At 45.9% G+C, this 103,905-nt stretch overlaps 4 protein-coding genes across 4 annotated transcripts; all 4 read left to right on the forward strand.

Moving 5' to 3' along the window:
- Nucleotides 1-5,157: 5,157 nt before the first annotated feature.
- LOC130480139 (solute carrier family 22 member 6-A-like) lies at nt 5,158-20,769 on the forward strand. Its single transcript, XM_056852575.1, has 10 exons — nt 5,158-5,544; nt 7,816-7,919; nt 9,682-9,836; nt 12,023-12,191; nt 13,020-13,143; nt 15,445-15,560; nt 17,034-17,248; nt 18,004-18,112; nt 19,619-19,822; nt 20,657-20,769. Exons 1-10 carry the CDS (start codon nt 5,158-5,160, stop codon nt 20,739-20,741), a joined length of 1,668 nt encoding a protein of 555 aa, XP_056708553.1. The 3' UTR covers nt 20,742-20,769.
- A 9,607-nt stretch (nt 20,770-30,376) lies between these two features.
- LOC130480212 (solute carrier family 22 member 6-A-like) lies at nt 30,377-44,263 on the forward strand. The gene is made up of 10 exons (XM_056852660.1): nt 30,377-30,778; nt 33,612-33,715; nt 34,355-34,509; nt 35,908-36,076; nt 37,288-37,411; nt 39,548-39,663; nt 40,560-40,774; nt 41,097-41,205; nt 41,897-42,100; nt 44,179-44,263. Exons 1-10 carry the CDS (start codon nt 30,377-30,379, stop codon nt 44,261-44,263), a joined length of 1,683 nt encoding a protein of 560 aa, XP_056708638.1.
- A 4,021-nt stretch (nt 44,264-48,284) lies between these two features.
- LOC130480144 (solute carrier family 22 member 6-B-like) lies at nt 48,285-71,405 on the forward strand. Its single transcript, XM_056852580.1, has 10 exons — nt 48,285-48,680; nt 49,359-49,462; nt 50,267-50,421; nt 52,025-52,193; nt 53,911-54,034; nt 55,067-55,182; nt 55,740-55,954; nt 59,484-59,592; nt 62,034-62,237; nt 71,252-71,405. The coding sequence occupies exons 1-10, from the start codon at nt 48,285-48,287 to the stop codon at nt 71,403-71,405; spliced, it is 1,746 nt and encodes a 581-aa protein (XP_056708558.1).
- A 3,960-nt stretch (nt 71,406-75,365) lies between these two features.
- Nucleotides 75,366-99,379, forward strand: LOC130480800 (solute carrier family 22 member 6-A-like). The gene is made up of 10 exons (XM_056853423.1): nt 75,366-75,778; nt 79,598-79,701; nt 81,429-81,583; nt 84,625-84,793; nt 86,381-86,504; nt 88,285-88,400; nt 88,729-88,853; nt 90,055-90,163; nt 93,138-93,341; nt 99,289-99,379. Exons 1-10 carry the CDS (start codon nt 75,371-75,373, stop codon nt 99,377-99,379), a joined length of 1,605 nt encoding a protein of 534 aa, XP_056709401.1. The 5' UTR covers nt 75,366-75,370.
- The last annotated feature ends 4,526 nt before the right edge of the window (nt 99,380-103,905 follow it).

A 103,905-nucleotide genomic window follows, 5' to 3' on the forward strand; every position in this document is an offset into this window, starting at 1 on the left:
CTCCATGAATATGTCCACTCCCCTCCAAGGTGGCAGCCATCACCACATCCTGGGGCAGGGAGTTCCCCAATTTAACTATGCGTTGTGTGAAAAAATACTTCCTTTTATCTGTCTTGAATCTCTCACCCTCCAGCTTTAGCAGATGACCCCGTGTTCTAGTATTACGGGAGAGGGAGAAAAACTTCTCCCTGTCCACTCTCTCCAAACCATGCATAATTTTATAGACCTCTATCATGTCTCCCCTTAGCCGCCTTCTTTCCAAGCTAAACAGCCCTAAGCGTCTTAACTGCTCCCATAGGACAGTTACTCTAGTCCCCTAATCATTTTGGTTGCTCTTTTCTGCACCTTCTCAAGCGCTGTGATATCCTTTTTAAGGTGTGGTGACCAGAACTGTACACAGTATTCCAAGTGTGGTCTCACCATAGATTTGTACAAGGGCAGTATGATATCAGCAGTTTTATTCTCTATTCCTCGTCTAATTATGGCCAGCATGGAATTTGCCTTTTTTTACAGCAGCCGCACACTGGGTTGACATCTTCATTGAGCTATCCACTACCACCCCAAGATCCCTTTCTTGGTCTGCCGCTGCCAGCACAGATCCCATCAGTGTATATGTGAAGTTGGGATTTTTTGCCCCAATATGCATCACTTTACACTTACTCACATTGAATCTCATTTGCCATTTTAATGCCCATTCTTCCAGTATGTAGAGATCCTTCTGGAGCTCTTCATAGTCTGATTTTGTTTTAACCACCCTAAATAATTTGGTGTCATCTGCAAACTTGGCTACTTCACTGTTTAACCCCAACTCCAGGTCACTGATGAACAGGTTGAAAAGCACCGGTCCCAACACAGATCCCTGAGGCACCCCACTGCTCACATCCCGCCATTGTGAGAACTGACCATTGATTCCTACTCTCTGCTTCCTATTTTTCAGCCAGCTCTCAATCCATAAGAGGACTTGTCCTCTTATCCCATGATTATGAAGTTTGCTTAGCAGTCTTTGGTGGAGGACTTTGTCAAAAGCTTTTTGGAAATCCAAATACACAATATCCACAGACTCATTCCTGTCCACATGCTTATTGACTCTTTCAAAAAACTCTAATAGGTTAGTGAGACAGGACCTACCCTTACAGAAGCTATGTTGGGTTTTGCTCAGCAGACCCTGCCGTTCTATATGCTTGACAATTCTATCTTTAATAATGCTTTCCACCAATTTACCCAGAACAGACGTTAAGCTAACTGGCCTGTAATTTCCTGGGTCCCCCCTGGAACCTTTTTTATAAATGGGTGTTACATTGGCCATTCTCCAGTCCTCTGGTACAGAGGCTGATCGAAGGGACATATTACATATCTTTGTCAGAAGTTCAGAAATTTCCCATTTGAGTTCTTGAAGAACTCTAGGATGAATACCGTCTGGAGTTCGATCTCCAGCTAGTACCTGGAGGTTGAGAGAAAGTATAGTAAGGGCTCTATAAATGACATACAAACTCTTATTCTATAAGCCAGTGAATTTAGTGACAAAAGTGAAAAAATTACATACAATCTAATAAAGGAAACTTATGAAAATAACTATGAGTACATGTGGGGCAATACAATACAGTACAAAAATACAAATATATATATTTTTTTGGCTTATCTCATTCAATAACTTATTAGTCTCTTAGAATTTTGTACTGTTCATATGCTTATTGTTCCCTCAGGAACCGGGAGAAAGATGATGGACGATAGGTGGAGAGGTACGCCGTCCGGATGCTTTGCGTTTTCACTACCCCGTGGGCAGCTTCATCAGCTCTCCTTTCAATTGGAGTCAAAGCTCCTTTAAGATGGAAACAAAATAATAACAAATTTCTAAGCTTATTACTCTTTAAACTAGACACAGTCTATAGTACTCAATAAAGCATACAACATAATGTACCTGGAGGTTGGCAACCCTATGGCATGCATAATCAAAAGGAATCCTGGAAGCAGTTGGTGGGGGTGACTGCAGGGTGGGGGGTGGATGTCCCTACATAAAAGGTCCTAGACTTCCTTGATGGTCTCCCATTCAAGTACTAACTATGGCCAACCCTGCTCGTCTTCCAAGCTGTGCTGAGATTGGGCTAGGGTGGGCTATCAGGCTGCTACTAAATGCAGAGCAGAAATACTTTAAATAAATAAAAACATTTGACCATGATTTATTAAAGCTGCCTGCCTTACATTTTGCCCCATAATTGGAGCACTACCTGGAACGTATGGTGAAATGAATGGGAATGCCTACTTATTAAAAAAATTGTTCACAATAAACATTAGATAACTGTTCCCACAATATACAATTAGGAACAAGAAGTGAACCATGTACTAAACAATGCACCATGTGCAAAAATCAGGAGAGAGACAAAGAGTGACGGAGAACTTTTTCTCTGTTTCTTATGAAGTAGAATGTTGGGAGTAACCCCATGGAATATTTCTTCATACATCACATTATTCAGTCATGGGCAGGGATTCCCAAATCCAGGTGGGACCTGCGGTTCCCCCAGAATTACAGCTTATCTCCAGACTACAGAGATCAGTTCCCCTAGAGAAAATGGATGCTTTGAAGGGTAGACTCTATGGCATTGTACCCCACCGAGGTCCCTGTCCTCCCCAGGATCCATCCCCAAATCTCCAGGAATTTCTCAACCTGGATCTGGCAACCCTACCCTCCCATCCTCCGCTGGTGGCCAGGGGAGATCTGGCAACCCTAGGCATGGGATACACTGCCTCCAGATACAGTGGTTATCCCTTGCTTTGTGTGTGTTAAGTGCCGTCAAGTCGCTTCCGACTCAAGGTGACCCTATGAATCAACGTCCTCCAAAATGTCCCATCTTTGACAGCCTTGATCAGGTCTTGCAAACTGAGGGCTGTGGCTTCCTTTATAGAGCCAATCCATCTCTTGTTGGGTCTTCCTCTTTTCCTGCTGCCCTCCACTCTTCCTAGCATGACTGTCTTTTCTAGTGACTCTTGCCTTCTCATAATGTGACCAAAATAAGATCGCCTCAGTCCAGGCTTGATTTGATCTATAACCCACTGATTTGTTTCTTTGGCAGTCCACGGTATCCGTAACACTCTCCTCCAACACCACATTTCAAAGGAGTCTATTTTCTTCCTATCAGCTTTCTTCATTGTCCAGCTTTCACACCCATGGTGGCTTTAAAACAGGATTCGACAAATTCATGGAGGAAGAGGAGGAAATATTTTTTATCAGTGCCCTTTTTCAGAGGCAGCCTACCTCTGACTTCTGAATGCTAGGGAGGGCTGTTCCTTTCATGTCCGGCTTTACAGGGTCATCTGATTGGCCATTGTGGGGAACAGGATGCTGAACTAGATGGACCATTGGCCTGATCCAGCAGAACTCTTCTTATGTTCTTATAAACTAATAACTAAAATTATCCATTAACTGGACTGAAGGGGGAAAGCCTGCTTTTTCCTGTCAACATCTTACCTCCTCTGAAGCTATGTTGACAGCCAGAGTTGCAATCTATAGTCCTCCATTTGTGAAAGTATTATTTTGTCCTTCTATATGCATGGCAAACAAGTAAACAGCATGATAGGCAACTGGGGTTTCCCCCCGTTATTCCAGTTGCAATCTTTTCTTCTTTCTCTCCCTTCTCTTCTTCCCAATCCCCCACTCCTGTAAACCCGCTATGGAATATTTCTGCTGCTTGCATGCAGCTGACCCTTCACAATCCATTCCAGCAGGACTTTATACTTGTTCACCACCGGACACCATGCACTTTGGCCCGTGGCTCTGCTGCCAGGATACCACACAGTGAAAATTGGGGGAGGGAAGAGATGCCACACAGAGAAAATTGGGGGAGGGACGTAATATGCTCCACCAAGTCCCAAGCATATTTTTTCTTCTGTTTCTCTTTCTCCTCCTCCTCCTTTGTGGCAGTTCACATGCATGATGTTCCCTCACTTGAGTTTTACTGCATGATTTTAGCCTATCTATAGGATTGCCAACCTCCAGGTAGTAGCTGGAGATCTCCCGCTATTACAACTGACCTCAAGCCGATAGAGATCAGTTCACCTGGAGAAAATGGCCGCTTTGGCAACTGGAGTCTATGGCATTGAAGTCCCTCCCCTCCCCAAGCCCCACCCTCCTCAGGCTCTGCCCCTAAAATCTCCAGGTATTTCCCAACCTGGAGCCAGCAACCCTACCAATCTAGGATCACACAGCTGAGATGATGTTGCAGAAATAATGTGTGTTCCCCCCTTGTCAGGTGATGCTCACTGTTTTCCCATGCTGTACTGCACTGATTTCACAGCTTACCCTTGCATTGCAGATCCAGAAGACAGGGAGCATTGCTTAGTTGTCTATGGATTAATGGGACATGCTCCCACTCACCCATTCATCTTCACAATCACTGATAAAAGGAAGACCTATCGGTGACCAGGGCCACAGTTAGGGAGGTGTTTTGGCTCTGCCCTATCAGTAGCGATAATCAGTGGTATTTCTTAGGACATCCTGGAGTACTCCCAAGGAAAGTTAATTCCTGATTCTGCAATGTGAATAATACACTCAGCTGCTTGCGTTGGAGATCAGAAAGAGCCTCACCTCTACCCCCTTATCCCTAGCAGCTCTGCCTTTTGCATTTCCCCACGCCTTGTGACACCCTCTGCCCAAACTGCTGTAACATTTTAACCAAGAGATCAGGTTTGAGTCTTAAATACCTTACCCACAGAGTGATTCAGCGCCATCTGAGTTACCAGAGGACAACGAAAGAGGGGTGAAATACAGCTTCACTCTGACGTGTGCCTCTTTTTAGGGTGTCTCAGCAAAGGGTGCCATATTGGATAAGGGTTCTCTCACTTGGATTTATTGCTTACTTGGACAAAGGAATGAAAGGGGTATTTGTCCTGGAATCCAAGAAGATAACCCTACCTCCGTGCATCTCCTTTAGAGGTTTCCTAGACCCTTGGAACTTCCCACTGACAAGGCCAGCCTCTGTTTTTTTGACAACTTCCAAGAGACATCTTGGTGTCAGTCCTCTTGTCTGACCAGTTATTGTTTTGATAGCTTGGCTTCTGGCTGTTGCAGGCAATTAGCATTAGCCGCAAGTAGTAGCGATATCATCCCTTTTGAGACTTCTTGAACAGAGGTACAATACTGACTGAATCTGCCAAGTTGGCACTATGAGCTTTGCTGAGCTCTTGGAACATGTTGGCGGCATGGGGCGCTTCCAGATTGTCTATGTGACGTTCTTGGCCATCCCTGTGTTCATGATGGCCAGCCACAACATACTGCAGAACTTCACGGCAGCCACTCCTGAGCACCACTGCTTAGTTCACCATGATGCCATTCAGGAGAATCAAAGCCTTACCTATGAGGACCTTGTCCAAGCCTCCATCCCCATGGATGAGAGGCAACAGCGGGAGGAATGTCTCCGTTTTGTCAGCGTCCAGTGGGGGCTCTTGAACCCGAATGCCAGCAATGTGAACAGGACTGAGATGAAAACAGAGATGTGCAATGACGGCTGGACGTACAACCGAAGCATTTTCCCCAACACCATCGTCACAGAGGTGAGACATCCAAATATTGCTTGGGTCTAGGCCAGTGATTCCCAAAGTCCGAAGTACTACCCCCTGGGGGGCGGTGGGATTAGCTAGGGGGGCACTAAGAGGCAAGGGGGCAGCAGGGGGCACTAGAGGTGGCCTCTTCACCTATGTTGTTGTATAGGGTAGGGAGTGCTGGGGTTGAGTTTGTGGAACTAAGGAGGCGGTGGCCCAAAATGTTTGGGAACCACTGGTCTAAGTCTGTTTGATTTATTTATTTGAATATTTATTCCCTGCTTTTTTACTCAACGGGGACCCAAAGCAGCTTACAACATTTTTCTCCCCTCCTTTATCCTCACAACAGCCCCATGAGGTAGGTTAGGCCGGGAAAAAAATGACTGGCCCATGGTCAACAGTGAGCTTTCATAGCAGAACAGGATTCAGACCTGGACGGTTCACCCAGATCCTAGTCTGTCACTCGAACCACTGCACGAGGGGTCCCGAGTCTTGTTGAGCTTGTGGGCACTTTTAGAATGTTGAGAACAGGGAATGGGTGCCACTACAAAAGGGTTGCCATGGTAGACCACGACTAATCAGAAAATGACTGATATGGGGTATAGGGGCCAATCACGAAAAGTTGGGAAGTCGCAAGTATAGCATTCCTCTGCTATGAAGAGTTCTTTCAACTTTCTGGGTTTTCCTGCTCCAATGAGGTGGAGGAAAGCCAGGATTGGCAATTTGCTTTGGGAAAGAAATGATTCAGAGAAGAAGCGAAGGGGCTAAAGGAAACCTACTGATGGGTGCCATGTTGGAGAACACTGCACTATACCATGCTGGCTCTGAATGCAGAGGTTGCCCTTTTAGCTTTCATGGCTAAAAACTATGATAGACTGCCTAGTGTACATTAATTCGACTCATTCTCTTGTATAGTCAGCTAAAGCCTTCCCTACAAATTCAATGGAACGAGATGGTAGAATTTTGAGGCCCTTAAATGGGCTGTGTTACTTTAGACTGCAGGTAGAGGGTAATATATTCAGGGCTCCCACATTTGAAAACCACCTGCAAACCAAAAAAATAATAATTAGCACATTGGGGGGAAATCTTGTAAGCCCACCTTCACACACCTTGCTCATTTTCTTCTTATAGGGAATTATTAATGTAAGGGGGTGTAATCCCTCCCCAGCTGCCTGTAGGGGTGCAGCCCATTCTAGCATCTCAACACTCTATGGCCAGTAGGACCACTTCATTCTGTGTACCAAGCCTGTTTTCTGCCAATGTGCCCAAATGAGGTGACAGAGTGCTGACTGTACCACTTCAGACTTCAGGGGCTAGACTGGATTTTTCAATGTTCCATTATGTCAATAATTCCCCATAAGTGGAAAAATAGTACTTCATGTGAAGTGGCTTGACTTAAAACCTTTCTCCCCAATATGCTATTTAAATTATTTACACAGAGCTTTCATAGGGGGAACATTAATAATGCACCTCTTCCCCACTTGCAGTCAAAAGTGGTAGAGCGTATTCTGGCACTTCGGAATTCTTGCTGACTCAGGATTAAGGTCACTGCTCAAGCCCTAGAAAATATGCACTAAGATAAATGTCAAACAGAGCAATCCTAAAGAGGCTTGCACCAGTCTAAGCTCATTCATTTCAATGGGCTTAGACTGGAGTTACTCTGTTTAGGATTGCAAGGACTCTTTTTGCGCTGCAACAGACTTTAAAGGGATACCACACTAAACAGCCTTGCTGAGACCTTGAAGAGCTGACTCCAGCCAGCCATGAGCTGGACTTAGACTTAGACTTATTCAGAAGTTGACAGTCTTATTAGAATTCATACTAGAAGCAGAAACTGAATTAGATATTGTTGTAAAAGCCTTTTGTGGGGAGGCGGAATGCCGACTTTTAAAGCAATACACGTTGAACATGTCTCTGCTTGATGGTAAGAGAATCCTAGCCCTGATTTCTTCGAAGTAATCAGTGTAATCTACTCCCAGGCAAGAATCCGGCAGGTTTTGGCCAAAATTGAGATCAGATACAACCAATGTATATAACTCACAACCAGTCTTAATTTTGTTGGTTTATTTTCTGGAGTTTTAATTTGGGGGTGGTAGGGTTTCTTAATTTCTTTCTTTGCTTCTATATTTTCTATTTTGAAAAACCTCCTGAAAATATATATTTGCCAAAAATAAATGCAGTCAGTATATTGTCTTGTGGTTGCTTTCACAATACAGAGCATAATTTCCAGCTTTCATGGGTTCCACTGAAGGGTTTCTCTCTCTCTCTCTCCCTTCTCCCCAGTGGAACCTGGTTTGTGCCTCCAGATCATTGAAGCAGATGGCTCAGTCACTGTACATGGCCGGAGTGCTGCTGGGAGGCATTGTATTCGGAGGCCTCTCGGACAGGTGAGGTGGGTGCCATGTAGTGTGGGCGACACTTACTGAAGGATGGCAAAGAAGCTCCAGTGCAGGGGGGGGGGCTATTTTTGTTGAGCCCGGAACGCTTTGGGGATTTTTACAAAGGAGAGTGGGTGCCACAACAAATTGGCTGCCATAGGGGCTTGGACACATTACAAAATCACCGCCAGAGGGTACTGGGCCAATCACAAAATGTTGGGAGTTTCATATGAAGCATCCTCCACTCATGGAGGTAGCTGTTTCTGAATAGGGGGTCCCTAGGGTTGCCAACCTATAGGTACTAGCTGGAGATCTCCTGCTATTACAACTGATCTCCAGCGGACAGAGATCAGTTCACCTGGAGACAATGGCTGCTTTGGCAACTGGACTCTATGGCATTGAAGTCCCTCCCTTCCCCAAACCCTGCCCTCCTCAGGCTCTGCCCCAAAAACCTCCCCCCGATGGCGAAGAAGGACTTGGCAACCCTAGTGGTCCCTGCAGCACAAAGATGATGCTTCCTGGGTTCTTCTGAAGCATCTCCTGGAGGTGGAGGAAAGCCACTGGTGTCTTGTCGATCTGGTTAGACCCTCAGAGAGCAGATAAGGAGGGAAGGAAGGACTAAGTGTGTGGACTACAGTCCCGCCCTCCATGACTACCTCATAGCATGATGGGAACAGGACAGGGAAGAGGATGAGGGGAGGATGGTAGCAGGGGTGGGGACAAGACTGTGCTCAGCAAAGGTGACACAGCTGTGGTGGTGTTTTGCCTTCTCAGTTTGGTTATACCATGATGAGCTAAGAAGGCAAATATTGCCGTTGTTGCTGCCTTAATCAAGTGTATCCTCCTCCACCACCATCTTCAGCTTGTCCTCTTCCTTTTCCTACCACTTCCCACCCAAATGTGCTATCAGGTATCCTTAGGGGAGAAGCAGTCAACATACTGTCTTTTCTTCTCTTTCTTCTCACTCTTTGAGGGTCTCTAGCCAGACAAAAATAATACAGTTATGAGTACATGTAAGTGTACACACGGAAATGGCACATCTGATGAGGCAGCATGTTTTGAGGCCTGGTAAAATATGACTTCTAGCACTTGCAACGGAAATAGTCTTTTTCTGGTTTATGAATGTCCAGCCTTACAGTAAAGATAATCCCATTTGGTTCTTGTAGGTTATCCGGGCTGTGTAACCGTGGTCTTGGTATTTTCTTTCCTGACGTTTCGCCAGCAGCTGAAGAAGCCTGCCACAGCTGCTGGCGAAACGTCAGGAAAGAAAATACCAAGACCACGGTTACACAGCCCGAATAACCTACAAGAACCAATGAACTCTGACCGTGAAAGCCTTCGACAATATAATCGCATTTGTTATTTATTTAGGTATTTATACCCTGCTTTTCTCCTCAATGGGGACCCAAAGCAGGTTACAGCTTCATTCTAGAGTTGCCATCAGGCCTGGAGAGAAAAGGTCCTGTCTTTTTAGTAGAGGCTGTAATGTGTAGAAATGAACAACTGAAGTTTTTCATGGGTCAGAGGTAAATGGCATCATGTGGTAATTAACATGCTATTAAGTCCCTGTTAAAGAGACAGGCTATTTTTCTCTCTCTAAGCAGTTGGCAACCCTATGCCCTCCTCCATTTTATCACAACATTAACCCTATGGGGTACATTAGGCTGAGAGAGAGCAACAGGGCGAGGTTATCCAGCAAGCTTATCTCCCCATTCAGCCAATTAATTTAATCTCTTAAATCCATCTCTCCTATTCTTCTGTCTTCTTGCAGATTTGGGCGCCGGTCACTTCTCATCTGGTGTTACCTGCAGATGGCTGTCATGGGTTCAGCCACAGCCTTCTCCCCCAGTTTCAGTTTCTACTGTGCCTTCCGCTTTCTGACAGGAATGGCCTTCTCAGGCATCGTGCTGAATTGTGTCTCTCTGTGTGAGTAACGTGATTATCCCGTCAAAGACAACCAGGGGGACTTCTAGATGGCAATGAAAAGGAGTAGTTTTCCGGTTGCTGTTGAGGCTAACAATTAAGCACAGCATCAATGGGGCTTTCAGAAGGTGGGTTTCCCCACACTACCCAGTCCGCCACAGCAGCCACCCACCCCCAACAACCTGGGTTTCAGCAGAGCTAAGTCCTGCTCAGCATTTCATAAGAGATGCTTTGCCATGTCAGATCAACTCCGTGATTCTATGATGCTATGCTGATTCTATGACTGTAGGCAGATCATGAGAGGGAAGGCATCTTAGCCATCTTGTGGGCATGGAATAGGGGTCACTGGGGGTGTGGGGGGGGAGATAGTTGTGAATTTCCTGCATTGTGCAGGAGGTTGGAGTAGATGACCCTGGTGGTCCCTTCCAACTCTATGATTCTATTATTCTAAATACAGCATGCCGTGTCCAATAAGCTATCTTCAACAATTGAACATGCTGTTTTCTATACACACACACACACATATGCCCCCCCCCCAAGCCCTTCCATGGAAGGGGTCATGTTCTCCACGCTCTTATAAGAGTATCTCCTAACAATTAGCACCACCTGAAGAAATATCAGTGGCCCCTTCTGGGACCTCAAACTCGAAAAGGGATGGTTAGCCAGAAGCCACAACATTCGCATTTTATTGTCCTAGGCCTTTTATGCACGGGTTGTTCCCGTCGTGGTCACACACACCCAACTACTTTGAGGCTTTGTTTTAATTATGCATTTATTTTCTGGCCTTCAGAAGTCGCCTCGCTCTCCCCTCACGTTTCCCCCGCGTTTTCAGGATGCTGTTTAACACCAAGTTTAAAGACTGCCTCAATCCCAAATCAAAAGCCAGTCCTGTGCATACTTGTCACTTCGGGGTTTTCTCCCTTTGCCCATTCTTGCTTCTCCCTCCCACGTGTCTGACTCCCTCATCCAACACCTTCCCTCGAAGCCATTATCAAGATCACCAGCAAGAGAATAATACTGGAAGACCATGAGGCTGCTTACTTGGTCAATTTCAAAGCAAGTGTGGGTCAGTTTCAGATCGAACAGTTGAGAGAATGCTGAAATAATCACAAACAACCTATGCAGCTGCTTATTTGGTCAGCTTCACAGTGAATGTGAGTCATTTTCAGTTCTTGGCTGGATGGAACAGTTAAAAAGCAACAGATGCAGAGGAAACAGAGAAATAAGCTCATCTACACAAAAGCAAGCCCCATGTTATTCAGTGGGGCTTACTCCTAGGAAAGTGTCCTTAAGATTGCAACCTCTGAATCCTACTCTGGGTGGGTCACTCAAAGTAATCAACCTATTCCAAGTACTCTGACAGGAATTTCATGGCATAGGATTGCCAGCTCTGGGTTGAGAAATGCCTGGAGATATGGGGGGTTGAGCCAGAGGAGGCCGGGGTTTGGGGAGTGGAGGGACTTCAATGGGCTACAATGCCATAGAATCCACCTTCCAAAGCAGCCATTTTCTACAGGTGAACTGCTCTCTGTCACCCGGAGATCAGTTGTAATAGCAGGAGATCTTCAGCCACTACCTGGAGGCTGGCAAGCCTATCATGGCAGTATATCGATTATCCATGCTTTTCATTGCTTTTGCTGGCTGGTTTTGTAGTTGTATAATTGGTTTTGTTGGGTTAGTTGTTGGAAATTTAAAGTTGTGTTTTTACTGTGATTTTAACTGAGATGAGCTGCTTTGTGGTCCTGTATCAGGGCCAAATGAGACGTGCTGATTCTGAAAGAGTTGGTTCTGAGTTCCCCCCAGCCACACAACAGCTATGGGGGAATGGCCACTGAAAAAATTAAGAGAGAGAGAGACCTATCAACCGACCAATTGGGCTTGGAATGCTACCACAGGGAAAGGAAGGGCTCCATTTTCCTACATTGAAATGTCCCTATTTTTGCTGCTCTATGGGGAAATAACTCTCCCCCAGTACTGTTTCGGCACAGGAAAATGGCAAGGAGGGGAGGCAGGAGTCCTCTCTCCATCCATGGCGGCAGTCTAAGCCCAAACAGACTCTCCTTGTTTTTTTTTAAAAAAAAACTCTTTGAAAATCAGCATGTCTAGTTAGGCCCTGAGGTACCAAAGTGGCATATAAACATTTAGAAGGAAATACATTTAACTTTTCTCAACCTCACTTCCTTACACAGCTGTGGAATGGACACCTACCAACACGCGAGCAGTGGTGGGAACCTTGAATGGCTATGCCTACACCACTGGACAGTTCATTTTGGTAGGAGTGGCATACCTCATCCGGGACTGGCGCTGGCTGCAGCTCACCGTCTCTCTGCCTTATTTCGTCTTCTTTTTCTACTCCTGGTAAAGCAGAAGTGTGGCTGTTTTCATCCCCCACAGTTCTCCTTGTGACACTCACCTCCCCAACCCTCCTGAAAACCTCTCATTCCTGTGTGTAGCTCTTTTGTCCTGAGATGCTGCTTTCCTCCAGGTATGGTAACCTGGCTAAATGTAAAGCTGTATATATGCTGCAGTTGCACTGAAAAGTCCTAGCATGTGGTGCTTGATGGCTGGAAAAAATCCGCGTCCTAAGAACCTTCATTTTAAAAAGAAAAGCTTCTAGATCCTATGATTACCGGTATAAGGCTTAAAGTGTGAAAGAAAGGAGACTGCCTTTTTTGTTTGTTTTAAATGTTGAGGTAAAGGTATTCTGTGCATGACCAGAAGTATTTTCCTTCCAGAACCCAGTCAATGCTGAAAACGAACTCTTAAGCTAAATCCTGTGAGATCTTTGCATGAACTGAGTAACTAGAAAAGATAAATTGTAGAGGGGTAGCCATGTTACAGCGCAATCCTAAGGGGGGGGGTAGTTAGGAAGCATCCAGGGACAGCATAGCTACATGCCTCCTCGCTACGACACAGTATGGTTAAGAAAATAACACACACACCCAAGCTCTGTGAAACTGCTCCATTGTGTTTCACAGGGCTACACCATGATTTTTGCAGGCGCAAGTTCATGCCTGCAAAAGGGAGCAAATTGTACCATGTAGTTTGGGCAAATTGTACCATGTAGTCTTTACAAAGATGAAAACATTAGCACTGTCAGGGAAGATGCTGTGGATGCATTTTCTGATGCTGGAGTGGATGCAAGCAAGACCATCTTTTCTGTCCTCTTGTCATTCCATCTTACAGGTGGTTTGCTGAATCTGCCCGCTGGCTGGTGATGGTCAAGAAGCTGGACCGGGCTGTGAAGGAGCTCAAGAGGGTGGCCAGGATCAATGGAAAGGAGGAAGCTGGTGACAAGCTGAACATTGAGGTAAAATCTGGAGGCATAGAGGATGTGGCACATTGGTTGACATCCAGGGCTTTGGGTGGTCTGTGCTCCCACGATCAGACTGCTGAAGGATGGAACTTGATATTGGGCTTAGGAATCTTGAGAATGTTCACTAAGTCCAAAAGACAGGACTCTAGTCCTTATGACTGTGAAGTTAATGTGCTTGAAATCAAGGGGACTGACTGTAATCTCGGAACCTGGTGAACGCTTGAGGGGCTAGTGCTGAGCAGACCTTGACAGTATCAGAACTTCAGTTGTCTCTCTTCTTTCTCAGTTTCTCACTCCTCCCTACCCACTGCTAGTAGAAAGCAAATCAATTATGCAGAAGAAGCAAACATGCAAAAGTACTCAGGCCTCAAAAAGCTAACAGAATGCAGCTTCTCCTGGAATAGAAAAGGACAATTTCTTATGTGCTTTTTTATTCTGGAAAGGATTTTATTCTGCTTAAAAGGTTTAAATCTGAGGCCTTATGCATGGTTGTTTCCCTCGTGGTCACCCTCCCCCGACTACTATGTGATAGGGTTGCCAGGTGTTTGGAATGGCAGGCAATTGCCCAATAATCCATTGGCCGGCTCACAGCAAGGATCATGCGCGTGTGGCCGCGAGCGACACAATCCTGTCACTTCCGGTTTACTTCCGGAAGCACCACAGCACGAAGGGACGATTTACCACTCAAATGGGGATTTGAGTTGTAAATCGTCCCGTTCACTGCAGTGCTTCCGGAAGTAAACCAGAAGTGATGTCACTTGCAGCCACATGAGTGCAATCCCTGCCTGAAAAATCTCCCGCCAGAGGAATGGGGGGTGGGACCTGGCAACCCTGCTTTGGGGCTAATTTTTGATTATGAATGTATTTTCTGACCTTCAGAGGTCATCTTGTTCACCTCGCATCTTCCGGATGCTGGCTAAACACCATCCAGAAAACGCGGGTGAAATGCGCAGAAACGTGTGGGGACAGTTGGAAAATGCATGCATAATTAAAACAAACCCCCAAAGTAGTGTGTGTGTGTGGGGGTGACCATGAGGGAAATAGCCTTGCATAAAAGGCCTGAGTCTCCTCAACTTATCCTCATCCTATCCAGCCATCTTCAAGGCCAATGCCTATTTTCTGGTCCTTGTTCCCAGTTTATCAGTATCCCGATTTTTGCCTTTTGGGTATGTCTTTTTAAAATTATTCCTAATGTTGTCTTCTATAGAGCCTCTAGAAGTTAAATCTCTAAGTAAGTTGGTGGATGAATGTAGCTTCTAGTGCACATGTGTGTAAAACACACATGCACAACCATGAAAATGCTCTGTAGTGCACTCTCTCCCCTCTCACACATTGCTGAGGCATATTTTTTGAGAACAGAGTGGGGAACAATGATCTTTTTCTCCTGTATTTCTTTAACTGAATGATCAAATGGATTCTTGGCTCTTCAAACTGTGAAAGACAGACTGTAGAGGGTATTACTACAGCATCTTACAACAAACACTGTTACCATATATGGAACGAGAAATGCCTAATATTCAAGCTGGATTCAGAAAAGGCAAAGGCACTAGAGATCATATTGCAAATTGACATTGGTTATTGGAGCTTATGAGAGAATTTCAGCAGAAAATCAGCTTGTGTTTTATAGATTACAGCAAAGCTGTTGACTGCGTGGATCACAAAAAGCTATAGCTGGTTTTAAAAGAAATGGGACTATCACAGCATCTGAATATTTTGATGCGCAACCTGTTCGCTGGCCAAGAGGCTACAGTTAGGACAGAATATGGAGAAACAGAATGGTTTCCAATTGGCAAAGGTGTCAGACAAAGATGTATTCTATCTCCCTATCTCTTTAATCTATATGCAGAATATTTCATAAGGAAAGATGGATTAGATTTAGATGAAGGTGGAGTGCTAGAAGTTAAAATGACTAAACGGAGGCTATTGTAGTTTGGTCACATTATGAGAAGACAAGAGTCACTGGAAAAGTGGAAGGCAGCAGGAAAAGAGGAAGACCCAACATGAGATGGATTGACTCTATAAAGGAAGCCACGGCCCTCAGCTTGCAAGACCTGAGCAAGGCTGTTAATGACAGAGCGTTTTGGAGAACATTAATTCATAGAGTAGCCTTAGGTCAGAACTCAGAAGCGACTTGATGGCATTTAACACACACAGCATCCCTGTTTTTGAAATTTTGAAGGACATGTGGTATGAAATGGAGCTTTCCACCATCACTAATTTTTTTTAATAAACTTGACTTCTCCTTAAAATAGCGCAGGCTTGTATCCATTAGTGTCTTTTCTCCCCACACACCAGACCTTGAGGTCCAAGATGAAGGAAGAAATAGCAACAGCAAAATCTACATATACAATCGCTGACTTGGTGCGAACACCCACCATGCGCCGGATTTCTTGCTGCCTCTGCTTTGTGTGGTGAGTTGTAGTTCAGAGGTCAAGAAATGTTTGTGGATTGCCAGAGTCCATGTTTAGTATTATTAAGGGTGAGCTGAGCCTAAGGGTATAAACAGATGGAACAAGTATCTTTGGTCTTCACCTGTCTGTAAAAGGTAAATGCTTGTGTGCGCAGCCCCAGTTCTGAATGGGACTGCATTGGGAAGGAAGAAAAGGTTTAAACCTTCAATTTGGTTTTGTTTAGCATTTTGAAGGGGAAAAGATGTGTGCTTTAAATATCTGTCTTATTTCTCTTTAAAACACTAATAGTAGTGTGTGGGACCCAGATCTGATTAACAAAACTCAGCAGGCATTGAAGGGTTAAGTCCCCACCTTTCCTCCCATGTCTCAGAATCAAGGCTAGGCAAATACACACTTTGACAGATGGACATTTGTTTACACTAAGGCCACTGGGTTTAGGACTATAATAATTAAGTGCCATCAAGTCACAACTCACTTGGCAACCCCTCGTGGAGTTATTATTTATTATTATTATTTATTACACTTATACCTTGCCCTCCCAAACACTGCCAGGCTCAGGGCGGCTTCCAACAAAATGAATACAATAAACCATATGCATATATATATATACATGCATCAACATTAAAACATACAAATAAAAGCTTAAAACTGGACCCAATTAAACATATATGATGCCCTAACTCACTAACAAGCTCCTATAAAATGTCCTTTCCAAGGAGGTTGGCCAGAGGTAGAGATCTGAAAAGGCCAATGCCTCCAGGAGTCCTACTGGCCCAAAGCCAAGGAAAGGCAATGTCAACAGGGATGGAGAAGGAACAAGGGAGGAAGGAAGGGTAGGGAAAAGGGAAAAGAGTGAAGTGAAAACAAGAAGGGAACGTTTTGAAGACAAGAGATGTCAGAGCTGGTTTGCCATTGCCATCCTCTGCATAGTAACCCTGGTCTTTTTTGGTGGTTTCCCATTCAAGGACTAACCATGGTCAACCTTAGCTTCCAAACTCTGATGAGCTCGGGCTAGTCTGGGCTATCTAGGCTGCTGGCTTTAGGACTGAGGTGAGCTTAAAATCTAGGGCCTGTCTACATTGCCAATTTACATTCTTTTATGTAAGTTTAACTGTCATGGCTTCGCCGACGCCAAGGAATCCTGAGAATTGGAATTTAGCAAGGATGCTTATTATCCTCTTAGGTCAGTCCTCCCTTTTAGACCTACTGTTTCTGGGTTCCTATTAAATTATATGGACACACATATGAAGCTGCCTTATTCTGAGTGAGACCATGAGTACATCTAGCCCAGTATTGTTTTATTTTACCAAGCAATTGTTTTCTAGGCACAAAAAAACCTTTTCTTACGCCTGCTTATGAGAACCTTGACCTGAAGCTACTTAGGGCTTAAACTTGGCTGTAGTCCAGATGTGCTGTTAAGCGCTATACTTTGCCAGTATTAGTTAAGGCCTATGTACTGTCTTCCATCTTAAGGTTCTCTACCAGTTTTGCCTATTATGGGCTGGTCATGGACCTGCAGAACTTTGGTGTGAACATCTACATGGTCCAGCTGATTTTTGGAGCTGTTGACTTCCCGGCCAAGTTAATCTCAGTGCTCTCAATTTGTTTCATCGGGCGCCGGTTCACTCAGGCTGTGACACTCATCCTTGCCGGGATGGCTATCCTAGCTAACATCTTTGTTCCACAAGGTGAGATGTTGTGTTCTGTTTCTCCCCATTCAGCTAGCTGGAGGATGGTACTGCAGCTTGTGTCACGTGACACAAGGGGCCCAATAGCCTTCTCTGTGTGTGTAAAGTGCCGTCAAGTCACAGCCGACTTATGGCGGCCCCTTTTGGGGGGGTTTTCATGGCAAGAGACTAACAGAGGTGGCTTGTCAGTGCCTTCCTCTGCACAGCATCCCTGGTATTCCTTGGTGGTCTCCCATCCAAATACTAACCAGGGCAGACACTGCTTAGCTTTCAAGATCTGACAAGATCAGGCTAGCCTGGGCCATCCAGGTCAGGGCCAATAGCCTTCTACCTCGCCATATAAACTTAACCCTATGGCCTGGCTCCACAGTCTGTACAACCTGTTGCTCTCAAGTCTAGTTATCCTATCTTGCCTGATCATTGCTTGCTTTTGCTCCAGAGTTCAAGCCTTGTTATGTAAGGGTAACCCTATAGCTTCCCAAAATATTTCTTTAGGAGGGTAGCATTTGTCTGTAGAAAATGGGATGAGCACACAGAGCTGCCTTATGTTGAATCAGACCTTAGGTCCATCAAAGTCAGAGTTGTAGGGGCTGAACTTGCGATCCTCTGCATGCTAAGTAGATGCTCTACCACTGAGCCACGGGCCCTCCCCTGGGGATGCCGGAGAACTGTGGGACCTATTCGGTACAATTCACTGGTATTGGGAGTTTGGCAGATGAATTCCTTAGTGGCCTGTGTTGTTTTTTCCACTCCAGGTATGCAAACCCTTCGTACTGTCTTTGCAGTCTTCGGGAAGGGATGTTTGGCTGCCTCGTTCAACTGTGTCTATTTATACACTGGAGAACTTTATCCAACTGTGCTCAGGTAAGAGAGGAGAAATGAGAGTCATGTGTAAAGGTCAGAGGTTAGAGAGGATAGGTTGATGCCAAGCCAGAGAAGGTAGGGTCCCCTCTGAAACGGTAGGCCCCCTATTGCTTCTACCTCCCTGTAGATTAGAATCTCATGTCCAGTGTCCCAAACAACTTTGGATGCCAGCCCACTTGCTACTTCCACCTCTTTGTCAGCAACTCTATGGTCTATCCCCATACCTATCTGCCTGTTCTCTCAGTACCCCATACAACTCATACAGTTTGACCTAGCAACTGAGATGCTGCAATATTCATGTCTTGCAGAGGAGGACCTGCAAAGAGTTTTGGTTTATTTAATAAGTCCTGTCTTGCAGAATTTTTTTGAAACTAGCATTGCTTTGGTTTAGCTCATGCAAAGTTTACTTTTTTGCACGCCTTTAACTTGCAGAGACACTCAGGTTTTGTCTGGCAATTCATCTTTTAAAAATATATCTTGATGTTGCTTCCCATGCCGGTATGAGGGTGTAGAAAACAAAGCTCTGCCCAAATATGGGTACTCCAAACTTTAGAACCACAGGCATCTTTACAGAACGAAGGTTAAACAGATGTAATTTGAAAGGAATGTAACTTAAACGAGAACTGATTATGGTTCACACAACAAATTGTTCAACTCTTATTTGTGTGACTTGGCCCCATTTCTGTATACAGTCACGTAAAAGCTGGTTCCCCAAGATTTTGCTCAGTGTCTTCTTTCTTTCTTTCTTTCTTTCTTTCTTTCTTTCTTTCTTTCTTTCTTTCTTTCTTTCTTTCTTTCTTTCTTTCTTTCTTTCTTTCTTTCTTTCTTTCTTCACCCGCCTGCCCGCCCGCCCACCCGCCCTCATTTTCAGCAAGCCGGGTTCAGGGCAGGTTACAACAATATAATCATAAAGCATCCCCTCTGCGCCTATCCAAAGATGCTCTGTATGCTAACCAGCATGGTGTAGTGGTTAAGAGCGGTGGTTTGGAGTGGTGGACTCTAATCAGGAGAACTGGGTTTGATTCCCCAGTCCTCCACATGAGTGGTGGGCTCTATCTGGTGAACCGGGTTGGTCTCCTACTCCTTACACATGAAGCCAGCTGCGTGACCTTGGGCTAGTCACACTCGCTCAGCATCACCTACCTCCCAGGGTGTCTGTTGTGGGGAGGGGAAGCAAAGGTGATTGTAAGCCAGTTTGATTCTTCCTTAAATGGTAGAGAAAGTCGGCATATAAAAACCAACTCTTCTTCTTCTTCTTCTTCCCTCCTGCTTCACAGGATCTTTTTTCACTCCGGTTCTTCTCTTCCCCTGGGAGGCCTGAGGGTCGGGAGTTGAGTGCTCCATCTTGGTGTGTATCTTCATGGATAAGGCTCTTCTCGGTCCAGCATTCTCTGTCTGCCATAGTGAAGAAGAGCCAATCCTTTTCTGCTTTCACCAGGAACTCTCTGCCTCTATAAATACACTACATGTACTAATATATATATATCTTGCCTTCCATGATTGCAGGCAGACCGGTATGGGCCTGAGTAACACCATGGCCCGCTCGGGTGCCATAATAGCCCCACTGGTGAAGATGATTGGCGAGTACATTCCCTTCCTGCCCATGGTGATCTATGGGGTGGCTCCCATCGTGTCTGGCGTAGCCGCTGCTTTCTTGCCAGAAACCCTCAATGTCCCGCTGCGGGAAACTATAGAACAGGTTGAGATCCAGTGAGTACCAAGTGGCTGGGGAGTTCCACAAAACATCTCGGGGGGGTAAGGGTCTGATTCACTTAGCATTTGGACAGCTGCACGGCTTATGCCTGCCAAGCAACATAATGAACACAAGACACCAGCGTCTTAAGACATTTGAATTTGAGATGCTGAGGTAAAATTTCACATTGTAAATGTGAATGCCTCAACATTTGTCATTCTGAGTGTTTTTATTTGGCAAGAGGAGTTTGCCTGTGGCAGCTGTAGCAGTAAAACACAATTTTTGTGAGCCAAAGTTACAATAATGGGGTGGTGATTTGGGGTTAAGAAACGGACCAGGAGGGCTCCAAGCTTTCCAGGGGTATCTGGACAGCTCCCATTGAGGACAGACCCAAACCAGATGTGATGGAGGAAGCCATGGTTGTTTGTTCACATGTGTGCAGGTAGAAAGTGGTGTGGTGTGTATGTGATGTTTATATCAAAAAGGTGGCATGACTGAGAGGAACTGAACCTTCCTTTATCTTACTTCTCTGCAGTACCTTGCTTCAGGTATTTCTCTCAGTTCCAGTAATAGAGCTAGGTTGCCTGAAAAGTGCTTGCAGCAACAGACATGAGGCGGGAAGGGGTTCAAGTTCCCTCACCCAGATGTCTCTATTATTGTAAAAATTATGCCTTTCCCTCATTTTTATATGTGAATAGGGCAGACACATGAATAAACCAGATGGCTGCCCCATCGTGTCAGTCTGGCCCACAAAATGCTGGATTAGCTCAGCCCTTGATCTCATCCAGGGTAGTCAGTTCTGACATCTTCACAAAAACAACTGTATTTCATGGACATTCTCTCTTATTAAGGTCCCAGCTCCGGAAGGATGAAAAGAAGCAGACAAAGACCCTTCTCAGCTCGACCAAGCCTGAAACTGAAAAGGTCACCAGTTAAGAAGCGAAAAGACCTCCATGGACTGTTTTTGGGGGGACATTCAATCCTTTGGTCCACGAGACAAATGCTATGCTTTGAAAAGAGACCAACTCTTTGCATTTTCTGGCATTTTATAGATGGACTAGATAACATTTGTGGATGGGATGGTCCATTGGACAGTCCAGATTCTAAGTAAAGGGGGGGTTGATGGTGGTTTTGCTTTTCCTATGATTTCAAGTCACTTGCCTGTGATGGCATTTTAATCCACTGATTACATGCTGGTAACCTCTAAATTCTCTTTCCTTGGGGCTACCTTCCATGTCCCTGAGGGCAGTTAATGGTTGTACACACAACCTAACTGGCTACCACTCAGCAATCCCTCAGTGGCTGGGGCTGACCTGAACCTCTCTCCCGCCCCAGCCACCCTCTGTCATCTCAGCATCCTTTACCTCAGCTCACAATGTTTTAAGCTGCGATGCAGACAATCCAAACAGTGCTACTCTCCTTCGAATTAACGCAAGAAGTTTTCCAGCAGAAATCTTAAAAGAAATCAACGCACAAGAGTACTACCATATTCTTGCCACAACTTCCATTCAGTTCAATGGGCTTCAGCTGGATTGTGCCCCTCAATTCAGATCTGTCTGTTCTAAATGGCATAAAAACCTGCTGCTCCCTGGTCTCTGCTTTTTATCTGTGCATCAGATCCTCAGTTGCTGTCTCATCACAAACCTCCGGATTAGTTTCCTGCCTCACCATGCTAAACCCCGTCTCGGGATCTCAAAAAGGACCCCCCACCAATGCAGAAAAACATCTATTTATTGTCCTTGGTGTAGCAAATAATACGTTACTGCTTTGACCTGTTGCTCTTGGCGGGCAGTGTGGAGACAGCAGGGAAGAAAGGCAACGCAAGGAGAAAAATCTTATTTTTTCCATCTCCAAAATGCTTCATGTGGATCAGTTTAGCATCTCTCCTTCCTTCCTTCCTTTGTTTTGTTTTCTTGGGCTCTCACAATGGAATAACAAGCTTGAGCCGTGAGCCCCTAAGGCTATTGATGAAGACCCAGTTGCTTACCTGTTAACTTTGAAAATCCATAAATGAGATATTGGGGGGCTCCTCATCTCACTGGGGAGTCACTAACTCCTCCATTTGAATCATAGTCGGAATAAAGCTAGACTTGGGTGAAGATTTTTAATGTCTGAATTTGTTCTACAAATGTGCTAAACTAAAGACCATTAATCTGTTTCATACCACCTTAAGACTGGATAATAGATAAGTCATTATTATTTACCTCATATATTTCAATCTAAAAACCTCCTGATTAGCATCCTGAAAAATTCAATCTGAGCTATTTATCAGCTCAGGTTTAGCAAACTGCTCACTGTTGGCTTGCTCTGGCAACTCAGGGCCTGCAAGACTTATTTTAGCTAGCCTGCAGGTCTCTAGCAATGTGCTTCCTTTGATTCAGCTTCCTCTGCTGCATCTGTAATACACAGATAATAATACTTGCTTGTTTTACATGCAGGGCAACGTTATACAATTGGTAAAAGAGGCAGTTGCCCAGGGCCAACTGCCATTAGGGTTCCCATTTAGGATTGCCAACCTCCAGGTACTAGCAGGAGATCTCCTGCTATTACAACTGATCTCCAGCCGATAGAGATCAGTTCGCCTGGAGATAATGGCCATTTTGGCAATTGGACTCTATGGTAATGACGTCCCTCCCCAAACCCCGCCCTCCTCAGGCTCCACCCCAAAAACCTCCCACTGGTGGTGAAGAGGGACTGGCAACCCTAGCCCTACTGCATGCAAGAAAGAGAGGCAACCCTGGTTCATACATATCTGTGTATAGGGCAACATGTAGAGGCATTTGATGGAGCATGCAATGGACAATGAGTATGAAAGCACATTCAAAAGGGAGAGAGATCAGACTTAAAATCAAAGTGGGGAATGCTAGCTCATTCCAAAGATCTAGCTCTGGAATGAAAGCTCCAAATTGCTTTCTCTCATAGACCTAGAAACCATTAATCTAAGGGGGTTACCGCACTTGTATTCCCAGCGATGTATTAAGAGTTTGAAACGTTATAAAAAATACTGTTCGTACTTTGTTTAGCCCCTTTAGCTGTGAAGACGTCTTCCAACCATTTATAAGCCGTGGTATCCAAAAACCCTTTTAAAGCGGTGTTTTTTATAACATTTTCAAACTCTTAATACATTGCTGGGAATACAAAGTGCGGTAACCGCTTAAGTGGCAATGAGCTAGAATTCCCACCTCCTCATTTTTCAGAGGACAACCCAAATGGAAAAGAAGAGCTAAATGACAATCAGTCCCCACTGTTGATTTCTGAATTAGTGCTCGGTGAAGAAAAGTGTACCAGTGCACATCTGCGGGGTGCCTTTTTTATGGGTAACCTCCCGATATGCCTGGGATCAGGGTGGGAACATGGAACAGTGTAAGACTTCCACACAGAATGAAGCCCCACCACCTTCCATTGTAGAGATTAATTAATCGTTCCTCCCTTATTTCAAGGAGTTCAGGATAGCAGGCATAATCCCACACAGGCTTAGAACTACCTTGTGAGATAGGTCAGGCAGACAGAGAGTGGCCAGCCCAGATCGCCCAATTAGTTTCTCAGCTGAATGAGAATTTGAACCCAGGTCCTCCCGGTCCACTTCCAACACTCTCCTACGCTACACTGACTCCTGGTCGATGCACCACATGCTCAAATGTGTAAGCTGTTTTGCAAATGCAAAAAAAAAAAATTGAACAACTTTTGAATTTCTGTAGGGTTTCATTTCTACCCTTCCTAAGGAGTCCTGTTTCTCGTATCCATACATCACACTACTAGCCCCCATTTCCTCTCCAGAGGCCTGTGTAAGACCCAAAGTTCTTGGCCAGGGTTTTTATCAGGGCTTAGGCCCAAAACTTTATTTTCATTATCAAAGCCCTTGGAATGGGTGAAGTGATCATCAAAATTAGGCCTCTGAGCAAGTGCAAGCTACTTTCCCCCCTTGCCCATATGTAATCACAATTAGTCTCCTGGCTTAGGAACAAGGGTTGTCCTGTAAGTCTTCCAATTAGACATCAGCCCCAGAACCTCCCATTTTACAAACTAAGCACTATTCATGCACTAAGTTGCTGCAAACAAAAAAATGTCTACTGATTTTTCCATTCTATGCCTTGTGAGTCCAGAAACCACTGGGCCGTAGAGCATAAACCCAGCTCACTGCACATGAATGCTTGGATGCATTTAGTACAGAATCACTGGTTACATATAACCTCAAAAACATTGGCTGCTCCTTGGACCACCGCAGCACATTCCATTCCATTTCCTAGAGAGCCATCTTGTTGAAGATGGTCATTGGGCAACTGAACTTTGCCCATCCCTAGGGCAGGAATCATCAACTAGCGCCATTCTCAGGACTCTGCCCTAGCTTTGGAAGTTGGACTCCAGAGGCTGCCAGCTTGGATTTAACACCAGCTGCTTGGATAGGGTTGCCAGGTCCCTCTTCGCCACCAGCAGGAGGTTTTTGGGGCGGAGCCTGAGGAGGGCGGGGTTTGGGGAGGGGAGGGACTTCAATGCCATAGAGTCCAATTGCCAAAGTGGCCATTTTCTCCAGGGGAACTGTTCTCTGTCGGCTGGAGATCAGTTGTAACAGCAGGAAATCACCAGCTAGAACCTGGAGGCTGGCAACCCTATGCTTGGATTTTCTCTGGCTCCCTTGGGCACACTGATTTAGATAGTTAGGCCAGTGGATTATTGGTGTCAGGCACTGTGGGATTTGAACCAGGAACTCTGTGGCTTGTGGTAGAGATCTAGGCCAGTGAGTTACTGGGAACTGTAAAGGCTCTTTCTCCCAACCCCTCTTTGGGCGTAGAAGGGAAGAGGGTATACATTAGCCCCTGGAACTGCAGACAAAATGAAGGGCCAGGACTGGACTGGTTGCCAGCTCCAGGTTGGGAAATACTTGGAGATTTTTGGGGCGGAGGCTATGGAGGGGGGGATTGGGGAGGGGAGGGACAACCCTAACCCTACAATTGGCTTTATATAAAGACTAGGTGCCTGACCTTCTGCCCTATAACAGTAGTTCTTGTTGCACTTTTGGCTCAAGCTTTTGGCCTTCCCTTGGTCCATGTTCTCAGCCACAGCAAGTGACCTCAGGCACCTAGGTTTGGAAAATGAGACCTAAGCACATTTCCCTGCCCTGTTCTGGATTTTGTTCTGTGCTGTTTTCTAGTCCTCTTAAATTCCATTTTAACAAAGAGAATTCCTTAAATTCATTCCGGCTGCACATGCAGATTGATAAAATGCTACATACAAATACTTTTGTGTTTAACTGATGTTCTAGGGTTGCCAGGTCCCTCTTGGAAACCAGTGGGAGGTTTTTGGGGTGGAGCCCGAGGAGGGCAGGGTTTGGGGAGGGCAGGGACTTCAGTACCATAGAGTCCAATTGCCAAAGCGGCCATTTTTTCTCCAGGGGAACTGATCTCTGTCAGCTGGAGATCAGTCGTAATAGCAGGAGACCTCCAGCTACTACCTGGAGGTTAAGAAAATTACAGCATAGGCTCAGTTTCCAAAAATATTTTATAATAATGCAAAAAACTCATAGCTCAGCAAGATGTAATTATAACTCGGAAACACAAGCATTTTAAAGGTTAATTCACCAGCAAAATCAAAAAACCGGTTACCGCACCGGTAATGTATAGCCCCTGGCCCGTCCCAAAAATAACATAAAGGGTATGAGACCCACAGTTCTAAATTCAAACGAAATTCAACCGGAATAACTTATTCCAAATCCAAAGGAAATAGTCCAACAAACTTGTTTCAAGAAGAATCGGCATGCAAAGGTAACGTGCGCCGTCAGGGAGGGCAAAATCCAAGAGTTCCAGATAGGAAAATTCCAACAAAACGACACTTCCGGATTTGTGTTCGTTTCGCGTATAAGCTTCATCAGTTGTTAGTGTGATTCCTCTAGCTTCATAGACATTTTTACAGGGTTCATAGACCTCATAAAGGGTTCACAGACCTCTAGAAAATAGTCAGAAAGTTGTCAGAAAAATTATTATTATTAAGCCCAATACTAAAAGATGCAAATCATAATACATGTCATAGACTTAGTTCAAAGGCACTCACCACAAAAGACCAGCAGACCTGACACGTGTCTTACATTCTCTGAAGGCTGGTATACAAATTACATTGGATGGAACTTAAATCACAATTTTCTAATCATTAGTGCTAAGCAGCTGAAACCAATTACCATCTTAAAGGAAACTGGACATATCAAACTCATTATTCAGTCCTGTAGGGGATAGTGTTTTAAATAAGTAAATGTACCTCAATTCCTGTTGATGGAGAATTTTAATTACGTCCTCCTGATGAAAAGGACGTTGTTTATACTGCCAAATTCCAAAAAATAAAATGTCATTGTCAGAGTGTCCATGCTCCAAGTAATGATTCGTGAGGGGGGCTTCAAGGACCTTAGCGCGTACTCTTGCCCTATGCTCACTGATCCGTATCCTAAGGGGGCGTGTCGTTGAACCAACGTACATTTTTAAACACGGGCAAATAATTGCATAAATAATATTTTTTGAAGAACAGTTGGTAAAGCCCGACAGTGTGTACTTAAAATTAGAACCAGAGGCGCTCACCTCTTTAATGGGTAGACTGAAACGGCATACCGCACAGGCGCCACACTTATAGTGTCCCCGGATGTTAACTCCTTGTATACTGGTGCCCCGATCAGTTTTTATTAAAAAATTGCGAAGGGACTTGGTTTTTCTTAGTCCAAAAACAGGTTTTTCAGAACAGCCTGGTACGTTAAACAAAACGTGCCAGTGCTTGTATATAATCCGTTTTATTTCATGAGTCATGTGGGTAAATTCTAAAGATGAAAAAATGCCAGTAGTCTTTCTTACCGGGGACATATTAGGATGTAACAAACTATCTCTACCTTTTTGTTCAACCTTAACCCTTGCCATGTTTAGTGTGTCTTCATCATAGCCCCTATCTTTGAGAGTACGGAATAAGTCTTGAGCAGCTGTATCAAAATCCTGAGAAAAGGTAGAATTCCTCCTAATTCTAAGAAGTTGGCTAAACGGAAGATTCCGTCTCAAATGTAAGGGATGGTGGGAGGAGAAGTGCAACCCCGCACCCACGTCAGTCGGCTTCCGATATGGTTTGACTGCAATTGTGTTCTTATGGGTCCTAAAGACCACCACATCAAGGAAAGGGATCTCCTGTTTATCCATATGACCGGTGAATTTTAAATGGGGACTTAAAGAATTGAGACATTCTAATATTGACTCATAAGAAGATTCAGAGTCAATGATGCAGAACAGATCATCTATAAACCTGAAGTATTTAATAACATGATTGGTATACAGCTGATGTTGGGTTAGCAGGTCCGATTCAAAAGAAATCATGAAGGTATTTGCTATGGATGGAGCGCATGCAGCGCCCATTGCAACTCCCTGTGTCTGTAAATAAAATTGGTCCCGATACCTGAAAAAATTGTTCTCAAAAATGATATCCAAAATGTTTAAAAGAAAGTGGGTAGGTATAGACTGATCCTCACGTGAATCAAGCATTTTCTCAATGACCACCCTCGCCTCTTCCAGAGGAATATTAGTGTACAAAGACACCACATCAAAGGTAGCAAAAACCGCATGCTCAGAAATAGAAAGATGTTCAATCTTAACAATGAAGTCACTAGAGTCCCTGATGAAGGAACAAGTGTTTCTGCAAAAAGGTTGAAGAAAAGAATCAATAAACCTAGACAGTGGTTCAATAATACTACCTATCGAAGATATAATGGGACGTCCCGGAGGGTTCTTAAGAGACTTGTGGATTTTTGGTAAAGTGTAAAATATCGGGACTCTAGGATATTTAACCATCAAAAAATCGGCTAGGGATTTATTGATGTAGTTCATAGACAGACCTTCAAATACCACAGTCTTAACAATATTCATGACCTTGCGGGATGGAGGTTGGCAACCATATGATGGGCAAAAGCATGGCAAGATTGGTAATGATATGACCAATCACATCAAGAATGCTTGTGCCGTTGGCAGTGTTTTATCAACACCTTGAGACAGGAGAACGGCAAGAGGGAAACAAAGTGACACAAAGATGCAGAAAACCATACAAGTGAAAACTGGAGAAATGTAAAAATGGGAGTGATGGACACTTTGGTGCCACTGAGGAAACAAAACTAGATCATTGAGAACTGGAAGCCCAGGGAGAAATTTGGATGAGGAGACTTTCATAGCATCCTTAAGACTATGTACACAGGCTCCAGGTCTGGATTTGGGCATTTCTGTCCCCAGTTCTAACAAGGGCGCAGCAGCAAAGCTTGGTAATCTGTCACTTCCAGGAAGATTTATTTATTATTTATTTTTCAAATTTGTAGCCCACCCTCATCCCCAGCAAGCCAGGCTCAGGGCAGGTAACAACCACAAAAATGCATAAAATCATCAGTATCATTAAAACATCAACAACCTTAAAACATCAAAAACTTCAAACACGTCAGTAAAACCTCATAACACAGTCATAAGTAGGTGGCCTTAAATTTACCCAGGTGCCACCGTGTAGCAAAATATTAGCAGGTCAACCCCCCCCCCCACACACACACAGATGTCAACTAGAGTGGGGGGGGGGAGAGAGATGGGGAGGTCAGTAATGTTGGATTCTCTCGCGGCTGTCCTCAATTATAGGCCTGGCGGAAACTCATGTGAAAATCTTGGCTAGACTGGCAACTGACTAACCTAACGTATCTAGGACACTCTAGGGGTGCCAACTCCAGGTTGGGAACTTCCTGGAGGTTTGGGGGCAGGGCCTAGTGAGGGCAGAGTTTGGAGAGGGGATGGAGCTCAGCGGGGATTTTATGCTACAGAGACCACCCTCCAAAGCTGCCGTTTCCCCCAGGGGCTCTGATCTCTGTAGTCTGGAGATCAGTTTAATTCCAGGATATCTCCAAGCTCCACCTGGAGGCTGGCGACTCTAGACACTACCAATATCACAAGATTTCCTTTTGGTACTGACCTAAGGCATCATATGGCATCAGCTCAATTACTTCCCTGTGGTACTTGAATGAATATAGAACCCAAAATGACTAGCTGCAGGACAACCCACAAGAGTCTAGCGGGCGGGGGGGGGGGCACATGGGGAGTGCTGCCTGTTGATGGTGTTACACCACTTCTTGGAAAATCTCAGAAGTGACATCATGTCACTCTAGGAATCACCAAAAACTCCATGGGAAAAGCATAGACTTTCCAGCGATTCCTAGAGTGTTAGGATATTACTTCTGTTTCCCCCCCCCCCAGAAGTGATGTAATGCCTTGGTACCAATGTACATTTGCCAGGCCACACCCACAACCCCTGGGAGAAATGTGGAAGTGGGGCCCAGTGACATGAACCAGTGACCCTTACATTTTTACTGGAAGTGACATCATTAGACTATTTATTTTTTATTGTATTTAATTTATTCCCTGCCCTTTTCCAACCAATTTGGGCTCAGGGCGACTTGGCTCAGGGCGACTTAGTATTTCTAAAATGCTAGAGCATCCCCTATGACACTTCTGGTTTTTACTGGAAGTGACATCGGCGTACCACCAACTTGAGCTCCATTCCCCCTCATTTCCTCCCGCTGCTGCTGCTGGCCGTAGCAGGAGACCTGGCATCCCTACACACATGGCTGTCAATGGGAGCTGTGGGTGGGAGAATTCCTGCCCCAAGGGGGTGAATGGCCAGCCTGACCTGGAGCCGGCAACCCTACTCATCAATCTCAGGATCTGAGCTGAATGATAATCCTGAAGGACACATTTTTAACACTTGCAATTTGAAGGCAATCTCAGAAATGACATACCCTTGTCGCTAGGCGTCAAAGTTCAGTTTGGTTAGTTCATTGTATAAGACAGGAAGGGTGTCACTTTGAAAAGAGCCAACGATTGCCTAGCCAAAAAACAACAACTGCCTGGATCACCTCTCAGTTGGCCCGGGCAGCTGAGCCTTGAATGGCACCTTGATGTTCCTGAAATGGTGGATGCAAAATCCGCGCTTGAAAATCTTCACCTGCAGATTACACTCCTGTTAAAGGGGCCAGATGAAAAATCGACCACTTTGTTGTCAGGGATCTTACAGTATTCCTCTCTCGACATTTCTTTGGGCTTAGTGTGATGCCATGGGCCAAGGTTCACTGTTCCAGTTCACTTCCCTCTTTCCCAATATCACAAGCATCTTTGCATGCCATTCAACCCAACATACATACCCCTTCCTGACAAAAATTGTCCTTAAGTAAAAATTTAACCATATGAGGTTTTATATAAAGCGTCAGGCCTACTTGGAGGCATTTCAAACCATGTAAATTGGCTAAGAAGCTTCTTTACACAGAGGGCGCACATTAGGACCAGATGACCCTGATCTCTTGAGGAACCAAGGAAAGAGGAAACAATACTGAGGAGGAGGGAAAAGAAAGAAGGCAGCTGAAGAGGCCAGAGATTTCAACCTACAAAATTATTTGTCCAGCAGGCCTTTGGTGGCTGTTCCTTGACCTGTCTGAATTTCCACACCATTCTCGAAGTCAGTGGATATTTTAATAGGTTCCAATTGTGTTAGGGTCTCTTTGGACTTTTCCTCTTGTTCCTTTGTTACTGGCAACCGCCATGAGTTTTGCTGACATTTTGGACAACTTGGGAGGGATGGGGCACTTTCAAAGGATGTCCGTCGCCTTCCTGGCTATTCCACTGTTGATGCTGGCCTCTCACAACCTTCTGCAGAATTTCACGGCTGGGGTCCCCGAACATCACTGCCAGATTCATATCACGGCCAATTACACCCGCCCCGCCAACACCACCAAAGAGCTGGGAGCGGACAGCCTCATTAGAATCGCCATCCCTGTGAATAGGAAGGGGCAGCCAGAGGCGTGTCGGCGGTTTGTCACCACCCAGTGGCGGCTTCTGGACCCTAACGCCACCGCTGTCAATGACACAGCGATGGATGCTGAACCATGTTCTGATGGGTGGACGTATGACAAGAGCATGTTCGCCAGCACCATAGTCAGTGAGGTGAGATAAACCCACTTGGAACATCCTTGAGGGAGCTGGGGAGTCAGAGGTGGGCAGGGAGCTGTTCCTGTTGGCAGCAGAGGATAGGACACGCCACAATGGGTTTAAATTGTGGGAGGAAAGGTATTAGGATATTGGGGGGGGGGATTTACAATAAGAGTTGTTTGACAGTGGAATGAGCTCCCTAGGGAGGTGGTGAGCTCCTCCTCACTGGCAGTCTTTAAGCAGAGGCTGGACAATCATTTGTCAGGGATGCTCTAGGCTGATCCTGCATTGAGCAGGGGGTTGGACTAGACGGCCTGTATAGCCCCTTCCAACTCTATTATTCTATGGTTTAATAAGACCCCCATAACAGACCCCATGACAGCCAATGTGGTGTAGTGGTTAGAGTGTTGAAGTAGGATCTGGGAGGACCAGGATCAAATTCCCACTCTGCTATAGAAGCTTGCTGGGTGATCTTGGACCAGTCATACACATCCGTCCTGACCTACCTCACAGAGTTGTTGTGGAGGAGGGGAGAATTATGGGAGCCACTTTGGGTTCCCATTGGGGAGAAAGGAGGGATATAGAATCATAAGAGTTGGAAGGGACCACCAGGGTCATCTAGTCCAACCCCCTGCGGCCTGCGCAATGCAGGAAATTCACAACTACCTCCCACCCAAAATATGTGAAGTAAATAAATAAAATACTAATACAACTCGGGAGGACAGACTAAACGAAGGATTTCTTTGCTCAATGAGTAATTAAATTGTCGAATCAGGGCTCTTCTGTCTTTACTAGTGGTATAGAAGGTGAAAGTTTGGCATGTGCAGTTTGTAATGCAGGAGTCAGAAAAATTGCACCTGCCAAAATCCCCTTTTCTGTGCAACTATTCTCTGATGCGTCTGGTTATGTGGTCCAAGAATTAATTGTACAGGATGGATGTCACCATTTGCTGGTGAGTGTGTGTGTGTGTGTGTGTGTGTGTGTGTGTGTGTCATCCAGCCAGACACTGTCAACCGGTGGAATGCTGAATAACACAGACCTTTGGTCTAACGCAGCAAAGTAATCCCTGTGTTCATCTGTAAGCACTGTAGCCATAGACCACAGGTATAATAAATACTGTCTATCAATGAGAGAGGACAATTCATAGATGGAGGTGACCTTATGAACTGTGAGTGTATTGTAGGGGAGGCTGGGAGATGGTAAACCTCACCCATCTTTGTGATCACTGAAGTATAGAGCTGATGGGTTTCCAGCACCCTTTGAATTATCACCCCAAATAAATGTTGTGCAGTTAACAAATATTCTGCACATGATCAAGGCATGTCCAACATATTCATTGCATTAATACCCTGTCTTTCTTCCATCATGGCTTCCCTAGGATTCCTTCCTAGAGGGTCTCTCAGCCAGGCACAAACCAGACTTACACCAGCTTTGCTTCAGCACTGCTGCTGCATCAGGGTTTTACTTCATATGGTTCTGGGGCTGAGCCTTGCCTGTGGCCACTCGGTGGTGAGAGAAAAGCACTTTGTACATGTTTGGAAGTACTCTTTCCCCCAAAAGACATATTCCAGAGTGGTAGCCATATTCGTCCACCACTACAGTCAAAACAAGAGTTTTGTAGCACCTTAGAGACTAACACATTTATTGTGGTATTAGCTACATCTGATCGTTTTGATGCGCAACCTGTACTCTGGACAAGAGGCCACAGAACAGAATAAGGAGAAACAGAATGGTTTCCAATTGGCAAAGGTGTTAGACAGGGATGTATTTTATCTCCCTATCTTTTCAATCTATACACAGAACATATAATTAGAAAAGCTGGATTAGATTTAGATGAAGGTGGAGTGAAAATTGGAGGGAGGAACGTTAACAATTTGAGATATGCCGATGATACTACATTAATGGCAGAAAATAGCAAAGATTTGAAATGACTACTGCTGAAAGTTAAAAGAGAAAGTGCCAAAGCAGGACTACAGTGGAACATCAAGAAGACAAAAGTAATGACTACAGGAGAATTACACAACTTTAAGGTTGGCAATGAGGAAATTGAAATTGCTGAAGACTTTCTATTCCTTGGCTCCATCATCAACTAAAAGGGAGACTGCAGCCAAGAAATCAGAAAGAGATTGAGACTGGGAAGGGCAGCCATGAAGGAGCTAGAAAAGATTCTGAAGTGTAAGGATGTGTCACTGGCCACCAAGATTAAGTTAGTTCATGCCATCGTATTCCCTATTACTATGTATGGGTGTGAAAGCTGGACAATGACGAAAGCTGACAGGAAGAAAGTAGACTCCTTTGAAATGTGGTGTTGGAGGAGAGTGTTACGGATACCATGGACTGCCAAAAAAACAAATCAGTAGGTTATAGATCAAATCAAGCCTGAACTGACCCTAGAAGCTAAAATGACTAAACTGAGGCTATCATATCTTGGTCACATTATATGAGAAGGCAAGAGTCACTTGAAAAGACGGTCATGCTAGGAAAAGTTGAGGGCAGCAGGAAAAGAGGAAGACCCAACAAAAGGTGGATTGACTCTATAAAGGAAGCCACAGCCCTCAATTTGCAAGACCTGAGCAAGGCTGTCAAAGATAGGACATTTTGGAGGACATTGATTCATAGGGTCGCGATGAGTCGGAAGCGACTTGACAGCACTTAACACACACACAAGCTTCAATGAGTCAAACTCTGTCAGACTTGTTAGTTTTTAAGGTGACACAGGTTTCTTTATTATCTTTTCTCAGGGACACTGAAAATGGGTTTTTAGGCTTGAAACCCTACGCCTTTGTATAAACCTCAGTTTGCCCCAAATGTCCTCACACCGTTTCTCTTCTCTCTCCCTCTCCCTCAGTGGGATTTAGTGTGCGACTCCCGAACTCTGAGGCAAATGGCTCAGTCCATCTACATGGCTGGAGTGCTGATAGGATCAGTGCTGTTTGGTGGTCTCTCAGACAGGTAAGCCGTGGAGACCTGAAAAGGGCAACAGGGGGGGGTTGTTGCTGTGGGGGGGAAAGGAAGCCAGATTAGTTACACCTCAGGGCTGGTTGTCCTCCTGTGTATTCATATTGAATGAGTTGACAACCTAGGATTGCCAGGTGTGTCCCCCACCCTGCACCGGCCAACGGCAGGTGATTGGGGGGGGGGGGGAATTTGGCGTGGGATCCTGGATTTTTTGCCATATTCTAGGCATGGAGCAGGGGTCACTGGGGGAGTGGGGGGGAGGCAGTTGTGAATTTCCTGGATTGTGCAGAGGGTTGGACTAGGTGACCCTGGAGGTCCCTTCCAACTCTATGATTCTATGATGCTAAAAAAGAAATGTCCTGTCCCTTCACAAGAGGTTTTAATACAAAGAAATGGTTATGGAGCTAAATAACATCACCTGCCAATTGCTCCACATCAAACTGAAATTAAAGGGTCAGTTAGAGGGATCCATCAAAACGTTGGCAGCCCTATCTACCCTCCCCTGCCCTGTCAAAGAGGAGGGTTACATGTATGTCTGCTGTCCAAAGGGCTGAAGGAAAAGTAGAAAGGAGGGTCTGTGGGGGCAACCCATACCCCAGCTCAAACGCAGGTTTGTGTATTCCTGTCTTGCAGGTTCGGCCGGAAGGCCCTCATCGTCTGGTGCTACTTGCAGATGGGGGTGTCGGGCGCCTGCACGGCCTTTGTGCCAAACTTTACTGCCTACTGTGTCCTCCGCTTCCTGGGTGGAATGGCCATGTCGGGGATTTCTCTCAACTCTGTCTCACTGTGTAAGTAGCTCAGTCCTCCATCTCAGCCAACATCCCTTCTGGTTTAACATTCCACCCAGAGGCCTAGAAACGTTTGGGCCACTAAGAGGGCTTTCTGTCAGACATGTGCTGTGAATTCCCTGCTGGGAACTCAATGACCCAGCCTGCAGGGACGATTCAGATCAGGACCTCAGCATATTTTGTGGGTGTGATGCTTAAGCCTTCCTCCCTACACTGGAGCCAGCATGGTGCAGTGGTTAAGAGCAATGGTTTCGAGCGGTGGACTCTAATCTGGAGAACCAGGTTGGTTTCCTCACTCACCCACATGAAGCCAGCTGGGTGACCTTGGGCTAGTCACAGGTCTCTTAGAGCTCTCTCAGCCCCACCTACCTCACAGGGTGTCTGTTGTGGGGAGGGGAAGGGAAGGTGATCGTAAGCTGGTTTTATGCTTCCTTAAGTGGTAGAGAAAGCATATAAAAACCAACTACTACTACTACTCTGACCTGAAACAGCCCTGGGGAGTCACTGTTTGCCTCATTGAGGGTTTCACATGTAGGGATACCCATAGGCTTCCCCAACCGGACAAACAAGGCTGCCCTGGGCTGTTTCAGGTCAGGAAAATGGTGCAGACAGATGGCTTAAGTACTCTCTCCCTGTGTACTGTTGTCCCAAATTGAATTGGACCCCCATGACCCTGGGGACTGAGCTCCCAGCAGAGACTCATAGTGCACGTCTGATCAAATGTCCTTGTGGCAGACCCAAACATGAACTGAGAACTATGTAATGTGTAGTCAGGTCATTGTAACCCAAGCAATTATTGTGAGTTTCACTCTGAAAAGTGAAGGCTGTTAGTATGCACTGTAATGGCAAGATGCTGATCCTGCATTGAGCAGGGGGTCAGACTAGATGGCCCCTATGGCCTCTTCCAACTCTGTGATTCTATGGGGCGCTAGGGAGGCAACTGTTTGGGAGCCTTGGTCACTCTGAGCACTTCACCACACGGGCTTGATGCTGAGTGGTGGAGCACAGTGGCTCAGTGGTAGAGCATCTGCCCGGCTCAATCCCCAGCATCTCCAGTTAAAAGAACCAGGCAGTAGGTGATGTGAAAGACCTCCGACTGAGACCCTGGAGAGCCACTGCCAATATGAGTAGACAATACTGACCTTGATGGATCGACTGATTCAGTATAAGGCAGCTTCATATGGAGTCAGAGGAGTCCCGTAATTTTGCTTTCATATGCTGTTTTGGGCAGTGCCAGGGGTGACCTGGAAGGAGTCTTTGTCGACGAACCTCTTGGCATCCCTAAGTTCCCCTAACAGTTGTTTCCTTGATATATCATTTTAGCCTTCCTACACCTCTGGCGTCAGTTGCCAACCTGAAAAATGAATATCCTTGCTTGTGTGTCTTCTTTCATCCCAGGTATGGAGTGGATTCCGACCAAATATCGTGCTATCGTTGGCACTATCAATGGTTACAGCTACACCACCGGGCAGTTCATCCTGGCTGGAGTGGCATATGCCATCCCCAACTGGCGTTGGCTGCAACTCACCGTCTCGCTGCCGTTCTTTGTATTCTTCCTCTACTCCTGGTAGGTGGACACGTCGGATGAAGGTCTGGGTCCCATTCCAGGAGAGGGAAGAGGGTCGCTTTAAAAGGTCCTTGACAACAGAAGTCAGGCTTCCCCCTTCCTATAAAATTTCCTTTCCTTCCTCACCCCAGCTGTGGTCATCAGTTCCACAAGCGAATATGCAGAGATCCAAGCATGAAGTCTTCTGCTGAGTTTAGGCAGTGATGTCATGGTGGAATTTGAAGAGAAATACAGGAGAATCTCTCAGGCCCCCTCTAAAGCCATACTTGGGGAAACAAAAGAATAGAACAGCTGCTCATTCTGAACTTCCCACCACCCAATTGATAGGGCAGTGAGGGCACAATGAGCTCCATGAATCCAGTGCGGATCCTCTGCTTTTGGCTGGTGAGAGAAGAAGCCACTACCTGCCTTGGGATCCACTCTCGCTCCCTAGTGTTTGCATACAACACCTCCTTCAGATTTCCTGTGGCTACCCAAAGAAAGTGTGTCCCACTGTTTGGCTTAATAAAACTGTACATAAGAACATAAGAGAAGCCATGCTGGATCAGACCAAGGTCCATCAAGTCCAGCAGTCTGTTCACACAGCGGCCAACCAGGTGCTTCTAAGAAGCCCGCAAACAAGACAACTGCAGCAGCATTGTCTTGCCTGTGTTCCACAGCACCAAATATAATAGGCATATAAACTGTGTTATGCACACCAAAGCTGATGCAAACACAAGTACAACCTAAGTTACTATGCTTCTAGATGGTTCAGAACTAGTAAATAGATGTCATGTTCCCATTATACATAAAAGCCATTAAAAAAAAAGAAGACATTAATGCTCCTCTCAGAATCCGAGACAGAAATAAGGGCTTCCTCTTTTCCCTGGGTTAACCCACTAGAACTCCTTCTAGTTCCTCCTTCCCATTATGCCCGGACCATAGGGTTGCCAGCTCTGGTTTGGGAAATACCTGGAGATTTGGGGGGTGGAGCCTGGGGAGGGCAAGGTTTTGGGAAGGGAGGGACATCAGCAGGGTACCGTGCCATAAAGTCCACCCTCCAAAGTCCCCATTTTCTCCAGGGGAGCTGATCTCGATTGTCCGGAGATCAGTTGTAATAGCGGGAGATCTGCAGGCCCCACCTGGAGGTTGGCAACCCTACCTGACCACTGGATTCCAATACTTTCAGGCCACTACCCAGACCACTTTCTTCCCTCGTGTTTGGTTTGCAGGCTGTTTATTGAGTCGGCACGCTGGCTGGCAATCTCTGGACAGCATGAGCGGGCTGTGAGAGGCCTGAAGCGGGCTGCCTGGATCAACGGGAGAAAGAAAGAAGGAGATGAACTCAGCGTGGAGGTAGAAGGACAAGAGCAAGGGATGGGGTGGCGGGGAGAGGCAGCTTTGCATAAAAGTTAGGAAGCATCCCCGTTGGACCAGTTGCATTTCTACCAGGGTATTTCTGAAATGAAAAGTGCAACAGCTTTTTGCTCTGGAAGCACAGCTTTTCAGATAATCCGAGGACCGGCTGTACTTCGTGATGATGAAAAGGCACCCTGAATGTGCTCAGAGGCATTAATCAATCTCGGAGCTCAGCTCTGGTATTCACATAGAGCTCCAAGTCCTAGTTTTTTTTACAGTGGGTTTACTACATGGCCAGTTGTGCCTGGACTATTTTGGTAGAGCAGAAATCACTCAAACCTGCTGGTTCTCCAGTGGTGTACAAATGCACCTTCAGAACTTTTCCTCTCGCAATATCGAACTTGGGGGGAAGCTGACGGGCAGTACTTTCAGGGCAGATGCGGAGATGGGATTGTGTGGTTGCCTGGTTGCTGCTGCAGCTGCCAATACAGCACATGGAAGGTTTCCCTGCATTTTGCCCTGCCCCCAAACGCCACAGGGGCCATTCCCCCTGAGCACTTGGGGGCTTAAAAAAAATAATCAGCGATTGACTTCTTGTTATAATGTTATGACAATCTATCTACCAATCCTGGAAATTGCCAGCTTTCATTTTAAAAAATTACACTGTACCGCCTTTTCTTATGGGAGATATAAGAGGAAAAGCATACCTCCATAACAAAGGGCCTCTCTACAGCTTTACTTTCTTTAAAAAATGAAAGCTGGGAATTCAGAGAACCTGTTAGTAAATCTGTTATAATGCTATAACAATATTCAATTGCCACTTAAAAAAAAAAGCTCTTCAGTGGCTGGGAGAGGGGTAGACTACAGGGAACTGGAGCTGGTGACAGGCGCCACTGTGGGTGGGACCAGCAAGATCCAGACTTTCCCATCCATACAGGTGCCACCCTGGCTTTGCTGCGATCTTTCTCAGAACATTGCAGCCAAGCAGGTTTGGGAATGAACACAGGAAAGACAGGAAAACCTGGGAGGTTCATAGAAGCACCAGATGCCATGGGGAAGGGAAAAAACGCTTCCCAATGGTATTCAAGGGAGAGTTAGCAATTCATGTGTATGTGATCAAAAGGGAATACTTCTCTGAGCAATTAAATTGTGGGATTAAACTGCCAGTGGACATAGTCGTCACCTGTTTGGCCACTGTGTGAATGGACAGCTGGACTTGGTGGGCCTTGGTCTGATCCAGTTTCATTACACAGTGATGGCCACAAGTTCATGGAGGGCTTTAAAAGGAGATTAGACAGATTCATGGACAAGAGATAAATCAATAACTACTAGCCATGGTCTCTAAAGGGAACCTCTTGAGGCAGTAAGCCTCTAAATACCAGTGCTAGGTGGTGTTATCAGAGGGAGGATTGGCTTTGGTGTCCTGTTGGTTTGCTCTCCAGGGCAACTGGTTGACAATTGTGTGTACCAGGATGCTGGGCTAGATGGACCACTGGTCTGATCCAGCGTGGTGTAGTGGTTAGGAGCGGTAGACTCTAATCTGGAGAACCAGGTTTGATTCCCCACTCTCCTCCACATGAGCGGCGGACTCTAATCTGGTGAACTGGGTTGGTTTCCCCACTCCTAAATGTGAAGCCAACTGAGTGACCATGGGCTAGTCACAGTTCTCTTCAAGCTCTCTCAGCCTCACCTACCTCACAAGGTGTCTGTTATGGGGAGAGGAAGGGAAGGAGATTGTAAGCTGGTTTGATTCTCCTTAAAAGGTAGAGAAAATCGGCATATAAAAATCTTCTTCTCTTCTTCTTCTCTTCTTCTTCTTCTTGTGTTCTTATGACTCGTCGATGTCAAAATTTCTTTCCTCTCAACTGGAGCTTCCTAAACAAAGTTGGTGGGAATTAAATGCTAAATACGCGAAATGGGGGGAAAAAACATTTCACAGTGCTGTTTGCTTGGTGATTAGCGCTTTGACAGTTACTTGGCATTTTAGCTTGTAAAATACCTGGGAACTGCAAAGGCATGTTCCCATCAGGTGTGCTTATGTGACAATGTGTAAAATCCTTGTGTTTTGATCCTGTTCATTATCTGTCTGTGGTTCTTTTAGCTTGTACCCAGTTTTATTCTCTTCTCTTTCAGGTTTTGAAATCTAACATGCAAAAGGAGCTCTGCTCCACTAAGTCTAGCCACAGCATGGCTGACCTGGTGCGGACGCCCGGCATTCGCAAAATCTCCTGCGGGGTCTCTCTTGTCTGGTAAGTGTTCCCTGTTCCTTTTTTTTTCTCATTCCAAGACTACATTGCTTTCCATCAGGCTGAAACAAATTTGAGTAATTTGGGTAAGTGCCCCCAGCAACTTCTTCCAACCAACTTTCCTTAGAAAGCTTTGAATTTCTGGGCTCCTAAGTAGATTTTTTTTACATTTCCCAGGATTCTTTCTTTGTTTAACAATCTGATGACCCAGAGGTCTTGGACAGAACTATTCATACAGATACCATTCTCTGTTTCCATCCTCTCATAGAAGCCATTGTTCCCAGAAATTTAGCCACAGCTAAAGTAATACCAGGATCCGTAGCAGCTAGCAGGGAAGACATAGGCCTTTTATGCATGGCTCCAACAACTTCCGGTCTTTGTTTTGATTATGCATGCCGTTCCCAACCGTCAGAGGCCGCCTCACTCTCCTCGCTCATTTCTGCAGGTTTTGCCCACATTTCCAGGGATCTGTTTTATCACAAGTTCGAAAATGTGGGCAAAACGCACAGAAATGCAGGGGGAGAGCAAGGTGACCGCTGATGGTTGGAAACATCATGCATAATCAAAACAAAGACCCGAAGTCATTTGAGGGGCGACGGTGAGGAAGACAGCCATGCATAAAAGGTCATAGAAACAAGAGAAACCTTGGAAACTATATGGGGGCCCTGAGCCACTCTCTGCCAAGGGCCCCTCAAAACCTCGAACCAGCCCTGCCTGGGAACTAGAGACGGGTTTTGTGCCAGTGGAATGTGGACAAGCAAGTAATGTTTGGAGGACTAGGGCTTTGGGGCAGATTTGGGGTTGCCAGAAAGGCCACAGAGACAAAACTTTGGCTCTAGGGCTGAGAAAGATGTTTTTCTAAAACGTAAACCTTTCTGATCTGTCCTTGCCCACCCCAGGTTCGCCACCAGCTTTGCCTATTATGGGCTAGCCATGGACCTGCAGAACTTTGGCTTCAACATCTACATAACCCAGCTGATCTTTGGTGCCGTTGACATCCCAGCTAAGTTCATCTCGGTGATGACCATCACGTTTGTGGGCCGCCGGTTTTCGCAGGCCTTGTCTCTCATCTTGGCTGGGCTGTGTATCTTGGCCAATATCTTCGTGCCTCAAGGTGAGGGACCTAATCCGATGTTAGAGAACTGGACATAAGTCCTTCACACAGTTCCTTCACACAGTTCAAAATTCAGCTGTACAAAAGTGCTGGATGTTTTGGGCTAGGAGAATTTCAAATGTGAAAAACTGAAATTTCAACCTGGGAATTGCAAATTTCAGGGGAAATTTTTGTGACAAAGAGCTGGAGCCAACTGAACCCCGTTCCCAGGTTTTTTTAGCACTCATTTTAAAATGTACACACAAAAAAACAGGCCTTGCCCACTTCGGGTGCTGGCCCAGGCAATTCTGCTTCTAACTGGTAATTTTCACATATTCCCTAGATCTAAGCAATCTGCGAATGATATTTGCTGTGATTGGGAAGGGCTCACTGGCAGCCTCATTCAACTGTGCTTACATCTTTTCTGGAGAGCTTTTCCCAACTGTGATCAGGTAGGTCAAGCAAACTTATGTTTTAATTGTTGAATATATTGTCAGTCTTCTTTGTGAAGAAATAGAATAATCTTTGGAAATCAGAGCTGTAGTGGAAGATCTCTTCTGGGGGTCTACAACCTGTTGACTTCAGAGCTGAATGTGGCTCAGTAAGCGTTGGAAGGAATGGATTGTGCAATGTTGCTTACTGCTAGCACAGACATCCAAACTTCAGAAGATGTGGTGTCCATATTTTCATTACGAAGGAGAGGAGAGAGCCAGTGTGGTGTAGTGGTTGAGCGGTGGTTTGGAGTGGTGGAGTCTGATCTGGAGAACCGAGTTTGATTCCCCACTCCCACACACGAAGCCAGCTAAGTGACCTTGGGCCAGTCACTCTCTCTCAGCCTCACCTACCTCACAGGGTGTATGTTGTGGGGTGGGGAAGGGAAGGTGATTGTAAGCCGGTTTGATTCTTCCTTAAGTGGCAGAGAAAGTCGGCATATAAAAACTAACTCTTCTTCTTCTTCTTCCATGTATCTGCAGGAGGGAGTTCAAGGCTCTCCCATAGCCAAAAGACACTATTCATGCAGATCCCCCCACCCCAAAGCATGAAAATCAGGGGCATTACCAGGGTGGGAAAGGGCAGCTTGATTGAAACATTTGAGAGGCATGTGAGGGGGTGGAGATCATGTTGTTTCTTTTTCTACCACAGGCAGTCAGGGATGGGCCTCGGAGGCACCATGGCCCGTGTGGGCAGCATGATAGCCCCTCTGGTGAAGATGACTGGGGAGTTTTTCCCACCCCTGCCGCTGATAATCTACGGAGCTGCACCCATAATTTCTGGCATTGCCGCTTGTTTCCTTCCAGAGACCAGGAATGTCTCATTGCCGGAGACCATTGAGCAGGCGGAATTGAGGTGAGCCCAAAAATTCTTCTAAAGTGGTGGAGGCTCTTAACAATTGGTACCTAGCAGGGCTGACAGAGAGAAAGTAACTCTCTGTATGTTCTCAGAGGCACTCTTTTTAGGGCTTAATTTCTGAAACAGAACACACCAAGGTGCCTTGCAAGTGACTGCACTGATCTACTCTGACTGGCAGCAACTGTTCAAATTCTCAGTCAAAAGAGGTCTTTCCTGATACTTGCTACCAGGGACCTTTTAACTGGAGGTGCCAAAGAATCTGGGATCGCTGGCATGCAAAGCAGGTGCTCTACCACTGAGTTGTGGCCCTCCCCAAGAAGCCACATTTTCTGTTTTGGAAGCCAGATGTTTTCTGTCGTAGGACGAAGGCATTGATCAGCAGACCTGCAAAGAGGGAGCCTACCACTTTCATGCAATGCCTCACACACTTCACAAATTCTAGATACAAAGGGTAGGAACAAAACATCCTCACATGTTCATGCCAATGAAATATAACTACACACATTATGTAATTAATTTATGGAACTCATTGCCACAAGATATTGCTGCCAGTTTGATCATTTTTCAAAGGGAGAAGGCAAATTGGTAGAGAAGGATAAAAATAGCAGCCGCTTCTATCCGTCACAAGCTACCGCCATGTGTAGAGGCAGCTTATATCTGAATACCAGAGGCTGGGGAAACGCCATAGTGATCGCCTTCATTCCTTGCCTGTGAGCTTCTTGGAAAGAAGGGGAATAAGGTTGCCAGGCCCCTCTTTGCCACCGACAGGAGGTTTTTGGGGTGCAGCCTGAGGAGGACGGGGTTTGGGGAGGGGAGGGACTTCAATGCCATAGAGTCCAATTGCCAAAGTGGCCATTTTCTCCAGGTGAACTGATCTCTATCAGCTGGAGGTCAGTTGTAATAGCAGAAGATCTCCAGCTAGTACCTGGAGGTTGGCAACCCTAGGGGGGAGTATGGTGTGTTCTTCAAACAATGATTCACCAAGGATTTCTCACTGCCGCTGCATCTGCCAGTTAAGTGCAGAGGTGATGGAGTTTCCACATGGTGGGTTGCCACACACTTTCCCTGCCCCAATTCCCTGCAGCTGTGTGTGTCTATGGTGTGTTCCAACCCCTGGAAGAGCTTTCCAATGGGGGAGAGTGGCTGCTGTGGGGGAGATGTCTCTGATCTAGGTGGGAATGGAAAGATCCAGACTTTCCTGTCACACAACATCCACCCTGGCTTTTTTGTGATATTTCCAAAAACATCCTAGTAAAGCAGTTTTTATAAAGATCTCAGCCAAACTTGGGAAAAGCTGGAAGGTGCATATAACCACACTACTTTGTGGGAGGAAACCTGCTTCACATTAGCACCCAAGCTGGAGCAAAACACCTGTCTGGAAGGAACCTACACTTGGCTGATGCTTATTTTCAACAGAATACTGGTCTGGATAAACCTTTAGTTTGCTCTAGGGTCTTTTATGCTTGGCTGTTTCACTTGCCGTCATCCCTCCGACGACTTTGTGATGATTATGCATGCCATATCCGACCATCAGAGGTCGCCTCGCTCTCCCTCCTGCCTTTCCCTGCGTTTTGTCCGCATTTTTAAAATTGAGATAAAACAGGTCTCTGAAAATGCTGGCAAAATGTGGGGGAAAGCAGGGGGAGAGCCAGGCAACCTCTGATAGTCGGAAACGGCATGCATAATCAACACAAAGACCCGAAGACATCAGAGGGGTGACGCCAAGTGAAACAGTCATGCATAAAAGACATAGGAAGTCTTGCTTTTATGGCTGTGCTTTTACATCCCTTTGGCTCAGCGGTAGAGCATCTGCTTGCCATGCAGAAGGTCCCAGGTTCAATCCCCGGCATCTCCAGTTAAAGGGGCTAGGCAGGTAGATGATGGGAAAGACTTCTGCCTGAGACCCTGGAGAGCCGCTGCGAGTCTAAGTAGACAATATTTTGATGGACCCAGGGTTTGATTCAGTATAAGGCAGCTTCATGTGTTCACCTACGGGGGGGGGGGGGAGCAGTTATGCATATTTATCTGCCCCCATTACTTATGTACTTATTTAATTATTGTTTATGCCTTTTAAGGTCAAGGCCCAACCAAGAAGACGAACTGCAAATGAAGGTTCTTCTCCCCTCCACCAAGCCCGACCCAGCAAAAAACAGCAGCTGAAGAAAAGAAACGCAGGGATTCCCCGACAACCCCCACCGAATCCTGGCCTGCTTATGTGCATTAGAGTTCTTTCGGGCTTCGACCCCTTCCCCTGAGCCTGTAAAATGTCTGACTGGGATGGATGCGTCCAAACATACATGCCTCTAGGGTGCATCTGCAAAATGTCATGTGAGCACATGGGCATAAAAAGCTGTCGCTTCTGCCCCCACCTCACCCTATCGTGATGAAACATGGATGAACGCGCATGAGTTGCTGCCACTCTTCAACAGGCATGGGCAGATCCACTGTGACATTTTGAAATTGTGGGAAGCATTCTTAATGTATTTTAAGACAAAGAAAACACACCCTGCTTCTAAATCTGGAGCAGGACAGGCTGCTACAGGATACATGATCAATACAGAGGAGCTTCCAGAGAAGATTGATTTTGGAGGAAAGCTGCCTATTGTCGGGGTATTACAAGTACATGACAATGTCCATTTTTAGCCTATGAAATGTTATAAGAGATGCAGCATGGTGTAGTGGTTAGAGTGTTGGACTAGGATATGAGAGGCCCTAGTTCAAATCCTTTCACAGCCATGAAAGCTCACTGGATGACCTTGGGCTAGGTCACACTCTCTTGCCCTAACCTACCTCACAGGAAGGGTTGCCAGCTCTGGGTTGGGAAACCTGGAGATTTTGGGGGTGGAGCCTGGGGAGGGTGGGGTTTGGGTAAGGGAGGGACCTCAGCAGGGTACAATGCCATAGAGTCTACCCTCAAAAGCAGCCATTTTCTCCAGGGGAACTGATTGTGGTCATCTGGAGATCAATTGTAATAGCAGGGGATCTCCAGCTGCCACCTGGAGGATGGCAACCCTACTTCTCTGTGTTGTCATCAGGTAATTGCTCAAACAGCATGAAGGGTGGATACTTGTTCTTGATAAGCAAAATAATAACAGCAACCACAACAATCATAATTTCAAGGCTAGTGTGGTTGTGAAAGTATACAATGCAAAAGGCCACTTCATATTCTGGTGGAATATGAAGTGGAAACTTACTGAGGCAGGGACTTTTTTCTTTTTCTTACATTTTAATATACATTGCATGCACATTAATGGTGCTGTATAAATAATAATAACACACATAGCTCTGATCTTGTGGTGGGAATTCCTACCAGAGCTAGTTATATGTTACTCTCTCTCCCTAACCTACCTCGCAGGGTTGTTGTGAGGATTAAGAAATAAATAAAGATAGACCCATAAAGCATTTTGTACCTTTTGAGAGCCAATGTTGTAGAGTGGTTAGAGTATCAACTAGGATCTGGGAGACCCCAGTTTGAATCTCCACTCTGCCATGAAAGCTTGCCAGGTGATCTTGGGCCAGTCACATACTGAACCCAACCTACTCCACAGAGTTATTGTAAGGATAAAATGGAGGAAAGGAGAATGTTGTAAGCCACTTTGGTCTCCACTGGGGAGAAAAGCAGGGTATAAATGAAATAAATAAATACACTAAAATGATTATTTACATGGCCTATTTCCCTGTCTCTCTCAACTGTCTCATCCATCCATCCATCTATCCATCCGTTGCTAGGCCTTTAAAAGGGAAGCACCATGGTTTAAAAGCTTGGATATCTCTCACAATAACCTGGAAATCCTATCCTAAAATGAGACTGGCCATTTGTGGTTAACATGTTGGTAAAAGTGAGGTTATGTGCACAAACATATGAACACCTGAGAATGCCTGATACTGAATCAGACTCTTGGTCTTTTAAGGTAAGTATTATGCATCTGATTGGCAGCAGCTCTCCAGGGTCTCTGGTAAACATCTTTCGCATCACCTACTGCTTAGTCCCTTCAAATGGAGATGATGAAGACTGAACCTGTGACCTTCTGTATGCAAAGCAGATGCTCTACCACCAAGCCACGGACCCTTCTGCATGTCTTTAGAAGCATTTTCCCCTCTCTTGGTAATTGCATCATATGCTCCAGGCATACATTCCAGTAAGAGAGCCAGCGTGGTATAGTGGTTAAGAACAGTTGGCTCTAATCTGGAGAACCAGGTTTAATTCCCCACTCCTCCACATGAAGCCTGCTGGATGTCCTTGGGTCAGTCACAGTTCTCTCAGAACTCTCTCAGCCCCACCTACCTCATAAGGTGCCTGTTGTGGGGAGAGGAAGGGAAGGCGATTGTAAGCTGCTTTGAGACTCCTTAAAGGTAGAGAAAAGCGGGGTATAAAAACCAGCTCTTCTTCTTCTTAAGAATCATGATTCACCCTTTACACTGAAAACAGGCTCCAGGACTGAACTCTAGTGAGGTAGATCAAACTAAAGCCTGCTTTCTGTTCAAAACTCTGGAGAGTCACAAACTCACAGCATCCAGTTGACTGTGCTAGCACAGAAATTTGCAAGGTGTCCTAGCCACACCAGAGGACCACATATTGAGCAAAAAAACATAACAGCCAATGTCACTAAAGGAGCAGAGTGGTAAGCTGCAATACTGCAGTCCAAAGCTCTGTGCACGATTTGAGTTCAATCCTGACAGAAGTGGATTTCAGGTAGCCGGCTCAAGGTTGACTCAGCCTTCCATCCTTCCGAGGTCGGAAGACCCAGCTTGCTGGGGGTAAAGGGAAGATGACTGGGGAAGGCACTGGCAAACCACCCTGCAAACAAAGTCTGCCTAGTAAATGTCAGGATGTGACATCACCCCATGGGTCAGTAATGACCAGTGCTTGCACAGGGGACTACCTTTACTTTTTTACCAATGTCAATAAAGGGCAAGGTAAACCAGAAGGCCTCTTCACACACTCCAGGTAAGAAATTAATAGTTAAAGTGTCGGCCTAAGACTTGGGAGACCCATATTCCAATCCCCACAGTGCCATGAAGTTTGCTGGGTGTCAGTCACACTCAGCCTCACCTACCTAACAGGGTTGGTGTGAGGATAAAATGGGAGAATGGAGAGCCAGGTACACCACCCCGAGCTCCTTGGAAGAAGCGGGGGGGAGATAAAAATGTAGTAGCTAGGTAGGTAAGTTTGCAGTGTACATCTAAGATGTTTTAGTGGCACACCTCTAAAGCATGACTGTGACAAGCAGACAAAGAAAAAAATATTGCCTAACTTCCAATGTGGCAATTGACTTGGCTTCAGACCGGCACAGCAGCCATAGCAGACCTTTCCAGAAGGTAGCCGTTTTGGTCTGCAGTAGAACAGCTAGACTGAACTCCAGTAACACCTTAGCAACCACCATATTTTGGGAGGTATAAGCTCTCGAGAGTCAAAGCTCCCTTCGTCATAGTAGGCCTTGTTTTCTTTGGCAAATGCAAATGAAAAGCTCATCTTTCATCTGGTTCCCCTTGTCAACAACTGACTCCTACTAGTTTCCCCCACTACCACCATCTCGGCTGAATGCTTTAGAAATGAATTCTTCCCCTTTTTCGCTTTCATTCCTCTGCAGCGAGAAGTGCGTCCAATTAAACTGGATAAGCCGACTAAGACGCCGCAGGAGATTAATCCGAAGTGAAAAAAGAAAAAAGAAAAAGAGCAGCAGGCCAGGGCCTGATTCTGTTGCGCCTGGTCAGATATTCTGCTGCTGCTGCTGCTTCTAGAGGGGGGAAAGCGCCTGGCAAACCAACTTCTTGACGGGAATTCCATCCAAAGAAGACCAAACTTCTCCGTGACTTTGGAGCCATCTCAAAGACAAAGGGCACAGCCGGACGCTAGCCCGGTCTGTTTGCTGACCAGCAGGAGGAATCTAAGACATCTCTTCTTAACTAATTCGTTTGTGGATCATTTGAACCAAAGGAAGCCCCCAGCGGATGAGCAGAGGCTGAAATCCCTTGGAACCTTTGACAGCTTCCGCTGGGTCCGTCAGTGCTTTCAGATTTCTATCCTAAGCAAGGCAACTTACGACTGATACCTCTGAATCTCTGGGCCTGCTTTTGAATATTCTTCCTGGAAACGACTTTGCTGTTAGCGTTGCCTCTGCAGATCAGCAATTAAGTGCACATCTAATTCAGCCAGGCTTGTGACAAGTTTGGGCCCACCATGACTTTTGCCAAACTTTTGGACCAAGTCGGCGGCATGGGTCGCTTCCAAGTCATCAACGTGATTTTGCTGGTCTTCCCAATGGTACTCCTGGCAGGCCACAACCTCCTGCAGAACTTTACAGCCGGCGTTCCTGACCACCACTGCAGGATCCCCGCTAACAACACGTGCAACGCGAGTGCGACGGAAAGTTTGGAATGCAAGGACGTTCTGAGGGCCTCCATCCCAATGGATGGGAACCGGACTTTGCAGAAATGCCGTCGGTTTATCACGACCCAGTGGCCGTCCCTGAACCCCAACTCTACGGGGCCACAGGACAGGGAGACAGAGACAGAAGCTTGTCCAGACGGATGGATCTATGATACAACCGTCTTTACGTCCACCGTTGTAACAGAGGTAGGAGAGATACGGGGTGATCTCTGGCAAGGCACACCTGGGGAAGGGGAAAGTCAAGAGTCGATCAGGACAAAATTAGTCTGCTGCCTGTAAAATGATGCTCCATTTCATTTGCATGGGCTTTTAATGGGGAGTAGGTTGCAGCATTTTTGTTTAGGGGTGATTGCTTTGGGTTTTATTGTAATTTGTATGGTTTAAATTTAAATGTATAAGCTACCTGAAGACATGGGGGAAAGTGGGGGTACAAATATGTTTTAAAAACAAATTGTTGACTTGATGACTTTTCTGAACCAAAATAATGAGCAAATCAAAATGTGGTAAACATGTCTGCATTCCAACTTTTTCATATTTCAACCATTTAACCTTTTTTTTTTTTACTTGGGAAATATAGATACGTACTCTGAGTACAGAGAGAAAAACAGAGATGGCATTTTGTTTTTAATTTTTTTAAAGTTAGATGAGAACAAAATAAGCCAAGCAATACGAGGAGGAGGATTGTGTTACAAGGCACTACAAAGATGAGTCTGAATTTGTGCACTCAAAAAATAAATGTTGAAATCAAAACTGAAACGTTTCCCAACTCTACATTTCCACTTCAAATATCGAAGATACAGCCCCTCAGGGGATGTGTAGACGGTTGTGTTGTTGATTTTTTTAACAAAAGACCTTCTCCTGCAGTGGGACTTAGTGTGTGATTTCCGAACCCTGAAGCAGATGGCTCAGTCAATCTACATGGCTGGTGTTCTCGTGGGCGCAATCGTGTTTGGCGGCCTCTCCGACAAGTAAGAGGCTTCTTTTCATTTCTTTTTTAATTTTTATTTATTTTTATTTCAGTTGCCATAGCTGAATTAGTTTGTGACTGACAGAGATCAGCAACGCCGAAGATCATTAGATCATTAGAAAGGCTGAAAATCCTTTCACTCAATCAGTCAATCAATTAATAATCCGGTGGAACATGATTAAGAACATCCACAGCAGATTAACATCACCACCAGTGAAACTACGGTGTGTGCTCAGGCCTCTGGGGAACAGAGTGTGAAACATTAGCCTCTAGCACTACGCAGTATGAAGCCTCTGAATTGGTCAACCCTGTAAAAGCGATGCGTTATCAATGTTCTGCCTCTACCTTTAGAGGTGAGGTTCATAGGTGGTGATCAAAGGCAGGGCTTTTCCAGTGGTGGCACCTCGCCTGTGGAATGCCCTTCCCTTAGCATTACAAGGTTGCTCACCATGGCTACCTCCTGCCCCTCCCCTAATCTCTATGGTTTAAACCATAGAGATTAGGGGGATTTCTAGTATATCACTGATGCTGTGACATCACTTCTGGGTACATCCTGTCTTGGCCGATACAAAACTGGTCTCCGAGCAGAAGACTCTCAATATTTTATTGGCCATCAATCAATCTAGCTGGCCATCAGCCCTTGGCTTTGGGCCGCACAGCAAGGGGGTTGCTGCTCTTGAAACACCAGTTTCCACCTGCTTCTAGATTTTCAGCCTGCTCTACTGCCAGGTTCTCCACTGTTAGGTTTAGCACTCAGGAGCCTTCCACCACAACCCTAACAAATTTTTACTTCTCCTTGCCTCAGGTTTGGCCGGAAAGCCTTGCTGGTCTGGTCTTGCCTTCAAATGGCCGTTTCAGGATCTTGCGCCGCCTTCTCCCCCAGCTTCACGGCATACTGCATCTTTCGTTTCCTGTCGGGAATGGCTGTCTCAGGCGTTGGACTGAACTGCGTGTCACTTTGTAAGTTCCTTTTGACAGCTGGGTTCTGGGGGTAAAACTGTTTACTTGTAAAGTTTGGAGTCCACCCCAGAAAGTCAAGGGTATATATCTGTTTTATTTGAACTGTGACACCCAAAATCTCAGCCAAGCATCCATCTTGGAATCAGGGCCAAACTAACCTGCCCATTCCTCCTCAGGAGCATGCCTAGTCTGTAGGTAGGCTTGCCAACTGCCCAGTGGAGGCGGGCAAAAGCCTGCCAATCCACCAGGCTGCCCGCGACCCTCAGCTGGTCGATGGGTGGAAGAGGGCCAGCGGAGGTGGGGGCCTGCGATCGGCATGCGTGCAACCCCACGCAACACGCTGATGTTTCGGAGTTTCGGAGGCAATTGCTAGAGCATCTGGGTTGCATCCAGGTAAACCTGGAAGGGACATCGGCGCATTGCGTGGGTTGCTCATGTGCCGTTCACGGCCTCCAGCCAGGCACCCACAAAGCTCCCACCAGTGGCGAGGAGGAGCAACCTGGCAACCCTTTCTGTTGCCAACCTCCAGGTGGTTAAGAAAGAAGGCTGCACAAGGCTCAAAGGACTTAAATAGCAATATCAAAAGGAGGTTTTTTTTAGGTAAATTAATGCATTTACTGGGAATGTCAGAGCAAAAAAGAAAGCAAAAAATAAATGTATGACGCCTCGCAGGGCTTAAGCCCTGCGAGGCGTCATACATTTATTTTTTGCTTTCTTTTTTGCTCTGACATTCCTAGTAAATGTAGTAATTTACTTTACCTAAAAAACCCTCCTTTTGATATTACTATTTAAGTCCTTTGAGCCTTGTGCTGCCTTCTCTCTTAACCTCCAGGTGGTAGCCGGAGATCTCCTGCTATTACAACTGATCTCCAGGCAACAGAGATTAGTTCCCCTGGAGAAAATGGCCGCTTTGGAAAGTGGCCTCTATGGCATTGAAGTCCCTCCCCAAACCCCGCCCTCCTCAGGCTCCGCCCCCAAATGTCCAGGTATTTCCCAACCTGGGGCTGGCAGCACTACTAGTCTGCCTGATCAATAAAAAGTATCTGCCACGTTGTCACTACATTACTGAGAACAATGCAGACCCATGTGTGAAATAATGGCAGTCCGCTGGACAAAAAAGCAAAAAAGGGCCTGGTGTGTGGATATCGGCATGCCACCGGCGGGAGGTTTTTAGGGCGGAGCCTGAGGAGGGTGGGGTTTGGGGAGGGGAGGGACTTCAATGCCATAGAGTCCAATTGCCAAAGCGGCCCTTTTCTCCAGGTGAACTGAACTCTGTTGGCTGGAGATCAGTTGTAATAGCAGGAGATCGCCAGCTAGCACCTGGAGGTTGGCAACCCAACGACCTACCCTGAGTTAGAGTCTCAGGCTAGGATCAGGGAGACCCAGGTTCGGATCCTCACTGTGCCATGGAAGCTTGCTGGGTGACCTTGGACCCGTCGTTCTCATCCTAACCTACTTCACAAGGTTGTTGATGTGAAGATAAAATGGAGACTACTGAAAGCCACCCCAGATCCCTACTGGGAAGAAATGTAGAGTATGAATACCTGAATAAATAAATCCCTGTGACTTGGCCTGTTAGCTCTGTCGACTTTTCCTCCTCCAGCGGTAGAGTGGACTCCCATGCAATCTCGGGCCACCGTCAGCATGGTGACAGGCTACAGCTACAGCGTCGGGCAGTTCATCCTAGCCGGTATGGCCTTTACCATCCGTGACTGGCGCTGGCTCCAGCTGGCTGTGTCCTTTCCATATTTGGCATTTTTCCTTTATGGCTGGTAGGTGGCACTCTCGCCTGATTCCTGCTAGGGCTTGGGAGCAGCGCACCAGGGGAATGTAAGAGTCTCTGCCCCCACAGGGCTTACAAAACCACATGAGATGGAAGAGGGGGTGATCGGGGACCAGGAAGAGTACAAGTGTTGGAGGGGCATGCTAGTGAAAGCTCTTGAGGGAGCTAATGAAGTAAATGGGCGGGGGGGCACTTTCGAAGTCCCAAGGAGCAGCCAGGCAGGAGATACCGTGAGTGAGGTGGAAGGAGACAGAAGAGATCAGCTACGCAAGTCAGGCAGGGGTGGGGAACCTTTTTTCCGCTAAGGGCCATTTCGATATTTATAACATCATTTGCGGGCCGTACAAAATTATCAACTTAAAAATTAGCCGACCAAGCCCCAAGCAGGCAGCTGCCCCAGATGACCCCCCCACACCCGTGCAGGCAAGCAGGCAGGCATCCAACCAGTGGCGCACTTGTCCACCTGGTGGCACAGGATGGTCTGTTGCACCCGCCGGGCGTAGCTGTCCAGCCACACGCCGGAGTTGCTCCTGCTGCTCATGGTCGGGGCCGGATTCTACAGCCGGCTCCCGCTACCTCCGCCTGCAGGGGTGAAATGAGGACACACTGGCTAAGAACTCACACGCCCCTGCGCGCATTCTGGCCCTGCCTCCTTTAACCCCTCCATTGTTGCCATTTCCGCCCCAGCCCCAGCCCTCTTGTAGTACAGAGGGAATAGGCTTCTCCATGGCCCCGGGTGGGAATGGGTTAACACAGTTTCTTGGGCAGTCCTAGCAGCTCCATAGCTAATGACTCTTCTGCAAGGGGGGGGGGAAGGTTCCTTTTCTCAGCAAAACAAACTCACATCTGCCTTGAATAGAGGCTATTCCTGTCCACAGGAGGGGACGGATCACCAGTCTTAGATCCTTCTGAGCTAGAGATCTGTCAGGACCCACGGAGGGCCAGACCAAATGATTTCGCGGGCCTTAAATGGCCCACGGGCCTGACGTTCCCCACCCCTGAAGTAAGGTCACAATCTGTGTTGCCAACATTTAAGCCAGCCCTTGGTTCCTGTGCCTTCAACAGCAGTTTTGATTTACATCAAAAGAAGTGATCATATTTAACTGAAACTTTGGCAACACTTTTAAACCTGCTGGTTTCTGCACGTCAAGCCTCTCCGTTCAAGGTGCTGAGCAGTCACTTGGCAGCCCCAGGGAGCAATAGATTACTCTAATAGGGTTACCAACTCCAGCTTGGGGAATTCCTGGAGATTGGGGGGGGTGCCTTGGGAGGGTAGAGTTTGGGGAGGAGGTTCCCACATAGCTGCAGTTTCCTCCAAGAGAGCTGGTGTCTGTAGTATGGAGACCAGTTGTAATTCCAGGAGATCTCCATGCTTCAGCTGGCATTTGGGAATCCTGCTTCTGTGCTTTTACCTATGGTATTGGCAAGCAGCAGTTCAATAGGCAAAGCCTGCTAGGGGAAGGCTTCATCTGTTGCATTTCTGCCCTTTTTGCAATCATTAAAGGCACAGGCTGCTGCCTGGAAAAAGACAAACAATCTAAAATGGGGGGGAAGAGGTCAGGGCTTTGGGACTGGGATAAATAATCAGTTGCCACCACAAGGGGCTTTCTTTCTGCACAACAATGCAGCAAATGTCAGTGTGCCAATATTTGTTTGCCTCTAACGCCCCTTCCCACTTCCTCCCACCCCGGTATACTCTTGTGCAGGTGGTTTACAGAGTCAGCTCGGTGGTATGCCACTTCTGGCAAACTGGAGCAGGCACTAAGAGAGTTGCAGAAAGTCGCACGGATAAATGGACAGAAGGAACAAGGGGAGAAGCTCAGCTTAGAGGTAAGATGGTAGGGTTGCCACCTTCTCCAGCTGGGACCACACCTATGCGGTTTTCCCACACCTGTATCTGACACTAAAATATTTCTACTAAAACAAGGTGGGCTAGACGCACATCTACTGCTAAGAGGCTAATGCCAGACTTGTAAATAAGTACTTACTTGGTCATCTATTGTGAACAGGAACTGATCCCAAGTGACCAAGCAGGAACATTTCCCATTTTATTTGTTATCCCTTTTAGCCCAGAAGTAAAATGATTGACATAGATATGTGTGGGTAGATAGAATAACTACATTTTTTGTTGTTTAATAACTTTTCAATTACAACTTCTGTTTCAGATAGGTTAGGTGCCCTTGGTTAAATCATTTTCTCCCAACTTCTATTTTCCAATCTGAAAAATGAGAACATTAATTGCAGGACACACTCTATACTAGACTCTCAATTAGGATAAAATAATTATATGGCACATGAAAAAGTAGAGTTAAATAAGTAAATATTCAAATTATTTCTCTGAGGGCTTCTTGAACCCATGAACACATGAAGTTGCCTTATACTGAATCAGGCACTTGGTCCATCAAAGTCAGTATTGTCTACTCAGACTGGCAGCAGCTCTCCAGGGTCTCAGGCAGAGGTCTTTCACATCACCTACTTTCATTCATAGGGTCGCCATGAGTCTGAAGCGACTTGACGGCACTTAACACACACACACACACTTGCCTAGTCCCTTTAACTGGAGATGCCAGGGATTGAACCTGGGGCCTTCTGCATGCCAAGCAGATGTTCTACCACTGAGCCACGGCCCCTCTTCAGGTGAACCATGGCACCTTTCCACAACATGTCTGTGCTGGGATTGGGATTAATTTCCTCTAAAGACTTGGTCGGTCCTGCTTTATAACCATGGTGAGGGCATCCAGACACCTATCTAGCCTCTCTAGTTTTATGGAGACCAAGGACTGGTCTTACACATGCACCAGAATGAGGCGGGAGAATCCTGAGTTGGTAGAATAGCAGAAACCTCATCTGTCTGCCTTGCAGGTCCTAACAGCCAACCTTCAGAAGGAAGTTGCTGCTGCCAAGTCAAGGTTTACTGCAGCTGACCTTGTGCGCACACCTGTCTTGCGTCGGCTAACTGGCTGCCTTTGCTTTGTATGGTAAGTATGAGTGGAAACAGGCTGGGGACAAGAAAGGGAGGAAATGAAGAGAGCCACAAAGAGCCCATTCCTGAGAGCCGCAGCAGCCGGGAATGTCACCGCTGCGGCCCCGCCACAGCGCCTCCAACCTGGCTCAAGGCATCACCCATCCCACGGTGCCTTCATCTCATATGGGTTGAGCTTCAGGTTAGAAGCCCTTATCCAGAACATGGCACCTATTCAGGACATTCACAGCTTCACCTGAATCTCCTGAAGAGGAGGGAAAGGGTTGGATGTCTTCTGCTTAGTGATGAACCTTCGTTCAATCCCTGAATGACCTCTCCTGGGGGTTTCATGTAGGCATTGAATGGAAAGCCTATTGAGAGCTGCCTTCTGTTTGAGTCCATAAGCTCATTTTATCCCACCACTCTTTTCCAACTATCAGTGACTCTACTACTGTCAGTGACGGAAGTCTTGCCCATCCCTGTTGCTGGACAGCGACTGGAGACCAGCAACAGAGGTTCAAGCCAAGATCGCTAAGTTATGTTTGGTTTTGCTTTTTCCAATTCCAATGGCAGGTTCTCCACCAGCTTTGCTTACTACGGGTTGGCCATGGATCTGCAGAACTTTGGGGTCAGCATATACCTCATCCAGGTCATCTTCGGGGCTGTTGACATCCCAGCAAAGCTCATTGCCTTCTTTGTGATTTGCTACTTTGGCCGCCGCATCACCCAGGCATTGACTCTCATCCTGGCAGGGTTTTCCATTGTTGCCAACATCTTTGTGTCACAAGGTGGGGCTGCAGAGTACTGATGGTCTTCAAACGTTATGTTGGCTTCACCCTGTTTCAATGGTCTTGTCATCCCTGGGGGTGGGGGTGGGTTGGGAATTGTAACTTGGTAAAGATGCAGAGGGTTGTCTGCCAAGAGATCTCTAGACTCTGCATACCTCTCTCTTTCCCAGGATTGCCTGGGAAAGAGAGAATGATTTCAATGGGGTCCCAGAGCTTTATGACAAAGATTTACTTTTTCCTTGTGTTCATCCTAGAACATGTGAATAGATGAAAGGGGGTCCTGGAACAAGTGCAGACCGCATTTGCGTTATTAATGACTTACTACAGAGTCCCCACATGGTAGGGTTTCTAGGTTAGAAGGTGGTGTTTCCAAATGGATGTACATCCTGGTATCTCCATCTCTAGAAATTGCCTAAGAATTAAGGTGATATCTGTTGCTCGACCATTCCCCTGATCTGAGTTATTCACCTCAAGAGAAGAATGGACCTTCCTATTCCACTGACTCAGAGAGAGGATTGAAGTTAAGTATTTCCCCAGAGGCTGCCCTGTTTTTCTGGCAGGGCACCTGCACTTTTAACAGGGGCCTGATAAGCAGAAATTCCTCTCACAGGAACAGGGCAGAAAACCCACCTTGTTACCAACCTAAACACTGCAACTGGCTGAATGATCCAATTGAAAAAGAAGCTTTGGCCTTAAAATGGGTGGTGGGATGCTTCCCATATTTTCTGACTCTTCAAATACCTGAAGGGCTGTAACATGGACGAGGGCAAAGACTTGTTGCCGGCTTAGTGCTTAGCTATGCAGGTCGCTCCCCAGCCAGGCACCTGACCCCCAAGAACTAATAATGCAACATTCAACCGAAATATAAGCAAAGAATACACAGAGACCAGTATGGATGAAATGGCACAACTTTATTGATTGCAGCAGCAAGGCATTGGCATGGCATGGGGGCGTATCCTATCATCGACCTGCCACCCTGCAGGCCGATGCACAGCTCCCAGCACACCTGCTGGGCAGCTAGAGATGGCAGTTCAGGGACACACGAGGGTGGCAGCCAGCTGTGTGGTGCCCTGCCACATGGCGGGAGGCCCGCCTGACAGCCCATGGCAAGGCATGCCACCCTGACAGCCTCGATTGAGGCTAATCCCTGGCAACCCTCCATCTTGGCATGTCCCCTTCCGGCCTCCCCCAAAATCCCTTACTGAGATCCTCCAAGTAGGGAAACTGGGGCACGCAGGCCATTTCCCCCCAAACTGGATACTGCCCTGATGCCAAACCACCCAAAGTTGTGTGGATCAAGAAAACCTAAACACCAACATTTAAAAACAGCGGTGGGTGGGTGGGTCAAAAGGAAGCAAACTGAGAGTACATTAGAGGGAACCCTCCTTTTATGCAGAGAAGTCGGACCTGAGTGAAAAACACCCCAGGTCCGACTTCAGAAGGGCCCGCCCCCCCAGGAGCCTCGAGCCCATTGGCTCATTTAATCTGGGCTCCTGGCCCCAACGGGTGGTCACGCGGCTCCCAGCTGGGCGTCGGGCGAGACGCCGCCATTTCCGCTCCACCCCGCTCCGAGCAGACGCGGGGAAGCCCAGCCCGCCCGCAGCCTGAGGAGCTCCCGGCTCTACTGCCGCCCACCGCCCCAAACTCCGGCCTGTCCACGCCCTGCCCGGCACAACCCGGCAACCTCGGGCTATGCGGTGAGTCGCAGCCGCATTTCTGTGCTGCTCCAGGGGGCAAGACTAGATTTTATGGGAGAGTGAATTTTGGTTGAAATGGAGAAATGTCCTAGGGGCGAGAGCAGTTTCACAATGGAACTAATTACCTCCGGATTGAGTGGCCTCTTCCTTGCTGGAGGAAGGGTTGCCAGCTCTGGGTTGGGGAATACTTGGAGATTTTTGGGGCGGAGGAACTTCAGTGCCATAGAGTCCAGTTGCCAAAGCGGCCATTTTCTCCAGGTGAACTGATCTCTATCGGCGGGAGATCAGTTGTAATAGCAGGAGATCTCCAGCTAGTACCTGGAGGTTGTACAAAATCAGTACAGGATTTGTCACTTTTAACAAAATACACAGCAACATAAGTTCCAATACAATAGCATATGATGCACAATATTTCCAGTAATGAATTACACCGGAATAACAAATGTTACAAAACGACGTGGGAACCTCAGAACGACAAACCATAAATGGCAAAGTCCCACAGTAACTGGAAACAAGGAGAGCAATCCGAGGTCTTAAACACAAGGTGCGACAGATTGAAGAGAACTGCGTGAATCTAGTCGGTCAAGTTCCGTGTCAATTTCACAATGGAAGTAGAAGCAAGTAGGATCACAAATAACATTGTTTTCAGCTACAGTGAAGCGCACAAATGGAAGTAGAAGCATGTAACATCACAAATAATATTGTTTTAGCTGAAAACAATGTTATTTGTGATGCTACATGCTTCTACTTCCATTTGTGTGCTTCACTGTAGCTGAAAACAATGGGGGTTAGCGCATTATGTATTCCCAGCGATGTATTAACAGTTTGAACATGTTATAAAAAACATTGCTTTTAAAGGGTTTTTGGATGCCACGGCTAAAAAATGGTTGGAAGACGTCTTCACAGCTAAAGGGGCCAAACAAAGTACGAACAGTATTTTTTATAACAGTTTCAAACTCTTAATACATCGCTGGGAATACATAATGCTGAAAACCATGTTATTTGTGATGCTACTTGCTTCTATTTCCATTGTTAATGTTTGTTATTCCGGTGTAATTCATTATTGGAAATATTGTGCATCATACGCTGTTGTATTGGAACATATGTTGCTGTGTATTTTGTTAAAAGGGACACATCCTATACTGATTTTGTACAGCAATATTTAGGCATAGAGGTGTAATTTTTGTTTCAGTACCTGGAGGTTGGCAACCCTAGGCAGAGAAGATCTGGCTACATTCAAAGATGGACGACAACGGGAATCATCACATGCAGGAACTCCCTTCCTAAGTGCCAGTTTCAATTTCTGCTGATGTTTCAAACTAATCAGACCAAGAAATGGTGACGCCATTAGATGCATTTTTCCTTTCTCCTCCCTTAAAATCAGGGAGGGCTTTGTCCGTCTGCTCATAGTACTAGGACCATTCCTAATTTTCAGGCATTTACAAAATTCTTCGAGGACTGTCAGCATTCATGTTTACCAAGGTTTGGGATTACTTGTCTGCCTGTCATCTGCAAACTACACCTACTGCCATTGGGTGAACAGGAGTGAGGCTGTGGAATATTCACAAGCATTCTGGCTACTCTGAAAAGGAATGTTCAGCAACTTTGCAGCTTCTCTGAAAAGGTCAATTTGGCTGGGTGGACTCAAACCCCACCCAAGACCAGGATGGTGAGGCAAGGAAGTTTATGGTGGGTGGAAAATGGAACAAAAATGTAGCTAATTAATAGTATCAAGGCCAATATTGGAGCTACAATTTAGGGGGGGGATTTCTGAAGCGTATTTCCCCCAACTTAAGTTTATTTGCAAAATATTAAATTTATCTTTTCCTCAGATATGCAGATCCTTCGAACGGTCTTTGCTGTTTTGGGGAAAGGCTGCCTGGCAGCTTCTTTCAACTGTGTCTTCCTATACACTGGAGAACTTTACCCCACAGTGATCAGGTAACTCCTGGATGTAGCGGAAGCCCTTATCTATGGGCCATTTTACAGGGGCTGCTTCCACGTGGGGATTTCCCCCCACATAGCAGGAAGCCCCCCGCATGAAAAAGGAACATTCACATGACATTGCGCTCATTCTGAGCATGGTTTGAGGTGTTCCTGGGCTTTCCTGTTTAAAGAAAAAATAAACCCATTTTATCTGGTTCACAGGGATATCTGTAGAGTGGCTGTAGGGCAGTATCCATGTGGACGCTCCCTCTGTCAGCTCTACAAGGAGGTGGTCAGAGCTGCATTCCACTTTCAAAATGGCACACAGGGCAGATGACTGCTGCTTGATTCTAAACCCCCCCCCTTAAAAGGGCTTTTCCCTGTCAATAGGGTTGCCAAGCTTCAGGTGGTGGCTGGAGATCTCCTTCCATTACAACTGATCTCCGGCCAATAGAGATCAGTTCACCTGGAGAAAATGGCCGTTTTGGCAATTGGACTCTATGGCATTGAAGTCCTTCCCCCCCAAAACCCACCCCCCTCAAGCTTCGCCCCAAAAACCTCCTGCCAGTGGCAGAGGGACCTGCCAACCCTACCAGTCAGGCTGGTGCCTACTGTCACAGCATGGATTGGTAGGGAAAGGGGTTTTTTTTTTACCCCATGGCAAGAGATATTCAGAGGAGGTTTGTCATTGCCTGCCTCTGCGTAGGTACCCTAGGATTCCTTGTTGGTCTCCAATCCAAATACTAACCAATTCCGACCCTTCTCAGCTTTTGAGATTTGATGAGATTGGGCTAGTCTGGGCTATGCAGGTCAGGGGAAGGGATAGTGAGAGGGAAGGGAAGGATTCAGGACCTCTGGGGGGAGGGGGCCTTGGCACAGTCGCCATCAGGCCTATGCTTTTGTGTGAATGTGAAGGAAGACAGAGAAAAGGGACGGGGGGTGGTGGTCAGTAGCATGCAGTACAGGAAAGGTGAAGTATGGACACCATCCCTATCTCTTCCCATGCTTCTTGCTTCTGCTACTGTGGTGTGTATGCATTTTCATGCCCAGTATAGAAGCAGCCTTGGACACTTATGCTGGGATAAAGGCAGAGCCAGGCAAGAGCTATGATTGGCTGCATTAGGGTTGACAACTCTAGGTTGGGAAATTCCTGGAGATTTGGGGGTAGAGCCTGGGGAACACAGGGTTTGGGGAGGAGAAACCTCAGTGGGGCATAATGCCATAGAGTCCACCATCCAAAGCAGGCATTTTTCTCCATGGGAACTGATCTCTGTTGTCTGAAGATCAGCTGTCATTTCAGGAGATCTCTAGGCCTCGCCTGGAGATTAGCCAACCCTACCTTGGACCTGAATAGAGCCCTTAAGTTAAGAAGTCAGAACTGCAACAGGCCAAGAGGCTCGGCTCCCATTATTTATATCTTGAATGGCCAACTCAGAAGCTTCATCCTGCCTGTCTGTCAACTACAGGGGTCACATTTGACATAAGTATCAGAAGCACATTGAATTTTTCTGGATGGGCAGATCCACCCAGACTTCATTTCCTCTGCTTAGAGCAAGTTTCCTTTGATAATTCTTCTACTGAGAACCATTCACCACTGTGGTCGTTTATGCATGGGTACTTTCACTCACATTTGCCCCGTCTGTCTCGGTTGTACCTTGGAGTTATGCATGAGTTTTCTGTCCACTAGAGATGACCTCGCGGCCAGCCCTCGCAAATACTGGGACTTCCCATTTCTCTATTAACCCGAGTCTTCGATCTCCCCTGAGATCAGCCCAGGTGAAATCACCATGCATAAGGCAGAACGCGCGATAGGGGCATTGGGGGGGGGTGACGTTTTTCTCACAGCAAGCAGTACAGCCAATTACAGAGCACCGTTTAAAGGGGCAGGGAGACAAATGCTTCCTGATTTTTGTCTCCGCCTGGAGACAAAAGGCTTTTAAAATGACGCTTGGGTTTCTCCTCCTCCCCGCCAATTCCTTTCAAAGAGCTCCGGTTTTTGAAATTGATTTGTAAACCGGCATTTGGGTTTCGGGGGGGGGGGATGGGAACTGGGCGTTTTTCTCACATTAAGCACTACAGCCAATTACAAAGCAGCGTTTTCAAGGGGCGGAGAGACACGTTTGGATTGGAGCTTGCTGTTGCATAGTGTTTTTGGGATTCGCAACAGAAAAGTGTTGGTTGAGCGAGCATCGAACACCAGGTCAAACTCCCATGCATAAACAACCTGTGTAATCTCAGCCAGCACATACACATCTGAGATGAGTTGGTCAGCCTTTTAGGGCACAATACCCTCATACACATCCATCTTTCTTTCTTTCTTTCTTTCTTTCTTTCTTTCTTTCTTTCTTTCTTTCTTTCTTTCTTTCTTTCTTTCTTTCTTTCTTTCTTTCTTTCTTTCTTTCATCCCAAACCACACAAAAGGTGATGCATGCTCCATTTGTTTCCTTGTATGGCAGGCAGACTGGAATGGGCTTTGGCAATACCATGGCACGTGTTGGTGGGATTGTGGCTCCCCTGGTGAGGATGACCAGTGAATATTCCCCTTCCCTTCCCCTTGTCATCTATGGGGCAGCCCCCATAATCTCTGGCATTGCTGCCTTCTTCCTTCCCGAGACTCTGAATGTGCCGCTACCTGATACCATTGAAGACGTGGAGAGTCAGTAAGTAGATGATGCAGGGATCAAATGCTGCCTTTAACCATTTAGTTAAAAAAATTGATGAAGGGAGCTTTGAGCCTCGAAATCTTAAACCCTGAAAATCGTATTGATCTCTAAGGTATTACTGGACTCAAATTTTGCTCCTCTACTGTGGTTCAGTGGTAGAGCATCTGCTTGGCATGCAGAAGGTCCCAGGTTCAATCCCCGGCATCTCCAGTTAAAGGGACTAGGCAAGTAGGCTATGTGAAAGACCTCTGCCTGAGACCCTGGAGCTTCAGCAGATGACCCCGCATTCCAGTATTATGAGAGTCATTATGAGAGAGGGAGAAAAGCTTCTCCCTGTCCACTCTCTCCAAACCATGCATAATTTTATAGACCTCTATCATGTCTCCACTTAACCGCCTTCTTTCCAAGCTAAACAGCCCTAAGCAGAGGTCTTTCACATAGCTGCTGCCGGTCTGAGTAGACAATACTGACTCTGATGGACCAAGGGTCTGATTCCGTATAAGGCAGCTTCATGTGTACTGCAGATCAACACAGCTACCCTCTGAAACTATTTTATTAAGAGGACTTCATCTAAGAGAATGGAGATATTAAACCCACCCTGGCATCATAAAATCATAAGAAGTTATTTTTCAGGTTACATAATAAATCACTCACATAACTATTCAGGAAAATCGTAAACTAAAGTATAGAGCATGCAGATACTTTTTTTCCGCAGCAAGGGGAGGAGCCATGGCGCAGAATTGCTTGGCATACAGAAGGTCCCTGGCTCAGTCCCCGTCATCTCCATTTAAAGAGATAAGGTAGTAGGTGATATGAAAGACCTCCACCTGAGACCCTGGAGAACTGCTGCCAGTCAGAGTAGACAATACTGATATTGACTGACCAATAGTCTGATTTAGTATAAGTCAGCTTCATGTGTATGTTCAAGAAACAGCTTCATTAAATAATAAATAAGAAGCATATTCTTTTTTTTTTTTTTTTTTTTAATTTTCTTTATATCAATAAGGGTACAGGAACGGAAAAAGGGAAAGGGGTGAATGTTAGCATAATAAAAACAAAACAGTGTTGTAAAACAGTGTTGTAAAATAGTTTCTAATAGAATATGGTTACAGAATGACTTTGGTATATTGTTCTTCTAAATAATCTCTGGTATTTTAAAATTTATTATTCTTATTTAACAGTTAACTTAGCTAAAAAAAGAGGAAGCAAAAATTTTTTTTTTTTAAGCAGTTGGTTATAATATTTTAGCATTCCTTATCCGTGCAAATTAGACTTCATATATAAATAAAAGGATGCCCACTTCTCCTGGAATTGCTCGGAAGATTCACTAGTTTCGGCATTCAGTTCATCAGTCATTTTTGCCATTGCTGCATATTCTAACAGTTTTTCTTTCCAATTGTCAATATCTGGTATATGAGTTTGTTTCCATGTCCTTGCTAAAGTTGTTCTTGCAGCTGTTGTGGCATATTTGAAAACGTCATGTTGTTTTTGAGGTAGACTTGACGGTACTATACTGAGTAGATAAAATTTTGGATCAAGTATAAATTTGGTTTCTAACATCCGTTGTAGTTCATAATGAACTCTTTTCCAATATGTTTGTAACTTAGGGCAAGTCCACCAAACATGAAAATAGGAACCGTCAGATTCTTGACATTTCCAACATGCACCCTTTTTCCCAGGAGTTGCCATCTGAGAAAGCATATTTGGGGTCAGGTACCATCTGTAGAAGGTCTTATACCAGTTTTCTTTCACTTCTTGAGAAACTGTGTATTTCAATTCAGAGGAGCAAAGTTTTTCCCAGGAGTCGATATTAATCATTTCTCCAAAATTTTGCATCCACTTTATCATGTTTGTCTTTACTTGTTCTTCTTCTGTATCATATTTCAGAAGGAGCTTATATATTCTTCCTAATATATGTGAATCATTTTTAGATATTAGCTGCTCAAATTCAGTTAGTTCACGGAATGGATGTGGATATGAACAGTCTTTTTGCAAGTTTGACCTCAATTGAAGAAAAGTTAACCAATTCAACTTTTGAAATTTTTCTTGTAATTTGGTCATATTTTTAATTTCTCCCGTAGGCTCTATCATATCTCTGTAGGTAAAATGAACACCCGGTTTTAGTTTGACATTATCATGATAGGCTTCAGTTGGTGACATTATAGAAGGTGGAGATGGACTTATTCTCTTCTTGTATCTTTTCCAGACTTTCAAGAACGCTAATTTGACATCGCAATCTTCTTGTAGTTTGTTTTTTTGAATTTTTAATTTGGAATCCCACAGGACTTTATGGAAGCCTTGTCCCAAATCCGCGCGTTCTAAAACGACATGCCGACTTTTAGGTTGTTTAATCCATTCTGTTATCCAGGATAGGCAGGCAGCGTGATAATATAATTTGAAGTTGGGCATTGCTAACCCTCCTCTTTTCTTCTCATCTTGAAGGACTTTAAATCTTACTCTTGGTTTTTTCGCATTCCATACAAATCGATTAATTTGTTTTTGCCAATTTTCTAATATCCTTTCGGGAATGTCAATCGGCAAAAATTGAAATAGAAAATTTAATCTTGGAAGAACATTCATCTTTATCGTCGATATCCTTCCTAACCAAGAAATGTTCATCTTTGACCATAAATTCAAGTCTCTTTCTATTTCACTCCAAGTTTTTAAGTAATTTAGTCTTAAAGGTGTGTTATTTTGTGAGGATATGTTAACACCTAAATATTTTACTGATCCTTTGGCGATTCGGCATCCAGTAACGTCCTCAATATGTTTGTCTTCATCTGCTGTTAAGTTGAAGGTCAAAATTTTCGTCTTTGTTTTGTTAAGTCTATACCCTGAATATTTTGCATATTCGGAAAGATGATTGTAAACGTACGGGAGTGTTTGTTCAGGATTTTGACAAATTAAGACGACGTCATCTGCATAACTTTTAATTTTGTGTTCTTCATTGCCTATTGATAGACCTTTAATATTTGGGTCATTTCTTATGTAATTTGAGAAGACCTCCATTGATAAGTCGAATAAAAATGGAGAAAGAGGGCAGCCTTGTCTGGTTCCTTTTGCAATATCAAATTCTGTAGACAACTGGCCGTTAATCAAAAGACGAGCCTTTTGCACCTAATATATCGAGTTGAAGACTCTAAGTAGAGTTTCTCCACAGTCCATTTGTTGTAATGTTTTATCAATAAAGTGCCAGGAAACATTATCAAAAGCTTTTTCTGCATCCAAGAATATCATTGCTGTTTTTATTAATTTTGACTTTGCATATTTTATTGCACTAAGAACCAGTCTCACATTATCTCTCATGAGTCTTTTAGGAATGAAGCCTGTTTGGTCTGGATGTACCAAGTTTCTAATATATTTTTGAAATCTTTTGGTAATTATGGAGACGAAGATTTTGTAATCAATGTTCAATAATGATATTGGTCTGTAAGCTTGAGGATAGCACTGGTCCGCCGCTTCTTTCGGGATTAATGTAATATGTGCTTCTTGCCATGATAGAGGAATCTTGCCGTGTTCGATTACCTCGTTGTAAAGAGAGAGTAGGGCCGGAGTTAATTGCTGTTCTAACAGTTTGTAGTATTGTGATGTTAACCCATCAGGTCCAGGTGCTTTATCTGTTTTTAAGTTGTTAATGGCATCTACAATTTCTTGAGTAGTTATCTTCTGGTTGAGTGTCTCTTGTTCTTCTGATGTAAGTTTGGGTAATTGTGCTTGGATTGAATAAGTTGAGAGTCCTTGTTCTCGCAATTCGTCCTTCGAATAAAGTTGCTTATAATATTCCAAAAATATTTTTTCAATTTCCTCTTGTTTATTATAGGTTATCCCGTTGGCTTTAGCTCCAATTATCTTCCTTTTCTTCTCTTGTTGTCGAAGTTGGTTAGCTAAAAAACGACCAGGCTTGTTTGCTCTTTCGAAAATCCTTTGCTTGGCATATTTGACTTTTATTCTGATTTCTTCTGTTTCTATCAACTCTATTTGGTGTTTGGTCATCTTAATTTTGTGTAAAATGATTTTGTCTGGTTTGAGTTGAGCTTTCTTTTCCAGCCTTCTTAATTGGTCTTGTAATTCTTTAAATTTCTTCTGTCTTTCTTTTTTTTTTTTTTGGAATTCAAGGCTATCATTTTCCCTCTTACAAAAGCTTTACTGGCATCCCAAATAACAAGATCAGACATGTCTTCTGTTTTATTGAAGATAAAAAATTCTTTCAAATCACGCTTGCATTGTTCAAGTATTTGTTTATTCCGAAGTAATTGGTCGTTCAACCGCCATCTTCTGATCCCAGTTTTACCTCTTGCTAAAGTCAATTCAATTGGGTTGTGATCTGACAATATCCTGGGTGCAATAAGTATCTTCTCCACACTTGTTATCATTGATCTAGAGGTCCAACACATGTCAATTCTTGAGTGAGATTTGTGACGATTTGAATAAAAAGTGTAATCTTTTGTTTTCGGGTTTTTCGTTCTCCATGTATCAATTAAATCAAATTCTTTCATGAATTTAAAAACGCTCTTCGGAAACTTCCCAGATGTGCTGCTGTGGGTCTTGTCAATCGTAGGATTCACGATTGCGTTAAAATCTCCTATCATTATAATTTCTCCTTGATGGTGTTCAGCGAGATTCTTAAACAGTGTTTCATAGAAAGTTTCTTTGGCACTATTCGGAGCATAGATATGTGCTATTGTAAAACAGACACCATCTGGTCCAGAAAGAATTAAAATCTGGTAACGTCCGTCCGGGTCTGCTATGTGGGTTCTTACTGTCAGAACTTTCTCGTTAATATAAATTACAAGACCTCTCTTCTTCACTTTCGCCGATGCCAGATAAGAAGTTCCAAGATGACTTGTATGTAGGATTTTTTCATGATTTTTTTTTATATGGGTTTCTTGGAGACAGATGATATCTTTTTTTTGCTTTTTTAAACTATGAAAGACTCTTTTTCTTTTGTTGGGGGAGTTGAGACCATTGATATTTAGTGATATTATCTGGAGGTGATTCATAATGGAATTGAAATTCTATTCTATAAAGCAGCTGCTTGGTTTAATTTATCTCCTTCGGAGGCCTTCTTGTTTTTCCTTAATTCTCGCTTCTCAAGGGGTTGTTTCTTTTTTCCCTTCTGAGTTGGTTGAGATTTGCTGGGACCTTCTCCTGGGGAGTCTTCAGAGTCTTTTGGATCTGTGTCTCCTTGAGATTTTAGTTCTTCAAGTAGTTCTTTGGCTTGAAGTTGATCATGAATTATCTTTTTCCCTTGCGGCAGGGAAATTTCTAGTGAGTATGGAATAAGCCAACGAAACCTAATTTGTCGCTTGTCTAATTCTTGTTTCAAATCGTTATATTCTTTCCTTTTTGTTAGGACGCTTCTCGGAAGGTCAGTTAGGATCTGTATTGAATTCCCCTCCCAAATCAGTGGGTCGTCTCTTTGTGTCTTCAAAAGTAGGTCTCTAGTTCTTTTGTGGACGAACCTCACCAGTATATCTCTTGGTTTTTTATACTTGGTGGCATAGAATGAGTTTATTCTGTAGCAATATTCCAAGAGAGTATCGTCTTCTTCGAAATCGTAGTTATCGTGGAGAAGTGTCCTGATGTCGGATTCTAGGGTTTCTTTCCCGAAATGTTCAGGAAGCCCACGGAATTTAATGTTCTTGTCTCTAAGCCTCACTTCATGAGCGTCAACTTTGGTTGAAAGATCTTGAGTTATTTTTGATTGTTCCAGAAGTTCTGTGGTGTGATGTGTTACTGATGTCTCAATTTCCTCTTGTTTCTGTTTAATTTTAATAATTTCTTGGGAGTTGAGTTCAAGTTTTTCTTCAACCTTGGAAATGCTTTGGAGAACCTTTTGTTCTGAATCTTGTATTGATTTCTGTAAAGAGGTTTTCAGATCCGATATCATCTCTTGTGTACGTAGGAAAAAATCTTGGGTTTCTTTTGCCATGACCAAACTTTTATTTTTTGTATCTTGAGTAGTCTCTGATGTAGGTTTAAATTTTGCAACGTCCACCTCTTGTTCTTCTTCTTCTGAGACTACAAATTCTTCTAGGAATTTTTTTTGTTGTTTACCTTTCAACTTCTGGGATTGTCGGTGTGCGAAGCTTGTAAATCTCTTCCTCATAGTAGATTAAGAAAATCCCAGAAAGTTGTCGATTTCTATTACACACGTTATAAAATTATGATAATCTAGCCACTTCCACCCCCACAACCTAAAAGTATAATGTATTTAGTCTAACAATTCATTGGTTTGCTATGTTCAGTAAATTAAATCAGATCACAGGATTAATTCATGTAGTTTTAAAAATAAGGCTAGTTTGTTATATTACAATTATGAGATTAAACATGTAAAGTATCACTGATAGTTCATTAATTGTCTTCCATAAAACTTAACTATAGTTGTGTAAAAATCAGATGGAAAAAAATATAGCCAATGTCTTGTATTGTATTAATTGTATTGGAGATGGATGAGAAGGGTTAACTGCAATTAATTCAGCGTCCACAAGAGGGCAGCAAAGCGTTCATTAGATTCACCAGAGGAGAAACGAAAGTTAATTTTACCAGTCAGGCGCCATTTTTCTTCTTGTGATCTGAGCCTTGCAGAAAAAAAAAAAAAATTGGAAGGAGAGGAAAAGAGATGATGCTGGGGCGCGGAGCTAAATCCAGTTAAAACGATGTTGCTGTGAGGAGGGGGTTAGATATGAGACAGGAGGGTCGGGATGTTCGGCTGGAGTTTTTGCTGCTACCGCCGCGCCGCCACCGCCACCGCCGCCTCTCTGGCCGATCTCCTACAGCCCGCCCCGGCCCCGTCCGTCCACCCGCACCCGGGTGGGCCGACAGATTCGGGGCAGCCGCGCAGAGACCTGCGGAAAATTGCAGGAACGATCACAGAAGGGAAGATTTACAGCCGTCTCCAGCCTCCAGCCCGATTTAGTCAGCCGCAGAAAGTTTTTTTCCCCCCCTCCTCCTCCTCTCTTCTCCCGTCTGGCAGTCTTCGCTCAAAACGCGTCCCTCAGCAGGTAATCTGACTTGATTTGATATTAAGATGAGTTCAGGATTGGTTTAGTTTATTAATTTGTTTTTTTTTGTTATAGTAAAAGGTTGTTTTAAAAAACGGAAGTGGGGGGGGAGGAAAAAGTGGAGCGGATGGCCGCCATGGTCTCAGTAGACTCACCCCCAGCTGCGACCTTCTTCACCAGACGCTCAAGGCGTTTTGCTGGCAGTTGGAGCCCCGGAGATGGTCCGGGGGGGCTTCGTGGAGAATCTCTCCTGTTCAGCCCGCTCCCCCCAAGCCTGGGGGGGGTCTCCTCGGAGGCAGTTGGGATCCGCGAGAGAACTCGCGTCTGGCTGGCTCGGTCTTAATCAATGCTTTCTGCTGACCAGTATCTTTACATAAGGAAGGAACAGAAGAATGTCAATGCTTTAACTTGCTGAAAGACTACATTAAGGGGAATAGTCCGGCTTTATTTTCTTTTTCCACAAATAAACCTTTGATCAGTACATGGCCTCAGAAAAGCTTTGGTTTCCTCCCAACAGTGACATCTGCAAGAGCAGCTACAACAAACTCTCTTTACTAAGCAGTGTTTTTTAACTGAAGTAAATGTTGATATACCACAACCGGATCTTACGTCACAAACAGCGACTTTGGCATTCTGTCAGCTTCTTCTGCCAAGCGAAACTAAAAATGTCAGGCTTTAACTTAGGATAGCCAGGTCAGGGCATCATGAATGAATATATTACAAAGGATATCAATCCAGATCCATATTCCTATATGGTCAATCAAGGGGTGGGTGGGGTATGGCTGGGAGATACAGACTGCTGTTAAGTTGCTAAGCAAGTTTCAATCTGGTTCTGCCCCTATTGAGCCAATTCTACATCATAACAGTTCTACACCTTCCTATGGAATGAAGGTGTTTATTCCTTTATGCTGAACACTCACATGACCACATGAAGCTGACGTATGCTACCCTGTAGCATACACATTACAGAGAATGTGTGTACAACCTGTGTACATGGTTTTTCTTTGTATGTGTGTTCAGTGATTCTTATATAACATACACACATTTAGAGCTGAATATGCAATTTAAACCCCACATTTATCCAGTTTTATTTATAGACATATGTTGGTTCTTTCTTACAAACAGATGTACATGTATGCTACATGTACATTCACTGTAATGTTTGTACAGGGCTGTTGAGTTAGACCCTCGGTTTATCAAGGTCAATATTGTCTACTCTGAGTGGCAGCAGTTTCTTTCACAGTGCCTGCTATCTAATCCTTTTCACTGGTGTGAAAATCCATTAACAAGAATCCTTCAAGAACCAGCATAAAATCACAAAACAGCTTGAAAAAATAGCAGCAGATAACATTAAAATTGATCATAAAATCAGCATCATTAATAGTAGTAAAAGCAGCTTACATATGATCAGATAAATCATCCACATACTGGGACAACAGTTGCTACTTTGGATATTGCCTTTTGCAGCTGCAAGCGCACAGTCGTTTAACCACAAAAACATGAAGTTTGGAGTACTACCGAGGGCAGATATATATTGTTAGTTTAGTTTAGCTGACTTGTACCCTGCCCTCTCCCCAGCATAGCTGGGCTCAGGGCAGCTCCCAACAACAATAAATTCAATATAGCATTAACATCATAGCATTAAAACATATAGTGTAACATTTCTACATCATAAAATCAAGCTGGCTAGAACCTGGTTTATCTCCCAGAAAGAATCCTAGTCATTTTAGTTTTGTAAAAATACCTTTTAGAGTTATTCCAGTCTAAATATGTTGATTTCAGTTCACAGGGTTTATAAACTGGGAATCATCAGGATTAAATTTTGTAGTGTAGACAGCCCAATCAATGCTTTGTGAAACAATGTTATATCAGAAGTAAGACGGATACATCTCTTGACTGTTGACATTGGCAATCTCATGGGGCTCTTTTCTAAAATTGACCATCTATTTTTGTTTCAAAGACCCATGGCATTACCCCCAAACCTTGATTTCTTTTGTTTCTCTCTAGGAACTTGAAGCAACATAAAGCAGATGAAAACAGCAAGGACAAAGTCTTCTCCATTCAAGACGGAGGCTTCCTGGATATGAGAATGTTCACTGATTCCAGGCCAGTCAGAAGCACAGAAAAAACAGACGCCCCTGATGTGGCCAACAGTAGCTGAGGTCACCAAGGAAGCCAGTGTACCACCTTAACAAAGCCACAAATAAAAACCTCAGATAGCCATGTTGTGGCATTTTACCTATCGAACTATAGCCCTTTCTACATTTAACTGAGCATACAGGGCAAACACGCTACATATGATCCTCCCAGAACACATGAACAATATTTTGCCTGGAAAGCGCAACATGTGGTTTTTCACAAATATTAGGTTTTTGCACACATATCAGGGTTTCAATATACATGTTCTGACACTGAAAATCCACACATTATGTCGTTTAGACAAAATAGTAACCATAGGTACTGTGGGATCACGTATAGCATGGTCAAATGTATCACCTGAAAAGGGAATATATCTGGAAGAAAGGACGTGGAAGGGAAGATCTATATCTAGCTATCTGTCTACTCACACACACACTATACCGGCTGATAGTGCCACGTGTTCAAAATCACAACTTGGTTGGCAGACAGACATCTTTCATTCCTTATTCTATGAACACTGGCTGGCCCTAATAGAGACTGTTTCCTTGGGGTATGAGAAGAGGAAAGCAGCTTTACCTTTGAGGAAGAAAACCCACAGTTCAAGGTGAGAATCTATAAAAAAAAGAGGCAGAAATATACATAGTAATTACTTTCGAGTATTAGGTCTGCACTGAATATTCTCTATTGTCAAAACTAGCGATTTTGGTGCGATGGAAATTTCTCCCTCAAAATATATCAATTCTATGAATAATCCCCCTTCCAAAAAAATCTTGTTCAGTGCCACTGATTTTCCCTCTACTTCCAGGGTTATTCACATGGGTCATTCTGTTCAGGAATCATGTAGTGAATAGAATGATATTAGGACACTGCAACACGAACTAGATCTGGCAGTACAAGCACATCACTGAGGGTAAGTGTCAGCAATGGCAAGTGAGGGCAATTTAAATTAACACTCAAACATTTTCACAAGGAGTGCTGAAAACTACAGGAAGCATCTTTTGGCACTCTTGGCTCAGTCCTAACCATCACACTGCTGATTACATCTGAATGCGAGCCTAGGATATCAGGTGGGAATTAATGGGGGTCAACCCATTTTATCCCTGCAAAGTAGGTTATGCTGAAACAGAATTTGTATTTTGTATCTGGATATCTATACTCAAGCAAACACAAGGTTTCAAACCATTGCATACTTATTAGATTCATAATCTGAATTTGTGAGATGTTCAAGGAAGATTGAAATAAACAATTCATAAACATTGGGCTTTTCTGCATTCTCATTTTCCTTGCTTGTGTTCATGTTGCTGGGGGGGGTTGTTCTGGATGTGTTTTGCTCCATCTAGTGGTCGATTCAATATTACATCAGTTTATGGCTGGCATATCTCCCTGCAGATTTAAACTGCAGGTGCTCATGCCGGAAATCAAGCAATGTAATATCAAATCGACCACTAAAGGCAGCAAAACATGTGAGGAACAGGGAAAAAAAAACCCAAAGCAACAGCAACAGCAACGAGAGGAAAATGGGAATGTGGAAAAGCCCATTAACAAAACTACTGCTGTTCTCATTCCCCAAGGGGGAACCAGAGTTTCCTCAGAAGCATATCAGGGATTCCTCGTGAGAAGCTCAATCATGGAGGAAAAGCTTCTCTGAAAGGAAACTGCGTCTCACCTTGAACATTTGAAGCTGCCATATACGGAATCAAATCTTTGGTCTATCATAAGAGCATAAGAAGAGTCCTGCTGGATCAGACCAGTGGTCCATCTAGTCCAGCATCCTGCCTCACACAGTGGCCAACCAGTTTATCTAGAGGGCCAACAACAGGGCATAGAGGCTGAGACCTTCCCCTGATGTTGCCTCCTGGCACTGGGATTCAGAGGCTGACTGCCTCAGAACACGGAGATTCCCTTTAGTCAACCCGGCTAGTAGCCACTGATAGACCTCCCCTCCATGTATCCATCCCTTTTTAAAGCTGTCTATGCCTGTGGCCATCAGTATCAGTATTGTCAACTCTGACTGGCAGCAGCTCTCCAGGGTCTCAAATCAAGGTCTTTCATGTCACCTACTTCCTGGTCCTTTTAACTGGAGATGGTAGGAATTGAAACTAGGGTTCCCAACTGGCCTGGAGAAAAAAGTCCTGCCTGTTTAACAGAGACATAAAGTTCAGAAATAGGCAGTTGAAGTTTTTCATGGCATGGAGGTAAATAACAACCCATTAAGCCACCATTAAAGGAGACTTTCCTCCAGGGTAGTTGGCAACCCTAACTGAACCCGGGGCCTTCTGCATGCAAAGCAGATGCTCTACCAATAAGCCTCAGCCCTTCTCCAAACCTTCCCCTGTGGGAGAGTGTTGGCTGCACTGTAGCTTATACTCTCCACTCAAATTGGTTGACAGAGGTCCCACAGACCTGGTCAGTGCTCCACATGTTCTGAGTGTGCCCTCCAAACACGTGCCAGAATATTCTGCAATGCACAGGGACTCAGTGACAGTTATGCTAAGTCAATATAGAAATGCTGTTTGAGAAACACCAGCACCAAAACTCTAGCCAGCCTATGGCATGATCTAGTTAGCAGATGGCATTATGGAGATAGGGTTGCCAACCTCCAGATACCAGCTGGAGATATCCTGCTATTACAACTGATTTCCAGCCGATAGAGATCAGTTCACCTGGAGAAAATGGCTGCTTTGACAATTGGACTCTATGGCATTCAAGTCCCTCTCCAAACCCCGCCCTCCTCAGGCTCTGCCCCCAAAACCTCCTGCCGGTGGTGAAGAGGGATCTGGCAACATTATATGGAGAAGATTCTCCTCACATATTAAAGGGACTACAAACCTAGCTTATTTTTTTAAGGTTAAACGGAGATTCTTAGGACTACAACACAGCCCTATAAATGAGTCTCAGGCTGACCAAACATGTAAGGTTTGATTGGTAAAAGCACATAGGTTTGAGGGAACCCTAAACATTTTGCCGCTTCTGCCATATGCTGACCATCTACTAAACCTTTGTGCAGCTCCCATTCATTTCAAGAGTTGTGGGCCTTATGGGTCACACCTGTCTGCCTACCAGTCTTCAGGGCAGCCAAAACGAGGGCAAAACTGAATTGCTCACCTCGCCTTGCCCCACAGTACAGCTGCCTGGAGCAAGCTTTCGAGTTTCACAGAACTCCTCCTGATGCAGAAGGGGCACAAAAAGCCGCCTAGGTGAAGCTTTCTGTGAAACACTGAAGCCTGCATATGTCAACTTGTGCCAGTTCGATGAAAACCATCATTCTTTATATGTTGCGCTGCCAGCCTTTGGTTGGTTTGGAGCCGATCGCTTATGGTGGTCTGGCCTCCTTTCCTTTTAAGAGTACGAGCACAGAGCAGGCAACAAAAAGCAGCATTTCCTACGGCCAAGAGAACGCAGCCAGATCCCCCTCCGTCCTCCCCTCCCCAGCCGAATGCTTGTTTCTTGCCCCACCCTGCCCCACTTTTGCTGAATGGCTGCATTTTCTTGTTCTTTCTTTCTTTCGGAGCTAATCCTTCAAAGCCTCATTAGAACTTTGACCCGAGTAAAGTTATTAGGGGGGTTGCATAACCGCCTTCCGCCCCCCCAGACTAGTCCCCCCTGGTTCTCCAAGGTTATTAACACATGCACAGACTAATAAACACCCCACGTGGTTTGCAGCATCCTGGGCGAAACAGTCCTGCAGAGTTCACACAACAAGTTACTCAAATGTTTATTCCCGGTTTTTTACACTCCCCCCTTTCCCCCCGCCCCCCGCCCAAGGCCTGCGAGTGATGTTTTTAGCCACAGCCAAGACGAGGACCATTGCAACATCGCCTCGAAAGATCCTGACCCTAAATTAACAAGAGGAAACTTTCCAGAGAGGGTGGGAACAGCCTGTATGTGGCTGGCATGTGTTCCACACATGCAGGCCATGCCAGATCGCTTCTGAGCTTAGCTACTTCGGCCCTTTCCGTGGCACTCTCCAAACATCCCCCCCTTACGATGACATTCGCTGAACTTCTCGACCGGCTTGGGGGGATGGGCCGCTTCCAGGTCCTCCATGTGGCCCTACTGGTGACCCCGGTCTTGCTGACAGCCAGTCACAACCTTCTCCAGAACTTCTCAGCAGCTGTCCCTGAACATCACTGCCAGATCAGACTTCTCGGCAATGACACGCACCCGCGTACCAACAGGACTCTGGAGCCTGCGACGGAAGAGGATCTGCTGTGGATCTCCATCCCCAAAGATCGGGCCGGTAAGCCAGACAAATGTCGGCGGTTTGTCACTCCGCAATGGCATCTCCTTAACTCAAACGCCACTGATGCCAACTGGACTCAGGCAGACACCGAACCGTGCCACGACGGATGGATCTATGACAGAAGCATTTTCACCAACACCATCATCATGGAGGTGAGAGAAATAAAGTTAAGATTGCCAAGAAGGTTCAAAATGTAGGGAGGTTTTGAGCTTTGGATCCCCAATGGGCACCTTTTTTGAAAAAAATTACATTTGAAGTCAATCTGATTACTTCCAATACAATTGTGTTTCATATTAATATGCTAAATTTTGTATTGTTTCAAATATCAAAAAAGGACAGCTGTCTTGTGAGGAGGAGAGAGGACTTTGCAATATCCCTCCCCCCGCCCCGGAACTGTTTACAGGGCAATTCTCTGCAGAGTTGCTCCAGTCAAAGCCCAGTGAGATCAATGCACTTAGGCTGGAGTAACTGTGCATAGGATTGCAGTGCTCTTTACCAAAGTACAGATTGGGCAGGCAGGAAGCAAGAAGATACAACCGCGGCAGGTCCAAGTCCAGGTTATCTCCAAACCTCAAAAAGGACTTCTCTTTTCACGCGCACAGCTGAAGGCTGCAAAAAACACACAAAAAAAACAACCTATTCCTTTTAGCCTCTTATTCGGTTTAGAATAGCCATCTACGCTCATTCATGGGGAATCTTGTTTTCCCCTACTTGGGGTTGCCAGGTCGCTCTTTGTCACTAGTGGGAGGTTTTTGGGGTGTAGCCTGAGGAGGGTGGGGTTTGGGGAGGGGAGGGACTTCAGTGCTATAGAGTCCAATTGCCAAAGTGGCCATTTTCTCCAGGTGAACTGATCTCTATCAGCTGGAGATCAGTTGTAATAGCAGATCTCCAGCTAGTACCTGGAGGTTAGTAACCCTATCTCCATAATGCCACATGCTGTTAATTAGGTTCAGCAGTACCTGGAGGTTGGCAACCCTACCCCCACTGTTGGCAGGAGATGCAAAAACCTATACAAAAGGGGACTATTTTGGACAACCAAAGAACCCTTCCACAACAATGCATTCTATTTTTTCTTAGCTTCTAAAATCCAGCAGCTTCCGGAAATAGGATCTTCTCAAACAATATAAAATGTGCATTATTGTAAGTACAAATTTCCAGATCTGGAGAACTTTAATGAGAAAGTGATTTTCCCAAATTACATGCACCTAGGGTTGCCAGCTCCGGGTTGGGAGATCCCTGGAGACTTTTGGGGCGGAGCCTGATGGCAGGGTTTGGTAAGGGGAGGGACTTCAATGCCATAGAGTCCAATTGCCAAAGCAGCCATTTTCTCCAGATGAATTGATCTCTATCGGCTGGAGATCAGTTGTAATAGCAGGAGATCTCCAGCTAGTACCTGGAGGTTGGCAACCCTACTTGCAGCTCTAGCCAGACACACACCACATCCTATCAAACATTATTCACCCCATTTGCTAAAAGGAGTCTCCATGTTCAGAGGCAGGTTTCCTCAGATTACCATATGCTGAGGAGCGGCTATCCATCTTGCAGAGACATGTGATCTTCCTCTCTTGGAAACAGTATGCTGGAGTACATGGGCCATGATCCTACACAGCAAGGCAACACGCATATCCCAATCTTCACGCTGCCAGAACCTGTAGCAATTGCCGCTGCTGCCTCAAAGACACACCACAGAGAAATGTTTAAACTTTTGGGGGGTATTGTCGAATCCTTTCACAGTCAGAGTTCATCGGTTCTTGTAGGTTATCCTGGCTGTGTGACCGTGGTCTTGGTATTTTCTTTTCTGACGCTGGCGAAACGTCAGAAAAGAAAATACCAAGACCACGGTCACACAGCCCGGATAACCTACAAGAACCGATGAACTTTTGGGGGAATTTAGTACAAATGAATATTTTAGGCTGTGCGTCAGTTTCTTTGGTCTTCTGTACATTTCTGGGGAAAACATTTTAATGTGGCAGAAAGTCAATGAACCAGGCTAACGTCTCATCAGTTTTCTCCCTAGTTAATCCTGGCAGCAGGAGAGAAATATAGACAGAAGGTGATCCCAATCCAGTGGTAACCTTAAAATTCAGTAGGAAGTAGCAAACACGCTTGGAAAGGATCTGCTCAGGTGTCTTCAGACTCAGGATTGTTGGATCTGCTCAGGGGCTGGGGATTAGAAACAGTCCCCCATAGGGTGTGACCAACTCCACCAGGAAACTCCTGGAGATTTAGAAGGGGATCCTGGAGATTGGGGAGGGGGGGAAGCTCAGCAGGAATGTGATGCCATTGAGTCCACCCTCTGAAGCTGACATTTCCTCCAGGGGACTGAACTCTACAGTCTGAAGATCAGCAGTAATTTTGGGATAACTCCAGGCCCCACCTGGAGGTTGGTAACCTTAGTAGTATTCCATTTGCTTGATTAAAACACATCCAGAAGTGCAGTTTGAGTTTGGGCTATTTTCGTACATGCAATCCTGTTATTGCAGGGCTAGAGGACATTGACTTCAACCCCCAACCACAAAAAAGCCCTCCCAGTCTGCAATAACCTCCCTTCCCTAAATCCTTCCACATACAGCTCCTCCTAGTGCCTGAACTCTATATAATTGTATCCTGTAACAACCTGGGGGGCGGTAAGTGCTCTTTTCTCTGAGGGTGGGCATAACATGCAGCTCTGCCATCCCTTCCCTATATTTATTTTTAATGCAATGCATTGAAGTTGCAAATTAAAGGAGAAAATATTTGTGGGAGGAGACAAGGGCCATAAGTAGAGTTGTCAACAGGCCTGGAGAAAACTTTTTTTAAAAAAGTTTTTTATTGAGTTTTTAAGGATACAGAAGGGGAAAAAAGGAAAGGGAGGGGGAACAAGATAACATTGTTAGCTGAGTTCAATCTCGACGGAAGTCGGTTTCAGGTAGCCAGCTCAAGGTTGACTCAGCCTTCCATCCTTCCGAGGTTGGTCAACTGAGTGCCCAGCTTGCTGGGGGTAAAGGGAAGATGACTGGGGAAGGCACTGGCAAACCACCCCGTAAACAAAGTCTGCCTAGTAAACGTCAGGTTGTGATGTTACCCCATGTGTCAGGAATGACCCGGTGCTTGCACAGGGGACTACCTTTACCTTTTAATAGCTGTTAGTTACCAGGTGAGCTAATGTATTGCCATGCCATGAAAAGCTGCAGCTGCCCATTTCCCTACATTAACCCTCTGTGAAAGGGCCAGGACTCCCCTTCCCCAGGCCAGTTGGCAACCATATAGAGCTGCCAATTTCCAGGTAGGGCATGGAGATCCCTCAGAATTACAAACTGATCTCCTGACAAGAGATCAGTTCCCATCTTTTTTGTCATAAAATAATTAAAAGAGAGAGAGAGAAAGATCAGTTACCGTGGAAAAAACGGCTGCTTTGGAGGATAGACTCTCCTGAGCTCCCTCCCCAGACACTGGCCCTCAAATCTCCAGGAATTCCCCAAACCAGAGTTGGCAACCCTACAACTATAGCCTGAATTTTTCCTCAATGGGTGTAAAATCAGTTTTGGGATGGCCACAGGGTTGCCAACCTCCAGGTACTAGCTGGAGATCTCCTGCTATTACAACTGATCTCCAGCCAACAGAAATCAGTTCACCTGGAGAAAATGGCTGCTTTGGCAATTGGTCTCTATGGCATTGACGTCCCTCCCCTCCCCAAACCCCGCCCTCCTCACGGTCTGCCCCCAAAACCTCCCACCAGTGGCGAAGAGGGACCTGGCAACTCTAGTTGGCCATCTTAAACAGGAAAACAGAACAAGAAGTTAAACAGCCTCTCTCTTCCCATGCTCATCGTGCCTTTAAATCGCAGCGCCCCCCCCCCTTCCAGCAAACTATTTTTAAAAAATTATCAGGAACACTAATCACAGAACATGTAGTACTATTCTGTCCTCATTAGTAGATTACTTTGCATTTTTCTTTTCTTTTTTTTAACACTTTCCTCTCCATCCTCGCAGTGGGATCTGGTGTGTAACTTGAGGACCCGGAGACAGATGGCCCAGTCTATTTACATGGGGGGAGTGCTGGCAGGCGCTCTTGTGTTTGGAAGCTTAGCTGACAGGTGGGTGCCTGGAAAAGAGATTCTCGTGGTTCTATCTGCCAACAGCGTTTGGGTCAGTTTTCCAGGTAGGGCTGAAGCAAGCATGGACCAACGGCTGGGAAGTTAGATGGAGATTCCAGTTGATACTTTACTATGGCCACCAACATCCGGTGTCACGTCGCTCTCAGTTCTCCATCTGTAAAATGGGAATAATGGGGTCATACCTCAAGAGCTGCAATGAGGATGAAGACATAGAGACTAAAAGGTTCTGGGGGTGGGAGCATACATTTACGTGGGGAAATACTCAGGTTCAACCCTTGGCATATCTTTTTAAAGGATCACAGATTAGCAGGGCTGCTTAGTATCATAGAGTTGGAAGGGACCACCAGGGTCATCTAGTCCAATCCCCTGCACAATGCAGGAAATTCACAACTACCTCCCGCACACACACCCAGTGACCCCCTACTCCATGCCCAGAAGATGGCCAAGATGCCCTTCCTCTCATGATCTGCCTAAGGTCATAGAATCAGCATTGCTGACAGATGGGCATCTAGCCTCTGCTTTAAAAACCTCCAGGGAAGGTGAGCTTCCCGAGGAAGCCTGTTCCACTGAGGAACCGCTCTGTTAGAAAATTCTTCCTAATATCTATGGAAACTCTTTTGGTTTAATTTCAGCCCTTTGATTCTGGTCCGACCTTCTGGGGCAACAGAAAACAACTGGGCACCCTCCTCTATATGACATCCCTTCAAGTACTTGAAGATGGTTATCTTCTCAAAACACTGGAGAACCACTTCCCCTCAGAGTAGATAGCTCTGGACTAGACAGCCAACTGTTTGATTTAGACTGGGCTCATCCAGTTTGACCAAACCACTGAGCTATTTTCTTAACTGGCTCCACTCTCTCTCCCTCTCTGCCCCTTATACTTGGAACTCTCACCTCCTGCTCCTCCTTCAATTCTCTTCTCCAAATCCCACGTTTTCCACGAATCCTTTGGTCGTATCCCCTTCATCCTCAGCTCCCACTGACACAAATCCAAGCATCTAAAACATCATTTCCTCGTCCCTGATATGGGTGCTTCCTTGTCTCTCCCTCCCCTGTCACTGTCAAAATGTAGAGTGTAAATTCTGAGAGGTTTAGGGACCTCTTTTTCCCTGGTGGTCCCCCAACCTTTTTGATCTTGCAGGCACCTTTGGCCACAAAAGGGCTGCCAAAAATGGCTGCCGCAAGAGGGGGAGCCAGCCACAAAATGACTGGAGCAGCTTACCTTAAGTCACATAGGAGCTGCTGCCATAGCAAACTTTTAAAAGTTCTGAACAGCCACTCAAATCTTCAACGGCCAATCAGAAGTCTTGCTGGGCAAAAGCCCCACTTGGCCCTAGGGTTGCCAGCTCCGGGTTGGGAAATATCTGGAGACTTTTGGGGCGGAGCCTGAGGAGGGTGGGGTTTGGGGAGGGGAGGGACTTCAATGCCATAGAGTCCAATGGCCAAAGTGGCCATTTTCTCTAGGTGAACGGATCTCTATCGGCTGGAGATCAGTTGTAATAGCAGGAGCTCTCCAGCTAGTCCTGGGAGGTTGGCAACCCTACTTGGCCCCGCCCACTTAGTGAGCAACAGTAAAGGTATCAGCGGATGCCATGGCACCCATGGGCACCATGTCAGGGGTCCCTGCTCTAAAGCACCAGCTGTGTTGACCGAGTCCTATAAAGAGCAGTCAAGGAAATATATTTATGCACTGTCCTGTGTCTTAGGTTTGGGCGGAAATCAGTGCTTAGCTGGTCCTACCTGCAAATGGCTGTTTCTGGCCTGTGCACGGCCTTCTCCCCAACTTTAACTGCCTACTGTGTGTTCCGCTTCCTGGTTGGCATGGCGCTCTCCGGGATTATCCTGAACTGCATGTCTCTAGGTAAGAGCTGAAGGACCAGGCGCGTGAGGTCAGTTTTAATAATATCAGCCGGGGGGGGACAGAAACATTAGCCCAAATTAGAAATTTGACAAGTGTCAAATTTATTCTGACCATTATCCCACCTGTATTCCAGGCTATCCTGATCTCGTCAGATCTCAGAAGCTAAGCAGGGTCAGCCCTGGTTAGTATTTGGATGGGAAACCACCAAGGCATACCAGGGTTGCTGTGCAGAGGAAGGCACTGGCAAACCACCTCCGTTAGTCTCTTGCCATGAAAACCCCCAATAAATCTGCTGCAACTTGAAGGCACTTTACACACATACACACACACACACACACATTCCAAGTTGGTGGTGTATACAGGGTTCATTCTATGACCACCTCAACCCTGTGAAGTAGGCTAGACTGGTCCAAAGTCACCCAGCTGAACAGGGTTTTGAACCCAGGGTTCTGTAGTTTATGGGTCAGCTACAACTAGCTCTTCTGCTAATGATATATGTGAAGGGAGAAAGTCAGTGTTTGCTATGCTTTGTCCTTGCAAACCTGAAAATCTGTTTTGCACCTAGCACCTTCCAAGCAAATCCAATTTAGTCCATACTACATCGTGCTTTCCATTTAAGAACCGCAAGTGCAGACTCCGGGCTTTGCCTGGTGGTGGAAAGTGCCTTCAAATCACAGCTGACTTGTGGTGACTCCGTAGGGTTTTCAAGGCAAGAGACGTTCGGTGGTGGTTTGCCGTTGCCTGCCTCTGCGTGGGCTGAGAGAGTTATGAGAGAACTGTGAATGGCCCAAGGTCATGTGGGGGAGTGGGGAATCGAACCCAGTTCTCCAGATTAGACTCCACTGCCCTTAACCACTACACCACACCTCTCAATTTATCCCTCCCCATTTTTTTTTTATATTGGACACTCAGACTGCTAAAGAGTTGTAGAGAACTGCAAACAGTTGCACACCGTGTGGTGATGCACGTGGTTTGTTGTGATATTTTGGTTGGTCCCTATCAACAGTATTATACAGCTTTTGTTTTTGCAAGGTGGGGTGTGGAAGAAGTTTCTCCCCCCACCCCCCGCATTCCTGGCCCCATTTGCTCTGGTTTGTCCTCAGCATGTGTTAAACTGTACAAATATTTATCCCTCCAGTTCGGCATACCTGACTTTTGCTTGGCTTTCTCACACGCTGAGCAAAAGGAGGTTACATGATATGCAAGCTGTGGAGATGGGGGGGGGGGGGCAAGAAAACCAAGCTCAGGGCAGGGTAACTAACACAAACAAAATCTCCTCCCATCTGGTCTGATCTGGGGTTGCCAACTGACCGGGGGTGGAGGGGACCCAGCCTGGCTTTTGCAGCTTCATCTGTAGAAGGCAAAAAGAGACGCTTCGTAGGTTTATAGAGATCCGCATGATAACGTCTGCAGAGGATGCGGCCGTTAATGGCACAGGTGCCAGGGCTGGTAGAAAAAATCTGGCAACACTAGGAACGTCTTCTGCCCAAACTCCCAAAGTAAGTCTGCCAAAAAGATGCTGAGGCCACAGAAATATATGTCTTTGCTAGCTAAGCACTCGGGACTGCAGTCTTTCCGAAAAGCTCATACCAAACCGGATTCGGGAAAGACTTAGGCTTTTTATGCTTGGCTGTTTCCTTCATAGTCACCCCTCTGACAACTTCTGGTCTTTGTGCTGATTACGCACGCTGTTTCCAACCATCAGAGGTCGCCTCACTCCCCACCTGCGTTTCCCCGCGTTTTTCCCACGTTTTCACCTTTGAGATGACACAGGTCTCTGAAAACGCAGGCAAAACGCGGGGAAACGCAGGGAGAGAGCAAGGATACCTCTGGTTGTCAGAAACGGCATGCATAATCAAAACAAAGACCCGAAGTCATCGGAGGGGTGATCGCAAGTGAAACAGCCAAGCATAAAAGGCCTTGACAAAGCAGGGGGGAAATGACGAATAGAGGATGACATCATTTATCCTCTAAGTTCACAGGGGTTTGAGCAGCACACCAATTTCACCAACTTCCTCTGTTTTTCCCCCAATTTAAACCACCTCTCAACATTCCCTTGCCTCTTGAACATTCCTTTGCCTCCTGATGCATGCAAAGACCTCTGTTTTATTCTTTTGGTTAACTTACAAAGTTGTTTTTCCTGTCTAAGGAGTCCCCCTGAATATGTATAAACTCATACCTTGTCTGTGGGTGGCCTCCCTGACCTGTTTTTAGGATATGCAGGCGAGGGTGGCCACTGTAGAAGGCATGATGATCCATATTCTGCAAAGTACTGATGAGTGGTTGTTTGTCTGACTTGTTTAAGTCACAAAGAGGAACAAGAAAAGATTGTTGTTCCTTTGCCTGCCTTTTTATTCCTTTCAACTGTAATACTACAAATGTAAGATCGAGTTCTCATATTACTGGCATTAAGATTAGAAATAAATGGTACCGGATATTGGTGCCATTTCAGTGACTAACCCAATATAGTCCAATTTCAGTTGGAGATGCCATGGATCATATTATTTATTTGTTCAGTACATTTTTATCCTACCCTCCTTCAGATGGTGTACATAATTCTCCTGCCCTCCATTTTATCCTCACAACAACCCTGTGAGGTAAGTTAGGCTGAGAGTGCGTGACTGACCCAAGGCCCCCCTGTGAGCTTCCAAAGGAAAGTGGAGCTATGAACCTGGCTCTCTCAGTACCTAGTCCAACACTAGGGTTGCCAGGCCCCTCTTCACCACCGGCGGGAGGTTTTTGGGGCTGAGCCTGGGGTTTGGGGAGGGACTTCAATGCCATAGAGTCCAATTGCCAAAGTGGCCATTTTCTGCAGGGGAAAGGATCTCTATCGGCTGGAGATCAGTTGTAATAGCAGGAGATCTCCAGCTAGTACCTGGAGGTTAGCAACCCTATCCAACACTCTAACTACTGCATCACGCTGAGATGGCAACAACACCATCAGCATATAATGAAGGGCTTGTTCGAGTGGTAGGAAGTGTAGGCTTCGCAGCCTTTGAACCTGGTCTTCTAAACTCCCTCCCCCATCTTGTTCTTCTCAGTCCTCGAGTGGGTGCCGACCAAAGTTCGAACTGTTGCTGGGACTGTGGTGGGCTACTCTGCAACCATCGGGCAGATCATCCTTCCTGGACTGGCCTACGCCCTCCCCGACTGGCGCTGGCTTCAGTTTACTGCTTCCATGCCTTTTTTTGCTTTCTTCCTCTATTCCTGGTGAGCAGGCGGTGCTCCTTGCGGTTAAAGAAATTACGGTGAACCTCAGACTTGGCTTTCTCACTAGGACAAGGGCTTCATCTAACAAAGGCTAAACAGATTTATAGCTTTTTCTGGAGGAATTCTGGGAATTGCCACTGCATGACTGCTGTCTAAACAGCTAGTTTACACAACAGGCTTGAACTAGGTTAACAGTCATGTCTCGGAAGGGGTTCCAGTGGCGTCTTTCATCTTAACAGAGTTTGCAAATGCAGCAGTGTTGGTCCGAGGTAAAAGCCAAGAACAAAGCCATGTCATACGTATCTTTTTATTAGGATCAACCAAAGCACAACAAAGTGTGCAAGGTTTTGAGATCTGCAGAACTCTTAATCAGGCTGGATGCTAAAAAAATTCTTCAGCTACAGGAAAAGCTGGGAAGGAACTGTGTTTAGGGAGTTTCCTAGGTAATACAACTACATCACTAACACAGAACAAGAATGCATGCCAAATACAGAGCTTGTAAGTAAAGCAAGTGAGCCCCAGCTTTCAATTGCGAAATTATGTGAGCCCACATAATTTCACATGTGATACATACACATATTACTGAGCAATTCAGCATTCAGACAATATTCTAACAAAACCATTAACGCATTTTACATATGGAGAACATTGAGGCTGAGATTAGTCCCAATGATCACCAGTGAAGCCATGGCAGAAAATGCAAAATATGCTGATAACTCTAGAAAGCAAGCCAAGCCACAGACCATAGATCAAGTCACACATACTCAACAAGGAATTAAGCATGTAGAGTTTATTTACCTCTTTTACAGATGGGGATGAAACTGACCCAAACAATTAATCTGTAGCCGAGGACTCAAAAACAGGTACAATGTGAGTGGGCCAATCAGTGCAGCAGCTCTGATTCAAACCCTCCCACCCCACCTTCATGCTACTCCTTTTGGCATGGTGCCACACTCACCACAACAGCAGTGAGCATAATTAAATCTATCCATCTGATTGCTATCCTGTCCTTCTTCCAAGGAGCTCAAGAAGATGCTCATTGTTTTCTCCTCCATTTTATCTTCACAACAACCCTGTGAGGTAGACTGAGAGAGACTGGCTAGCCAAAGAGCAGCCATGGGACTTAATGGCTGAACAGGAGTTTGGATTTCTGTCTCTTTTGTCTTCTTCCTAGCTTTTAAGGTTATCCCACAGTGGTTCTAGGACAGGCAATAAGTAAAAGTCTATACTTGCACTCACCAGCTGCATCTCTGCATGAGTTACTGCTCCGGCCTTGCCACTTTCCCATCAGCTTCTCCTGGAGAAGAATTATTCTGCCATATCTCAGGTGAGATAGGATCCGTCAATTGCTTCTAATATAGAGAAGCAAGCTCAGGAAGCATGCTCAGAACCGCAACTCACGCAGAATACATGAGATGGGCTTCTATTCTTCCATGCTTTAAAAGTTAGCAAGAGCTAAGCGTACCTCCAATTTTTAATGTAGAAAAAACAGGAAGCTCAATTTATAGAACGGAGGAGGACACCGTTAAGAGTATTTGTGTCACACTTGTGCCTCCAGTGGCATCAGGGTCTGGCTCTTTCTCCAAGGTGGTTTGCTGAATCTGCACGTTGGCTGGTTCTTTCCGGCAAGCCAGAGCAAGCTGTAGAAGTCCTCAAGAAGGTGGCTGAGATCAATGGAAAAAAGGAAGAAGGGGAAAAGCTCACAACAGAGGTACAAAATCAAAGGGGCTGAAGCCAGGGATGTTCGGAGTCCTTTTATCTTCTGTTAAAGCAGGAACCAGATTCAAATTTGGGATGGAATTCTCAAAGTGTGAAATGTTGATTGAAATTTGTCAAAATTTGAAATTTGGCATTTTCCAATTTGGCTTTTTAAAGGGCACTGTAGCAGAAATTTGGTCTTGAAATTCTGTTGACCATTTTCAAAGCAACTAATGTGAAACGCCTCAAACATTCAGAAAACTCATCTCAGAGCATTCAGGTATGAATGTCAATAGATGTCACATTGGTATGAATCTATGCCTCTGAAGGGATTCCCAGAAGGAATTAAATCAACAGAAATGGGCCTAGGAAGGGGGAGGGAGGAGAAAATCCCAAGAGAAAGAACTGCAGCTAGATCCTATTCATATCCACTTGGAAATAAATCCCCCTGACTTAAATGATGCTTATTCCCAGCTAATTTTTTTTCAAAGAAGGTTCTGCTCTTCTCCATTGGGTGGAATCACTTGCAGAAAATCAATGTTTGTTTCCAGGCAGTCACCAGGCAACATTAGGTTTTGCTGTCACTAGAGGGAGATACAAGATTGTGTGTGTGTATGTGTGTGTTAAGCAAGAGTTGCTTCAGAGAGTTGAAGGTGGCTTGGAAAAGATGCTTCTGGGGGTATGTATGTGTTCCGTTTTTTACTCCGGTCAAAATAAGTTCTTGGATTGTTTCCAAAACTTGTTTGACCAGAGGCAACTTTGGGCCAAAAAAACAAACAAATGTGTGCCTGTACCATGGGAACGAAAGCATCTCCCCAGACACTTCATCTCTCTCAATAATAACTGTCTGTCACCACTCTTAGCTCTGCATGTCATTATCAAACACAACTGGGCCACTTCACAAATATTTGGGCTTGCTTTCGACAAGGTGAGTTCAAATCATACCGGCTGCTTTGCGACTGGCCAGTCATCCCCAAATCACAATCCACACACCCCTCCATTGAATCCAAGTCAGTGATAAACCCATGGTAAACTCTTACTGGAAAGCGGGATTGGAATTCCTAATGCGGTCATCAGTTGAATCAGCCTCAGTTTTCCCGTAGTGTGAAATGGTAATTTTAATGGCAATCTCGTCACAGGGCTTGTTGAGCAGGAAAACACAAGAAGTTATAAAGGATAACGACTCTTATTAAATTGCAAATTTTCTTAGGCTGGCGACAGACTATTGTTTTAAAAAGTAAGAGGTTTTTTTTTTTTAATGAGTGTTTTGACAGAGGCATGGTGTACACTTACATGCCACCTGTGAACAAAAGGGTCTTGCAGAGTCAAGAATTTGCCAGTCCCTGTTCATAAAAGGGACAAATGAACACACCACAAGCAGCAGGTCCCATTTAGGGAAATTCCAGGAGATTTGGGGATGGAGACTGGGCAGGACAAGGACCTCACTGGGGTACGATGCCATAGAGTCCCGCCTCCAAAGCATCCATTTCTCCAGGGGAACTGATCTCTGTAGTCTGGAGATAAACTGTAATTCTGAAGGCTCCCCAGGTGCCACCTGGAGGCCGGCATCCCTATCTCCAATACAAAGCCTGTACTTGGTCCTGGGGTGGGGACGGGGTAGAAAATTGTGATCAAGAAAAACCAGGGAGGTACCTGCAAACCAGATTCGGAGTCTGCTGTATAAGATGAACAATAAAACAAATATCTTTTTTTAAAAGAAAAAGGAAAAACCAGGGAAGCATTTACAATGGTGACTAGTCAAATTGCTTGATTTGCTCTATGTTGTTCTGCAGGTTTTGAAATCTAACATGCAGAAAGAAATGGCCCTGGCAAACTCCTCCTACACGTTCGTCAGCTTGGTCCGTACACCCACCGTACGCCGGATCTCCTGCTGTATTTCCAGTGTTTGGTATACTAGATCAGCATTTCTCAAACTGGGGTCCACAAAGGTACTCCAGGGGGGCTGCGAGTCCTTTGTTGGAACAAAGAGCAGGTCCTTGTCACGCCCATCTTACTAATGTGAAATTGGAGCCCTCTGTTTTCTAAGAACGAGGGCAAGGACTCTTCTACATCAATAATAAGCACCAGCCGTGCCCCCTTGGCTATGGTAATAACATTGGCCATTATGCCTGTGCTGTATGATGGCATAGCCCATTTAGGCTGACGGCATCAACCAGGAGCTGGCCATTTACTGCCTGGCCATTTATTTACTGCCTTTCCTTACTCTCTGTTGTTAGGTTTGCTACTAGTTTCTCCTACTACGGCCTCGCCATGGATCTTCAGAACTTCGGTTTCAGCATCTACCTGATCCAGGTGGCTTTTGGGTCTATCGATATCCCAGCCAAGCTGATTGCTGCCATCGGTATGAGCTACATCGGACGGCGAACCACACAGGCTTCATCTGTGATTTTGGCCGGCTTGGCCATCCTGGCCAATATATTTGTGCCCCATGGTGAGATGCTGTTGGGGATTGTGGACTTTGTGGCTGGACTGCATAGAGCAGAGGGTGGCGTGTTGTTTAGGAAATGCTCAGAATGACTCTATTCTCTATCCTCACAGCAGAGGTTGTAAACAACTGGCCAAAGCCTGTTACTTGTGTTCCCAGAATCCCCCAGGGCATTGCAAAGGATCCTGAGGGGATGGGAAGGGGTGCACCATTCAAATAGAGTTACCAAAGCTTGGAAGATTCAAATCTGGCAAGGGCAGGGGGCTGGTCTGCGACCAATCCAGGGAGAGGAAGGGAGCCAAAATGGCCTTTAAAAGCTGCCCACTTACATGCCCCTCCCACCTAGGGTGGCCAGGTCCCTCTTCACCACTGGTGGGAGGTTTTGGGGGCATAGCCTGAGGAGGGCAGGGTTTGGGGAGGGACCTCAATGCCATAGAGTTCAATTGCCAAAGCAGCCATTTTCTCCATGTGAACTGATCTCCATCGGCTGGAGATCAGTTGTAATAGCAGATCTCCAGCTAGTACCTGGAGGTTGGCAACCCTACCTCCCACCCATTTCCTTCATGGCTGAAATGACTTTATCTGAGTCATTCCAGTCATGAGGGAAACAACAAATAAGAATGTTTTAAAAATATTTAAAATAATTTTTAAAAACATCTTTTCTCTTATTCCTTCCATTATAACAGCAATGTGGAGTGGGTAACCTTCAAATGGCAATGGCCCAGAAGGGGGGGGGCTTGATCATGTGGATGGAAAACTGTTCAGTTGGCAATCCTGCTCTCAGATAATCCAGTTTGGAACTGTTTGGGGCCAACCCACATGCGTCGGAGTTGGTTGTGTTATGAAATGGTAAGGGATGACCATTCTGCACATGCTTAGAGGATACCCCATATTATTACACTTCCATATTCCTGAACTCACTGGAACAGCCATAAGACTAAGAGCGGCCATGCTAGATCAGATAAATGATCTATCAAGTCCGGCATCTTCTTTCATACAGTGGTCATGCTGTACTCCCCCCAAGTAATGGAAAATCTTCAGCCAAGATTAGAAAAGGGAACAGTAAAACTCTCGATAAACCTCTTGTTTTGCCTCCCTCCTGTACTCCCCCTCCAAGATCTCCAAACCCTGAGAACATCCTTGGCGGTAATTGGGAAAGGATGCCTGGCATCATCCTTCAACTGCCTCTATCTCTACACAGGAGAACTTTACCCGACAGTGATCAGGTACGTTCCCCGCCCCCTTCCATTTGCTGTTTGCATTGCCTTTAACAGAGTATGGTACAGCAGTTAGACTAGGAACTGGGAGAATGGGTGTTTCCCACACAGGTCACCTGTCACAAATGTAATGCTCTTGGGAAGTGGGGAATTCCCTGCTTCCGGTTGTTAGGATTGCCAACTCTGGGTTGGGAAATTCCTGGAGATTTGGGGGTGGAGCCTGGGGAGGGCACGGTTTGGGTAGGAGAGGGACCTCGAGTATAATGCCATAGAGTCCACCCTCCAAAGCTGCCATTTTCTCCAGTCTGGAGATCAGCTGCAATTCTGGGAGAACTTCAGTCATACGAAACCACACCTGCTGTGATATTGTAAGATGCTTTGGGTCCCCATTGGGAAGAAAAGCAGGGTACAAATATCCAAATAAACGTAATTCGCAGGTGCATGTGGGCTCAATTCAGATTTAGACTGAAATGGGCCATAGAGGTTGGTGACTCTATTCCCCACATAATTGGGGGGCATTCGTGCACCTCCTGGGATTTCCCTGGTTCTTCTCCAATCTTTCTCAAAACCACTTTGCTCTGAAGTTTTGGGAAAGGTCACAGCAAAGCATGGGTGGCTGCTACATGGGTGGCTACGTTTGGAATTTCCCGGTCCTAACCAAAAAATGGGTCGCCATAAGTCGGCTGCGACTTAATGGCACTTTACACACACACAACCAGATAGCAGCCATTTCCCCCACCGTAATTATCTTTTCTCCCAACTGCAAAGGTTTTTTTTTTAAAAAAAATTAGCAGTTTAATAGTATTATATTGATATAACATTGTACTAAAATACGCATCAGGTTCTATGAGTTCCAAGCTTTCATTTCAAAAACGGGAAGGCCTTTAAATTAAATAGCCGATTAAAGCTGAAATTGCCAATTAAAGAAAAAAAACTACCAAGGGAACCCGCTGTGTGGAAGCCCTGGTGCCGCTGGGCTGTATCAGCAGCTGCAGCAGCAGCAACAACAGGGAAACCATACCAGCCTGTCCCCATGTGGAAAACACCAATGTCCCAGATTCTGTCCCTGATATTTTCAGTTACAGGATCTCAGAGTGACAGGGCCAGGAAACACGTCAGCAGAAAGCTCCTGCCAATCACAGCAGGCAGGACAAAACTGAAAGGAGCGGTTGGCTGTGGTCCGCTAGGGACCGTGCCACCTTTCCAAAGTTTGCTTTGCCTACAGACACAGAGGCCATCTATTCATGGTCAATTTTGATGCTCGTTCAAAGCTCTTTTTTAAAATGCGACTTTAAAAATGCCTATTCACGGTCCCGACGCAAAAGGAGAAATTCCACCCACCCACCCTCGCCTGCTCCTTCATTTGTTTGCATAGCCATTAGCATGTGCATAGCTAATGCACCGCTGTTGTTTTGCATGGTTCCCTCTGGTTATTCTTTGCAGCAGCGTCGGAGCAAACACAAAAGGTCGCGCTAAGTGGGCTCTTTTGTAATGCGAAGCAGGTCTGCGCCGGCTTCGCAGTCACTTCCGGAATGACAGTTCAGCATGCAAAATTCAAATAAATCTGCTGGGCAATTCAGCCTGGAACGCGATGCTAATTACCATGCAAAAATGGCCAGAATAAGGAGAGCTGACACCTCGGCTGGGAGATAAAATGGGCCAGCTTTAATCAATTATTTACTTATATTGATGAAAGGGGATCTGCGATGTCCACAGGCCAAACCCCATTCCAAACCCATTTGCAGTGCAGGGGATTGGTGGGGTGCAGAAGAGTCGGGCCTCCACTTGTTTGCGCATCCCTGAATTCGTGGGCAAGGCCACCCCAGCTCCAGGCCTTGAGCTGTCACATACATATGGCTCAGGATCCTCCTTGCCAAGCCCTTGTGATGCCTGAGGGAAGTGTGCCACTTCCACCCACCTAGCCCATGGTCTATGGGTCAAGGATAATGACACCAAGGTAGGGTTTCCAGGTACCTCCTGGCAACCGGCAGGAGCTTTAGGGGAGCGGGTTTGGGAGCAGCGATCTAAGTCCCCTGTGCAATGATGTCACTTCCAGATTGATGTGGAAGCACCAGCATCACACCAAGGGAATGTTGTTGGGGTCAATGGGGATGTGGGGGGGGAGGTAGTTGATAGTTTCCTGCATTGGGCAGGGGGTTGACACTAGATGACCCTGGTGGTCCCTTCCAACTCTGTGATTCTATGATTCTATGAATGCTTTAAAACTTGCCCCCAAACTCTATGATTTCCATAGAGTTTTTGGGGAGAGTGCTAGAATTTTCCACCCACCCCCAAAATGATGCCAGAGCTTCGTGCAGGGAACACAGATCGCTCCCTCCCTTCTGCCAGCCTGCTTCCGCCCACTGAGCAACTGAGTATCAGTGGATAGCAGCACGAATCGGCAGGTGATTGCCCGCCAGTAGCAGGAATCTAGGAACCTTAGCTCAAGGGCTTCCTGTCCCAGGTCCATGAAGACACCAAGACCCCAGGCCTGGTCTGAGGATTAACTAGGGTTGACAGATCCCTCTTTGCCACCTGTGGGAGGTTTTTGGGGCGAAGCCTGAGGAGGGCAGGGTTTGGGGAGGGGAAGAACTTCAATGCCATAGAGTCCAATTGCCAAAGTGGCCATTTTCTCCAGGTGAACTGATCTCTATCAGCTGGAGATCAGTTGTAATAGCAGGAGATCTCCAGCTAGTACCTGGAAGTTGGCAACCCAAGGGTTGCCAACCCTTCACCATCCAAATTATGCCCTAGCGTGCTCATCTAAATTGCACTGTGTACCATTCAAGCAACTTGACCCACACTGCTACTGCCACAAGGGGGGACCAGTTTGCTGCTTGGTCAACCTGAGGTGGGGGGGGGGGACCCTATGACCCATTCAACATTTTGGTCATTACTTTTGCTTAAAGAACCCCCCAAACCCAGCTCTCTGTTTTTACACTTCTATGGTTTCTCCTTTAAAGGTTGTTTTCTACACTTGCAGACAGACCGGGATGGGGCTAGGCAGCACCCTGGCTCGTGTGGGGGGCATAGTGGCACCGATGGTAAGGATAACGGGGGAATATTTCCCATACCTCCCGCCGATCATATATGGGACAGCCCCGATCCTGTCGGGGGTTGCGGCCATCTTTTTGCCGGAGACACGCAACATGCCACTTCCGGACACCGTCGAGGAAGTCGAGAGCGGGTGAGTCACTTTCAGAAAGGCAGGGGCTGCTTCATCCGCTATTATTTGCTAACAGATTAGCACCAGCAAAGTACGTGACGCACACAAGGCAGAGGCGGCAGTGCCTAGAAAGAACTGGTGTAGCGTAACGGGTAAGATCCTTAAGACTTACATCTCAAATTCGAATGTCACAAGTTTATCGAGACAAATTCACCAAGGAGGCTAGGACTATCGATAGATATTAGCCATGATCGTTAAACAAAACCTCCATGGATACAGGCAGTTGCTGGGGACAAAGAACAGGAGATAGCCATCATATGGTGATATGTGGTGTGGTGGTCTGAATGTTAGACTAGGACAGGCACCCCAACATGGTGCCTGTAGGCATCACAGCACCTGCCAACACCTTTCCTGGTGCCCACCAAGTGTTTTTAGAAAGTGGGCAGGGCCAGGTGGGCTTTTGCCCAGCAAGACTTCTCATTGGCCTTTGAAAGCTCGATATCCTGCACAGATTTTTAAACCCGTTGTTTTGGCAGCAGCTGCCACCACAGCTCAACCGTCTTCACTTTGTGACTGAAGGTAAGCTGCAGCAGCCATTTTTGTGGCTGGCTCTGTCACCCACCATACCGTGTCGGAATTCCCAAGGTGCCCGAAGGCTCAAAAAGGTTAGGTACTCCTGGACTAGAATCACAGACACCCAGGTTCAAATCCCCTCTCTGCCCTGGAAACTCTCTGGGTTCCTTGTGAACTTTCCAGAGGCGGTCAACCATTGGAAACAGGATGCCGATATGACTCAGCAAGGGAGTTCTTAATTTGCTCTGACATATTCTGAAGGGAGAAAGGATTTCTTTGGAACCGGATTTGGATTTTTAGAAGAAAAAAAGAAGAGCTGGTTTTTATATGCCGACTTTCTCTACCACTTAAGGGAGACTCAAACCAGCTTACAATCACCTCCCCTTCCCCTCCCCACAACAGACACCCTGTGAGGTAGGTGGGGCTGAGAGAGTGTGACTAGCCCAAGGTCACCCCGCTGGCTTCGTGTGTAGGAGTGGGGAAACAAATCCAGTTCACCAGATTAGCCTCCGCCGCTCATGTGGAGGAGTGGGGAATCAAACCCAGTTCTCCAGATCAGAGTCCACCGCTCTTAACCACTAAACCATGCTGGCTCTCAATTTTGCTCTTGGTAGCAGAGGGCCAGTCTTTGGCTTCAGAAAACTGAGCCCAGTAGTTCTCTTTTCACATAATAAACCCCAAAGTTGTGTTTACAGGTGTACTTGTTGCTCAAAAACATTGGCTCAATTCATACAGAAAATAGAGTTTCCAATTGGCCAGGAAAAAATGTGTTCTGTCAATTTAATAAAGGCTTAATTCGCTTTTATTTATGCTGCCCATTTCTGCACATTAAGTCTCTGCTAAAGAAACGGGGCATTTTTCTCCAAGCTTGTTGGAAACTCTAACAGGAAGCTTAACTGAGGCTTCTCTGAACAAGCATGTCATGGATTGCAACTGATTCTGGTTTGCCAGCCAGAAACTGAGGCTTGAAGTGAGTTTGCAAACCCTGGTTTGTGCTAACATTGGTTTGGTGTGAATTGAGAAATTTTAAACATGGCCCTTGCTTCAGCTCTGGAGGCTGCTACACCTGGAGACAGGGGTACTGAGCTGAGCCGATGGAAAACAACTGGTTGGAACTTGGGTTTGGGTTCTACACCACGATTAATGCAAACCACAGTTTGGCATAATGTCTAAGCCAAGGAGCTGAGGTGCAGTTCTGAACCCTGGTTGCCCTTTATTCCCGACAGGAGGTTGCCAGAACAATGCATTGTCAAAGACCCAGAAAATCTGTTGCTGAGGAAGGTGAGCCAAGAGGTACCACAAGATGGCAGACTGTGACGCAGATCATCAGCTGGGAATCGCTATAGTCTTTATAAGCAGCCTAGAGTGGGTGGTGAAGCTGAGAGCTACCATGGCCCCCCCAGAGAAAGATTCCACCTGGGCCACCCAATCTGACCTTGGTCCAAACCAAAAAATATCATAACAAAACAAACCATTTCACTTGCTGTTAAGAAGAATCTATAATAATAAAAGGATCAGGTTGTCCATCTGTCTGTCCATTTGTGGCCGGCATAACTCCTCAGAAAATAAAGCCAGGAGTCTCCAAACTGGCCATCGGCTTCAGGATGATCATGGGAGTTCCGGTGGCAAAAATGAAAGGAATCGGGATATCCTGGACTAGGTTATCTCACAATAGGCAACATATAAGAGAGTGTTCAAGGAACCAGTCAAGTGTCTCTAAAATTTAGGGTTGCCAGCTGTGGATTGGGAAATACTTGGAGATTTGGTGGGGGGGTAGATCCAGAGGAGGGCTGGGTTTTAGGAAGAGAGGGACTTCAATGGGGTGTAATGCCATGCAGTCCACCTTCCAAAGCGGCCATTTTCTCCAGGCAAACTGATCTCGGTCGCCTGGAGATCAGTTGTAATCCCAGGAGGTCTCCAGCTACCACCTGGAGGTTGGCAACCTTACTAATACTCAAATCCCCAATCTGCCATGGCAAGTTGCTGCATGATCTTCAGCCAGTCTCACATAGCCAGACCTGCTTCACAGAGTAGTTATGAGAATAAAATGCAGGACAGGAGAAAAATGGGACCTGCTTTGGGTCCCCATTAGGAAGGAAGGCAGCGTCTGACATTTGTTATAAATCTAATTTTGCCTACAGTACACCGAAAAGGATGATTGCTCTGGCTGTTGTTTCATCGGGTGTTGCTGCAACGCTTTTGGCAGGATGAAGTACTGCTTATTCGGTATTCAAACTGCTGTTAAATATTGAGTGCTGAGAGTGGGGCAGGCCCCTAGCATCTGTGATCTTTTATGCGTGGCTGTTTCACTTGCCGTCACCCCTCTGACGACTTGTGTTGATTATGCATGCTGTTTCCAACTATCAGAGGTCGCCTCGCTCTCCCCCTGAGTTTCCCTGCGTTTTGCCCACGTTTTCAGTAGGTTTGCCAGGGTCCTCTTTGCCATCAGCAGAGCCTGAGGAGGGCGGGGTTTGGGGAGGGGAGCGACTTCAATGCCATAGAGTCCAATTGCCAAAATAGCCATTTTCTCCAGGTGATCTGATCGCTATCAGTTGGAGATAAGTTGTAGTAGCAGGAGCTCTCCAGCTATTACCTGGAGGTTGGCAACTCTAGTTTTCAGAGACCTGTTTTATCTTGAATTTGTAAACAAGGACAAAATGTGAGGAAAGTTAGGGGGAGAGGGAGGCGACCTCTGATGGTCGGAGACAGCATGCATAATCAAAACAAAGACACGAGGGCGACAGAGGGGTGACAGCGAAGGAAACAGCCATGCATAAAAGACCTATGTAAAACTTCATGATTGTGTAAAAGAAGCGGGAGCAGGTATCCTCACCTCTTTCCAACCAAGCTGTTCCTGCCCTTCTCATCTACTCTGTTTGCAAAGCAAAGGCAGATATTACACTCTGTAGCCCTGTGTCTAATTTTGTACTTTTATATTTATACACACATACAGTGAGGGGGAAAAGTATTAGATCCCCTGCTAAATTTGCCCGTGTGCCCTCTGACGAAGAAATGACCAGTCCATAATTTTAATGGTAGGTCTATTGTAGCTGTGAGAGACAGAATAACAACAGGAAAACCCCCAGAAACTCAGAAGACAAAAGTCAGAGATTGATATGCATTATAATGAGTGAAATAAGTATTTGATCCCCTATCAACCAGCCAGATTTGATCCCCTATCAACCAGCCAGATGTCAGGCTACCTGGTATCTTCACTGTATGTAACGAGCTGAGATTAGAAGCACCTGCTGTAAGTCTTACCTGTAATCCCAGTTTGTTACAGTACCTGTACAAAAGACACCTGTCGACAGAAGCAATCAATCCATCAGATTCCAAACTAGCCACCATGACCAAGAGCAAAGAGCTGTCCAAGGATGTCAGGGACAAGATTGTGGACCTGCACAAGGCTGGACTGGGCTACAAGACTATTGCCAAGCAGCTTGGTGAGAAAGTGACAACAGTTGGTGCAATAATTGGCAAATGGAAGAAACACAAAATAACTGTCAACCTCCCTCGGTCTGGGGCTCCATGCAAGATCTCATCTCGTGGAGTTGCAATGATCATGAGAACGGTGATGAAGCCGCCCAGAACTACACGGGGGGAACTTGTCAATGATCTCAGGGCAGCTGGGACCATAGTCACCATGTAAACAGTTGGTAACACACTACGCCATGAAGGACTGAGATCTTACAGAGCCCGCAAGGTCCCCTTGCTCAAGACAGCACATGTACAGGCCCGTCTGCAGTTTGCCAGTGCACATCTGAATGACCCAGAGGAGAAAGTGTTGTGGTCAGATGAGACCAAAATCGAGCTCTTTGGCATCAACTCAACTCGCCGTGTTTGGAGGAGGAGGAATGCTGCCTACGACCCCAAGAACACCATCCCCACTGTCAAACATGGAGGGGGACATATTATGCTTTGGGGGTGTTTTTCTGCTAAGGGGACAGGACACCTTCACCGCATCGAAGGGACGATGGACGGGACCATGTATCGTCAAATCTTGGGTGAGCACCTCCTTCCCTCAGTCAGGGCATTGAAAATGGGTTGAGGATGGGTATTCCAGCATGACGATGACCCAAAACACACGGCCAAGGCAACAAAGGAGTGGCTCAAGAAGAAGCACATTAAGGTCCTGGACTGTCTCTCACAGCTACAATAGACCTACCATTAAAATTATGGACTGGTCATTTCTTCGTCAGAGGGCAAACGGGCAAATTCAGCAGGGGATCTAATACTTTTTCCCCTCACTGGATACATTTCTTACATCTGATGAAATGAGCTCTTGTTCCCAAAAACTTAAAGGGATTACCAATATAATAATAACAACAGCAACAACCTACTGCCTGAACAGTGTTAGAATGCCATTAAATCTAATTAAGTAGGGTGGCAGAAAGGAGTTCTAACTTCTGTTTCACATGTATAACCACTACAATAGATTGACATCCCATTAGCATGCATGTAAAGGGAAGGGGCGTGAGAATATTTTTCCTACTGTTATAGATCATGGGGAAGTATTAACTTGCCCACCTTCTGTTCAAAATATTAACAAAGGTTTGCTGCTATACTACTATTAAGTACCTTCTAAGTTGCCATCCAATGGTAAAGCACCTCTGTTCGTCTCTTGCCTTTAAAACCCTATGGGGTGGCAGGGCTAGAAGTCATAGGGCTGCCAACCTCCAGGTACTAGCTGGAGATCTCCCGTTATTACAACTGATCTCCAGCCAATAGGGATCAGTTCCCCTGGAGAAAATGGCCACTTTGATGCCATAGAGTCCAATTGCCAAAGTCCCTCCCCAAACCCCACCCTCGTCAGGCTCCGCCCCAAAAACCTCCTGGCTGGTTAGCTTCCAAGATCTCATGAAATCTGGCTATACCATGCCACCTTCCCTCCCCTGCCCCCTGCAAGCTGCTTTTTTAAAGACAAAACATACAGATCTCGGTCACAGATCTCCATCGCATGTAGTTGGGACTTACCCATACTAATTTGGGGAGGATGGGCTCTGAGCAAAACTGCTATGTTAGAGAGATACAGGCCCTCTTAATGCATAAATCACATGTAGTTTGAAAAACAGAGGAGTTATGGAGGCCACACACACATCCTCAGCCTCATACCTTCAGTCCCATGGCCACGAGGGGAAGTACTGTGGCATGCACAAGGTCTGCTACAAAGCCACAGGAAAACAAGCCCAATTTTTTTCCCTAATGGCCAAGGAATGGCTATAGAAAGTTACTTGGCTGGAAAGACAGAGGGGCAAAAACGGACGTTCAGAATGCCAGCTTCTGTATTCCAGGCAGGCTCCTGCTCAGGAATAGAACACAGAGCCCTGCCAACGGGATGCGGACAGCAAAAGCCTGGCAGCAAATAAAACACTCCGGTCTCCATTGTTTTCCGCAGAGCAGCTCAGCAGTCGAAGCTCCTTGAAAATGCCGTGACCACTGCCAAAGCCGCAGCTGTGTCCTGTGGCAAGAACACCCCATTAATCTAGGCCCAGGATCTGTGGAGTTCTCACAAGCAGGCGTTACTCCGGACAAAGGAGAAATGCTGAAATGCCACAGCTGTTTCTATGAATGTTAAAGTAAATGCTACTTCTGTTTAGAAAGGTGGGACGAGCCCCCCGGGTCTTCTCTGTACAACATGTAGGGAACTGGCTTTGGAGTCTGCAGATCATCCCACCTAATGCTTAGACCTGTGTTTAAACTAACCCAGGTTTGCTACCTTAACACTGATTAAGTTCATGCGTGTACAGCAGACCCATAGTTAACTTGCCAAGCTGTAAACTCTTCACCCTGGTGGAAGACACAGGCACATGCAAAATCCATGGTGCTTTCTTATACTGTGTCAGCTCATTGATCTATCAAGGTTAGTATTGCTTAGTGAAAGGCATTATTTCTTAAAGCTGCAGGTGCTCCTTTTATCATTTGGGGGGTTTAAACTCCCCCTTTTAAGATTTTTCTGCAAAAGTGGGTTTTTTTCAGGTTTGTAGAAAAATCTTTCTTTGTTCATGGCACCAGTCTCTGGATTTAAGTATCTTCAGATTTGGCTGGCTTGAGAATTAGATGTATTGATGATGATGATGATGATGCTTAACCATGGTTAAGGCAAACCAAGGTTAGCATCCCCATTTTGAAGCACGGCTACACATCCTAGTTTGCAGCCAATCCCAGTGCCGGATTTACGTATAAGCTAAACAAGCTAAAGCTTAGGGCCCCACTCTCTTGGGGCTCCCAAAAAAATATGAAGGGGAAAAAACTGGATGTACATTTCCAAAATATAAGATAAAAAACAAATAAAATAAAACCTACATACAGTAACAGCGTTTTGTGTTGTGTAGGCTCCTATGATGTAAGTAATAGGCTCGCAATTACTTTGATAAAATACATATTTTGTTATGTGCAAATGGCTTTAGATACCTATTAGGTCCATAAATTACCATATAGCATATATTCAACACAAAAAACAGCGACAATTTGTTGTTGACAAAGGACAGCTGGACATATAAAGGGCCCCATTACCTTCAACAGTTTAGGGCCTCAGCAAACCTAAATCCGGCCCTGGCCAATCCTCAACTATGTGTTAGGTATTTAGATACAATTCTTAGCCAAAGAAGCTCCTTGTGGTATAGGAAGGCAAAAATTACACTTTTAAAGTGCAGCACCTAATTTTCCCTCTTCTGTTTTTGCAGTTGCTTTTTCACGTTCAGATTATTTAAATTTAGCTAGCTTTTTGCAAGAGACAGAGATCTGGTGTGGATTTGGACTGCTATCAAGGCCAGTTTTCAATTTTTTTGTTTGTTTAAAACTTACCTTATATAATATATTGATATATTGCTATATGATAGCATAAGATTGATCATGGCTCCTTCAGGGACATCTCCATATGCCTCAACCCCTTCCCCCCTATCAGGCCATGGAAAGAAGGGTTTTTTCCCTTGCATTGGCTTACAGAAGGGTGTTTTTAAAAAAAAAACACACACACACACCTGACAATGGTATATTCCTATAAGATGGATGTCTGTGACTCTTAATAACCCTTCCATATATCCTAAAAAAATATTCTTATTATGATGTTTTTGTGGGATTTGTCATCACTTTCTATTGGGGTGAGGTCCAAGGGTGATTCTCACGTATGCATATTTTTGGTGCTGTAACTGATCAGACAATGGTCACCATGGCAATCCTTCAGCCAATCACTGGCGAGTGGGTAGTGTCCAAGCCAACCAAATCACTTTGCACTGTGGGTAGTAACTTTGAACATACAAGAAGCACCTTTAGCACAATGCTGAGAACAGCCATTTTAAACAGTCCTAACAAATGTCTTGGCCAGTATGTTAAGTCCGAGTGGGAAGGATTCATGAGATCAGAGACAGAGTTCAACAACACACCTTTATTTGATTTCAGCACAGAACTAACTTACACACTGACTGTGCCCTGCTTATATGCCCCCCTGGCCACCTGCGGCCACTCCCCCCCCCGATCCGTAATAGGGGGGGAATACCCTCTTGGGGACCAATGGGACATGCTGGCTTAGGGCCAATAGGATCCGTTTGCTTAGCCAATAGTGATGGGAATAATAGACCTAACAAATAGGGCAAGCAGGGTTTAGGATCCTTCGTGCGGAACTCAAGCTCCTAAGTCTCCCCTTGCTTACTACCCTACTAGATATATACACAACACCCCTCCCCCCTAAGTCCGAGTGATCCTAGCGGTGCACTAGGAGCACACGAAGTCTTGGAGGTAGCTCGGCAGTGAGCGGTTCCACTGGGAACGGTGCGGTGCCGGGATGGGGGCCGCTGGGCAGTCCGTTGGCGCAGGATCAATCTCACCCTTGGTTGCTGGGTCGTCGGTCTTATCCGTCGCAGGCAGCAGGGTCGATCAGGAGGCGGACAGGCGGCCCCTTGTAGCAGCCCAAGGGGCCACGCCAAACATCCTCGTACTTGGCCCAGACGGGCTCGAGGGACGCCTTGTTGAGGTGGAGCAGGCTCGTGATTTGCAGTCCAAGGGCCTTGAACCACTCAAACCCCAGGAGGCTGGTGCAGGGCCCCTCGACAATGACGAGGCGCAGGCGGCTCATACGGGACCCGTAGCGCACGTTCACGCAGGCGACACCCTTGACCTGAACGCGGCGGTGTTGGAAATCCGTAATGATGAGGCTGGAGGGCTGCAGCCGGGGCATTGGGGCACGCTTGGCCAGGACCCGGAAAGTGTCCACAGATACAATGGAGAGGGCGGGCCCAGAATCTACTTCCATCTCGCAGGGCGCCCCCTCGATGAAAACGGTGGTCGAGAGCTTGTCGAAGCCGTTCGGGCCCCTGGCAGAGGAGGCAGCAGCGCGGTCCCCAATACGCTTGTCTTGGTCCTCAGACTCGGCCGCGGTCGCCTCCTCGACGGCCAACATTAGCGTTGCCTCCTTCTTCCCTTTCATGCGGCAGCGCACCTCCGTGTCCCGGAGGCTGAACACGAACCTGTCCCGGAGCATCTCGTCGAGGGCTGAGAAAGCACAGGACCATGCGATCTGGCAGAGAGCGACTAGGTACTCGGCAGCGGTCTCCCCAGGCTGTTGGTCGCGGAGGTGGAAATCATGGCGGTGGACCAACACCGTGGGCTGAGGGGTGCAATGGCCGCCCAGCACCGTCATGATGGCATCGAAGCCAGTCTCCTCGAGCTTTGCGGGAGCCACGAGGGTCTGGGCCAGCTGGAATGTCTGGGGCCCGCAGACACTGAGGAAAACCGCCCGCTTCTGCTCGACGTCCGTGAACTTATTCGCCACCATGAACAATGAGACGCGGGAAGCGTAGCTCTCCCAGTCGCCGGGGTTGGAGATGTCAGATGCCTCCAACGAACCAGTGGTGGCCATGAATGCGGTGAGGTCGTCTCTCCCGAGAATCCAAGTGAATCAGCAATCGGGCCGGGCCGTCTACCGGACACAGCGAGGTCGCGGAGCGAGGCGGTAGCTGTGGGACAGCCGGCGTGTGATTCAGCGATGTGGACCGGGCTGCCTACCGGTCACTACAAATGGCGGAGCGGGAGTGATTCAGCAGGTCAGCCGGGTCGCTCTCCAGTCCTCGTCGCCACTGTTAAGTCCGCGTGGGAAGGATTCACAAGATCAGAGACGGAGTTCAACAACACACCTTTATTTGATTTCAGCACAGAACTAACTTACACACTGAACGTGCCCTGCTTATATGCCCCCCTGGCCGCCTGTGGGCCCCCCTGATCCGTGATAGGGGGGAATACCCTCTTGACCAATTGGACATGCTGGCTTAGGGCCAATAGGATCCGTTTGCTTAGCCAATAGGGCGAGCAGGTTTTAGGATCCTTCGTGCGGAACTCCTAAGTCTCCCCTTGCTTACTACCCTACTAGATACATACACAACAAGTACATTCAAAATCGACATGGCAGAAAGGTGGCTGTCCAATCAGCAAATTATATGGGGGGAAGAGAGCACCCTTCTAGCGGTATATCGATATAGCACATGTGCACACAAAAAGGTGGTGGTGCTGGGATGCTGCCGGTGATGTGGAAAACCCAATAATATTATGGTCATGTGTAAGAAAATGAACTCCTGTGACAACTGGAAAGGTGGAGTTGTGCAGAAGATCCACCCTTGAATCGAGCTGAGAGGGTGTGACTGCCCCAAACTTAGGCCAGCATCCTTCTATGGCACCGTGGGTATTCAAACCTGGATCTTCTTGATCCTAGGATGACATTCTAACCACTACACCAAACAGGCTCTAAAAGGACAGAGAAGCTGTTAAACCCCCTTTGTTTTGTCAGAGAGAGGATGCTAATGGATCAACAGCAGAGAAAAGTCAGAACAAGCATCGTCATGGAGAAAGGATCTTGGGTACCAGAAAATAGTTTTATCTCCCTAAGACCCTAAAGAGCTACCACAGGTCACCATGGGTGGGGTTGCCAGGTCCCTCTTCACCACCAGTGGGATGTTTTTAGGGCGGAGCCTGAGGAGGGTGGGGTTTGGAGAGGGGAGGGACATCAATGCCATACAGTCTAATT

The sequence above is a fragment of the Euleptes europaea genome, chromosome 7 (genome assembly GCF_029931775.1).
Source record: "Euleptes europaea isolate rEulEur1 chromosome 7, rEulEur1.hap1, whole genome shotgun sequence".
Taxonomy (NCBI): domain Eukaryota; kingdom Metazoa; phylum Chordata; class Lepidosauria; order Squamata; family Sphaerodactylidae; genus Euleptes; species Euleptes europaea.

Coding starts and splice junctions, on each gene's coding strand:
- LOC130480139 (XM_056852575.1), top strand. CDS start 5,158: ATGAGCTTTGCTGAGCTCTTGGAACATGTTGGCGGCATGGGGCGCTTC. Junction 17,249..18,003: donor TAACATCTTTGTTCCACAAG/GTGAGATGTTGT, acceptor TTTCCACTCCAG/GTATGCAAACCCTTCGTACT. Junction 19,823..20,656: donor ATAGAACAGGTTGAGATCCA/GTGAGTACCAAG, acceptor TCTCTTATTAAG/GTCCCAGCTCCGGAAGGATG.
- LOC130480212 (XM_056852660.1), top strand. CDS start 30,377: ATGAGTTTTGCTGACATTTTGGACAACTTGGGAGGGATGGGGCACTTT. Junction 30,779..33,611: donor CCAGCACCATAGTCAGTGAG/GTGAGATAAACC, acceptor CCTCTCCCTCAG/TGGGATTTAGTGTGCGACTC. Junction 39,664..40,559: donor TGCGGGGTCTCTCTTGTCTG/GTAAGTGTTCCC, acceptor TGCCCACCCCAG/GTTCGCCACCAGCTTTGCCT.
- LOC130480144 (XM_056852580.1), top strand. CDS start 48,285: ATGACTTTTGCCAAACTTTTGGACCAAGTCGGCGGCATGGGTCGCTTC. Junction 49,463..50,266: donor TTTGGCGGCCTCTCCGACAA/GTAAGAGGCTTC, acceptor TCCTTGCCTCAG/GTTTGGCCGGAAAGCCTTGC. Junction 59,593..62,033: donor CTTTACCCCACAGTGATCAG/GTAACTCCTGGA, acceptor CTTGTATGGCAG/GCAGACTGGAATGGGCTTTG.
- LOC130480800 (XM_056853423.1), top strand. CDS start 75,371: ATGACATTCGCTGAACTTCTCGACCGGCTTGGGGGGATGGGCCGCTTC. Junction 81,584..84,624: donor CCTGAACTGCATGTCTCTAG/GTAAGAGCTGAA, acceptor TGTTCTTCTCAG/TCCTCGAGTGGGTGCCGACC. Junction 88,854..90,054: donor CAAGCTGATTGCTGCCATCG/GTATGAGCTACA, acceptor TCCCCCTCCAAG/ATCTCCAAACCCTGAGAACA.